This window comes from Schistocerca americana, chromosome X, assembly GCF_021461395.2.
Source record: "Schistocerca americana isolate TAMUIC-IGC-003095 chromosome X, iqSchAmer2.1, whole genome shotgun sequence".
Taxonomy (NCBI): Eukaryota; Metazoa; Arthropoda; class Insecta; order Orthoptera; family Acrididae; genus Schistocerca; species Schistocerca americana.
In genome coordinates, this window is record NC_060130.1 from 910,852,870 (window position 1) to 910,997,048 (window position 144,179).

At 39.9% G+C, this 144,179-nt stretch overlaps 1 protein-coding gene and 1 non-coding gene across 5 annotated transcripts; one reads left to right on the forward strand and one right to left on the reverse strand.

The window, feature by feature from the left end:
• Positions 1 to 775: 775 nt before the first annotated feature.
• Positions 776 to 96,770, forward strand: LOC124554924 (putative transmembrane protein 183BP). 4 transcript variants are annotated; one of them, XM_047128614.1, is made up of 7 exons: positions 776 to 969; positions 36,211 to 36,303; positions 37,989 to 38,138; positions 40,857 to 41,104; positions 78,324 to 78,513; positions 79,679 to 79,816; positions 95,387 to 96,770. In XM_047128614.1, exons 3-7 carry the CDS (start codon positions 38,112 to 38,114, stop codon positions 95,657 to 95,659), a joined length of 876 nt encoding a protein of 291 aa, XP_046984570.1. In that variant the 5' UTR covers positions 776 to 969; positions 36,211 to 36,303; positions 37,989 to 38,111; the 3' UTR covers positions 95,660 to 96,770. The 4 variants fall into 4 exon arrangements, with proteins under 4 accessions (XP_046984570.1, XP_046984571.1, XP_046984573.1 ...); XM_047128615.1 differs by having other exon boundaries at positions 37,992 to 38,138; XM_047128617.1 differs by lacking the exon at positions 95,387 to 96,770 and adding an exon at positions 90,245 to 90,304.
• Positions 96,771 to 106,001: 9,231 nt separating this feature from the next.
• On the reverse strand, positions 106,002 to 106,075 carry Trnat-ugu. Its single transcript has one exon. It is a non-coding gene; the product is annotated as a tRNA-Thr (tRNA).
• Between the last annotated feature and the right edge of the window lie 38,104 nt (positions 106,076 to 144,179).

A 144,179-nucleotide genomic window follows, 5' to 3' on the forward strand; every position in this document is an offset into this window, starting at 1 on the left:
AGGGGTTACATGCTTTAAGAGATAATTATAAGTTTCGACATCCATCCGCAAATAATCTCGCCAGTTCGTAACGAAATTATTTTTTATTACCGTTTCTCTGTTTGCCGAGGCGCCAACTGCCCGCAATTTTTCAATTAGAGCATTGTATGCTGCTGTCTTTTTGTCTCGGTCACTATATTCTTTACTTTTAATCTTCCACAAACATGGGTGGTTTCTGTATATTTCAATGAATTCACTTACAAACTCTCGAGAACACTGACGAGTATCAGACATTTTAATGCCCTGTGCACACAAATACAAACACTAGACTGAGCAAACAGCTGTTTCGCGCCAGATTTGCTACGATCTCCTGTCCACACGCTCCAACTTGTCTGCGCAGATGTGGTTTGAACCGACAGATTTGAGAGGTTTCGCTCAAACCTCCAACTCCAACTTCCAGGTTTGCACACACCTCAGGTTGGTGCAAATCTTCTGTTCACACGCAACGATCTGTCTGCGCAGATGTGATGTGCGCAGACATTTGCGCAGACAGATCGTTGCGTGTGGACGGGCTTTTACCGTAAGCACTATCTAGGTTTCTGCTGGCGCTGTGTTCATTATTTTCTACATAAATTGGCAATAAATTCAAATACCTTAATGTGCATTCTAATCATGCTCCCTTTTGCGATAATTTTCGAGATAGCTCTTTGCTGATTGTATATGCAACGTCATGTACTTTTATATTTACAATTCAGGGAAATTTACGTCGGTTATGTTTGTGTACCTGATACGTAATTGATTGATTTGTGTGTGGGCGTGTGTGTGTTAAAATCAATGATGTTTGAGTGGTGAAGGTGGGGAGGAGTAGTAGGCAGCAACAGTCAGAGCGCTGGTGTCAACTATGACAGTACCGGTAGGAGCGATTTTACAAATGTGAGACGAAGTTAATCTGGAAATGTTCTGAAGGCGGTACCCTTCGATTTTTGGGAGGTTAGTATCCTAACAAAATTAGAAAGTTTACCGCATCAGTAAATATCTTGTAGTATATATTTCTGGCAGATTTAAATAAGTTGCCATACTTGGATGAGGAACGCGTAGTAGTGAAAAGAAATGCTATCATTTTCTACATAAATACTCTGCAATAACACTTTAAGCTCTGTGGTTTACGAATAATCGTCAAGTAACAGTACTGTGTGGCTTATTTTGTTTAATTAGGAGGAATATCAGAAATTTTTCACTTAATTGGTGTAATATGATTTGTGAGATTTTTATGTAAACCTATATCAGATGTACATCAGAAATCAACTGCTGTGAATAGGCCTTACAGTTCAATAAATTTTATTACATTAAAACACTATTTTACATTTCTTGAATTATTTCAGATATGAATTACTGTATTTATGTCAAGGAAAGATTATCCCTCCACACCTTACTGTGCCCTAACACCAGTATGTATGTGCTTATACAATAGTGAAATAAAATTTACTTATTTATTTATTGATTTATTTATTTATTTGTCCATATAAATCTCTTTTTCAGTACATGTATTGTACACAGGATATTGGACAGAAAACCTTTTTTAGCTATTGGTTTTTCAAACGTCAAACGTACATGATTTAAATTTTTATGACAAATTGGATCTATACAGTGAATAATTACAAATTTATGAAATACTGCATATTTATAACTTATTTCTACAATTAAAGATACAAATTACATTTTTTCTTGCATAAGATACTGAGAGATTGAATAGTAGCAGTTTTTCATAAGGTAGGCTGTCACAGACTTTGTAGTTCAGGAAGAGATTTTATGTGTCTAGGTAATCTGTTGTAAAGTTTTGTTCCAACATGATATACACCTTTTTGGCATAATGTTATGTTACAATGATTCCTGGTACTGTAATCATGGACACTTTTGTTTTGAGGAAAAAGGTTTTCTTTTCTCAGTATGCTTTTTTTGACGTGCATGACTACTTCCAGTATATAAATGCAGGGAAGGGGTAGGATCTTTAGATTTTTAAAGAAAGGTTTGCCTGGTTTTCTGCTGCTCACTCATTTCATTATTCTTACAATAGCCTTTTGTTTCCTGAAAACTGTTATGGCCTGGTGTACATTTCCCCAGGAAATGATACCGTACTTCAGTATTGAATGTACCCGAGCAAAGTATACAGCCCTAACTATTTCTACACTAGTATTGTTGCAGAGAATTCTTACTACATAGCTCATTTTTGCTAGTTTTGAATATAGGGATGTGATATGAGTGCTCCATTTAAGATTCTCCTGGATATGAATCCCAAGAAATTTAGTTTCATTGACAGCACTAATGTTTTGGTTATCTATACATATTACAGGTTGTGCCAGATTTTTATTTTGATCAATGTGGAAATCCATTTTTTTTTTTTTTTTTTTGTGGGGGGTGGGGGGGGGGGGGGGGGTCAACTAATAGCTTGTTTATGGTAAACCATTCAGACACTCTTTTTTGTAATATCTTTTGCAGATGCAGTAAGATTTTCTTCTTTATTCCCTTCAATCAATAGACTGGTGTCATCTGCAAACAGTACTGGTACAGAATCCATAATGTGTGATGGGAAATCATTAATGTAGACCCAAAAAAGAAAGGGACCTAAAATAGAGCCCTGTGGAACACCATGACTTAGTCCACATGGTTCTGAAAGGTGTACCTGGAGTTCATTTCCTTCCATGTACTTAATTTCAGTTAGCTGAGAGCAGTATTCCAAATATGATTCAATCCACTGATTTGGCACACCTCTTACACCATACCATTCAAGCTTCCTCAGGAGTATAGAATGATCAATCACATCAAAAGCTTTTGTTAGGTTCAAGAATAAACCTGAGATATGGTTGTCCACTGCATTTAAGACATGGTTTATCAGATTGAAAGTGACTGTTTCAATTGATTGCAGTGGTCTTGAAACCATGTTGACATCCAGAAATAATATTATTCTTGTCAAAGAATGTAATTAGTTTTGAAAGGAACACTTATTCAATAATTTTCGAAAGTCCCGACAATAGAGACACAGGCCTATAGTTACCCATACATTGATGATCACCTTTTTTTATATAGAGGTATTACTTTTGCCATTTTCAGTTGCTGAGGGAAGACACCACATAAGGATGAATTGCATATGTCCAATAAAGGTGAAATTATTTGTCTTGCTGTTATTTTTTATAATATAATCTGGAATATCATCAATACCAGTTGAATACTTACTCTTCAGTGAATTAATGGTATTTAGGAACTGTTTGGCTTACTGGACTGAGGAATATGGATATATTATTTATTTCTATACATGAAAGTTCTTTACTTGTTGTATTAGGTGGATTTCCAAATTTTTCCTTCACTAATTTTCCAGTAACAGTTGCATAATAAGAATTGAAACTATTTGCAACTGCCCTAGGCTCAGTTACATTCTTACCATCATGTGATATCACAATATTTTTGTGAGTTGTCTTCGTATTTCTTTAAATAATTAATAAATTCTGGATTGCTGTGAGTTTTTGACTGCAGAAAAAGTTCCCGCTTCCTTTTACAAGATACTTTAATGCCTGATGTAATCCAGTTTTTGAATCCATCTGTGCTTTTGGAATTCACTTTCCTTTGTGGAAAGGCTATGTCAGTTATGCTTGAAAATGTTCAAAAAAATTTCCATCTTTTCATTGGTGCTAGAGATATCATACACTTCTCTCCAAGAACATTGCCTTTTTTTTAAAAAAAAGTATTTTCTGAGTTATTTTTAACAATTGCAATTTAGTGAGTTTCATTGCTCATTCCGAAAACCAAGTGTCACTAGACTAGTATCTAATCACACTCTTTCTTTCTTTTTTTTCCATAACTCTATTGATACTTGTGCGGTTTTGAAGGTGCTCACAGGATGTTAATTCTACTTTGTCTTCCTCCCCCTTCGTGGAGATGTGCTAGGGCTAGGCATAAAATATAAATAAAATTGGAAGTTTGTATTTTTCACGTGTGAGCTATTTAGATATGAAAGCAACATACACAATTTGAATTAAATGCTGTTGGGCGTTATGCTGTGTCATATTGTAAATTTTTATAGACTACAGTTTTTGTCTATTTTCACAGAATGGCATGGCAGGATGCCCAAAAGCATTTTATCCAAAGTGTCATTGGCCCAAGAAGCAAATACACTTTTAGTATTCATAATTTGGATGAAATCTCAACATTCAGAATCCCTTTACCATCAGGTACCTAGGTATTTAGCAAAGAACTTTTGCAGAAATTGTTTCTTTATATACCTATCCGCAGAATATCAATGAATAACGCTCGTTGTCTTCGAACCATCTACAGGTGGCATTAGAAGATATTGTATGAGCAATTAAAAAAGTTTGTTGAGCTGTGTGATTTGCACTGTAAAAACTGCATTCTGTAGTGCGCTACTCTGTGGAAAATGTGACCTCCAAAATGAAACTGCTGTGGAATAAAGATAAACGTGCATTGATTTGTTAACTAGAAATGCTGGAGTGATGGATTAAACGTGAAAATCGCTCAGAAATCATGACGTATGTAGATAAGCATGAAAGAAGAGTGTGAAACCACAACTGACCTGCCACGGATAGGAGGGAAATATGTAGGAAAAAAAAAGTGAAGAGGGCTCAGTAGGACGACACACTTTGAGGTATTATGGGTTAGTCAGTTTTACAATGGAAGGAGCTTGTTAGCATATGTTTTGTAAAGGAAGGCACAAACTGGAGTATAGACCTTCAAGACAGGTTATCATGAAGCAACTAATGCATTTAAACAAAGATTAAGATATTAGTAAAGGGTTGAAACAGATAACTGCAAACTGTTTTCACAGGAAATGAATTTATGGTAAAAATGAAATGGAAATTAACTATCAGACCACATAAGAAAATACACGTTTTCACCTATATTGACCATTTGTTGTGAAATATGGGCAAATTCCTTAAATTAAATCAGTTAACATGTTTGACATTAACATATCCACCAACTGTATAACAATATATTGACAGTACTTTCCTTTCTGTTCTTAGACGTACCTGTACCTTTACTAATGGATGGATGTGAAACAGAGAATGTTATGTTACCAGTATTGATAATACATTAACAGTCAGTTATTACAGTTATTAGGGCCTATTCACAATAATCAAGCATTAAATATTTATCATCCAGCTAAACTTGCAGTAGAAAGTCATATTGAGAACATATACTACACTAAGATTTACTGGAATATGCTGTAATGTGAGAATAGTCTCTGCTGTTAAATAAGTTGCATGGTAACTCTGACCCGTTTCCATGTGTACATTATAATTATCAATATGAAATGGAACCTAATATAAAATTATTTATTACACTTCTTATCTCAAATGTGTACCACTACCAGAGGCTCAGATGTTTTGACATGGCTGAGTTGCTTCAGTTAGCCAGATTGTAAAGTTATTTGTTCCCTGATGCACAAGTATTCCTAAACTATGTTATCTAATTACCTATTGAGGCCATATGGAATGTAGTGAAATGAGAGATAGGACAAGCAGCCAAAGAACAGGATAACATAACTATTGAACTGAATGGAAGACCTATAACTGATGAGTTGAAGATAGTGGACAGATTTTGTAAATATAGTAGAAAGTGTAGAGACAAATATTCCAAGAGTAAAATCACGGCAGTATGTTAAAAGAGCAACTGTCATAAAAATCAGTCATATGAACATGAATTTCTTCTATTATCGTATGGCATGACAGCAGCATGTTTAGAAAAATTGTCATTACATTGCAAATGAATATATATACAAATATACTTAAAACAATGAACTAGTGACTGAAATGTTTCTTATACATGCAAGTGGTCAATGTGATATGATATACAGAAATATGACATGTATCGTGCGAGACTAGAAGTTATTGGTTACTCATCGATGTCCAGGTCTTGGATCCCTTTCATAGCTCGAGGTGTGGCTTCTATGAAGTCCTCTTCTGATCCACTGAATTTCCTAGTGACATGCTCCAGAGTTTGTCCAGCTGCTCCAATCACAGCTTGGGTTATCTACGAATTCCCATTTATAGTGTGTGGCCTCTCATTTAGTGTGGCCACTTCGGGGGAAATTACGCATTGGGTTCTCAAAGGCTTAATCGTAGGTCCACTATTGTTTGACATGTGTGTAAACAACTTCCATCTAATATAGAACAACAACAATTAGTTCTTTTTGTGGATGATACTAATACTGCTATCAATCCAGTTCAGAAACAGAAGAAATGGTAAACAATGTTCTTGAGATATCATTGACTGGTTTTCTGCGAATGGTCTCTCCCTCAATTTTAAATAGAAAAATATGTTCAGTTCTCCACATCTAGGGGCGCTACTCCAATGATAAGTGTAAACATGGTGAGGAAATAATAAATATGTTGGAAATTTCAAAATTCTTGTGTCCATATTTGAGAATTTAAATTGGAAAAAGGACATTCAGAACTCCTGAAACAACTTAGTTCAGCCACATTTGCACTTAGAATAATCGCAAATCTTGGTGAGACAAATCAGTAAGCTGACACATTTTGCATGTTTTCGTTCAATAAGGTTCTGGGGTAACTAATGTTTAAGAAAGTAAGTCTTCATTGTGCAAAAATGTGCTGTAAGAATAATATGTGGTGCTCACCAATGATCTTGTAGACATCTGTTTAAGGAGTTGGGCAGTCTGACTACTACTTCACAGTATATTTATTCCGCCATGAAGTTTGCTTTAAATAATGCATTGCAGTTCAAAAAGAACCATGATGTTCATAATGCCTACACCAGAAGGAAAAATGATATTAATTACTCAACATTAAGGTGTCTTTAGCACAAAAAGGAGTGCACAATGCATAAAGTAAAATTTTTGATCACTTAGTTATATACAGTGTCTTACACACAGCAAAATAAAATCTGAAAACAAACTGAAAAAGTTTTTCCTTGACAACCCTATTTATTTATTGTGATATATATTCCATAGATCCATTTTTGTGTGGTAAAGCATTTATGTGGAAAAAGTCAAAACACATAATTCATTATTGTGTTTAGATCATTAAGAACCACAAGCAAACATAAAGAATACAAGTTAGAAAATAATGATCAAAAACACAATCAATAAGTTCTAATTATACTCACAAACAGAGATCAAGATACATTTTTCAAATATTCTCTAAACTGTTGTTTGTAAAGTAAAAAAGACCATCTTCTTGACTTGCAGAACACAAATTCCTGTAATTAAAGTGGCAAGATATGTTAAAGTGGGAATACACAGAAATACATGGGAAATAATCCATTCTATGGCTGATAAAGAATTCTTCTAGACAATAAAAACTTTTTTTCAAGGAAGAACGCCTTTAGATTACTTTTAAATAGTGTATTATTACCTCATAAACACTTATTACTTGGAAGTGTGCAGATGATGTTCGTGCTTGTATATTTTGTACCTTTTTGCACCAGAGACAAATTTTTTGGGTCACAGTATGTGTCACATCACTGGCTTGCATTATGATGGAGTAACTCATCAATTTATACTGAGAAGGATTGTGAAGCATGAATTTCGTGACTGAAGAGATATATTGTGAGGTACTGGTTAGTATCCCTATTTACTTAAAAAGATTAAGGCATAAGGTTCTAGAGGGCACTCCGCACAGAATTCAAACAACCTTTCTCTGGCCTGCAGAGACTTTTTTCGAAAGCGATGAATTGTCCCAGAAGATTATTCCATAATGCATAAGTGATTGGAGGTAGCCAAAGCAGGCAGATTTTGAAAACATCGACTTCTTCGATTTTGGTTATTATCTGGATGGCAAATTTTGCCGAGCTAAGACTTTACAGGGTTTGGTGGATGTGGTGTTCCCAGTTAAGTTTGCCATCCATATGAATGCACAAGAATTTTGAACACGTGCGGTCTGTATCTACTGGCTCTCAGTGTGCGATGTTTATCTCTGTGGGCTTTTGTGACCAGAATGGAAATGAATGTAATCAGTTTGCCTGAGATTTATTGAATGAGGATTTATTGTGAACCACTTCAGAACATCTGTAAGTAATTGGTTATCATTTTACTCTGTGTTGGCAGATGTTTCGTTACATTTCCTTTACTTCACATCAATGGTCACAAATTTTTTGTCATCAGACTACCGGTTTTGCTCAATAATGACCATCTTCAGATATGTTTTATAAAAACATGTACTTTTATACTGGAGCCATAGTGGCATCGTCAAATGCTAAACACAAAATGGTGCCTGCAATATATAGTAAGCAACTTTACAATGTTTGTAGATGACTATCATAGCATATATTAATTTTTAAGGACTATAGAAAATGCAGTCAAGAGAGGTAGGACGATAGTTTGTAACATCTGAGAAATTGTCTTTTTTGTAGAGGGGCTTTGCAATAGCATACTTCATCCTGTCAGGGAAGATACCTTGTTTGAGGGAGACATTGAATATACGAGCTAGGGCCTCACTGAACTGATTGCAGCAGGAAATATTGTCAACCCCAGTCAAATTTTTGCTTTTTAAAGGAAATTATGGTTTTTCTTTCTTCCTGTGCTGTTATTGGGGCTATACCTATCTGTTTTAAAGAATCTGAGCTATGGTCTTTCAGTATTTTTATTTCCTTTTCTTAGGAGCCTTTGTGTCCTGTTTTCTCAGCAACACTTAAAAAGTGGTCATTAAAAAATTTTTGCCACCCTCTCTTGGTTTTGTCTACCTTCATTGTTGAGAACAATGCCTTAAGTCCTACTGGGCAGTTTGCATTACTCTCACTCCTTATCACTTCCCATACAGTTTTGATTTTGTGTCTAGATTTATTAATTTTGAAACAGATAAAATCTTTTTGATTTCTGAATAATTTTACTTTGTACATTACAATATTTTTTTATAGTGATTTAACTGGTTGGGGTTGTCTGAATTTTTTTGAGTTGATGTACAGCTCACATTTTCTTTTGCATGAAATCTTAATACCAATGGCTATCAAGGGCTTTTTGCTGAGTTTCTTCAGTTGGGTCTTATATATCCTTTTGGGGTGGTACTTTAAAATGTAAGTGCCACCTCACTACTGAAAAAATTGTTCTTGGCATTGGCTTATCTAAATTATACACAGATCTCTAGTCTGTGTCTTGGAGATGTGATTTCAAAGTCTTCATGATTTCTTCATTAATTAACTAGCTATTTTCCAGTGGGGCCACTTTCATTTTCATTGATATTTGCACTGTTAATAGTGATTCTTGGTCCATCATAGTCAGAGAGACCATTCAGGACTTGTCTGATAGTTGTCACCCATTTTGGCCTGGTCTATAAATATTTTATCAATTAGTGTTCTTGTACGTGAATTTGTTCTAGTAGGGAAAATAACTACAGAAGCAAGATTGTTTGTGGATATCAAATTTTCTTAGGTCTGATCTGTCTGTGGAGGTTGTTAGTAAGTTTACATTGAAGTCCTTAAAAACTATCACATCTCTTCTGTGATTGAACATGTATATTAAGAAAGCATCTAACTACATCAAAAAAGAGTAATGTTCACCAAAGGTCCACTGTGTATTGTTACTATTGATAAACAAGAATTATTTTAAAGACAAACCTATGGCACAAACTTCCGAATATTGTTCTAAATAATAATTCAGCACATCAGTTGCCCTACCGGTGATATTGTTTTTAACATAGATGGCAACGCCACCTTTTTCTTTGTTTTCTAGAGAATGATTTTGTTAAGTAATAATTATTTATCACAAGTATTTCTATACTAGAATTAATAATTAAGCACAGAACATGGGCTTAACCTATACCTCGTGGCTCATTGACATTGATTATAAATTCATTGATCTTACTGCAGAGGACTCTAATTTCTATTCTGTAGAAGAATTTCTCTTATTGTAATGTGTGCAAGGTGGTGGGTAGGAATTAGTGACATCCACATTTTTTTAATTACAAATGTTCAGCATGTAGCCATATGTACAAATTAATTTGCAATGTGAATGTAAAATACTCATTCCACATCATTAAGATTTATCGTACAATTCATCCGTGGAATGTGAAACTTAATTACCTTAGCATCATGTCATGGTATTAGTACAAGCAACCCTACATGGGCACTCTGTTCTCCACATATCCTTCATATGTGGTGTTTCTTAAACATGATGCAACATAAATGTATCTTTTCAACTTTCTATTAACAGTTTGTAGCACGTGAGATTGGTACATCAGTTAGTTTCTTGGGACATCTGAGCAGAGAATCACACTTCAACAAATTTCTATTAATCTTGAATATGTTTGGTTCCTGTTACCTTACAAAAGGTATCCAGCGGGGATATTTTGTGACCTTGCCAAGGCATTTGATTGTGTAGATCACAACACTCTTAAAGCTTCCTCATTATGGCATTAAAGAAGACAAATCTTCGAGTTGGATAGAATCATACTTACAGGACAGGAAGAAAAGGGTTGCCCTAAGGGGGACAGGTACAGAATTAAAATCAGACTGGGGAAATATAAAGTATCGAGTCCCGCAGGCCTTGATTCTTGGGCCACTAATTTTCCTGATCTACATTAATGATCTACTAATAACAATTAATAACAGAGCAAAAGTAGTAGTGTTGGCCAACGATACAAGAATCCTCGTAAAAGGACCAAACTCCACAATGCAGGATACAGCCATGACAGTCTCTACTCAAGTACACAAATGGTTCACTGCAAATAGCCTGACCTTAAATCTTTCAAAGACCAATATGATACAGTTTCTGACAAAAATAAAATAAAATAAAGTTCCTGAAATACACGTTAACAATCACAAAATTAATGAAACCGTGCTTACAAAATTCCTAGGTATCCGGATAGACAGTCACCTAAGATGGAAAGAACAAATTGATCAGCTGGTCAAGAAACGTAGCTCATCGTGCTTTGCACTAAGAGCTCTCAATCATTTAGTGGACAGAGACATAATGTTGTTGTCATACTTTGCATATTTCCATTCTGTTATCTCCTATGGCATAATCTTGTGAGGAAATGCTGCAGGTGTTGAAAAAGTCTTCAGAATACAAAAATGAGCAGTGAGACTAATATGTGGGGTCCCTAATAGGCCATCTTGCAGAGGTCTCTTCAAATCTCTCAGGATACTTACCATCACAGGTCAGTATATATACTCACTGATGTTATTTGTAGCCAACAACAGGGAATGGTTTAAGAAAAATTGTGCCATTCACAACCATGACACAAGACAAGTGAAAAATTTTCACCAAGGCTCTGCAACTCTCACTAAAGTACACAGGGGAGTCACTGAGTCATGTATAAAGGTCTTCAATAAGCTCCCTATCAATATAAAAAAGGAAATAAATAATGTACAGGTTTTGAAAAGGAAACTAAAATTATTCCTCATTGGACAAACTTTCTATAAAATGAAAGAATACTTAGTTATAAGGTATAAGAGTGGGGGAAACTGCCTAAGAAAGCACCCCCTTAAAGAAAAAGTGTGATGCTGTTATTTGTAGTTTAACTGAAATTGTGGTGATAAAATGTAAATTTTTCTATGTCATTATGAGAAAATGTGAACTCCCATGTATCCCACACTCTTGAGCATTCACTTAAACCTCATCCTAAAGAATGCAGTTAAAATTTGTATTTAACCCAAACCATGACCATGAAGCAAATTTACCTGCTTGTATATGTCAGTAGCATAAAAATATGCACTATCACTTATTCTACTATTTTAAACTGTTTTTGGCATTATGCAGGCTTTAATACTGCATGCAAGTAATTGTTCTTGGTAAATAAACAAATGTCTGTGCAATGTGATGTATTAATGTTCATGTACTACTGTATTGTATCAATTTACTTGTTCTATATTACTTGTACACTGGTTGTACAATATGTAATCAACATGACAAAATAAATAAATAAATAAATAAATAAACACCTGTTACCCACAGAATTAGTCAGTTGATATTTTTGTTTTTATCATGATGTTCTGTTATCTTGTGTGAGCTTTTCTTGTTTCCTGGGGCATCAGCTGCACTTCTGCGCCTTCTTATCAGTTGTTGTCTTCTTTCCTCTCACTGTTCTTTCTGTGTTGTCCTCTGCATTCCATGTCATAAATTTTCATGTCTCCCTGATAGATACAGATAGATACAGTTCTGACTTGTGTGATGACACCTCTTATCCTGACTATCAAATTAAACTCACTAAGAACTGGCATAACAAGGCGATATCCAAAACAGTGAAGCTGCAATTGGTGGAATCATTGGTATTCTCTGGGTTCTTGTGTGCTAAGAGACCTGGACCATGAAAGCTAGTAATGAGGCAAATTGAAACCTTCAAAATTCGGCATTGGAAGATGATGATACGTGTTCCAAAGACAGAAAAAACAATAAATGTTTCTATTATAGAAGAACTGAGCATTGCAAAACGTTTGTGTTTCCTTGTCAGCAAAAGCTACTTCCAGTTCCTTGAGCACATTTTGAAAAGAGTAGGGGATAATGTAGAGAACATCATCTTGCTAGGCAAAGCTGAAGGCACAAGACCACGAGAAAGATCAGCTAGTAGGTGGATGGATCAAGAAAAGATGATTACCAGCCTATCCTGTCACATGAAATTAAAAACAGTTGAAGGTCACTGTGTACAGAGATGTGTAGTCAAAGATGCACTGATGTAAGAAATGAGGTTACAACACTTGGCAATGATTAAACCAACTAATAATTAGTATCATGTGTATTTTTGTCCAACAAGTGCCTTTCTACCTTTGTTATGTATGTATGTATGTACAGGGTGTTTCAAAAATGACCGGTATATTTGAAACGGCAATAAAAACTAAACGAGCAGCGATAGAAATACACCGTTTGTTGCAATATGCTTGGGACAACAGTATATTTTCAGGCAGACAAACTTTCGAAATTACAGTAGTTACAATTTTCAACAACAGATGGCGCTGCGGTCTGGGAAACTCTATAGTACGATATTTTCCACATATCCACCATGCGTAGCAATAATACGGCGTAGTCTCTGAATGAAATTACCCGAAACCTTTGACAACGTGTCTGGCGGAATGGCTTCACATGCAGATGAGATGTACTGCTTCAGCTGTTCAATTGTTTCTGGATTCTGGCGGTACACCTGGTCTTCCAAGTGTCCCCACAGAAAGAAGTCACAGGGGTTCATGTCTGGCAAATAGGGAGGCCAATCCACGCCGCCTCCTGTATGTTTCGGATAGCCCAAAGCAATCACACGATCATCGAAATATTCATTCAGGAAATTAAAGACGTCGGCCATGCGATGTGGCCGGGCTCCATCTTGCATAAACCACGAGGTGTTCGCAGTGTCGTCTAAGGCAGTTTGTACCGCCACAAATTCACGAAGAATGTCCAGATAGCGTGATGCAGTAATAGTTTCGGATCTGAAAAATGGGCCAATGATTCCTTTGGAAGAAATGGCGGCCCAGACCAGTACTTTTTGAGGATGCAGGGACGATGGGACCGCAACATGGGGCTTTTCGGTTCCCCATATGCGCCAGTTCTGTTTATTGACGAAGCCGTCCAGGTAAAAATAAGCTTCGTCAGTAAACCAAATGCTGCCCACATGCATATCGCCGTCATCAATCCTGTGCACTATATCGTTAGCGAATGTCTCTCGTGCAGCAATGGTAGCGGCGCTGAGGGGTTGCCGCGTTTGAAGTTTGTATGGATAGAGGTGTAAACTCTGGCGCATGAGACGATACGTGGACGTTGGCGTCATTTGGACCGCAGCTGCAACAGGGCGAACGGAAACCGGAGGCTGCTGTTGGATCACCTGCTGCACTAGCTGCGCGTTGCCCTCTGTGGTTGCCGTACGCGGTCGCCCTACCTTTCCAGCACGTTCATCCGTCACGTTCCCAGTCCGTTGAAATTTTTCAAACAGATCCTTTATTGTATCGCTTTTCGGTCCTTTGGTTACGTTAAACCTCCGTTGAAAACTTCGTCTTGTTGCAACAACACTGTGTTCTAGGCGGTGGAATTCCAACACCAGAAAGATCCTCTGTTCTAAGGAATAAACCATGTTGTCTACAGCACACTTGCACGTTGTGAACAGCACACACTTACAGCAGAAAGACGACGTACAGAATGGCGCACCCACAGACTGCGTTGTCTTCTATATCTTTCACATCACTTGCAGTGCCATCTGTTGTTGAAAATTGTAACTACTGTAATTTCGAAAGTTTGTCCGCCTGAAAATGTACTGTTGTCCCAAGCATATTGCAACAAACGGTGTAATTCTATCGCTGTTCGTTTAGTTTTTATTGCCGTTTCAAATATACCGGTCATTTTTGAAACACCCTGTATGTATGCATGCATGCATTGCACACGGCATGGTAATATGCTCCTGTGATTCAAGCTGTCCACTGTCACACGTTTTGAGATTTTGTTTCTCATCTTTGTTGACTATGAGTATGCTTGTTGACTAGATATAAAATGAACCTACTCCCAAGATGGATATATGTCCTCCATCAGTAGTCTTTCCGTGATGTTATTTTCATCGTGGCAGCAACATCAGCAATTGTTACGAAGTTGTCTCGAATGAAAAACAGCCTACAGTTGCACTAATTTATTCTAAACCTTGACCATGGTTTCTGCTATAGTAATATAGCCTTCTTCAGAAGTCATAAGCTTTTATAAATGAAAAATGTCTTAGCCCAGCGGCTGAGTCAAAATCAATAAAATAACTTCAACAGTCATAAGCCTGTATCAGCCATAAGTAAAACTACATATGGCACTGTATTTTCTCCGCCACTACATCTGTTATACTAGGCACCTAGTATCTTCTCTATCTGTGAATGACTGTTCATCCAGGAAAATATCATATCATATGTTGTGTTCTGTCTATTAACAGGTTCAAAACTAAACCACAAATACGACTTGTATCCTGCATGGAAAATATTTTATTTATCAGGGTTTGGAGTAATAAATGAAAAGCTCTCAGAATCAACATGGTTACCTCTGTCTATGAATGTTTTTTAAAAAGGTTCTGGAACCCATAGAGAACTTTGTTTTGTGCCAGACTGGCCATTAGGTTTGCACTCAGAATATGTTCTAAAATTCTACTCCCTACAGAAGGGCTGATTATGGTGGAAGTTGTGTGGATCATTTCTGCTGTTTCTTTTATAGGCAGGTGTGGCCTGTACTCTTTTTTTTTCCAGTTATTGGGAACAATTGTTTGTTAATTTGGAATGGAGCTGATTAACTTGAAAATTCTGGCCAGAACCCGTACAGATAATGTAGATAAGGCATCATTAAGTTTTAGTAACTTTGGTTTAGTTTCAGCAACAGTACGGATAACCACATCATTCATTCATCTTTAAAATGGTGTGACAGCACTTGCCTGCGAAAGGCAAAGGTCCCGAGTTCGAGTCTCGGTCCGGCACACAGTTTTAATCTACCAGGAAGTTTCAATTTTTATTATGTTACACAGGCTAGTAGTGTCTGGAGAAAGAAAATCAGAAGTGATAAGGAAGCAAACATGAAACAGAATAATTCTAAAAACTGTAAAAAAAGTAGTTGTCTTAAGTTTCTAAAGCATTCAGCTCTATAAATTTCTTTTTATATAAAAAAAAAGAAAAAAGAAAAACTGGACAATTGCAAGTAGGATTTGTGCTCTGAGGCTTCCGTATGAACTTAATTGTGTAAGTAGTTCATCCTGTAGGTTTTGAGGTGAGAAAGTTTGCGAGTATCAAAATTGGAAGCTTAAATGTGTATATTCTACCAAGGGATTGTAAACCTTAGTGTTTGACATAAATTTCAACTTGATACATCTGCCCATTTGTGATAAAAAGTGGTTTTAACGGACGGACAACAAAGTGATCCTGTAAGGGTTCTGTTTTTACTGAATGAAAGGGCATAAAGTATCCTGTAAAAAGGATAGTATTATTTTTTTGTGTCTCTAATACTTTGAGGTAAATACTTGTGCTTCTTAGCATGGCAGTTTGTAGTCTGTAATTTAGAGAATGCATGCTACATCACTATGAAAATTATCCTAGCTATAGCACTTGCAATTGCTACCCATTTCCTACAGCACGATTCACAGGAAATTATACTGTGTAAGCAATGGATTCATACCAGTCTTGACACTCTGGACACAAACCAGGTGGCAATGAATGAATGTATTGAAGAAGTAGGAACAAAAATTTGCCATTAAGATGAGCTTGTTATCCTAATAGATTTTCCCAAAACTATCATTTCTCATTCAGGATACAGTGCAAGATTTCCACTGGGGAAACAGTCAAGCAACAATCAATCCATTTGTCAACTATTTCCCCCAAAATGACGAGGTGAAATCAAAGTTTTGTGTTGTCAGTAACTATCTGTGACATGACACAATTACTGTTCATGTTTTTATCAAGGAGCTGATAAAGTATGCAAAAACAGTTTGCTCAAATTTCCCACATCTGTTATTTCAGTGATGGCTCTAGTACTCAGTGCACAACTTCCAAAAATTGTGTGTTTGTGGTACCATCAAAGAGATGGGAATGATGGCGGAACAGAATATTTTGCTACAAGAATGGAAAGTCACCATATTATGGCATTGGAGATTGGAGATACAACGAACTAGCAGCAGGAGCCAGCTTGCAGTCACCAGTTTATAGGCAGATTCTTACATCTATTGTTTTGTTTCTGCACAGAGAGCATTAATGGCGTTAAATTTGGTTTCAACAGCAAAGAAAGAGATTGAACAAAATAAATCATTAAGAGAGGAGAAGTCTAAACCTGAGTATACTTTAGCAGGAACTAGAGATTTTTTGCTAACAGATGAAACAATAATTCAGGTCAGCAAAATTTGAAATAACGCATTACATTTTCTGACCAAAATTAGTGACAATAGTGAAGGAGGTATAGTAATATGATACCTCCAGCCAGGACAATGTGTTGCATTCATTTATGAAGAAAGAGTGGTGAGTCAGAAACAGCAGGAAGGCATCCATTGAGCAGGATGACACCTTAATAACCTTTATGCACCCACACGGGTCACCATATTCATTTTATTGCCTATCAAAGAGTGATAACTGTTGGATTCCAGAACAGCACATTATTGTGGTTATTCCAACTCCATCACTGATGTAGTCTGACTGGCTGTGTAGTTACAATTATATTTTCTGTAAAGGCCTCATTATTACTGCTGAGGTGGCCAAGTTGCCACTGTTGTTACGGTAGCCCAAGTTTGTGAGTTCATGAAACGGTTTCTGGTGCAGTATACTGTTAAGACAATTTCTTGGTGCCACTATTACACAGCTATGCACTAGGATCAGGGAACAGGATATGAGAACAAAGGTTCTACAACACTCCAACAAATTAGTAACAAAGTCACACAAATGAGTTAAAAAGGTTTACTTATCTTTGTGACTTGTCAAATAGTGACGTCTGCAATACTGCATGTAATATAACACAAAAAAGGCTCTCAGTGGCTAAGTACAAATAACCGTAGGTAACCGTCATGGTACGTAGCAAATGCAATTTTGCAACAACATTCTGTTTAACTTCTAAGAGTTCACCAAACAATGTTCCCATCTAAGTCAGCCCTGGATAATGATCTATAACCAAGTGGGCAAGAGCCGATCTTCTCTCTTCCAAGTGGGCTTCTGTGCATTGTCGTCAGGTCATTGGTGGATTGTACTCGGCCGGCAATTGGCTGAGGCAAAGTAGATATCTTCAGCCTCAGTGCTACCCGTAGCACTGGTGGAACTCACGCAAGTGCCGAGTCTCTATGGCACTGGCAACAGCTTCCATCTTTGCACCTGTGGTGCTTTTTCCCTGGCTGTGTCTTGTTCAGACAACATGACAATGTTCAACAGAAAATTAATGAAGCTTCTGAAAAATTCAAGTAGCATGGAGTAAACATAAGTTTAAGATCACAAAGGAAACCACCCATGGCTACTGTTCCACAGCTTTGGGCACGGCTCCTGTGACAATGAGGATGCTGGTTCTCTCACATAAAAAAGTAGGGGTGGTTAAGTCACTGTGGACTGTAGTAACACATTTATACAATTTTTCATCAGTACATTTAAATTTCACATGAACCACAAAATTCTATGAACACAAAATATGCTAAACTTTATACTGGAACGAAACTAACACATCGATAGAATCGCAAGATAAAGACACGCATTCAAAATTCTCATTAACACACATCCTCTCCAAAAGATATCAGCAGACTGCTATGGACTTCATTAAAATTTGCACTCTTCAACAATGGTCTAAAATTTGAGAAGGCATTTTATAGAATGTGTGTTGCACTTGGTCTGCAAAGATTTTACTACCGTGATCCGTTTCCTTGGTAATGTACAGTTAAATTTTTAAGTTTGTAGATAGTTTTAATCTATAGTTATTACAGCAGAAAAAACTGTCTGTGTATGTGATGGTGGGTTGTGACAAAAGATGCCCTACCTTTGTTTACTTTTTCAATTCTTCTGATTCGACCTCACTTTCTGTTCATCAGGATTTGATATTATCTTTCTCAGAGAGTATTAAACAGCTGTAAAATATAATAAAAGACGTCAGATTTGAGTACCTGCAGAATATGGACGTACCTTTATAATATCTCCACTTGGTTATTGCCTTTGAGGGCCTTGTTTGAATTAAAAAGCCAAGCCAACATTTTAGGTGGTTTGGAACATGGTCTTTCCAGTTAAAATAGTTTAAAGGAGTTTGCAGAATACACTTTCTTGTAAAAGTGGGCCAAAAGTACCTATTCTTGGCATTTCACAAAAATCGACTTTGACCTTAATTTTTCTAAACTCTTGGAAAACTGTAGGAGAACTAAATTTTATATTCTAAGACCTTGTGTTGGTATGTCACAACATGCAAAGTTCCAGGGTTATCACACTCTTAGTGTTGGGGGATATAAAAAGCTAAGCTTCATACTTTTTGACAGTGGCTATTTTTTGGCTTACTTTCATACATATGAAAATTACTCGTGAAATATTTTATTATTTGTTAACTTAAGAGTGTGAAAAGTTGTACAAGAAATGCCTAGTTCAGAAAGAAGTGTGCAGGGAAGTGTTGAGGGATGAGGTAAAGTCACACATGAAGCTCTCAGAAGCAGTGGCAAAACTTGGCTTAATAGTGGAACTAATTACAAAATCTAGTGTGAGAAAGACAAGGGGAGTATTATGTCAAGATGAGAAAGAACTGGAGACAGGGATACAAAACAAGAGGACTGAGGGTTACTTCATCTTGCATTCATGTTCCAGATCTCCATAGTGACTAAATAATGCCAAATTTTTGATAAAATACAAACACTGAGAATCACATTTTCTGGTATTTTATCTAATGTATTGCACAGTTTAGCCTTTCACTTGTCAGCGATATTAAATTGTTTAAAAATTTTAGAACTCACTTTTCTCTGATTCTCAATGTGCTTTTGTTATATACTGATCCACAGTTCTTTCGCGGTGCTCTTCTTGTGGAAACATTTTGTTGTTTTCATCCTTGATTATTGTGCAAGTTTCTGAACAATTCTAGATTGCCAGGCAAATGTATCCTGTATTTTGTTGTGATACCATTAGATAGAATTTTAGGCGTAGGTGTGCTGTTAGAGTAGAAAAGCATCTTGATGCTGAAACACTTGGAGTGAAAATATGCACAAATGCTGGGAATCAAAACTGGGTCTCCTGCTTACTAGGAAGGTGCATTAACTACTAAGCCACCTTGGCACAGCAGTTCACACAACTGTAAGGATTACCCTGGCACCCCTTCCTCCTTGATCCAATTTCTCACTGCTGCCCCAGTCTATTGTATTACACATGAACAGACTTGCCGAAGGTCTCCACGTTCTGGAATAGTGCCTCAGTGTCGAACGTAAACGGGAGATCCAGTTCGAAACCCAGGTGCAGGTATTTACACAAATGAAATGACCCAACTTCAGAGACTTTACTGGTCTCACACAGATTTGATTTTATGTATATTGACTGAAGCGGTAAGTGAACATTTGTTTCAAAGCTGGGAATTGAACCTGTCTCTCCTGCTTAGAAGGCAGGTGCATTAGCCAGGGTAATCTGTGAAGTTATGTGAACTCCTGTGCCAAGGTGGCTTGGTGGCTAAAGCACCTGCATAGTAAGCGGGAGACTTGAGTTCAGTTCCCGGCCTTGGTACAAATTTTCACTTGCTGCTTCAGTCTATATACATAAAATCATATCTGTAAGAGACTAGTAAAGTCTCTAAAGTTATTTCATTTGTAGGATTTTAACTGATTATGAATCTTGAATCTGAAGCAGTTACCTATTTCTAAGGATTTGACTGGTTTTCCTTTCATATGAAGTTTTAAGCACTCATTTTTTCATTGCGATACCTGTGAGCCAGTCTATTTTTGTTCCAGTTCTTTGGTATGTTTGATCAACACTATATTTACACAATCTAGAATTTTGTGCGTAGGTTGATACACTTGTATTTAATGATTTTATTCTCTTGTACTAACTTCCATAACACTAAATTCAAGAATAGAGGTGGGAAATCACCTTCTGCCGACCCAGTTTTAGTGAAGAACTTTTGGAATTTAACTGTTCAAAATTTGAATCCTTTTTGGGAACCATGAATGCATGATTGAATCACTCTAATATTGTTTGATGATTCAGTGCATAACCTTTCAATGCTTCCTATATTTGTTTTCTGATGTAATAACCCTGGAAATCAGCAAATGGGAATTGTCATTTGGCCAGGCCCACATTATTTGTGGAGTGTTGCAGGCTGAACATGTTGTAACTGGCTTAATGGTCTGGTCTGAAACAAATTTCTGAGTGTTAGTTAGCATCATCTGAGAATAGTTTCAGGATAAAAATTGAGAGCATGTAATTCACATTCTGTAATGTCTTGGCATTATGTTCAGGTTATTGATTTTTTATCTTGTGACTTTCCCTTATTTTCCATCTATACAACAATGGCGAGCAAATATATTGTCTTTCTTTGCTATGTTACTGGCTCAGATACTGTCGGACTATAAAGCCAAAATAAATGGAAGTCCACATGTACCTTACACACAACTACAGGTACTGATACAGTTGCCATGTACAGAGAAACTACAGTCAGATTTTATTCTATTTATTTAAGCTGAGATATTTCACATAATAGCATCTAAATGAGTCATATCGATTCATGCTTCATTCTGATATAACTTTTCATCCTAGCCCTCTGGGGCTTAGCATTCATTTGCCGAGTGTGGGCTTGGCGACCCCGGGGTTCCTGAGATGTGGACTGATAATCATCGCCAGTCCCCTGTCACGTAATCTCTGGGTGCACTTCAGTGACCACTGTATGGCATGGCTGTGGAATGGTGTGTGTCGCAGGGATCTTGGCTTGACCGCCCAGATTGCAAGAATGGAGCAAACCTGTATAAAAGAAACCCCAATCTCAATGTGTGCTGTGCACTAATCAGATGCATGGCTGTTGAGGTGGAACAGTTGTTAGCGGGCAACCTCTGGGGAACCTGCCACACCTTAGTTGTATAAGGCTCTGTCTGAGTGTACCGTTATTTCCCTAGCTGCTTGTGCGACTGAGATGGAACCTTTTGAAATCTTTGTCTTCTCCCAGTGTGATGGGTGTACTACCTGGGAGTATTCACACCCATTCATACGAAACAAAGAGAGAGGCTGGATTAAAGTAACAGGGCTCACGGAATCATAAATAATAATGTGTTTCTGGTGATAGAGGATGGAGGGAACATTTGAAAAAAGTGTCTCCTTTCTATATCAATAAAGACTTGGAAGGACTTGCTGACAGCTTAGTCTACTAAATGCTTATATAATGGTTCCTTGCTAATCAGAACTAACTGGTCAAAGCAGATTCAACTTATTAAGAAACTGCACAAACTGGGTGAATATGATGTTGTTGTTGTGATGCACACTTCTCTCAACTCCAGCAAGGGCCTGGCGCCGTGCAGTGAAGATATGGACATGGACATAGCAGAACTGGAGCAAGAATAGTCATCTTAGGGGATAGTCAATGTGGAGCAACAAAAACAAATGAATAATGGAGGAAGTGGAAAGATTGCCACTTTCATTTTCACATTCAAATCTGATGTTGCCGGAACATATTCTGGCAGGATTCCTTTGACTTAATTTTAGATCTTATGTACTAAACCCTATGTGGTGCTATAAATGTCCATGTTTTGGCTATACTGCCATGAGTTGTGGAGATGAAGCAACCTGCAGGAAGGGTGGAAAAGCAGCCCATGACACTGGGAGTGACTACCCATCTCAGACGATCTGCATCAACTGGTGTGGGAGCCACCCAGTCTGGAGCCAAGAAAAAAGAATGTAAGGCAATGAAACCCTCTGTCTTTGCCATTTTGTGTTCTTACATGGTACACATATATTCCCAAGGTTGACGCTTTGCTACAGATGACATCTAGTTTGCCACTATCCACCACCAACACCTGTAGTTGCATGTGAACATGCCAGGGCAAAGCGAGTAAGGATAAAGCAATCCAGGCAGCTGCCACAGAAAAGACCAGCACCAGTTCTACAGTGGGCATTAAGAAGCATGCTAGTGTCTTGCTGTTGAGGTAGTGTGTCATACGTCAATGGTAAGAAGAGTGGCTGTAAGTGACAAACCATAAGCTGCATCTAGTAAAATATACAATGTGGCATTCCTCTTTTCAGCCACACCGGTGCTGTGTGAGGTCCTCCTTACTCGCCTTTGCATGATCTACAGCCCTATGGTGCAAGGCTTCTTGCTCCGGCAAGAGGAACCTGCGATATGTGGTACTTGTGGCGTACAGATCACAGTACGCCACATATTATTCGGCTGTTTTATTTTCAGATCAATGGTGGCAGCTCTTTTGCCAACAGATTTAACCTTTATTGTAATTGACAATCAGATGAATGTGGGTGGACTTTAAGGTTTTTGAAATTGCCCAATTTGTTCCCCAATTTTTTTAAGTGATCAGCCAGCCACAAATTTGTGGAAATCTGTTTTAGTTTTCATCTTGACTGACTGAGATTTACTTAAGTTTTAGACCATCTGAACAATTTTAATACTGTCTTCCATGATATGACTTTGTGTGATTGTATAGGTGATCGTGGGTGAGAATGGGGGACAATGAGTGCAATTTTATCCCAGATTAACCCTTTTCTCAATTTTTTTTTCCATTTTTAACCGCATTCATTTCTACTAATTCCGTATGGGTGCTGATTATCTTGTCGTTGAGTGCCCCTAACCCCTCCCCCCTACACACACATACACACCAGGAAATATGTGCACACTGTGGGAACAGAGAAGAGAATGAAGTCATTAAGTGCAGCCTATCTGGTAGGGAGGGGGGGGGGGGGGGCTGACTGCACCACATTTCAGTAGCAAAACACACTATATTTGGGTCATTAATTCCTGAAGAAATTGGGGGTGATGGAGACCTGGTAAAGGGACTCCTATAGCTCTTTAATGATACTGATTGGCTTTTCTTCAATGTCATTGTTACTGTTTCATCTCCCTGGTGAAATGTGAAATGAACCCCCCCCCCCCCCCCCCCCCCTTCCCTGCCCAGCTTCTCTGTACTAGTGACAGTGGTCCTCAGTGATAACCTGTCCTGGACACCCTTAAAATGATGATCCACTGGAATGGCAGTAGTTGTTACTGTCACACGCTGGAATGAAACATCTCATTTCCTCTTTTTCTCTCCAAGAAACAAACTTCACTAATGACCATTCTTCAACCCTTTGAGGTAACTGTTCATTTTGTTGGAACTATACTGGCCCCAAGGGAGCATCTGGAAGTGTCTGGTCACTGATTCACACAGATGTTGTCATGAATGGATTTCCCTCCACACCACACTGGAAGCAATAGCAGTAAGTGTGCAGATGACTCCAGTGACTTGTAATGTTTATTTATCTCTGGGCAGGGTACCTACTTACCTTGAGATGAGCACATTAATCCGACAACTCTCCTCCTTTTATTCAATTTTGGGGTTTCAGTATGCACCACCCCCTATGTGAAATTACCACTTCTGATTGACCAGCTTCTTTCCAACCTTGATCTGTCTCCTCAGTGGTGATGTAGTGGTCTTACCCACTTCAGAACTGCCCATGGCACCTTATCAGCTATTGACCTTAAGATCTCATCCCTGAATCTCAAGACTTCACTACAGTGGTTGCTACACATTGATCTTTGTGACAGTGACCACTTCCCAATGGCCCTGTTACTTCCTTGTCACTTCTCGACAGACCAGTTACCCTGTTGGGCTCTTTGAAGAGCCAGCTGGCAGTTGTATAGCTCTGCTCTCCCCTTTTCCCCGTCTGTCAGACTGAATCAACAAGGTTGTGGGACATATCTCTGACATGACAATTCGATCTGCTGGTACTACTATTTTCCTTTCTACAGAGGCCCCTCCATTGCCAGTCAGTGCCATGGTGGGCCAAAAACAGTACAACTACTTTTCAGGATCATTCAATGGCCGTGGAACATATCAAGTCACATACTTCAGAGACCACCTTCCTCACTTTTAATCGGCTTTGCATTATGGCTCGCTGTCCAATTAAATGCAATAAGAAGGAATATTGGAAGCACTCCCTGAGAATGTAAATCTCTCTGCCCCAGTTGTGGGTCAAGCTCAGTAATCTTCCAGAGGTCAACAACTGTTCTGGGTCTCTTTCTTCATGGTAGTATTCGTACTGATGTGTCGGTTCTTGCTGAACTCTTTGCAACCTACTTTGAGACACCTTTGACATCCTGTTCTTACCCAGCAACCTTTTAAATGCTTAAACAATAAGCTGAAGACATTCCCCCATTCTTCAACCCCTTGGCATAATTTTTCCAATCCTTAAACCTGGCAAAAACTGGATATCCATCAGCAGCTACCAAGTGGCTAGCCTTGCCAAAATGCTTTGCAAACTTCTGAAAAAGATGGTAGCCTGGTGGTGGTGGTGGTGGTGGTGGTGGTGGTGATGCTGTGTTCTCAAATCACGGGGCCTTTTGTCCCTCTAACAGTGTAACCGCCCATCTGGTTAGGTCAGAAAGAGCAATTTGATAAGCTTTTTCTAAGTGCCAACACCTCATTGCAGCCTTTTTTGACCTATATAAGGCATACACCACCACTTGGCACCATCACAGTTTACTTACCCTCTGTGACTGGGACTTTCGAGACTCCCTAATGATTTTTATTAGTCAGTTTTTTCCCAGCCTGTTGTTTCAGGTTAGAGATTGTACAGCTCTCAGCTCTGTGTCAGAGAGAAGGGCATCACATAGCGCTCCATGCTGATTGCTACACTCATCCCCATCGCCATCAATGAGCTAGTGACATCCATCTGACCACTGGTCAACTCCGCACTGTATGGTGATAGCTTTTGTATTTATATTAGCTTGAAACATATCATTGGCTGAATGCCAGCTCCAAGGTGTCGTCCGAAGGGTCTTCCACTCAGACCATTTCACATGGCTTCTGCATAACTCTGAAAATATGAGTTGTGTATATCTGTTGTTTTACCACAGTCCATCCTGATGCAGAACTCTGTCTTGGTACATAGCACTTGGACATCGTTGTATAATCCAGATTTTTATGGTTACTCATTGATAAATAGCTGTTGTGATTGTGTAGTATTTGCAACTTAATACTAGTGGCATGTAAAACCTTGGGGTGCAGACATCACACTACTCTCCTCCACATTTACTGGACCATAGTCTCATCCAAATTTGACTATGGTTGCCATGTTTATGGCTCAGAGGAACTTTCAGCTTTGAAATTGTTGGACACAGTTTATCATCATGGAGTAAGTGTGACTATTGGTGTCTTCCAGAATTATTCCACAGTCAGCCTCCTTGCTGAAGTGAGGATCTTCCCTCTTCAGTTCTGAGGGTACCTATGCAATCACCACTCAACGATTAGATAATTGTCCAACTTCAAATTCCTTTTCCACACAAGGGATTACCCCCTAACCTCCTTAGAATGTGCTCTCTGTGTTATCCCACACCTCCATCCCTCCTCAGCATGATTAGAATCCAGATGCTTACGTCGTTCGTCTAAGCCTCACGCCTCAGTAGTGTGTTAACATTTTGTGGCGTGCACTGCAGCTGTAGTGGTTATATAGCTAAGTACTGTCAAACTTATTTGTGCACTGTTATACAGTCATTAAAAATAATAGTTTTCAGCGGTGTCTGGTGCTGTTTGTGGCGAAATAACGATTTAATAAACTTTTGGAAATGTTCGCTCGCTGTTTTTTTTTTAGTTTTCTGTGCACTGAAGTCGTTTAGTGAATTTCATGCTTTAGTTCTTCAACTGACATTTCTTATTGTTTCTAGTAAAATATTTAAGTAAAATTTTCGTTCAGTGTTTAAACTTCGTTTAGTGTTCCAGTGGCCGTTTGAATTTTGTTGGTTTTAGCTAATAATTTTGTGAAGTTTTGTTCGTATTGTTATTAGCTGTTGTGTAGTAGAGTTAATAAAAGTAGTTGCTGTGGTGTCACCGCCAGACACCACACTTGCTAGGTGGTAGCCTTTAAATCGGCCGCGGTCCGTTAGTATACGTCGGACCCGCGTGTCGCCACTGTAAGTGATTGCAGACCGAGCGCCGCCACACGGCAGGTTTAGAGATACTTACTAGCACTCTCCCCAGTTGTACAGCAGAGTTTGCCAGAGATGGATCACTGACAATTACGCTGTCATTTGCCGAGACGATAGTTAGCATAGCCTTCAGCTACGTCATTAGCTACGACATAGCAAGGCGCCATTATCAATAGATATTTAACGTGTGGTGCATGTACCATCAAGAGCGATGTTCTCCAATTATGGATTAAAGTTAAGTATTACATCAACTATGTACTTTATTTGCTACTATTAATTCCTTTACCTTGTTCCAGACCTCACGCCAATCTGCGTGAGCTTAAAAGCGTGCATTTCGGCCTCCTTTAGCAACACGGTGTTAGCACTTCTGCCAACACTTCAGTTGCTTTCTTAGTAGGCAGAGAATTTAGAGATCATTATTGTTAGCCTTATAAATAGTTCTACTGGTGTAACTGAACTTTGGTAACGTAGATGTAGAGTTTTTCTCAGTAACTGTAAAATTTTACCATGAGTGAGAAGTGTGGGCTCTTTTGTAGGTTTGTGAGTCGTGGGTTATGGTGTGGAATTTGTTCAAAGTATTTTCATTGGGGGGAATGCAGTGGAGAAGCCAGTGGTCATTTTAGTGAGATTCTCTCCTGGGAATGCAGAATCTGTCGTAGAAAGAAGTTGATAGAGGAGCAGGAGATCTGTGCCCTTCAGGTGCAATTATAACATGCAAAGGAGGGCAAGAAGGCAGCTAGGAAGAGAAGGTATTCAGACAGTTTTACTTTGTATATATGCAATAGATTTGACCAACTGTCAGTGTTGGGTGGAGAGGAGCCTTGTGTAGCTGTAGATGTAGGGAACATGCAGCAGTCCTCAGCAATTAGGAGGCCTAGGTTAGTTGCAAAGTCTAGCAGAGAGGAGGAGGTTGTGCTGCTAGGTAGTTCTCATGGTAGAGGTGTGGGCCAGCAGTTGCAGGAAGTGTTGGGGAGTGAGTACCAGGTCACCAGCATTGTGAAGCCTAGTGCAGGGTTGGCTCAAGTGACTGACAGCATAGGGGAGTTACATAGGAATTATACAGAGGAGGATCAGGTAGTGATAGTGGGTGGAGCAGGAAACAATCTTGATAGGGACAGGGAATATGATGTAAGTGGTGACCCTGTAAAGATAACTACTCAAACCGGTGGCACTAATGTGCATTTTGTGCAACTGTTTGAGTGCCATGATCAGCCTCACCTTAATGTGGCTGTAGGGCACGTTAACGTGGGGCTGGGGAGGGCAATGATGGCAAAGTGCATGGGTCACATCTCAGTGGTGCCAGTTGTGTCTATCAGTAGATCGGGTTTCACTAGGCATGGCCTGCACCTTAATAGGTATGGGAATGGGAGGCTGGCTAAGCTTATAGGTGACAGTGTAGTGGGTGGTGGTGGTGGTGGTGGTGGTGGTGGTGGTGGCACTCATGGAAAAATTCCTGTAGTAGTTGGTGTTAGAGACGCACCTTTTTTAGACTGAAGTCAGCTGATAAGTACATCTGCTTAAAGGAATTCCCTCTAACTAAGGACTCACCTTCCGAGGATGTAATGTTTCCTGGTAGAGAAGGAATTAGCATATTTCATCAAAATATAAGAGGTATTAGATATAAAGTTAGTGAACTGCTTAGATATTGACTCCGAAATTATTGGTATATCAGAGCACCACTTAAAGAATTTGACAATTCAGAGGCTTACTTTACCAGGATACAGATTAGCTGGCTGTTTCTGAAGGAGTTCCATGCAGGGTGGGTGAGTGGCTATCTACATAAAAAAAAAAACTGTATTCCATTTGAGTCCATAGACGTATCACAACACTGCACAGAACAGATATTTGAATGTTATGCAGGGGCAATTGAATTTAGTGAAGTCAAACTTCTAATTGTTGTTGTTTATAGGTCCCGTAACTCCAACTTCAGAGCATTTCTGCTCAAGCTAGAGGGGGTTCTTGATTCACTTTGTAGGAAGTACCATAATTTAGTTATATGTGGTGACTTCATTATAAATTTTGTATATGATGGTGCAAGAAAAAGGATGTTGGTAGATCTCCTAAATTCATATGATCTGATGCAGATTTTTTTTCCCCAACTAGGGTGCAGGGGAACAGTAGCACAGCCAACAGTAGCACAGCCATAGACAATATTTTTATTCATTCTTCATTTTCAGTTGGGCATTCTGTTAGTAAAAGTGTAACTGGCCTTTCAGACCATGATGCACAAATTTCAACACTAAAAGGCTTTTTTTCTCAAACCAATGTCATATTTAATTACAAACTATGTAGGAAAGTTAATCCAACAGCAATAGAGAGTTTTTTAAATCTTGTCAAGGAATAAGAGTGGCAGGATGTTTATAGTGCTGATAACATAGATGATAAATACAATGCTTTCCTTAAGACATTTCTCGTGCTCTTTGCGAGTTGCTTTCCATTAGAACGTTCTAAATGAGGTACTAGCAGTAATAGGCATCCCAGGTGGCTGACTAATGGGATAAGGATATCTTATAGAACAAAGTGGGAATTATATCAAAATGTTAGAACTAGTCACAATCAAGCTAGAGTAGCCCATTACAAACAGTATTGTAAGTTGCTTAAAAATGTTATTAGGAAGGCAAAGAGTATGTAGTATAGTAATTCATAGGATAAAATTGAAAACCATATGATCAGTTGTGAAGGAAGTGTCAAGTCAGCAACACAAGGTCGACGATTTAAAGTCAGTTTGCAGTAAAAATATTTCTGTTACCAATAAATCAGATATATGTACAGTATTTAACAATCATTTTCTGAATATTGCTGGTGAATTAAATAAAAATTTAGTTTCTACAGGAAATCATATAACTTTCTTGGCAAATGCCTTTCCAAGATTGATGTCTGAAATACTCCTCTGTGATATGGACAAGAGGAAGATTGAGTCAATAGTTAAATCACTGAAGACTAAGGACTCTCGTGGTTATGATGGAGTGTCTAGCAGAATATTAAAGAACTGTGCTGCACATGTTAGCCATATTTGTAATTTTTCCTTTAGGAATGGTCAGTTTCCTGAACGATTAAAGTAATCAGTAGTAAAGCTGCTTTATAAAAAGGGAGAAAGGGATAATTTAGATAGTTTTAGACCTATTTCTATGCCATCAGTGTTTGCAAAAGTTATTGAAAAGGCTGTGTATATAAGGATAATTGATCATTTTATATCACATGATTTGCTATCAAATGTACAGTTCGGCTTTAAAAGTCGTTTAACAACTGAAAATGCTATATTCTCTTTTCTCTGTGAGGTACTGGATGGGCTAAACAAAAGGTTTTGAACACTTGGCATATGTTTTGATTTAACCAAGGCATTTGATTGTCTTGATCACAAAACATTGCTCCAGAAGTTGGACCATTTCGGAATATGGGGAGTAGCTCTCTATTGGTTCTCCTCTTACTTTAGCAACAGGCAGCAAAAGGTTATTATTAACAATGTTGATAATGGCTGTGATGTGGTGTCTGAGTGGGGTACTGTCAAGTGGGGTGGTGCCCCAGGGATCAGTGTTGGGGCCACTCCTGTTCCTTATTTATATAAATGATACGCCCTCTAGTATTACGGGTAACTCTAAAATATTTCTGTTTGCTGATGACACTAGCTTGGTAGTAAAGGATGTTGTGTGCAACATTGGCTCGGTTTCAAATAGTGCAGTATATGGCCTAAGTTCATGGCTTGTAGAAAATAAACTAACGTTAAATCACAGTAAGACTCAATTTTTACAGGGTCTAACACACAATTCAACAAAACCTGATGTTTTAATTTCACAGAATGGGCATATGATTAGTGAAACTGAACAGTTAAAGTTTCTAGGTGTTCAGATAGATAGTAAGCTACCGTGGAAAGACCACATTCAGGATCTTGTTCAAAGACTTAATACTGCCATTTTTATTATTCGAACGGTATCAGAAGTGAGTGATTGTTCGACATGAAAATTAGTTTACTTTGCTTATTTTCATTCGCTTTTGTTGTATGGTATAATATTTTGGGGTAGCTCTTCCCATTCTAAAAGGATATCTTTGGCTCAGAAATAGGCGGTTCGGGCAATAAGTGTTGCAAGTTAATGAACCTCTTGTTGACCCCTGTTCACGAGTCTGGGTATTTTGACATTGGCCTCTCAATACATATATTCATTACTGTCATTTCTTGATATCAATATTAGCTTATTCCCAAGAATAAGCAGCTTTCACTCGGTTAATACTCTCCAGAAATGAAACCTGCATTTGGATTGGACTTCCTTAACTCTTGTGCAGAAAGGGGTGCAGTATACTGCTGCATCCATTTTCAATAAGCTACTACTCAAATTCAAAACTCTTAGCAGTAATCCACGCGCTTTCAAGTTGAAACTTAAGTGTTTCCTCATGGGTCACTCCTTCTATTGTCGAGGAGTTCCTTGAAAAATTAAGCTGATTCTTATTGTATTGTTGATTGTGTTTACTTAAACTTATGGATTGACTTTTTTTGGGTTCATTAACATTTATTTTAATCTGTTATTACTTTTATGTTGTAATTTCATGTATTGACACATTCCATGACCTTGGAGATTTGCACCTCAATTTGGTCCTACAGAACTTGATGTGTAAATAAATAAATAAATAAATAAATGATATTCTCTCTATCTTAGATGATGCAACTGCTCTGTTTGCTATCCCTGGGTTTCAAGTCATGTGGTTATCCCAAAGAATGACCAACCATCTGGCTAGAGAAGTGATTTGTCACCCAACATTTGCTTTTACACTGAAGAGACAAAGAAACTGCTACACCTGTCTAATATCATGTAAGCGCCCCCCCCCCCCCCCCCCCCCCCCCCCCCGCGCGTGCGTTCGTGCGTGTGCGTGCGTGTGCGTGTGCGCGCGCGTTCAAGCACGCAGAAGTGCCACAACCTGACATGGCATGGACTCGACTAATGTCTGAAGTCTGCGGACCAAGGCGAGGCATAAAGCTTTGTGTTGTGCAGTCATTAAGAGTGCACGAGTGGGTCTTCAGCTATGAAAGCTGATATCGATGATGTTTTGTTGAATGGTTCGCACTGGTGGGAATTGACTCTATGAATCCTGCAGGGCTGTCCATAAACCCATAAGAGTACGAGGGGTGGAGATCTTTTCCTGAACAGCACGTTGCAAGGCATCCAAGATATGCTCCATAATGTTCATGCCTGGGGAGTGTGGTGGTCAGCAGCAGTGTTTAAACTCAAGAAAGTGTTCCTGGAGCCACTCCATAGCAATTCTGGACGTGTGGAGTATCACATTGTCCTGCTGGAATTGCCAAGTCCGTCGGAATGCACAATGGACATGAATGGGTGCAAGTGATAAAACAGGATGCTTACATATGTGTCACCTGCCACTAGATGTATCAGGGGTCCCATATCGTTCCAACTGCACACACCCCACGCCATTACAGAGGTTGAACAGTCCCCTACTGACATGCTGGGTCTATGGATTCATGAGGTTCTCTCCGTACCCTTACACGTCCATCCCCGTGATACAATTTGAAACGAGACTCATCCTACCAGGCAGCATGTTTCCAGTCATCAACAGTCCAATGTCAGTGTCGACGGATCTAGGCGAGGCATAAAGCTTTGTGTCGTGCAGTCATTAACCCTCTAACGGTAAGGTGAAGTTTCCTGACATAAACGGAAAGGTGGGGTTGGATCAGACCCCACCCTCCAAATATCGATTTTTCGAGGTAAAATAAAAAATGAATAATGGGAAAAAGTTTTATTATCAATTAACTGCATATAATATTTGTTATAACAACGAGATTTTTTATTTTTATAAACAATAAGTAAGAATATAAAGTACTTTGGAAAGAAATAGGAACTTGATTACAAAAAATACCTTAATAGAAATATTCTCTATAAAATTATTGAAAACATAGTAAAAATCAATAGATTCAGTCATCAACCAGGAAGTTGAGTGCTTTAGAAATCCTAAAGATAGGAACTAAATGAGAAACATCTCTTACTAATTGTAGAAAATAATTGTAGTGTCAGCAGTTTCGAAATATAAAGTTCTCAATAATAAATGTCTTTGTACAGATAATGTAGTAGGAACAAATAATAAATGTATAATGTTATCCTGGAAATGATCACATACAGCCCTGAAAATACATATTTGGCACAATTTATCACATCTCAGTTTCTTTACAGCCAGGGCATATAATAATTTTATGCTCCCCACATATAGAACGATTACACTTACTACAAAAAGCATCTTTTGATCTGTCACAAAAATCACATCTTCTTTTCTTTAGTGGCTGTGCTTGGGTAGGCTTGTGTAATTCGATTGGTTCTTCTTCTAAAAGTTTTCCAATAGACGAACGAAGCTCACGGGGAAGATGTGTGTTATTCATCCTCTTTTCCATAAGAGGTTTTGTCAAAGAGAGCCCAAGATTTTTGAGAAATGATATTCTCGCGTCATTTGAAAAGCTGTCCATTTTGCTATTGCTTTTGTAAATGATAAAACTATTTATAGCAGTGATGTCTAAAATAGCATAAAAGTACCGCATGGGCCATCTTCTTGATTTTCTTTTTGTGGTCCTGCTGTGGCAAAGCATATCTAATACATTGACCCCTCCTTTAGTTAGATTGTAGAACTCCACAATTTCAGGCTTATTTGATTTTTCATTTCTCTCTCCAGAGAAGTGCATAGACGATATCAGTAAAACTTTTTTTATTTTTCTTTGGGGTAAATGACACCAAAGTTTTTCGTCCTGATACGTAAGTGTTGAAGAGCCTACTGGAGCGGAAAGCTGCATTGATGGTGGTATTTGCGGTTTGTTCCTCCTCAGTCTACCTACAAATGTGAGTTTCTTTTGGAGGAGGGCATCAGTCACCTCCAGTGAGGAGAACCAATTGTCCACTGTAATGTTTCTTTTAGAACCCCTGATAGATTCCGTCAGGTGCAAAACATACTGGGCAGGTAAAGACAAATCTCCAGGTCTCCTCTTTATTCTGTTGTCCTTGCCAGTGTATGGAATGCCACGCAAAAAATAGAATGTCCTTGCATCGCATACTTGAGTATTGCTCATCAGTGTGGGATCGGTACTAGATCGGGTTGACGGAAGAGATAGAGAAGATCCAAAGAAGAGCGGCGCATTTTGTCAAAGGGTTATTTAGTAACTGTGATAGCGTTACGGAGATGTTTAGCAAACTCAAGTGGCAGACTCTGCAAGAGAGGCGCTCTGCACCGCGGTGTAGCTTGCTCGCCAGGTTTCGAGAGGGTGCGTTTCTGGATGAGGTATCGAATATATTGCTTCCCCCTACTTATACCTCCGGAGGAGATCACAAATGTAAAATTAGAGAGATTCGAGCGCGCACGGAGGCTTTCAGACAGTCGTTCTTCCCGCGAACCATACGCGACTGGAACAGAAAACGGAGGTAATGACAGTGGCACGTAAACTGTGCCCTCCGCCACACACCGTTGGGTGGCTTGTGGAGTATAAATGTAGATGTAGTTTGCATAGTGACATTATTTTCAACCCATATTTGTCGGGTTTCGATGGGATATACGTTTTGAATGGACTGGCACCCCGAAAACTTAGTAGACTCTCATCTACTGTGACATATTCAGATGGACTATAATTTTTTTTCACTGTTAGATTTAAACATGTCCCACACTTCTCTGAAAGCCACAAATTTGCCGTTGATTTTTCTGGCCTCTCTGGTGCCTTTATCATCGACGCGGAGGTTTTCTAGAAGAAATGCAAACCTTTTCTTGCACATAGTGCAATGGAATACCGGAGGTCCATAGGTTGCTGAGAACATCTCATCTACACTGAGCATAGAATTTTTTAGGACACCACTCGTGAACAGAAGGCCCATCAACCCTTTTATTTCAATGCTCTCTGTTGGTGAATGAAACCACTGGACCATATTGTACTTTTGCCTAGATTTCTCGATTTAAAGATTTGTGTGCAAAACAATTTTTTCTATAATTTTAGAATCTATAAATAATAAAAATGTTTCCTATTCACTAGTGACCCCCCTTGCTTCCCCACGTGGACCAGGGAGATGAGTTTTTTGATGCTGGTGTCCTAGAAAATTTTGAATGGATGGGTTTGTAAGTCCATATTGTCTCTAAGTCTTTACCTAGCTCAAAATTTCTCTCATCATCTACATCTGCTGGAGAATTATCAAACTTGACTGCTCCTGCTGCACAATGAAATACATCATCCTCGTCATCAGTGTTAGGTAATACATTATCCTCGGTTTCTGAACAGTTTTCTGCGTCAATATTGTTGCCATCCTCTGACTCGGCCTCCTGTTGGAGAAACTCGTTGTATATCTCCTCAGGAGTTCTAAGGAGCTGATCGGCAAGTGACAGGATAGAAGCCTTACACTTAATGATTTTACATAGGACCAGAATTTTTTCAAGTTTCCACAGGATTTTTCACGAACATATGGTGGTGGAAGTTGTGTATGTTTCATGCATCGATCTTTCTATTAACACACAAATTTCTACCAACTTTTGCCTGTCGACATTTCCATGTTCTTTTTTCAATCAATACTGCAACAATCTGTTTCCTTAAAATTTTCTGAATTTTGTTATTAAACCACCATGATATTTTCCCTCGTTAATTCACTTACTTGGCACCTACTTCAGCAGAGCACAATTTGAAGTCAGTATAAACTTTGCCCACAGTTCTTCTAAGTCCATCGTATTGGAGCGAAGTTATGTTAATTTATTGTCTAAATAGAATGTTAAAACTTTGATGTTGGAAGTGTCTTCACTTTATACCTGATCTGATTTCACTCTCTGTGTATTGACTAGTTTGTGTTCTTTGGGGGGACCTCAAACTATCGCCTAGCCTTGCATGTGCACTGCATAAGTACTCTGCTTCCTGAATAGCTGCTTCATTTTTGTAGTGCACCCCTGATATGTGAAGGAGAATTCTACAATTCTCTGCCCTATAATGCAGGTCCAGAAATCATCTGCAGCCAAGACTGTCAAAAAATTGACAGTGCCTCTGGTTGAGATCCTGCACTCAGCTCCAAATCAAAGGATCCTGATCAGAGTGCCTAACATGTGAGCTCCTGACAACTAGTACACTTTTCCCTGCATGTGCCTGTCCGGACCCTGCTGAAGGAGCAGCCACTTGTTCATTCCTGGGACAAATGGGTGAGGCCAGACTTCCAGTCACCACATTTATCCTCCACTGCAAGCAATGCAATTATGTTACAACCAGCCACGCAGTCTATGGTTAGCACAGTTCTCCTGCAGATTTAGGGTGGAGGGTTATTTATTTTTACTTTCCATGTCAGCCATTTGAGTACTGCAAGCATTTAATTAACAAAAGTATATTTAACTGTTCTTTAGTATTTTAAAAAAGCTAAGGGGAAGTCCCTTGCCTTAAAGCCACATTAAAAACAAGTTGTTTTATTATTAGTCATCTGCCATGTTTAATTTGGTCAATCATTCCTCCCCCTTCCACTATTCCTCTTGTATACATACACACCCAAAATGGAATGCTCAGCAATTTCTTTCTAATAGACTTGAATTTAATTATTGTCTCAGTGACATAGTTGGATTTTTTAGTATTCCTTTCACTCCTCCTCCCCTCCTCCACCCCCCCCCCCCCCCAAAAAAAAATTCTCTCTCTCTCTCTCTCTCTTTCTTGTTATAGCATTGCCATTTCTTTTAACGTCTAAAACATATATGTAACTGATTTAGTTCCAATTGTGTTTCAATGAGAACTTACATTATACATTTGTCTACAGGTCTAATCCCAATACTGAGGTATTTGCCAAAAATACTGTAGAGAACAACAGTCTGGGTGTGATTCAGCATCTGAAGACTGCAGGACCGTGATGGTAATGCAACTAATCTAAACAAATTTCATGAAATCTAACATCTGTCATTCAGGTATCATAGAATTCTCAGAGTTTTCTTTGCCCAGACCATACAGGTACAGTACGGTAATACATTTCATTAATACTACATGTGTATTGGTACATGGGATGGGAGAGGGAGGTGGCACAGATTGGGGCCAAGGGAAATGGGAGGTGGTGGTTGTTGTCTCTAGTCAATTCAAATACATTAGTCATTTGCGCTGAATCAAAGAATGCATCAACCCCACCACAACAGTTATTTAAAATACTCATTATAACAGTCTCAGTTCCGAATGATCACACTTTATAGCTAGTTTGTCACAAGCAGTGATCATCTTTAGATCTGATTAATCATGAGTCACGAAAAATCAAAATTCTTTAAAAAAAGAACATAGTCAAATCTGTAAAATAAAGGTAACAGCATAACAGTACATTTGTGGCAACATTCGACAGCATCTAGCATTTTCCCGCTCTAAGTAAAATGCTAGATACCACAGAATGCTGCCACAAGTGCATTATTGCGCTATCTTCTACAGCTCTGACAATGTTCTTTTTAAAAAACTTCCGACTTTTTACAACTTGGGATTAATTAGATCTGAAGATGGTCATTCCATATTATTGAAAGTAGATATCAAATGTGACTGTTTGCAGCTGACACTGTTATAATGGATATTTAAAAAAAATTGAACAGTTGCGGAATTTTTCATGACAATATGTTGTCCGTTATTACAACAGTTGTTGTCTACAGGGTGAATTCAACCTTTGAGGACAAAATTTCTGTGTTTACTCAAGGATATTTTCTGGTTATTTTGGTATTAAGGACCTGGCGTCTCTAGTAGCTCATTGCAGAGTCATAATGTAATTGTAATTTATTCAGTATGTTACCAAAATTACCTTTGTTTCTGTGAAAATTCCCTTATAACAGTGAAAAAGCCTGTAATATGGCATCATGACAATGTACAACCCAAAACAGAGTAATGCACCTATGTGGAGATGCAAAAGTTCTGTTATGTGGTTGGCATTGCTGCACCAATAGCTGAGCACAGCATTGTCATGCTGCTCTTCTACCACATTCAATGAATCATTACACAAGGTCGTATCAGCCAACTCTTCATTACTAAACCTCTATGTACTGCTGTGTTTCAGAGTTAATACAAAACTAACACTGTCAACAAATCTGAGACAGAACTCGGCAGTACTGAATGCAAGCTTGGAGGAAAGAATAAAGTGGGCCTTGCTTTTTACAGCTAGAAGTACCATGTGTGAGTCTAACAAGTTCAATCCCAGTAAGACATACAGCACATACTATTGACATCTGCATTGTAGTAGAGATATTTTCAGTGTAATAAAAATGCAAAGGTGAAAGAGGGTAAGAAATTGAACAAAATGCAATTACTCTCTAATGAACCACCAGAGCCTAAGGGTGTCTTGTGTCAAAATACTCAGAAAGTGCCCTTGAATAACCTCTGAAATTTTGTCGCTGAAGTTCAGGCTCACCCTGTACGGCATCATTATTAGTTGTTGAGAAAGTATTTCACTTCAAAATATATTATGTTATCATCTATCGTGAACTAGTTAGATTTTAACATATAAACTGGAAGTCTTACTTTTGAAATATTATTTTCTTTTTAAAAAATAATTTAATCTTTTTTGTTTTTGTTTACTAGAAGAGAGGGGGTGAAAGAAAGTGTCATAACTTGAAACGGAGTTGGAAATATGCCCGAGACATCAGGAGCAAAAATGTGATGATATGACCATGTGAAAAGATGGAGGGGAGAGTTCCTCTATAAATGCTGCAATTTACACACAAATTACAGGTAGAAAGAAACTGAAAACAATTCAGGAAGAATGGAGGCAATCCACTTACTGGACTAACAAGGAATATAAAATGAGATTATTAATATATACTGCTTGTTTTTTTTTCTGTGATTAGTTTCAATTTAACTAATATACATTTCAGAATGTTTGTAACTGTAATCTCTTCTGCAACACTAACTATCACAGTACATATTATTGGTGTGACAAGCATTACATTCCTTTCACTTCACTGCCCACACTTTATGCTAGTCTTTGAACATCAGTGGCTGCACATATTAAATAGTTAGATAGTAGGGTAGTCTCATATTTTCACTCACTAATAAACTTAGAAAACAATGCAAGTCTTGTATAATTTTCTTGGTAAAATTAGATTGGAGATTCTTTACAATTACTATCCACTAACCTGTGGACGTAACTTTGTTCTGTGGATGGTTGTAAGAGTGCTTTTGCAATTTAATATGAATGGTTATAGAGAAAGTAAAGATAAAACTCACAAAAAATATTTCTGGGGTTCTTTATTTTTGTGTTAATTTAATGTATGGTGAGCACGTATCTTTAGCTAGTTTCCATGTAGTGCCTATTGTGTTAATAATGCGTGAGCTTTAATAAGAGCTTTCCAATGTTGTAGTAGTGTTATTCCTGCTTTCTCACTCTTCTTATATCATCTCAAAACCACTTTTTCACCACCTCTTCAATTGTGTGCAAAAAAGCTCCCATTCATGTATTCTTTCAACTTTAAGGAAGGTTGGACTGGGTGTATGATGTATAAGGCAATACTTCCCCTCCAGAATACAGCAATGGTCACTGTGTTACACAAGTTGTAGGTCGGCACTGCCACAGAATTGACAAATTTCCCATTACAACAGTTATCTTTGTCTATTTTTTACAGCCATAAAGAATTTCATTGTATATCATACTCAACAAAATAGTGAGTTTTTAATACAAAAAGTAATTTCTGTTCCACAAAAATTTTCAATGGTTCTTTGACATGTTGCTGGAATTTTGATTAATTTCTTTGCTGGTGAATATGTGGCACTATTCTGTTTGTTGTAGCTAATTATCAGCTGCATCGTGAGCTACTAAGATTACGTCACCTGTCACAATGAAAATGACAAAATTGCCTTCTTGCATGTAATGACGTGCAAAGTAGTGCCTCTGCTACATCCATTCAATTTCATATGTAACTTTTTGTTAGCTATTTTGGCATTTTGTGTGTGCATAATTGAAGATAGTTCAGTCTATGTTTAACCATTTCTTGAACATGAGTTTTTGACAGTACTGAGGGATTTTTTTCCTCTCCAAAGAAATTAATTTCTCTCACAGCTCACATCAATCATTTGAAGTTTTTTGAGTTGCAGTACCAACAGTAGTGGTACAGTGGTTATAACACAAGATTTGTATTCAGGAGGAGTGGGTTTCAAATCTCCCCCTCCCATCCAGATTTATATTTTCCATTGTTACCATAAATCAATTAAGGTGAATGCTTTGCTGCATCCTTTGAAGAGGATGCAGTCAGTTCCCTTCCTCATCCTTGTCCCATATGACCATGTGCTGAACATCTATGACCTCATCTTCAATGGGCAATTAAACAGTAATCTATTCTCCTTCCTTTGTCAGTGACCATATCTATTGTTTACTGCTTGTTTGTATTATCATCATCATCATCATCATCATCATCATCATCATATCTTCCCACTTGAGGTACGTGACATCACTTTTCCTGTAATTTTGTTTATGTATAAATATTTAACCATAAATAAAAATATGCTGCCAATGAATTTTGGCAGCAGTTTCTCTTCATGTACCAAAAATAGTGTCAAGTTTGCACTTAACAGAATTTGCAACTGTTATATCCATTTTGAGATCCCTTTTAAAGTATAACAGTTGAGGTCTGGTGAAATGTGGCACATTATGCAAGCCATAGAAGAAACCACAGTGCTGCTCATTGTGGAAAAATAATTCTACGTTAATTTTGAAGTGTTGTCCTTACTTTCTGGACAGCTGTCATGTGTATCTGTTTGTTATGGTAAGGTATGGAGCTAAAGAAGTGTTAGGGTTCATCCTAGAGTCAGCACATGGCCTACTTATCTCCAAAGATTGTGGGTTTGACAAAGCTTATTATTACAGTGTGATAGAAGGTTCATCACCAGCAATGTCTCATGTCCATACTCTGTAAAATGCAACAGGAAAGTTGAGAATTTAATGTGAGAGGGCTGAACAGTTTGCTGATGTGGAAATGTAAGTTGTCATATTCTCTTTTCTGCTGATGGAAGTTTCAAATTAGCAAAATCTTAGCCTAAATTTGTATATACTTAATTGGGCACTGCTTTACAGGACAGCCCTGTTATTATTATTATTGTACAGAGTGTTGTTTGATTTCCATTTACAGAGTTGTTTTCTGTGGAAGGTTCCCATCAGCTATCATAACACTATCTTTGAAAAATGTTCACAAATTCAGCAGTGCAGCTAGTTATAGACTATTTGCTGGAGTACCTTTCTCCTTCCTCGGTCACTCCTTCAACCACATAGGCACAGTCTTCAATTTCATGTTATCATTTATTGTTGAGAGTGTGTGTGTGTGTGTGTGTGTGTGTGTGTGTGTGTGTGTGTGTGTGTGTGTGTGTGTGTATCCCTCAGGTTGTTGTCAGAGGGAGTGAGTGTTGTGTTTCTTCCTTTGTCCAAATCTTTGTGATGTGTGTGTTTTTTTCTTTTTCCAGAGTTGTCAACAGCCTGCTGAACCTGAACCTGAACCTGAACCTGAACGAGAACAAGATCAAGAACAAGAACAAGATCAAGATCAAGATCATGTAATTGACATGAATTGTAGTTGCCCATATCCTCTAGATTTTTGGTTTCAAATCTCAAGTTACATTGATCCAGAAGATGTGGAAAGATTTGCAAGAATCTGCAAACATTGTGCCAGTATTGTGAGATCCGCATCATTTTGGTTGTCATTATACAAGAGGTAAGGATAATACCATAAAATGTGTTACAGATTTGCCGGCCTCTTGATATCCTTCTCTCGTGTACATAATGGCTACTTGTTTCTGGAGACAAATTGTGATTCTCAAGCCCAACAACTGCTCTCGGAGCTTTGCTGCTCCATGGCTATCCCGTTTTTGTCGAGGCTATTTGCACTACACCACTTGGTAGTCTGACTGAGGGAGAAATCCAAACTTACCTCTCTGGTCAGGGCGTCACTGCAGACCATTGGGTAATGAAAAAAGGTTGATGCAACATTATTGTTTACATGCTTCCATCAAAGATCGAAGCAGGCTATGAAGTCGTCGTGGTCTGACAGTACATTCCAAACCTGATGGGCTGCTACCAGTGTCATCTTTACAACCAATCTCAAATGTGCTGTTGAAACGCAGCCAAATGTGTTACTTGTGGTATGGATGCTCATCAGGGTGACTGCCTTCATCCTCCTCCCTGCCATATCATTCCTAATAAAAAAGGAACTGACAGAAAATATTATGGGGCCCAAAATAGCCAGTCCACACCACACTGTTTGTGGCTGATGGAACTGATAATGACTTTTTGTCACAACATAATGGCAGGTGAGCTTTTCCTCATGGAACCATAAACCCCTTACCTCCAATCTAACAATATGAGTAAAGGTAAACACAAAAGAAGCTGACTCCCTTTTTACAATGGAACATCGATTTTAGGACACACATGGAGGAACTGAAGATCCTGGCATAGAAATCCCCCACCCTTTTTTGGTTTTGCAGGAAACCTGCTTTAAACTTACTGACAATCCTGTCTATGGGGTTAAACCCTCTGCTACAAGGGTGTCCTGACTGATAACAAGGCAAATATGTGATGGCTGTATTTACCAAAGACTCTTACCAATGCACTGCTGTCCCCCAGGTTACAGACTTCAGAGAAGTCACTGGTACAACTTACGCATTGTATAGGATAACACCACCACAAGAGGCTGTGCAGTACAGGGCTCATATGAAACCCATAATAAAATTTCACCAAACATTTCATGTCTTTGGACAGTCAAGAACACACTGTGCTATAAGTGCACTGGTGGATTTTTAGGCTGCTATCAGTTTGAATGACGCACAACCTAATTTGCTGGTGGTGTCAGTTGTGTACCATCACTGTAAAGCCTATACACTATCCTCACCCCATTTTTAGTAAGTATGCAAATTAGCAAATTCACTGAAGTGCCAAAGAAACTGGTATAGGCAAGCAGATTCAAATACAGAGAAACAGCAGAATACGGCTCTGCAGTTGGCAACACCTATATAATACAACAAGTGTCTGGCGCAGTTGTTAGATCAGTTACTGCTGCTACTATGGTAGGTTATCAAGATTGAAGTTAGTTTGAATGTTGTGGTATAGTCAGCGCACAAGCCGCACAACCCAACATCTCCGATGTAGTGATGGAGTAGGGATTTTCCCTTATGACCATTTCACAAGTGTACCATGAATATCAGGAATCTAGTAAAACATCGAATCTCTGACATTGCTGCGGCCAGAAAAAGATCCTGCAAGAATGGGACCAGTGACGACTGAAGAGAACATTCAGTGTGACAGCAATGAAACCCTTCTGAAGATTGCTGCAGATTCCAGTGCTGAGCCATCAACAAACCAGTGTGCAAACCATTCAACAAAACATCATTGATATGGGCTTTTGGAGCCGAAGGCCCACTTGTGTACCCTTGATGACTGCATGAGACAAACCTTTAGGCCTTGTCTGGACCCGTCAACATCGACGTTGGTCTCTTGATGACTGGAAACATGTTGCCATGTTGGACGAGTCTCATTTCAAATTTTATTGAGCCGATGGATGTGTATGGGTATGGAGACAACCTCATGAATCCATGGACCATGCATATCAGCAGGGGACTGTCCAAGCTGGTGGAGACCCTGTAGTGGTGTGGGGCGTGTGCTGTTGGAGTGATATGGGACTCCTAATATGTCTAGACAAGACTCTGACAGGTGACACATACATAAGCATTCTGTCTGTTTGCCTGCATCCATTCATGTCCATTGTGCATTATGACTGACTTGGGAAATTCCAGCTGGACAATGCTACACCCCACATCCAGAATTGCTACAGAGTGGCTCCAGGAAATCTCCTCTGAGTTTAAACACTGCCACTCCCCAAACATGTCGTCCTGCTTTGCTGCCTCCCATGCAGCGGGCCCGGCTTTGACTACTGGCCAGGTTGGAGATTTTCTCCACTTTTAGACTGGGTGTTGTGTTGTCCCTGTCATCATTTCATCCTCATCACTAGCATGCAAGTGACCCAGTGTGGTGTCGACTGAAATAAGACTTGCACTCTGCGGCCAAACTTCCTTGGTTGGGGCTCCCGGCCAACAGTGCCACACGCTTGTCCCATTTTTTCCCAAGACTTGAAAATTATTGAGCATATCTGGGCTGCCTTGCAACGTGGACAGCCCTGCAGGATTCATGGTGTCAATACCCTCCATCTCTACCTCAGACATTAGTAAAGTCCATACCATGTCATGTTGTGGCACTCCTGCATGCTGGCAGGGGCCCTACATGATATTACACAGGTGTAGCAGTTTCTTTGGCTCTTCATTGTAATATAAAAGTATGTGAAATGATTGGATAAATCCCATAGTATTAATATTGTTGATGAAGCCAGAGTTCTATATTTTAAACCAAGTTAATATTTATTGAATAATGTGCACGTGTTTGAATGGTGACCCCACATGTATTGTGGGTTCAAATGAAAAAATAATTAACCAATAATTAATGTACGTAGTGTGAGCAGAACACCAAACACAGAAACAAGTGTGAACAAAGTTAATATAACTGCACAGTAATTCAAGCTTCTGCCATGAACCGTGGACCTTGATGTTGGTGGGGAGGCTTGCATGCCTCAGCAATACAGAAAGCCAAACTGTAGGTGCAGCCACAATGGAGTGGTATCTGTTGAGAGGCCAGACAAACGTGTTGTTCCTGAAGAGGGGCAGCAGCCTTTTCAGTAGTTGCAGGGGCAACAGTCTGGATGATTGACTGATCTGGCCTTGTAACACTAACCAAAACGGTCTTTCCGTGCTGGTACTGCGAATGGCTGAAAGCAAGGGGAAACTACAGCCGTGATTTTTCCCGAGGGCATGCAGCTTTACTGTATGGTTAAATGATGATGGCGTCCTCTTGGGTAAAATATTCCGGAGGTAAAATAGTCCCCCAATTCGGATCTCCGGGCGGGGACTACTCAGGACGACGTTGTTATTAGGAGAAAGAAAACTGGTGTTTTACAGGTCGGAGCGTGGAATTTCAGAGGCCTTAATTGGGCAGGTAGGTTAGAAAATTTAAAAAGGGAAATGGATAGGTTAACGTTAGATATAGTGGGAATTAGTGAAGTTTGGTGGCAGGAGGAACAAGACTTCTGGTCAGATGAATTCAGGGTTACATATACAAAATCAAATAGGGGTAGTGCAGGAGTAGGTATAATAATGAATAAAAAATAGGAGTGCGGGTAAGCTACTACGAACAGCATAATGAACACACTATTGTGGCCAAGATAGATACAAAGCCCACGCCTACCACAGTAGTACAAGTTTTTATGCCAACTAGCTCCGTAGATGACGAAGAGATTGATGAAATGTATGATGAGATAAAAGAAATTATTCAGATAGTGAAGGGAGACGAAAACTTAAGTCATGGGTGACTGGAATTCGGTAGTAGGAAAAGGAAGAGAAGGAAACATAGTAGGTGAATATGGATTGGGGGTAACAAATGAGAGGAAGCTGCCTGGTAGAATTTTGCACAGAGCATAACTTAATCATAGCTAACACTTGGTTCAAGAATCATAAAAGAAGGTTGTATACATGGACGAAGCCTGGAGATACTGAAAGGTTTCAGATAGATTTATATTATGGTAAGACAGAGGTTTAGGAACCAGGTTTTAAATTGTTAGACATTTCCAGGGGCAGATGTGGACTCTGACCACAATCTATTGGTTATGAACTGTAGATTAAAACTGAAGAAACTGCAAAAAGGTGGGAATTTAAGGAGATGGGATCTGGATAAACTGACAGAACCAGAGGTTGTAGAGTGTTTCAGGGAGAGCATTAGGGAACGATTGGCAAGAATGGGGGAAAGAAATACAGTAGAAGAAGAATGGGTAGCTTTGAGGGATGAAATAGTGAAGGCAGCAGAGGATCAAGTAGTTAAAAATATGAGGGCTAGTAGAAATCCTTGGGTAACAGAAGATATATTGAATTTAATTGATGAAAGGAGAAAATACAAAAATGCAGTAAATGAAGCAGGCAAAAAGGAATACAAACATCTCAAAAATGAGATCGACAGGAAGTGCAAAATGGCTAAGCAGGGATGGCTAGAGGACAAATGTAAGGATGTAAAGGCATATATCACTAGGTGTAAGATAGATACTGCCTACAGGAAAATTAAAGACACCTTTGGAGAAAAGAGAACCACTTTTATGAATATCAAGAGCTCAGATGGAAACCCAGTTCTAAGCAAAGAAGAAAAAGCAGAAAGGTGGAAGGAGTATATAGAGGGTCTGTACAAGAGTGATGTACTTGAGGACAATATTATGGAAATGGAAGAGGATGTAGATGAAGATGAAATGGGAGATATGATACTGCGTGAAGAGTTTGACAGAGCACTGAAAGACCTAAGCCGAAACAAGGTCCCGGGAGTAGACAACATTCCATTAGAGCTACTGGTAGCCTTGGGAGAGCCAGTCCTGACAAAACTCTACCATCTGGTGAGCAAGATGTATGAGACAGGCGAAATGCCCTCAGACTTCAAGAAGAATATAATAATTCCAATCCCAAAGAAAGCAGGTGTCGACAGGTGTGAAAATCACCAAACTATCAGTTTAATAAGTCACGGCTGCAAAATACTAACATGAATTCATTACAGATGAATGGAAAAACTGGTAGAAGCCGACCTTGGGGAAGATCAGTTTGGATTCCGTAGAAATATTGGAACACGTGAGGCAGTACTGACCCTACGACTTATCTTAGACGATAGATTAAGGAAAGGCGATCCTATGTTTCTAGCATTTGTAGACTTAGAGAAAGCTTTTGACAATGTTGACTGGAATACTCTCTTTCAAATTCTGAAGGTGGGAGGGGTAAAATACAGGGAGCGAAAGGCTATTTACAATTTGTACAGAAACCAGATGGCAGTTATTAGAGTTGAGGGGCATGAAAGGGAAGCAGTGGTTGTGAAGGGAGTGAGACAGGGATGTAGCCTCTCCCCAATGTTATTCAATCTGTATATTGAGCAAGCAGTAAAGGAAACAAAAGAAAAATTTGGAGTAGGAATTAAAATCCATGGAGGAGAAATAAAAACTTTGAGGTTCGGTGATGTCACGGTAATTCTGTCAGAGACAGCAAAGGACCTGGAAGAGCAGCTGAACGGAATGGACAGTGTCTTGAAAGGAGGATGTAAGATGAACATCAACAAAAGCAAAACGAGGATAATGGAATGTAGTCGAATTAAATTGGGTGATGCTGAGGGTATTAGATTAGAAATGAGACACTTAAAGTAGTAAATGAGTTTTGATATTTGGGAAGCAAAATAACTGATGATGATGGTCGAAGTAAAGAGGATATAAAATGTAGACTAGCAATGGCAAGCAGAGTGTTTCTGAAGAAGAGAAATTTGTTAACAATGAGTATAGACTTAAGTGTAAGGAAGTCATTTCTGAAAGTATATGTATGGAGTGTAGCCATGTATGGAAGTGAAACATGGACGATAAATAGTTTGGACAAGAAGAGAATAGAAGCTTTCGAAATGTGGTGCTACAGAAGAATGCTGAAGATTATATGGGTAGATCACATAACTAATGAGGAGGTATTGAATAGAATTGGGGAGAAGAGGAGTTTGTGGCACAACTTGACTCGAAGAAGGGATCGGTTGGTAGCACATGTTCTGAGGCATCAAGGGATCACCAATTTAGTATTGGAGGGCAGCGTGGAGGGTAAAAATCATAGAGGGAGATCAAGAGATGAATACACTAAGCAGATTCAGAAGGATGTAGGTTGCAGTAGGTACTGGGAGATGAAGCAGCTTGCACATAATAGAGTAGCATGGAGAGCTGCATCAAACCAGTCTCTGGACTGAAGACCACAACAAAAGTAATTCAAGGAAATCAACAGCAAACATTCAAAGTCTAAATGTGCAGCTTCCTGCTATCAACTGCAAAATAAAGTTTGTTATAATGAATAACCACTGTGAAAAACGTGCAACAAGTCCATCGTATACAAATATAAGTTTCAGCTGCAGCAAATAATTACAGTTCACAGCTATCTGGTGATTTGTATAAGAACTTAAAATTAATACAGTTGTGCTAACTCTATTGCCGAAGACACATTCATATAATCTAAGTTCAGTGAAAAGTTACGTCTGCAACTCATGCTCACAAAATTATCCCAAGTCCCACGATAAGTCAGAGTTCTTAACTCGTGCAGCGTTTTGGTTGCACAGCAACACGCAGTCACCTCTAACAACCAACCAATGTACAAAGACACTGACAGAAGAACCCAGACCAACAAAAAGAGTCCTCATGTGCCCATGCCGTATCACCTGCTCTTAAATACCGTTTGTGATGTCACATGCTATTGAATAAAAACTAGACAAATAATGACCACCACTCAAATTTATAATTAATTGTACATGTAAAATACTAGATTGTTCCTGTTAGGTGGTTGTTGTTGTTGTTGTGGTCTTCAGTCCTGAGACTGGTTTGATGCAGCTCTCCATGCTACTCTATCATGTGCAAGCTTCTTCATCTCCCAGTACCTACTGCAACCTACATCCTTCTGAATCTGCTTAGTGTATTCATCTCTTGGTCTCCCTCTACGATTTTTACCCTCCACGCTGCCCTCCAATGCTAAATTTGTGATCCCTTGATGCCTCAAAACATGTCCTACCAACCAATCCCTTCTTCTAGTCAAGTTGTGCCACAAACTTCTCTTCTCCCCAATCCTATTCAATACCTCCTCATTAGTTACATGATCTACCCACCTTATCTTCAGCATTCTTCTGTAGCACCACATTTCGAAAGCTTCTATTCTCTTCTTGTCCAAACTAGTTATCGTCCATGTTTCACTTCCATACATGGCTACACTCCATACAAATACTTTCAGAAACGACTTCCTGACACTTAAATCTATACTCGATGTTAACAAATCTCTCTTCTTCAGAAGCGATTTCCTTGCCATTGCCAGTCTACATTTTATATCCTCTCTACTTCGACCATCATCAGTTATTTTACTCCCTAAATAGCAAAACTCCTTTACTACCTTTACGTGGTAGAATACAGAAAATTATTGTGGTCATTTTTCTGTCTCTTATTAAAATAAAAATACATTATTAAATGAGTTGTTGACAATGTTCACAAAGCATTGCTACATCCAATAGTAAATTGTGGGTACTCATCCTCTAGTAATATTAATTAGGAATCTGGGGAACTCGCACTGCATTAATATTATTTGTAACTATGGAGGATTTATAGTATTGGTGCATTTGCTTGTAAACATTTCATAAACATCTCTCTTATTCTTTATACATGTGCATGATTTGGAAAGTAGTTTGATATGTAGCAATGAGCTCATTTCATTGCTGTGTACTTCCTGGTGCATTTGGTTTTCCTGTATCGTGTTTGTAGGGTCTATAATATAACTTTGTTGAAAATGGAATATTTGTCTTTCATTTTGACCACCTTAATGACTATTGTTTAATCTCCACCCTTTAGTGAAGCATGCATGCTTCAGCCTTGGAGAAAATGTAGATCCAGCAATCATCCACCTGCATTCCTTACATTTCTTGCCCAGTCAGCTAACTGCTGCGAGCTGTTAAAAACCCTCACCACTGCCTCTTGTGCTGTGCACAAACTTCGCATAATTTTGCAATGTGCTCTGGGGCTCATATCAAAATTTCTGCATGGGGCAACTTATTGACAGCCTCATTGTGTCTCTAGACCTATGTATCTGCAACACTTTGTCATTTCAGCACTGCCACAGGGTCATTTTCAGCCGTGGACTGTTAGTTCCATTCTGCAGCCCTCTCAGATTGTATTCAGTTGGGACTTAATGATGACTCTCATTGCAGTGGCAACTTTCCACTCTGGACATCTCTACCAGACAGAACAGTCCCCAAAATGAAGTGGCCAGGATGTGTAATCAGTGGACTGAGCTTAAACACTAAACAGCCAATTGTCTGTTAGCTGCCAAGATAGAGTACAAACCTGGATGTGATCACATTTCCATCATCAAGTACCACTATTCAATCTGGGCTAGGTGTGCAGCTCTAGACAAAGGCAATAGCCCTAGTAACAGTCGTGTAGAGTAAGAAAATGTCATAGCAAGTGTTCCTGAAATAAAGCAACCAGACTACTAGCTCTATGGTAATCCTTCAGAAGGCTTTATAGTAAATGCAGTACCTGTGCTGAGGCAGGGATGTTTCTAGACAACAGCTGAAGACATTGCTCAGATAATAGTACAGCATTTTTCAGTGGAGATAACCTCTACTGGCCAACTCCCAGCCTTATGCTGGCACCATGAAAGGGATGGGTAAAACCTTAGGTCCATAAATAGTGAGGTCCAAAAATGCCCCTTTTCAATGATGGAGCTGAATTTTGCCTGTCTGCTCATTGGAAGATGGGAGTGTCCACAGCATACTCATTGTGAGTGTGTAGAATAAAGGGCAACAGTTGTCCACCAAGAATATTGAAGTAAACATCCAAGTCATGATACAAAAATATCACAGACACATCTGTGGCCAGAACTATGCCGTCCACTCAGTGTCGGTCAAACGACTCATTGCACTGTCGGTGCACTAGACATCTTGCATCATTTTAAGAGGCAAAATTTAGATTTGTTGAATAATATGTGCCTCTAGTCAGCAACTATCCAGTTTCTGTGTTGTTTGGTCCACTGAAGACTGGCAATTTTAAATGACACTGTGAGCAATGGCCATTTGTGAGCTACCTGACTCCACCTGACCATTGAATGCAGTTATTATATAATGTTAGCTTGGAATCTGAGGTGAATATAAGTTTACTGACAGCAGTGTTTCATATCTGGTTTGAAATTGTCATTCACATGCATGAGACTAGTCTCTGGTCCTCGTCTGTTAGGATCTTTTTATGACCACAGTTCTCATGCCATGTTACGTGGTTGTGAGTGATAAACCATTCCTTGTAGACATGTTGGACAGTTTGTGTTCATACACTAAGAAATTGAGTGTAATCACTTGTGCAGTGTGGTGGTGTCACTTCTCCATGGGTGACCCATCTTGATGTACTGATTCCATACAACTGATTAGCGCGCGGTGTGCCCCCTTCCGCCCTGGCCCCCCACCCCTCACAGTTGACGTGCATGTGCGTCCACACTCTCTCTCTCTCTCTTTCTCTCTCTCTCTCTCTCTCTCTCTCTCTCTCTCTCTCTCTCTCCCGACTGATGTAAGTGGTGGAGCATCACATGACCACATGGCACCAGTTCCATACCATCTCGAGAGACCAGTGTGCTGTTGTAAACTACATTTTGTGTGGTGAGCTTTCGTACTAATAAACTCAATATGGCACATAAGAGAGCTTCCCGTCTTGTAGATGGAGGCAATTTTGGCACCCCCTCAAACCAAGGAAGCATAAAACTTACTCTATTAACTAAATAATTGATAGACCTTGGAGTGGGGATAATAAGCCTTCACTTGGTCTGGTTACTTGAGATCACATAGCTCCATAGCTGCAATGTAAGTGTCTAGGAAATAATGATCAGCTCTTGATAATTACAAACTACTGGGATCAGATAGTCCACAGACCTTTTGTAGAAATATAAATTGCTCGGGGCAGCTATTCAACAGACTTTTCCTACATATACAGCAATTAATGGGAAAATGTTTTTGATTTAGAAAGTACTTGATGCACCATTTGTAAATTCAGCATTGTAGGAGACCTTCATAGATGAGGCTTTTGTGGTCACCTTTCTGTATTTATTTGACCCTCATTGTGACTACATTTTTTCTAAATACCTAGTTGAAGTTCTGTAATGATTTGATCAGGAAAGTGAAGAAAGTGTTGTAAATATTACCATCTTTACCATTTACACAAATAGTGTGATGTCAGCAGCAGTGAGTCTAGTGCAATGCCTTTTATTTATGAATAATTTTGCAGTTACTTCTTCTTCCTCCAATCCTGCCACAGCAGCTCCTCACTTGTGAGTAACAGGGAAGATGATGGAGGAAGGGCTGAAGAAACTAATTATAATTTTCTGCAGGTTTGTGTGTGTGTGTGAGAGAGAGTGAGTGAGTGAGTGTCTAAATACTTAAACAGCCCTATATCCATATTATTTGTTGATGTTGGGGAGCTACCACTTTCCATCCATCCTCATGATGTGTCAGGCATATCTGTGCCAGAATCAGTGGCATGCTAAACTGGTACCCACCTGTCTACAGAATAGATTTTCATAAATCAGCTATGAGCAATGAGGACATTTGTGGATCACAGAAAGCATGATTTAGTGGCACTTGGTGTGAGACAAATACCAATTGCAACCTAATTGTAAAGGTGCTCTACTGCAAATAATTTAGTCCACCTGGAGTCTACTATCCGAATGGCTTTTGCCCGGTGTCAACACCTTCTTGCATTCTTCTTCATTGTGCATAAATCTTGTGATACCACATGACACCACTACATCCTTGCCACCTTACATGAGTGGGGCCTCTGTGGTCCACTCCAGATTTTTATCCAGAACTTTATTTCATGTCAAACTTTTCAGATACAGGGTGGCACTTCCCGTAGCACCTCCCATCTATAGGAGAACTGGATTCTGCAGGGTTCTGTTTTGAAGGTGTCTTCAGTGGCTATTAGTGGTCTGGTGATGGTTGTGGGGCCTATGGTGCCCCCTCTTTGTATGCTGATGATTTTGCATTTATTTTTGTTAATCTGTGATGGACGTTGCTGAACGTGGACTGTGGGGGCAGTGGAGCATCATCGTTTTTTTTTTTTTTTTTTTGGGGGGGGGGGGGGGGGACTGGTCTTTGATGCCAGGTTGACATCGCTTCCCCTCAGCAGTACTGAGGTGTGTACTGATTCCACTGTTGTAGTTTCTGCACCAACAGCAGTTGATCACATATGTGTTAAGCATCTGCTACTCCCAGAGCACCTGAACTGCTGTCTCATCTTTCAGAGATCCACCTCCCAAACTGGCAGCCTGGGTCTGGGATTACAATCACCATCCACATCCAGTCCTTTTTTTTTCCTGAACTCCAGCTTTCCCCTCAAGCACCTTTTCTCTGGGTCCACTCACATACATCTCTGTGGTGCATCCCCAGTCCACAGCTCTGTCATGATGTATCACAACGTTCGAATGACTCGTCTCATCCTGAGGCCCTCCACCACCAATTTTTCTCCATTCTCAGTGTGTTTAGGAGCTCAGAAGTAGTCCAGACTGATGGCTCAGTGGTTGCCAGTTGTGCTAGTTTTGCTTACATTCATGAACTTCGCTCCATCCTGTATGACTGCAGTGAAAACACTGCAGAGTTGGTAGCCATCTCTCAAGGTCTTTAGCATATCCGTTCCTGCACAGGTGAGTCCATCCTTAGCAGTAGTCACCATTTGAGTGGTTTACAAGCTCTTAACCAGTGTTAACTGTACTATCCCTTGCTCCTGACTACCCAGAATTCCCTTTCTCAATCGATCTTTGTCTGAAGCCTGGGTCAAGTTGGGACCTCAGGAAATGAACTTGCTGACAGGCTGGCCAAATTGGCTACTTGCAAGCTCCTTCTTGAGATTGGTATTCCGGAATCGGACCTCTGATTGGTAATACGCCATCAAGTTCTACCGGTTTCAAATACGGAATGTCATATTCAGACTTTGCCGATCAGACTATGGGCAATAAAGGAGACCATGAATTTGTGGAGGTTCTCCATGTGGGCCTATTGCAAGGACTCCATTGTCCTTTGCCAGCTCTGCATCAGCCATACTTGGCTGACACATGGTCATCATCTCTGTTGTTGCGAGTATCTACCCCCATTGTCATTGTGGTCCTCATTTAACCCTGCGATGGACTCTTAATCTTTCTGACTCGCTACCCCTGGTGTTTGTGGACGATGCCTCACCAGCTGACGTGGTTTTATGGTTTATTCATGAAGGGGTTTTGTACCATTCTTTCTTAAGTGAGGCCCCCCCGGCATTGTTTGCCCATGGAGGGGTTGGCAGGGCACCCTGTTGACACCTCTGCTGCAAACGGGCAGGGGCTGTCTGGGCTTGGTGGTCTGCCTCAGTCCCCACCCTACCAGCTGTTTTGTTCCTCTGTTTTCCTGTGCTTCTCTTGTCCTGTCCATGTCACTAGTCTTATCTGGGTGTTGTTGGGTGGGGTGCCTGTGGTGAGTGGTGGAGGCACAGCCCCCATCACATTTTCTATCTTTGATGGCCTCTGGCTGCTCCCAGGACTTGATACCTTTACCTTATCCGCCTTTCTTTCCCCCCCCCCCCCCCCCCCCCCTTTTCTTTTTCCTTCTTCCTTTCTCTAGGTATTGTTGACCTTAGGTAGATATTGGGGTTTTCTTTCCTTGGGTTTTGCACACTAGGCCTTTCTTTGGTGTGCAGTTTTGTCTGTTTCAGGTAGAAGGGGCCGATGACCACATAGTTTGGTCCCTTTGTTCATTAAACCATCCAGCCAACCAACAAACCCACCCTTAACATAATTCAGTGGAACTGCAATGGACTGTACTGTCACTTGCAAGAACTGCAACAACTGATGTTCTCTTTTGCTATCTTTGTTGCTATCCAAGGGATGCATATCATTGATGACCATTTTCCAACCCCACTGAAGTTCATATGCCTTCTGTCTGAAATGTACTGGCACTGTGAGAACATCTGGAGCAGACTATATCTTGGTTCACTCAGATGTCATCAGTGAGTGGAGATTCTCCCATACCTACTGGAAGCAATAGCAGTTCAAATGTGAACTGTGTGACATGCTTCATTGCTCTGCTACTAGATGTCATCATGCCGAGACAAACGAACTGCATGTAGGATGTACATGGTCCCCCAAGGATAGTTGCTTACTTGTGTTGATCCGCTGGGCCTTCCAGAACAGTGAGATCATGCAAGGAATGCACAAAAATATTTCCTAGACCGTAATGCCCCTTTTCTGGCCTGAACCCTTCCAACGATTGTTACAGGTAGTTTGCTTTCAGGCGAGTCATACCACACGCACATAAAATGTGATTCATCTAAAAAGGCCACTGCCGCCACTGAGTGGATGTTCAGTTGCAGTATTATCACACAAATTCAAACCTTCACTGCCAATGAACAGCAGTCGGCATGGGTGCGTGAACCAGGTGCCTGCTGTGGAAGCCCATATGCAACTACACTTGCTGAACAGTCAATGAGGAGGCAGAGTTTGTAGCCCCCTTGGTTCATCTGGTCGGTCAGTTGCTCAGTATTTGTACATCCATTCGCCTGTACATGTCTCCATAGTTGTGTTCACCCTTGTCATTTATGGCCCAAGGTGCCCCACAGTTGCCTCAGTGCTGGTTTGGGATAGTGCCATTTTGCCCTGCATGGTATGCGTTAACCGTAGCAGCCTGTTAACAGTTTATGATTTTAAGCCATTTTGGAAATGCTTCCACTCTTGGCACAAAAACAAATGGTTATGCCCTTTTGGTCTTCAGATAAATTGCTTTGTTTTCACATTACAATGATGACTTCAGTGTTTTCCATCTCCCCCCCCCCCCTCCCTCCCCCAAGCCCGCAACACACTTTATGTACCCTCAACTGCTAGCGCTCCACCTGATGTCTGTGAGTAGCTTTTGCATGTTGACATCGAAGATAGGCAGTGGTCAGATTAATGTGGCTGATCCATGTATAATGAACCTTTAACTGACTGGGAATGACGTCAGGGTCTCGACTCATCACAATGTGGCCACAGGCACTAATAAAATAACCCCCTGTGGGTCCGGGGGTTACAATAGACCCATGGTATTCCTGCCTGTTGTAAGAGGCTACTAAAAGGAGTCTCACATGTTTTGGCCTTTATGTGATGGTCCCCTGCAGGGTTTGACCTCCATTTTTCAAAATTTTCCTGAAGAGTGGGCCAATTGGGGAAGGGCACCTTAGATGGTGCATCGTGTCCATCATGCACTGAGATCTATTGCATTCTTCGTTGACGTGGATCTACACTTCCTCTCATTCTCCAACTGTGTTGGGTGAGGTCACCCTCCTGGGTGTGTATTTTTCCAGCCGATGTGCAATATCGTTTTCTATGCTGACGATGATAATTGACTTGTTTGCTTGGTTGCACCTGATATCCAGCACGGTAGCCATTGCTTGGTTGCACCTGATATCCAGCACGGTAGCCAGTACATTGGGGTAGGGCTGCCATGTACCCTGTTGGTTTATGGTTCGGTGGTGTTTACATGACCCAGTGCACCACTGTGGTGTTCGCCTGGTGACAGGAGCTTTTAGTATGAGTCCAGTGACCAGCATCCTGGTGGAGGCCGAAGTCCCTCCATTGCAAGTTAGGCGTGCACAACTGCTGGCCAGTTACGTTGCACACGTTCATAGTTTTTCTGCTCATCTGAATTACCAGCTCCTTTTCCCACCTATTACAGTTCACCTCCCGCACCCGGCTGACACACAGTTATTTACTGCGCCGGGAGGACCCTCCTCTATGTCGCTATGGGGCAGCTTTGACAGTGGCCCACATTTTGCTGGCCTGCCCCCTTTTAGCTGTGGTCAGGCAGACATTTGCGCTGCCTGCTACGCTCCCTGCCCTTTTAACAGACGACTCCACTATGGCTGACTTAGTTTTACGTTTTATTCGGGCAGGGGGATTTTATCATTTACTCTGAGTGTTTCTGTTTTATTTTATCGTTTTGTGTTGATTCTGGCCTTTGGCCTATGATTTTACACTGATTTTTTAATGTGTTTCTAAGTGGTTGGCTTTTCCTTATTTATTTCTATGGTCGGCCAACCACCGTCACACTATGTGTGGTTTTAGTTTGTTTTGTCTTGTCCTTGTCTCTGTTTCTCTTGTTCTTTATCGTCTGTGATCTCTTCTGTTCCTCTTTTTTATTCTCTGTGGGTGTTCTTTGTATTTGGAACAAGGGACCGATGACCGTAGCAGTCTGGTCCCTTTAATCCCTCCAAACCAACCAACCAACCACCTCCCGCATTGGCGGCTCAGGTCATGGCTTCCAATTGCAGTTCATGTCTGATCCCTTCTGTCTGAACTGACGTCCTTGCCTTTACCACCTATAATTGAGTTACATTCATGTACACCTCCATGGTGTACACCTAGGCTGCAGCTTCGCCTGGACCTTTCACATGGCTCTAAGAACTCAGTTAACACTGCGGCTCTCCCCTGCCACTTCCTCTCAATTCTTGACATGTACTGAGGCCATGAAGTGGTTTACACAGATGGTCTGATGGCTGATGATCATGTCGGCTTCACGTATGTCTATGAAGGACGTATTGAACAACATGCCTTGCCCGATTACTGCAGTGTTTTCACTGCCGAGCGGGTGGCTATATCTCGTGCTCTTGAGCACATCCGCTCGTGCCCTGGGGAGTCGTTTCTTCTGTGTACTGACTCCTTGAGCAGCTTACAAGCTATTGACAAATGCTACCCTTGTCATCCTGTGGTAGCGACCATCCAGGAGTCCATCTATGCCCTGAAATGGTCCAGTCATTCAGTCGTGTTTGTCTGGACCCCAGGTCCCAGGCAACGAACTTTCTGACAGGCTGGCCAAACAGGCTATGTGGAATCCGCTTATGGAGATCGGCTTCTCTGCAACTGACCTGCGTTCAGTACTACGCTGCAAGATTTTACAGCTTTGGGAAATGGAATGTCATAACCTCAGTATGCACCACAAACTGAGTGCCATTAAGGAGACTATGAATGTATGGAAGACCTCTATGTGGGCCTCTCGCAGGGACTCTGTGGTTCTCTGTTGGCTCCATGTTGGCCACGCTTGGGTGACACATGGCTACCTCCTGCGCCGTGATGACCCACCTCAGTGTCAGTGTGGCACCCAGCTGACAGTGGCCCATATCTTGGTGAGCTGTCCTCCTTTGACTGCCCTGCGACAGACTCTTCAGTTACTGGACTTGTTGTCATTAATTTTAGCTGACAGTGCCTCATAAGGTAATTAATGTTTATGTTCTATACATGACGCTGGGTTTTATCATTCTACGTAAGTTTTCGCTTATGTCCTTTGTCCCTTTGTGTTCTTCACTCTAATGTGTCACAGAGTGGCTGGCTTTTCATTTTTATTCTCGTGGTCGGCCAGCCACGGTCATCTGCTCTCTTGTTATCCCTGTTGTTCTTCTGGTTCTTCCATTGTCCTGTTCTTGTGCTGTATGTCTCCTTTCTTTTCTTCTTTCCCTTGTGTAATTATTTTACGGGGAACAAGGGACCGATGACCTCACTGTTTGGTCCCTTCTCCCCTCCTTTAAACCAACCAACTAATAAAATTCATAATCAGATGTTCCAGCATATGAATATGACTCCAGACTTGGTTGCTCTCAGACTCCAGACCAGTCCGACACACATACTTGTAATTCTCATTCAATTATTTGTCGTCTCTGGCATCAGTATTGCTTTCTGTACCTCAATATTACCACTCCTACTCACTACCACAGTTTCAATTTCTGAGATTTCTAATGACCTTGCTGTTTAGTCCCTTAACACACCTTCCTCCCCCCCCCCCCCCCCCCCCCCCCCATCTGCCCCCAACAACCAACAATTTTGCATTTATTGATGTATGGGAGATTTGTTATTTCTGGTTTTGTTTATAATTGTTTGATTTTATAAACTTTTAAATCGGATCTGTAACTATATGGCAGCAGAACACACAATCAAAGAACAAAACAAAATCTCACATTTGATAAAAGGAGTCATAGAACAGATGTACCAAGCTGTTCTGGTAAAGAATGTCACAACCACAGAAGAATTAATCAAGTGGTGTCAATGTATTGAGGAAATGCAACAAAAAAGTTTCTCAGGAAAGAGGTACGGCCTGCTCCTGAACGTGATCCCTATAGTAGTTGTGGAAGGCCACCATGACCAGCCCCTCTCGTATGAGAGATCGTAAGAAGAGAGGCAGCAGTTGATGGCAGTCAGAAATGTTGGATAGAGTACACAGCGGATACAACCCATGAATGTTGACCCCATACTTCAGTAGGCAACGGAGACTGTTGAAGTGTTGTATCAGTCTCTAGCACCAATATCCATCACCAGTTGAACATACCATGAAGAATGAACTGGTGAACTTGGACTTAGACCACAGCCATTAAATGACAACCCAACATCTGATCAATGCAGGTGCAACCCACTCCTCCACCAGGTATAATGCTGTGTAGTAGAACATATATTTGGAGGAAGTAGAACAACACAGTGGTATGTTTTCACTATTATAGTCATTCAACACTCATCATCTTTCTCTGCACTAATGAACGATGTTGGACACATTGTACATTACTGCAGTAATGTACAATGTGTCCAACATCGTTCATTAGTGCAGAGAAAGATGATGAGTGTTGAATGACTATAATACAGCACAACATCAATGAACACATCACTGCTACTCATGCCAATCAAAAGCAGACAGTTGTAATTGACTTGTGGGATGAAGATCATGACCTTACTCTGGACAAGGCCTCTCTCCAACAAGCCATAGCCATAGCCATAGCCATAGCCATAGCCATTCCCTGTAGCTTTACAGAGATACCAGACACTTGCTAATGTGTCTGGGCACTAGTTGACTTGGGGGTGGGGGAGCGCTTATTTTCCTGTAATGTTGAATGCTTATCATCACCAGCTAAAGAAGACTATCTTCATGAAAGCTGTTGTGCTGAAGGTCACAATGGGAAATACACAGAGCCGATAGGAACATGTATTGCAATAATAACTATCAGTGACAGAACACAGACCTTCACATTTGTCATTTTAATAGAATGTAGTCATAACGTTATTCTCCAATGGAACTTTTTGCAAGCATCACAAGCAGTAATAGACTGTGGAAGATTGTAGCTGGAGATTGATGAAGCTTTTCCAACAAGCAAATATGATACACATTGCTCTGGCTGTTGTTTGCCATTGATGTCATTATCCAACCATCGTAGAGACAAGTGCCAGTCATCAATCACAGTCCTCATTTAAAGGTGAAGATTTTTTCAATTGTGTAAAGCTCATAAAAGAAATCTACGAGGCCTGTTCAGAAAGTAAGCTCCGATTGATTGCCAAATTGAAACCACAGTGAACATCAGAAATGTTTTACTTGTAACAATTAGCTACACCTTTCAGCTACTTCTCTATGTAGTCGCCGTTCTGACTTAGACTTTTGTCATAGCGTTGTACCAACTTTTCAATAGCCTCATCATAGAAGGCAGCCGCCAGTGCTTTCCGCCAATTCTCCACGCTGGCCTACACCTCGTTGTCTGTGTCAAAATGTTGTCTTCAAAGACAGCGGTTCATGTGACCAGAGATGAAACTCAGGGGGAGACAATTGCAGACTGTATTGTGGGTAATCTAACATTTCCATTTGAAAACGATGCAGGAGCATCTTCATTGCCCCTGCAGAATGCGGCTGAGAATTGTCGTGAAGACGAAACAGCACAACAGTTATGTAATGTTAGCTGCATAGCTTCAGGCGAAATTTCTCACCAGGCCCTCGTACTTGGCGGCAGACACTATTTTCTAGACATCTTTACGCACTCGCTGCGAGCTCAGAAATGAGAAGAGCGACGTGATGCTAACTGGGGTTATACTAGAGACACTACCCAACACATCTGTGCAAAGCTTTATCGGATTTTCATAGTCGTTTCCATTTCGCGACCGATCGGAGCTTACTTTCTGAACGCCCCTCGTACATTCTAGTGATGAACATAAACATTGCATGGGGAAAAGGAGAAATTTGGATCACTAATTGTCACAAGCAGCCATAACTCATCTATCCCTAATGGTACATGAGTAGGGTCAGCCAGACCAGTCCAGGATGGACATCATCAATGAAGAATAGTACTCCACTACCACTACAGACAGTGCAGTGGAGGAAGCAACCATTAGACTGTCAATAGGATCCATCGTGGCCAAGTAATAATGTAGGCACGTGTTAGCCATTCTATGCCAATTTCCAGATGTGCTCAGATCTGAAATCGAGAGAGGACAGACAAAGCTGTCCATGGTAGAGCACCATATTAACAGTTGGGATTATCCAACAGTCAGTCAGCACTTGTGTGTGATATCACCAGCTGAATAACACCCAGTTCAGGAGAAAGTGGAGATGATACTGTAAGATGATGACAGTGAACCTTCAGAAAATCCTTCATGGCATTTCTGCATTGACTACAGATGATTAAACAAAATCGTGAAAAAATATGTCTTAACTGTTTCTGTGCACTGAGGGCACCCTATACTGCTTGGAAGGAGGAAAGTATTTGTCAGATTTTGACATAGAGAGAGCCTACTGACACACTGAGTTTCATGAGGCTGACCGGTAAAAGACTGCTTTCGTAAGAGCTGACAGCCTCTAGGAGTTCACATATGCTTTTTGGACTTTGTAACGATCTAATCACTGTCTTGTGTTTGATGGACAACATGCTTAGACACCTTAAATGGATAACTTGTCTCTGCTATCTGAATGACATTGTCATTGTTGTCATTGTTTTGAAAAACATTTTAAGAAGAAGCTATGTCAAAGTGTGTTCAGACCAAGGCATCAGTGTATGATAAGAATGCTGAGATAGCTTCACATTGATGCCAGTGGCTATGGGATATTAGCAGTTCTACTGCACATCCAGGAAGGTGCTGAAAAGTCAGTAAATTATGCTTCCAGAGTACTCTCAGTCTGAGATTAACAATTCTATGACTGAAAGAGTACCTTGCAGTTGTCCGGACCATAAACAAGTTCCAGCCACATTCATTCTGCAGACCATAACCCACCATTCTCTATGCAGGCTGACTAGTCTGAAGTCTCAGCCGATTCAAATGGCCACATGGGCACGAAAGCTTCAGGAGCACATCACAGTGGTATACAGAAGCAGACACAACATGCAAGGGCACTAGGTGTGGGTGAAATCTGAGTCATCACTGCATTAAATGACATTGCTGCTGAACAAAGAGCAGCCCCAGGACTGCTGAAAACCATAGAAGCCTTGAAGGAGGAGGAATCAGCCAAAAGAGAATTCTAATTAATGAACAGAATATTGTATAAGAGGAATTCTGATCAGGTGGGGCAGAAATGGTTGATGGGGCAGAAATGGTTGACCATCATCCTAGCTCATCTATGGCTGGATATTGTGAAGTTTTCTCACAATGCTCCAACATTTTGTCGCCTGGGATTCGTAAAGACTCCAGACATAATTAAAAGCATGTATCACTGACTAGGTCTTCATAAATCCGTGAGGTACTATCTGAGGCACTGTAAAGAATGCCAGTGGTGGAAGCACATATCACAGTTACCTCAGGGTCGTTCAATACCAATTCCGCCTGCAGCAGCGCCATTCCAGGACATGGTATAGACCTTTCGGGAGGTTCCTGGAGTAGACATATGGAACTGGTAGATAATGGTCTGCACTTCTTCCTCACCCTCTACACTTAACTAAAATTGTGCTGACTGCTGAAGCTCCAGAAATTGAAAAGTTCCTTGAAGAAGACATAATTGTGAAAGATGGAGAACCTTGTGTGATGATCTTTGATCATGAAAACTTTCTCCAATCAAGGCTGTTATCAGAGGTAATATCGTATTGTGATATAGCCTATAGGATGACAACTGCTTACCAGCCACAGATGAATGCCCTCACAGAATACTTTAACCCTTTAAGTATGGTTGACTTCTCTGGAAGTCCACTGTAATTGGGCCTTGCATATGGTGGACTGCTGTAGAAGTCTGTTGGGAGACAGATGTTCCCTCCGGTGGACTGCTGTAGCAGTCTGGCCTACTGTTCATGTTTACCATTTTGCTAAGTTAGTGTTATTGAAAGAACATCCCTGGTGATATCTAATGGGCTTACTGGAACATTTATAGCCACTAAATTTCATGGGAATTCACTTTGCATTGTATTACCAGCAAAGCAGACACTATGTGAATTTCCCTGTTTTGCTATGTATCATGAGGCGAAAAACATATTCCCTGGTGATGATACGTAAGACAATGTCATGTGTCTAAATATTAAGCCTGTATTTTTGTATGAATTCGAAACATAAGCAGCAGACATTGTATTTTTGTATTCTCAAATAATACATAATCATGCAAACAATGTGTGTAAAATTATTGCAGAAACTGAGTTTGTTTATAAAGTGCAAATTCATGACTAGCATAAATAATATACCTATTGTTTGTTTGAAATGGAAACAAAAAGGTAAAAAAAGTTCATTTCTGCAAGTGGCAAGATTTCTTATGCAGCGCTTTGTACAACTTGAAAAATGTGTTATCTGATGCTGATGATAAAGCGCGAGTGTTAATAATGTAATTGTTGATAGTTTTCAAATCGGAGCATGAACGTAAGCACAACAATAACATTTATTTACACAGTATGCTTGGTTTCCCAGCAGAAATGAGTGTCATTTTAGTACTGTTTTTTAATCTTTCTACAGCACCAATGTGAATACAAAAAAAAAAAGCTTTGTGTTCTGCCTTACGGCAGGTCTTGTTGTGGGGGAACCCTCGTCAGAGAGGTCCACCACGAGCGTCTAGGGAAGTGATTTCAGTGGTGGTTTCCCGTTGCCTTCCACTGATGATGATGAAATGATAATGAGGACAACACAACGCCCAGTTCCTGAGCGGAGAAAATCTCTGACCCAGCCAAGAATCGAACCGGGGCCCCTTGGCATGACAGACCACTGCACTGGCCACTCAGCTATCGGGTCGGACAACGTGAATACAAAAGGGAAAAAATAAAAACTTTGAATGCTGCTATAAATGAGTGCTTACAATGGTGAACATAAAATGTAATGTAAGTACAAGATGTCACCAACACAAAATACCAAACATCTAGCAAACAGTTAAGATATCAGTGATTAATGCAGTCATAACTGGCAAAATCAAATTGGGCTGCACATGTCTCTGTGAACCATTCAGGGGAACCAAGTGGTCAGCCATGTCTGCCATCCACAGTGTTGCCCACTACTGTCTTGGCACCCATAGTTAAAAGGCTTATGAAACATAAGCAGATATGCTCTTAATGTGTGTTGATGTTGAACACAGAGATTGGCATACAATACTCTCTATATTGTTAAATTCACATACAACACAATGAAGGAAGACTTTCAGGCTTCACACAGTTCTTTCTGCCCTACGGTCATGAGGCCAAAGCAAGTGAATAGAGTGTTCCTATTTCAAGTGGATTATACTCAGGAAGACAGCAGGAAACACATCACCAGGACCAAAGAAGCAAGTCAGTTGGGTCGCAAACTGTCCCAGGAGGAGGAACGAGAGCCTATAGCTCCAGGTGACATGGTATGGATTTTTATGCCTTTGTGGAAAGTGAGACTATTGGAAAAGGCACTAAAATATTACTTCGGATCGTATCGTATACTCTGTCACTTGTCGGACTTCATGTACGAAGTTGAGGATTGTGACTAATCGTCAACATGATCTTTGAAGCCCTACTACAGTTATTAGGTGCAAATATATGGTGTAGGTTTCTCATTCAAGGAAACTGAAGGACTGCTTGATGATCGCGAAGTTTCACCTTTGATGTCCATCAAAGTGAAGAGGAGTCTCCTGTGCTGCCGTACAGAGGACCACTGAAAAGGCTTAGCTCTAAAATGTAGTTTGCTCCAGTGCGAACTTATGAAAAAGCAGGTTGCTGTTTCTCCAAGAGAGGGAGCAATGCTGTGAGTTGTGCAGCATGCAGTGTGAAGTAGTGTTTAGCATCAATGGCTGGCATGCAGCAGGTCACCAGTTCAAATCCAGTCACCAGCATCTATTTGTTATTTTCATTTCTAGAAGATTCTCAAAATTACCTCTTCTTCATACCTCTCTCTCTCTCTCTCTCTCTCTCTCTCTCTCTCTCTCTCTCTCTCTCTCTCTCTCTCTCTGTTAGCGTTATGTGCAATTTGGGGCCTATCTTTGATTTTGTTCACATCTTCAGTTTTCTGCAGTGATAACAGGTCCTTTGCATCTCAGTTTTGTGTGATCCATTGCTTCCTTCTTAATGTTGCTGTATCTGCTGCCATCCATCACATCAACCAGGATCTGAAATCTCTTCCTCCCTCACATACGCTTTCCTTCCACATACCCTTCTAAGACTGTTTCTAGAAGCCCTACCATCTTTCTTAATATATGTCCAGTCCAGTTTCATTTTCTTCTTTTTATTATATCGTGTAATTGTCCTTGCTCTCCCATTATTCTCAGTACCTCTTTTCATTTTCATTTTTTCACTCCATCCATCTGACTTTTACTTTCCATCCTTCACACATGTCCGCATTTCAAAAACATCAACCTTTGCTCTACCTTTCTTTCTCAGTGTGCACATTTCCGCACCGTACGGTAGGACACTCCACACACAACATTTTATTATCCTTTTCCTCATGTCTTTGCCAATATTTCTGCAGAAAATTCTCTTTTTCTTATAAAATGCCTCTTTTTCTTCATTGCTATTCTGATTTTAATTTCTATGTTGCTCTTCCAGTTGGTTTTCATCCTGCTTCTGAGGTATTTAAAACTTTGCACATGTTCTAATACCACTCCATTCAGCATTATCTTTACCTTTTTATTTCCTCCTAATGCCATTACTTTTGTTTTCTTTATATTGATTTTCATTCCATAAATCTTTACTTTAGCTTCAATAGTATGCACTATATCATGTAATTCTTTTTCACCTGTTGCAAGAAGAACCATTTCATGTGCAAATCTCGAACACCGTATTCTTCTTCCTCCAACTTTTACCCCCTTGTCATTTAGTGGACAGTGATCAGTCATATTTTCTAAGTAAAGATTGAAAAGGGTAGGAGACAGACAGTAGCCTTGTCTTACTCGTTTTCCTAGTTCTATCTTCTCCGTACTTTCTCCTCTCACTTTCAGTGACACTTTTTGATTTAATTGTAATGAATCCTTGTCATCTGGTTTTCCAGTCCATTCTCCCTTCTCTCATTATACTCGCAAGCTTATTCCAAGCCATATTATCAAAGTCCTTTCCCAGGACTATAAAATATGTATATAGATCTCTTCCCTTTTTAATAAACCGCTCTCCCAAAATTCGCAAGACTCCTATTGCATCTCTTGTGTTTGTATTTTGTCTAAAACCAAATTTCTCTTCATCCATGTTCTCCTCCTTAACTTTGTCAACCTTTTATTAATTATTCTTAATGAAACTTTGGTTACCTGTAGAATTAGGCTAATTGTCCTATGCCTACTGATTTTCTTGGCCCATTATTTCTTTGGTATTGGAACTGTGATGATGCCAGCATTTGTACATTTGCATTACTCTTGACACAAACTATGGAAGTGTACACAGTCATATAACCCTAAGAGATGCTTCCATGTCTGCAACAACCAGCCCCCAAATAAGACAACTTAAGTGTCTTCAGTGATAGGGGCAAAGATGCCTCTGTTAAAGGAGCTCCTTATCTTGCTGTACAGTGTTAGTGATTTAATTTCAAAAGTTATGTTGGTGGATGAACAGAATATGGACATCTTCGCAGACAATGAATCCCTATGCTCCTGTGTTTGGGATAGTAGCAGCAGTTGCTACGGCTCGAGAGCACCTACATCGACTAAAGGATCGCGTCACTCCTAGGCCTCACCACAGTTAAAAGTACAACATAACACTGCACAACATACTGCCAGTATGCCAGGGCCACTGGTTGCTTTCATAGGCTGTTGGCTGGCTCCTAATGTGTGTGCTTCCGCAAAGAGAGTTTGAAGGATTGCTGGCTATGGGGGTTATCAAATGTTCTGACAGTCCTTGGGCGTCTCCCCCACATCTAGTTTGAAAGAAAGACAGTGTGTGGCATCTGTGTGGGGACTATTGCGCCCTAAATGCACACACCAAGCCAAATCACTATCCTGTCCCCCACTGTCATAATTTACAGCTGCTCTGACACACTCTGTAATATTTATTGTAAGTAACTTCCAAAAGACATATCCTTAAATTCCAGTGGAACCAGTCGACGTGCAAAAGATGGCAGTAATCGTGCCTTTTGACCTCTCTGAATATGTACAGATGTCATTTATACTTGAGAATGCCACAAAACATGGCAATGTTTCATTGATGAGGTCCTTTGTGGCTCTTATTTCTGCTTTGCGTATCTAGACAAAGTGTTGATTTTTTTCTGTATCTGATATCAAGCATGAAATTCGCCTGTGGGATAGTTTTGAAAGACTGTCTGACTATGGAGTTAAGATAAACATTGACAAGTGTGTGCTTCACAAGCAGGGAGTGGACTTTCTGGGACACTAAGTGACTTTTGAAGGTATTAAGCCCTTACAATCTTAGGTGGACTTGCTTCAATCAACTCCCCTTCCTGAAACGTATCAGCAGTTTTGCTGTTTCTTAGGCATGGTTAATTTCTTCAGGCACTACCTGCCACATGCAGGGACAGTCCGGGTTCTGCTCACAGCACTTACCGGTATCACTTTGTGGGGAAAATGCTCTGTGTGCGCAACTGAAATGTCGTCTGCTTTTCACAAAGTCAAGTTCTCCTTGTGAGAGGCAGTACTTCTTGCTCACCCTCTGCTTTCAGCACCACTGGCTGTGGTCATCCATAAGTCATCAGATGCTCAGACTAAATGAAATGACTATGGCCACAAACTGTTAGTGGTGTACAAATCAATTAGATGTTTGTGACCACAAGTTGAGACATGCCAGTTCACTGTCTTTACAGACCATAGATCTGTTTCTTTGGTGTTTTAACAACTGTTGCAATTCCTTCTCTCCTTGGATATTCTGCCATTTGGAATTTATCGCACAACTCCACATTGATTTCCATCACCTGCGAGGAAATGACAATGTTGTTGCTGACTATTTCTCAAGAATCAACGTGCTCTCTGCAAGAATGGGTCTAACCCAGCTAGCCGTGATATTGGAAGCACATGAGGACCGACAAGAGTTCATTATGAAACAAACTACAGGAATGCAAGTGAAATAATTACCTATGGGCAGTTTCCTTGTCTGGCTTCATGATTCTCAGAGCTGATCCTGACATTTATGTTGTAGCAAACAGGTTTTTGATGCAATTACTATTTGGGTTGTAATGGACAGATATCTTTGGCGTGTAATATGGCATGCAAGCCATGAGAATGCCTAGAATATCAATAATCTAAAAACAAATCTTTTGTGTACTGTACTTTGTACACTCATGATACTTTACCCAACCCTTAAATTCTAACATGAAAAATAATTCTAACATGCTTCAGTCAACATTTCCTGCATGACTTTGCAAAGGTAAAATGTCTTCTCTGACAACTGCAAGGTACCTTTGGTATGCCTCTGTATGCTGCTACAGATATCTCATCAAATATTGATCCGTGTCTACTTTTCCCCTTTCACGCTACAGTTATTACACTGAACGCTTCGCATGGTAATATGGTAAAACATGGATCCATTACAATGCATTACAGTTAAATACCGGGTGATCAAAAAGTCAGTATAAATTTGAAAACTGAATAAATCACGGAATAATGTAGATAGAGAGGTACAAATTGACACACATGCTTGGAATGATATGGGGTTTTATTAGAACCAAAAAATACAAAAGTTCAAAAAATGTCCGACAGATGGAGCTTCATCTGATCAGAATAGCAATAATTAGCATAACAAAGTAAGACAAAGCAAAGATGATGATCTTTACAGGAAATGCTCAATATGTCCACCACCATTCCTCAACAATAGCTGTAGACTATAAATAATGTTGTGAACAGCACTGTAAAGAATGTCCGGAGTTATGGTGAGGCACTGGCGTCGGATGTTGTCTTTCAGCATCCCTAGAGATGTCGGTCGATCACGATACACTTGCGACTTCAGGTAACCCCAAAGCCAATAATTGCACGGACTGAGGTCTGGGGACCTGGGAGGCCAAGCATGACGAAAGTGGCGGCTGTGCACACGATAATCACCAAACGACGCGCGCAAGAGATCTTTCACGCGCCATCTGTTGGACATTTTGTGAACTTTTTTTCTAGTAAAACCCCATGTCATTCCAAGCATGTGCGTCAATTTTTACCCCTCTATCTACATTATTCTGTGGTTTATTAAGTTTTCAAATTTATACTGACTTTTTGATCACCCTGTATATACAACAAACAAACAAAAATTGAAAGACGCAGAAATGGCAATACACTTGCATGAACTGCCTGATACTCCCGCGCTACGGGAAGTAGCATACTGTTGAATGCAGGCGGCTCCTCTCCGCCTTGTGCTGTGCGTCGTGACAGTGCATGGAACACAGGCGCGCGCGCACACACACGCATGCAACCTTCATATCATCTCTCCACATTCACACACAGTGTCCCAAGCCTCAGGTACACAAAAATGTCTGTCTATGGTAAACACAGTAAATAAGTACTAATTACTACAACTGAAAATATATCCAATTAGTGATTATCTCAGCTAATTTACTACCACTTTCCTCCAGCATTGAGTAAAAAGACATTGAAAGTACTGTCACTTCTGACCCAGAATGTAGACGTGCTGTTGTCTTAATTCCTACCATGGTTATTTCAATGAGGGGACACAGACTGTCCACTTTCTGGCAACTCTGGGTCATCACAGTACTCATCAGTGTCTTCTTGTGTTTGTGATTGCCAGTACCGCACGTTGAGTATGTGATGGCCCTTCTCTACTGTGGCGTCCTCTGCGATATCTCATTTTCTCTGATAATGCATTTGTGTAATATCACACTCCTCTGTGTGAGGTGGGTCAGAGGTGGTGAACCTCCATTATTCACACGGTCTCTCCCATTGTGTGATGCTTGCATGCAGTTCACATAGCATCTGTGGTTTGGCATTTCGTTCCTGCCTTGTTCTCCATGGTGTGGACCACGATGTCCATATCGCTCTCACCTGTTCTCCTCTTCTCTCCTTTGTCTGTTGTTGCACCAATTCCGCCTGTCATTGCAATGTACAAACCTTTGCAGCGCCCCATTTTCTGTTCTAATTGCATTTTCATTTGCTGTCCTTTGCTTCTCCTGCTCTTCGAAGTCATCCAAGGACCCTAAAGTATCGAGGAACTGCTCTCTTGATAGTGCCTCGATGAGTGCATGTTGTGCATGAGCAGGAAAATGTGAGTGCATCACACTGCACCAGTACTCATCTGACATTTTGTCATCCAAGTATCTTGCCAGAATGACAGTGAGCAGCACATGTTGCCATGGATTGGCGTGACTTTGGCGCGTAGTGTCCATGATATATACTCATCTTTGCACTCGCCTGTGTGGCCAGGATCTAGTACATTGCCAGAAACTTAGTGCAGAAATCCTTGTAACTACTCTTCTCGCAAATTGTAATGTCAAACCAGGCAGCCTCCTCCTGATCGAGCATCTGGTGTGCATCGAGTAAAGCATTACATTCTGCCACTCCTTTTGCATGCAGATACTCTTCTAAATTCTTTAGGTATGCCTTTGGGTGAGTACTGCACATTCGGCCAAACTTGGGCAGTCGTATGTCCACCACCTGCGTCGGGAATGCGACCTGCAAATTTGTCAGTGTGACCTGCGTTACAAGGACATTACCTTGTCGCATTGCAGACACTTCTTGCCCGAGGACCGACACTCATGTTTGTGTTTCCTTGGATGATTTACTTTCCTCTTCTACACACACAGACATATGTCATCTTCACATTTACCCACATTTCTAAGCTGCCAACCTTCGTTTCACTCTCTTTACCTGCCTCGTCCAGGCTGTTGGTGACCTCCATATGTATCGTTCTGGTTTCGGTCTCCAATTTGTGCCTAACATCAGCAATCTGCCGATAGTTTTTGATTGCAAAAATTTAGTTCAGTTTCCAGTCTTTCAAACCATGTTTGTTCTACCTTATGGCTGTTAACTGTGATGTGTGGTTTTCTAATATCGCGAGAATTTGATCTAATGGATTCTCACTTCGCGTATCCCCCATAAACATGCCTTGTGTTTTCTTGCTTGCCCCCAAACTTTCCTCAACTTGCTTAACTGTTTCCATATTTATCAGTCTCCCGCACCCCAGTTGCACAGAAAAACTAAACTAAAAACTAAAATCTCTCCACAGAACGAACAGATACAGTACAGTGCTAATGGCAATGCTGGTAACAGCAAACAGAATGATTGAAATTGTGGAACAGAATATTTACAACAACAAACTACACATTCTAAAACTACATAACAATATGAGGAGGCTGTGGAAACCAAAGTTGACTACACTAGCTACTGCTGTATCTACTTTAGATGTTCATTTGCAATGCACTTAGCATGCACGCCTGGCATCTCACACGAGTTTAACATATGCTAATAATGGAATGGGAATTCTTCCCGAGTCATGCCTTGAAACTTAGGCATTCTCACACTAACAACAATGTGAGAATGAAGTCCAATCGAAGCCCCACATTGTGCACCAAAATGTTGTGATCTCGAGAAATTATTTTCTGACATCCGATACCATGAAAATTACCGATCAGGTCGCCCCACGTTGGGCACCAACAATGTAGTGAACTGAGATTTTTTTCTTTTTGCTGTCAGATGTGAAATGATGAGCAGATAACTGATGAGAAACCCCCCATTAGGAACCAATAATTAATTGATATCAACAGTTAAATGAAATCAAATACACAGGGTAAAAAATTAAGGAGTCCGATCATAACATGAAAGAGATGTATTTATTTTCGTGCTGTTTACTCAAACCAAAACAAAATTATAAATCTCGGCAAGTCGCCTCAGGACTGTGTGGCATGAGCCGGCTGCCCTCATCAGCAATCGCGGCTTTTCAGCGGGTCCCAGGTACAATCTCCATGTTGTCTGACTGTTGTCAGTCCTGTGGCTGAAGCTGTGCCACCAAGGTGTCGGAAGGCGGATGTTGGTGATAGTGGAAGAGTGCCCACATCCTCTCATTTCCACGGTGTCTCCACGACTTCCCTTGCTTCTCCATCTCTCAGTAAGCTCCTCTTCGAAATATTCTTCCTTTTGGCATTGTCATTGGCGGTCAAAATTTTCAGTGCATCCCAATGACAGATCGCCATTTCATAGCCATGCCTCTCCGTGCTGCATGAAAATTTCCTATCTGGCATGTGTCTCGTGAATCGGCATCTTCCTCAAGATTTCACATTTTACAGTGTTTTCCTACATTCTGAGGCTCTTGGGAGAGCAGCTACACAACACTGCTCTCTCTGCATGAGGCCGGGACACACTCATGTTTGGGCTTCGTCTCAAAATCTGCCAGCGTCTGTGATTTATAAGGAATGTCCTTACTGTTGAGAAAAACATCATCGTAAGAACGCTGACACTTTCATGTCCCTCCGTGCACCATATCCCCGCACTTTGTGTATGTTCCTCCCTGTGGCCACGGGGTGCTGGAATTGTCGGCACATTCATGCTTTCTAAGGCAGGTAAAATGACTGTTGCTAGGGCCAGAACAACTCAAATGGTTTCATGCATACATTCTTGGCATTCAGTCCTAATGGCTGCAGATGTCAATCAGTTCTCGGCACGCTTCTCACTGTCAGACAGGCCCTTCGCAACATGTCCCTCCTTGACCAAGGAGAGGGAGTCTGCCCAGTTTCCCGCTGTGTGCTTGCAGAATGGCTGCCGTATCCTCTCCTCGGGGCTCACCCGAGGGTGTCCCCCCCCCCTCTCCTTGGCTGCTTGCAGTGAGTTGGCGACAGTGGCCATGGTCAGATGTATTACAGTTAATTATTGTAACCAACAGGTTACCATCAATCATTGATTGACCACAAGAAAGAAGTACAGCAACAGCAACAGGAGCAAGTGCAGCAGCTGACTTATGTCTGGCGGCATCCATGTTGTTATGTGGAATAAGCTTTGCTAAGTGAACTATGTTCATGTATGCCTCTGTCATCATCAAAGTCCAAATCAAACTTTTAATTCACTATTATAAAATTCCAAAACCAATGTGCAAGTGGCTGCACACACTCTGGCTCTGAGTAAAATGCAAAGCTTATTTATGAGATTTGGACTAGTTTTTGCTGATGCCCATCCTTCCTGTTCGCCACCAGAACTCAAAGTTATGACAATGGTCTTTCTGTCTCCTTCCTTCTCTCTCTGCACCTCTGTGACATCAACCACCATCTTTTTCATGAAACTGACCATGCTCGAGTGTAACTTGCCATTATTGACACTCTATCACTCAAATTATGTAATTATGCTTTCATCTGCCTCACCTTAATTGATTAGTGATAAAGCTATTTTGTTTTGGCTGGAGGGCACTGGTATGACCAGTCCATCTTTCCCAAATGGAGAGGTGTCTGCCTGTGTAGATGCTGTGTTCTAGTTTTTGTTTGCCTCTGCTGTGGCTGTGTTCCTTCACCTCCTCACTTGGGTAAGTCACTGCGACCCCATGCCGACACCAAACTCTGCTCACTCCAGAAGCATTTGACACTGCTACTGCATGATCCACGCCGGCTTGCCTCATTCTCGACATTAACTGAATTCTGATTCGCCCCTCTTAATTAAACTCACCATAACATCGGTTTCATTGCTCATACAGCAGCCATGGTTGTTTCTACAGTAATCAGTTACTCTCATTTAGAGCCATTACGGATTAAAAGTAGTACTAAACTAGAGTGTGAGCATTTGTTTCAGGCTGGGGTCCATCATGACTGTCATTTGTGGGTTAAAACTTGCTTATCTTGGCAGTTGGCTAAAGTCAGGCACCACATCCTCAAGCCTCTCAGTTCCTTTGTAGAGCTGACATGCTATGTTTTTTCATGTCCACATAGACCTTGTAGGGCCTGTATTCCCAGTGCAAGGATTCAAATATATTGTCATTGCTATTGACAGGTCTACCCGGTGGGTTGAAATCATGCCTATTATGGGCATTAAGACAGAGATTGTTAGACATGCCTTTTTGACTACATTTATTTCGAGGTTTGGGTTCCTGACAGGTGTGGCAATGGATCAAGGTTGACAATTTGAGTCACCTTTGTTCAATAAACTATCTAATTTATGTTGGTTCACTCATCATCATCTTTCCACCATCTAGCATCCATAAAGCAATGGCATGGTGGAACGCTGGCACAGGACAGTCAAGTCAGTGTTGATGTGTCCCAAGTCTTCTTGGTTGACTACCTGCCACTGGTGTTTCTTGGGCTGTGTACTGCATTCAGAATCGACCTTGGTACTTCTGCAGCTGAAATTATGCACAGTGAAACCCTGAGACTTCTGTTGGGCTCACTCTCCATGCACCAAGAAAGCTGCCCTGAAGATCTTTGTTCATTGGTGCTAAAAGTGAGGAACTGCATATCAAATTCCTGACCTTCAACAGTGTGTCGGCATGTGAATGCACCCAATTTTTTTTCCTTGACAGTCTCGCTCATTGTACCTATGTCATGCTCTGCACTGGTGCTGTTATAGCACCCTTGCAAATGCCTTCCACAGGCCCCTTTCCAGTCTTGGAAAGAGATGGTCAAAGAATGATACTCTTGATTAACGCCAAACCGAACAGGGTTTCCAATGAATGGGTGAAACCAGCATACCCTCTCCTGTCAGATGGCACTGCGCAATGGCAGCCTCTGTTGGCTGCCGCTTGCTTCTAGGTCATCCCTGGCTGAGCAAGCCTCCACTCTGTGGATCAACCCGCCTCCCCGCCATCATCGTCAATGGAGTCAACCAACACAGATGCTCACATGGCACCGCGCCCTTCTCCTCTCGCCGAGTGCTTCCACTTACCGATATTGGTGCCGGTTCACACAAGAATGGGTAGGACAATTTGGCACAAGTTCCCTTTTATCCCAGAAATTACACTACAGGAGAGGGGCTGTGTGGTGAAGCAAGCATTTGAACATGTAATTGAGTGTGCACTATTGTTGTGGCTATGTGATGGACAATCTAGCAGCATCTTTGGTTATATTTAATGACTTTGGTTTAGTTATCGTTCTGGTTTTCTTCTGAGGTTTTGTCCCTTGATTTTTGCATCTGTTGTAGTTGTTTAGTACTTATACTGCCTTTATTCAGTTGTGGGTCATAGTACCCACAGAATCACTGTTGTCAAAAAGTCCTCTGGCCATTCACCACTGTCATATATTTTGTTACATAACCTCAATATTTTTCTTAATCTGTCTTGGTTCAAACATTTTAGCATTTTTCCTAATATTGTATTGGTATCCACTGCTTTCCTATTTTTCACTGCAGCTATTGCACTCTCTATATCTTCCATTATGATTGTTGATCCTTCCTTGTCATCGTTTATGCTCTTCATGGATTCAAGTTCCAGAGCTGTTAGTTTGTGATCTCTGTCAAATAGCCTTTTTAAATAGTCTTTACATCTCTGCAGGATGTCCTCACAGTCTATGCACACTATATTTTCATCTTCAGTGTTCTGTAGTAGCACTTCTTGTTCTGTTTTGATTACAAGTTTGTCTTTACCCTGTTGTATAGTAAATTATATCTTCCTTCCCTCTCTCTCCTTTTTTTTTCCTCCACACTGTTCATTGTTCAACATTGTACATTTTTCTTATCTTCAATGTTCTTGTTTTGAATGTTCTTCTCTCCTCCATCTTTTATATCAATTCCTGTGTAGCCCGTGGCTTTTTTGGCCTTTTCTTGTTTATGTATGCTATACTTTTCTGCCCTGCTTTGTTGTCCCCTCTTTGAACATATTCCAGTACTCATTGACATTGCTAGGTGGTTCTTTGTCTCGTAATGTATTAGTAAGATTAAGTCACCGAATTTCTGTAATTCGGTCTCCCCTGTCTTACCTTCTCTAGCTCTCACACCTTCAACATGGCGGCATTTTTCAGCTTTTTCATTCTTATTTCTATATCTGCATAAGTAAATTTTGGTTTCTGTTAATATCTGCACCTGGTAATGTGTGCACTTTCTCGATTCCATTTCTGTACCTTTCTTCCGCCAGTATAAAATTGATTTGGTTTCCATATCTAGCCCATGGTAATTTCCAAGTGTAGATCATCCTCTTATGATTTTTGAACTGTATGTTTTCCACCACCAGTTGTCTTTCCCTGCAGAAGTCAATGAGCCTTTAACCTCTGTTGTTCCTCCTTCCAAGACTGTGGCTGCCTTCTATGATTCCCACTTTCCCTTCTTTCAAAATGACATTCCAGCCACCTGTTACTATTTTGCATCATCCTTGATTATAATCCACTATCTTCTCTGTGGTGTTATGTTTCCTCTAAGATTTGGTCATCATGTTCTGAAGTTGGCATATACACCTAGATAATCAATATATCTTTTTACACGCCATTCATCCTTACACCAATAACATTGTTACTTGCATAGTCTATATTTTGCACACACTTAGCCAATTTCTTTGTCATAATCACACCTACTCCATTCCTTTCTTTTATTTGTCCTCCTGAGTAGTATGTAATGTATTTGTCTGAAAGTCCATAACATCTTACCTCAGCAATTCCCACCATGTTCATATTATTCTTTTCCGTCTCTATTTTATTTTTCTTCCTGCTTGTAACAGTGTTATGAAATTCTGGGTACCAATCCTTGTTTTGATATTGTACCTCACTTCAAGTTGTCGTGTTGTCATTGTCTAACCCCCCTCCCCCTCTTCCAGAGATATGAGTGGGGGCTATTTTACTTCATGATATTGATGTAAGATGAGAGGAAGCCATATTTTGAATATTGAATTTGAAACTGCATTATGTGGGGGAAATAATCTGTGGTGGTATCTGCTGCCTTTTGCATTTCTGGAGGCCGCCTCTAAGGTTGCAGTCACAGTGGCAACCATATCAGTGGATTCTGCTGACAACCGACATTGGCCCAAGATGGCTGATTTTTTTTTTTTTTTTTTTTTTTTTTTTTTTTTCCAGATCTGTAAACCAATACATGCAGTCACAATATAGCCAAGATCATCACCTGAACATTCAGACTTTGGACAACAATCAATGAAATTCGAATCAGGCTGTTTTCTTCGGTCACTTCAGCCGAAATGATAAGAAATATGGGCTGTGAAGAACTGATAAGTCCGATCAAAAGAGGAGATTGTGGCATTGTGAGGATGAAAGATATCAGGATATAGTTCAGAATGTATATGCTGAAATCGTTGGTTTATTGAAAACCAACAGTAGGCAAAATCTTGATTGGATATTTTAGCTGTAAATTATAACCTCAAGAAATAATTTGTTAAAGTGAGAATGGATGCTTAAAGTTACTATTGTGGATCTTTGTTTTTGAGATGTGGTAGGTTGACATTAGCTGTCTACAAATTGTCATTTTTATGCTAGAAATGTGTTGCAGTTAGATGAAGTGGTTTTCAAGTGTGGTGTTTGTCTTTCATAGATAAATTCTGGAAAATAATGTGTTTGTAATCTTGCTTTTCAAGGTCACCATGAATCATGCCAAGTATGTTACAGAAAGTTTCTCCCCTCATCTCACATACTCATAAAACTTTTATGTTAATTCCAATAACTGAGGACAGAGGTTGCAGTACTGGCCACATTCTTTTGGGGACAGATGTAGCTGTCACATCCATTCAGCATCTTCTTAATAGCAAAATTTGCAGTGCAGCACTCCTTTCCAAGAACAGGGGCAACATGGTATCCATCCCACTGTAGGAAGTTGAAAGCTAACCTACTTCTACATAGAATAGATTCTAACCTAACCTAACCTTCTTGACCCTGACCCACCTCCCCGTGACCATGCTCTGTCAGGTGATGCTATCGGACGACATCTAGTGACAGTGAATGCAGCTTAACATGGGATACAGATGGCTTATGTAGCCCCTCGCCCTGAGTCAGATGCTGCATTGCCTGTTGGTCCGTGGGAGGTATTTCATTTCCCTCCTATCACACACTTTCATCTATCCACAATCTGGAGATGCACCCTCTAGGGGTTGCAGGCTCCCTCAAGGGGAGGATTTTATTGTATGCTGTTAAAGAAATTTTCTCTTGCCTTGCTTGTTTTCCCTGTTGCTTTTTTTTTTATGATGACCAGTTGTGATGGTGCAGTGGTAAGGCACAGGACTTGCATTTGTGAGTGATTGAAGTCCCATTCTAGCCATCCAGATTTATGTTTTTCCTGGTTTTTCTAAAGTGCTTGAGGCAGATGCTGGGATAGTTGCGTTGAAAAGAACACAGTTGATATCCATTCCCTCTTTTTTCCAGATCTGAGCTTGAGCTCCATCTCTAATGACAATGTTGCTTATGTGACATTAAATGCTTATCTTCCTTCCTTTTAGGCTAACAGTATTCAAAGTAGCATATGACTTTTCTGCAGAAAACATTATATTTTTCATTTGCGCCAGGTGTGTATATCTTTTCAGTAGGTATTTATTACTCTTGCAGTACTCCAAATCCTTTTAATATCTAGCAGGTAGCATGATGTTAAATGCCAGCCATTGAGTATTGTTATCTGAAAAACCGTTCCCTGTTGATTTTTTTTTTTATTATGATTTTGCTGTTGCAGATGAGTGTAAAAATGTTGTCATTAGCTGTGCTGCTGGCTCCCATAACTCTGATTTCAAATGGTACAAATGGTGTTAGATGTATTTTGGTGTATTAACTGGCAAGAATCTGGTATGGACTATCCATGCTTGTGAAATTTTAATTTAAATTTCAATGTAGTATTATGACATACTGTTCAGTATTTAAAAAGCAGAGCAGATTGTCTCAAAATTACCAACAAGAATACTTCATGTTCTGGTGATTTAACTTTCTGTGAATTTCTTCTTTTATAACACAACCTTCAACATGCTGATCACTACAGAACCTAAGAATATCAATATTATTATGATTATAACTACCTACCATATGGAGTTGCTGACATTACCTAAATGGTCACTTCCTTATATTAAGTAATTCAGCATTCTTGTTATACTCATAACTCTGTCACAAACAGCATTGTATTTGTGTCCAATGATAATTGCCTGTCACGTCCTCAGAAAAGTTGTTTCCTTACTACCTGTATAAGAATTATATTTTTATGTTTTCATTTTTATAACTAAATGACTTATTGTGTTGCCAAGACACTGATGCTGCTGTCATAGAAAATTACAGATTTTTTTCTCTGCAGTCATAATCTAGATGCATATTCTGAAACATTATGTTAAGATTCACATTGAACTCATGTTATCGGTGGCGTTCATATGTTGACAGGTTTTATAGGTCAGATATTCCCTTGCCGCCATATCTGCAGCCTGCAGCAATGACTCGGCGACATGGATTGAGAACCAGAGTGATCCGCGCATTGTATTTTTTGTATATGCCCATGACTCGCAGGCTTCAGGATCCTACTCTCTCTGAGTCAAGGCTTCTAGACAAGATGTGTGTACAGCAGTGCCACAAGGTGATATTTTTAAAATATTGTAAAATTACTTTTTCATTGGAGTTTTGGTGAAGGGCTGTCACCACCACCGTGCAATTTGTAATTTAATATGTTTGTCTACTATCTGGAAATGATATGTTGGAACATAACTCAAATTGTTTCTGTTGGTAATTATGTACTGTCTTTATTTCATATATAATGCAGCATAATTAATTACACTATTCAGTTCAGTCTGATGCTGTAACCTTCAGCGTCACATGCTTGCACTACATTTTAAAAACCTCTTTCCACATGACATATTAAAGTGGTCCAATTCGACCTAAAATTATCTAGCTCAGTAAAAACATTCATTCCAGTCACCACTGTTGTTAGGTTTTTTGCACGTGTAAAACGATTTTAGCTCTGACATACTTTGCAAATGCTGCCCCACTCTGAACATTGTAAAAATTCGTGACTTATTGAGTGAATGCTCACTTTAAGGAACAGTTAAATTTGGCATCTCTAGTAACAAACTTAGTGCACATTAAATACTTGTGGCTTTAGCAGCTCTTTCACACTAGTCATCTGGTACCTTCCTCAGCTATGTGTGTCTGAATTTTATGGGTACAATTTCATTCAGCTTATGTTGAATTTCTGTATTCCAGCTCCCTTGTAATGTGCACAAGCATTACCAATGATACCTCTCACAGCTGCCTCCCTCCATTATGTGTAACCGTTATTGTGTTCCTTACCTGTGCAGTCATATTTGTTTATACTTTCTTCCAATTCATCATGTATTTTTGCAATAAATTCCCCTTTATTAAAAACAAGTTGATGTTTTCTGAAAGTTCATGTGTACAGTTTATTACATTACCAATTATACTTAAGCCAACCCTAGGTTTTTTGTTACTCTGTTATTATTGTAGGTCTGAATTTCCTCTTTCGTTGGCATTTTGTAATTAAATTAAGAAAAACGTGGCTGAATGTCAAATACAAAGTTAATGTTGGGTGCGTTTTCTTGTATCACTATAATTTTCATAAAGTTAATGTGACTCGTTTTTCCTCTCTTCCCATTCCTCGATGTTTCAGAGCACTCGGTACCAACATACAACACAATTTTTGGAAGTTCTTTCTGTATATGGAAGTGTGTCAACAATATGGTTATCTTTGCAGCAATAAAATAACATTTGCATGTTTTATTTTGCAGTATCATTTTGCAATTGGGTGTTCTACATTCATTTTCAAGTTTCAAGATGTGAAGCATATACCTGTACGAGGACAAGAACCTGTCGAAAAGGAAGATGATATTTATGCAAATAGTGATGAGGGAGCCATAACATTAAAGGTAAAAATTCTAGCACTAAGTAGTAGCTTTTTATTTGGTTATCTTGATAAATGTTATTTGTATCATTACTTTCTATGGTAAGCTCAAAATCATCATCTTTTCCTTTTTAATTTTTTTGTTGTAGTCTTAGTATTAATAAATGAAGCTGTGTGTGTTCAAGGTTTTCCATGAATATAGAAGTTCAAAAACACTTGCAGTGCCACTATGAAGCACACAACAGCACTTTTTGTGTGTGGGACTTGGAATTTTTGTAGTCTTATTAGCAGCTTCTTTGTAGTCCCACTTTTAAGATACCCACAACACATGCTAACAGCTGAATGTCGCAAAGCATGAACCTCTGGGAGAGTTGGACCTTGAGCATTGACGGCTATTCCAACACAGTTATGATTAGGCCACAAGTCTCAATTTGATGTAATTTTAATACACCTCAAAGGTTTGTTCTAGTAAACACCACAACCTATCAGTGTTTCACGTAGGACCTCTCAGTGTGTTGCTATATTTTTACGATTAGCTGTAGAAGTTCCTTGTTAGACTTTCTAATTTGATTGACTGGTTGACGCTACAATTTCTTCGATGAATGGTGGTAGGTATTTTCTTTCTCATACTATGGCGTTTACCATCAGTACACACTTTTGCTATTCAGGAAAGAACAAAAAGATTCCAGCTCCTCTAATGAACCATGGATGCCATTGGTGGTGAGGCTTGTGTGCCTCAGTGATACAGATAGCCTTACTGTAGATGTAACTGCAATGAAACAGTATCTGTTGAGAGGCCAGACAAACATGTGGTTCCTGAAGAGGGGCAGCAGTCTTGTCAGTTAGTGCTGGGGAAATAGTCTGGATGATTGACTGATCTTGTAACATCAACCAAAGTGGCCTTATTGTGCTGGTACTGCAAATGGCTGAAAGCAAGGAGAAACTAGCCATAATTTTTCCCTGAGGGCATGCAGCTCTGCTGTATGGTTAAATGATGGTGACATCCTCTTGAGTAGGAGGCTGTCATTATCAAGATAGAGAAAACTGGCATTCTATGGATTGGAGCATTTAATGTCAGATCCATTAATTCGGTAGGTAGGTTAGGAAATTTAAAAAGGGAAACGGATAGGTTAAAGTTAGATATAGCGGGAATTAGTGAAGTTAGGTGGCAGGAGGATCAGGACTTCTGGTCAGGTGAATACAGGGTTATAAATATAAAATCAAATAAGGGTGTTGCAGGAGTAGGTTTAATAATGAATTAACAGGAGCGTGGATAAGCTACTATGAACAGCATAGTGAAAGCATTATTGTAGGAAAGATACACGAAGCCCACACCCAACACAGTAGTAATATTTCGTTCCATCTAGATCCACAGATGAAGAAGAGATTGAAATATGTATGGTGAAATAAAAGAAATTATTCAGATAGTTAAGAGAGATGAAAATTTAAGTCATGAGGGACTGGAATTCGATGGTAGGAAAAGGACAAGAAGGGAAAATAATAAGTGAATATGGTCTGGGGGGAAGGAATGAAAGAGGTGCCTTGTAGAATTTTGCACAGAGCATAATTTAATCATAGCCAGCACTTCTTTTAAGAGTCATGAAAGAGGTTTGTATAAATGGAAGAGACCTGGAGACACCGGAAGGTTTCAGATTGCTTATATAATGGTAAGATAGACATTTCAGAACCAGATTTTAAATTGCAAGACATATCCAGGGGCAGGTGTAGACTCTGACCACAATTTATTGGTTATGAACTGTAGATTATAACTGAACAAAATGCAAAAAGGTAGGAATATAAGGAAATGGGACCTGGGAGAAGAAATAAAAACCTTGAGGTTTGCCAATGACATTGTAATTCTGTCGGACACAGCAAAGGACTCAAAAGAGCAGTTGAATGGAATGGACAATGTCTTGAAAGGACATGTATGTAGATTGTAGAGGGAAACAGAGACATGAATACAGTAAGCATATTCAGAACGATGTAGGCTGCAGTAGTTACTCAGAGGTGGAGAGACTTGCACAGGATAGAATAGCATGGGGAGCTGCATCAAACCATTCTTCTGACTGAAGACCACAACAGCAACAAGGAAAAGATATTGCTACTCACTGTAAAGATGACACATTGATGTGCAGACAGGCACAGTGAAAAGATACTTACACATTAGCTTTCGGCCAAAGCGTCCTTCAGGAAAGGAAAAACAAAACCAACCCCCCCCACACCACACACACACACACACACACACACACACACACAGATATATTCATTCACGCAAACAAGCGGTCATATGTGTGTGAGGTATGCTTGCTTGTGTGAATGAGTGTATATATATGTGTTTGTTTGTTTGTTTTTACTTTTCTGGAGAAGGTTTTGGCCGAAAGCTAATGCGTGTCTTTTCATTGTACCTGTCTGCAACTCAATGTGTCCTCTTTCCAGTGAGTAGCAATCTATCTTTCTAAATTTTAAAGATGTTGTGAGGTTATTCAACTTCTGATTTTGCCTCACATAAGGATGTGAAAATAAAACCATCTCCGTTATTTGGACTTCCAAAGATTTTCAACCAGAGGACGTAAATTCTGTCCCTTACATTCATTAAATATTTTATTTGCATCTATCTGTCAATGCTGTGCTTTGTACATTGCTCAGCTAAATTTTGTTGATGTTGTGATAGTCTTCAGTCCAAAGAGTAGTTTGAAGCAGCTCTCCACACTAGTTTATCCTCCCTCAAAACTTCACTCCATTGCCGAACTGATATTTTCTTAATGCCACAGGATGTGATCCATCAACCAGTCCCTTCTTTTAGTAAAGTTGTGCCATATTTCCCCATGCCCCCACTTCAAATTTGCTTCAGTGCCTTCTCATTAGTTAGTTGATCATCCCATCTAATAATGAGCATGTATGACCCTAGTTGTTCTTGTGCCCTAAAACAAAATAACGAAACCAATCCCATCTAATATTCAAAATCCTTCTGTAGCGACATATTTCAGAAGGTCCTATTCTCTTCTTGGCCACACTGTTCATCATCCACATTTCATTTCCCTGCAAAGCGTCACTCTAAACAAATGCTTTAAGAGAAGACTTCCTCACATACGAATTTTTATTCAATTTTAATAACTTTATCTTTTTTGGAAGCTTTTTTTCTTGTTACTGTCAGTCTGCCTTCAACATCCTTCTGTTTACTTTGGTAAGTCACTTATTTTGCCACCCACATAACAAAACTCACTGCCTTTAAAGTGTAATTCCTCAATCTAATACCCACAGTGTCATCTGATTTAATCTGACTGCATTCAAATAACCTTGTATTAAATTTGTTGGTGTTCATCTTATAAACTCTCTTTCAAGATACTGCCCATTCTGTTCATCTGCTCTTAAAAGTCCTTTGCCATTTCTGACAGAATTATGTCGTCATAGGCAAACCACAAAGTTTTAATTTCTTTTTGGTGAACTGCAATTCACTTTCCAAACTTCTCCTTGGTTTCCTTTGCAACTTAATCAGTATAAATATTGAATTACATCAAGAATAGTGTACCGTGCTGACTCACTCTGGTCTCAACTACTGCTTTTGTTACATGCCGTGTGACTCTTATGAATGCAGTCTGGTTTCTGTACAAGTTGTATATAATTTTTCACTCAATGTATTTCCATTATACCTTGAGCGTTTCAAAGAGTGCATTCCAGTCATCATTGTAAAAAGCTTTATGTAAGTCTACAAATTCCATGAACATAAGTGTGCTTCCTTTTGACCTATCTTCTAAGATGATTTGTAGGATCAGTATTGCTTCATGTATTCCTATATTTCTGTGGAACCAAAACTAACTTTCCCCAATGTTGGCTTATACAAATTTTTCCCATTCTTCTGTAAACAGTTCATGGCAGTATTTTGTATCCATGATTTATGAAGCTGATATTTTGGCAACACTCACAGCTGTCAGAACCTGTCTTTGGAATTTGAATTATCACAGTCTTCATGAAGTCCGTGGTTATCTCATATATTTTGTGTCCCAAGGGAATAGTTTTGTCATATCTGGCTTTCCCAAGGACCTTAATAATTCTGAAGGAATATCATCTACTCTAGGAACCCTGTTTTAACTTTTTTTCTGTGCTCTGTTGTATTCTTTTCACAGTATCATATCTCCCATCTCATTTTATCTGCTTCTTTGTTTTCTGTAACAATGTTTTGAAGTTCGGTTCCCTTGGATAGTCCTTCAGGGTCTACCTTTCAGCCTTACTTTCTTTGTTTAATACTAGCTTGTGATTTGAGCTATTTTGTGTAAGTGCTCCTCTTCTTTTTGAAGGTCTCTTTAATTTTCTTATAGGTTGCATTGATCTTTCTGGTAGGTATTCATGCTTCTGCACCCTTGCATTTGTCCTCCAGCCATTCTTGCTTTACAGTTTGGCACTTTCAGACAATCTCGTTTTTTAGTTCTGTATTGCCTTTTGCCTGCTTTATTTGCTGCATTTTTATATTTCTTCTTTTCAGCAGTTAAACCCAATATCATGTGTATTATCAATGATTTCTACTTGACCTTGTCGTTTCCTCATGTTAGACTTGTGCTGCATTCACTATTTCATCTCTCAAAGTTACCCATTTTTCTTCTGTTGTATTCATTCCTTATTTGTCAGTCAATCATTGCTTAATGTTCTCTTTGAAAATCTCAAGAACATCTGGTTCTTTTTGTTTATCGAGGTCCCATCTCCTTAATTTCCTACCTCTCTGTATTTCATTTTGTTTCAATCTTCAGTTCATAAGAAATAAATTATAGTCAGATTTTACATCTGTTCCTGGAGATGTTTTACAGTTTAAAATCTGGCTTCAAAATCCGTGTCTGACCATTTCATAATCTATGTGAAACCTTCGTGTGTGCAGGGCTCTCTTCCACATATACAGCCACATTGCACGGTTTTAAAAACAAGTGTTTGTGCCAAAGTGTGCCCTGTGCAGAATTCCACCTGGGGGCTTCCGGTTTCATTCCTTTCTCCAGTCCATATTCTCATACTGTTTTTCCTTAACTTCCTTTTCTCATACTATCAAATTCAAGGTACCCATCACAATTAAATTTTGATTTGCAGTAACTATCAGAATAATTTCTTTTACTTTATCATACATTCTTTCAATTTCTTTTTTGTATGTGGAACTGGTGGACATGTAAACTTGTACTGTTGTGGTGGGTGTTGGCTTTGTATCAGTTGGCTACAGAAATGGAGTCACCATTTTGTTCACAGTAGCTTACCTATATTCCTAAATTCACATTCCGTATTAGGCCAGATTCTGCATTACCGTTATTTGATTTTGTGTTCACAACCAGAAGTTCTGCTCTTCCTGTCACCATACTTCACTGATTCCCACTGTATCTAACCTCAACCTATCCATTCCTGTTTTTAAATTCTCTATTCTACCTATCCTGCTAAGGGACCTAACATTCCAAGCTCCAATCCCTAGAATATCGGGTTTGGCTCTGAGCACTATGGGACTCAACTGCTGAGGTCATAAGTCCCCTAGAACTTAGAACTACTTAAACCTAACTAACCTAAGGACAACACACACATCCATGCCCGAGGCAGGATTCGAACCTGCGACCGTAGCGGTCGCGCGGTTCCAGACTGTAGCGCCAGAACCGCTCGGCCACCAGCGGCTGGCGTATCGGGTTTCTTTTTTTCTGATGACAAGTACCTCCTTAATAGTCCCCATCTCATGATCCAAATGTGGGAGTGTTTTACCTCTGGAATATTTTAGCCAAGATGGTGCCATCATCATTAAGCCTTATAGTATAACTCCATGTCCTCAGGAAATATAACTGCTGTAGTTTCCTCATGCTTTGTCATTTGCAGTACCAACATAGCAAGGCCACTTTGGTACTAGGCCAAGTTAGTCAATCATCCTGACTGTTGCTCATACAGATACTGAAATGTCTGCTGCCCTTCTTTAGGAACCATATGTCAGTGTGGCCTCTCTACAGATACCTCTCCAATATGGTATGCCATAAACTAATCTACCTGGGGTTCTCAAGTATGGCACAGCTGTCTGCGTTGTTGAGGCATGCAAGCCACCCTAACTTTGCAAGATACATAGTTCTTACCTTATGAAAACAATAAGGACAACTTACATTAAGGGCTGGGGGCTGGCATAGATTATACAACAGGGCATGCACCTAACCACAGCCACAAATTATTGGATGGGGCTTTTAATGTACATATGACATCCTGTAGAACATACTCAGATTCCCTAGCTTTTTCTTGCCAAGTGTGAAAAAAATCCTTCCATAATTTTTAAAACAATTTCATAGTTCGAAATTTGAGCATTTTCATCATTGCAGGACTAGCCATTGAACGTGATTATTCATTAGTAGGGTTGTAAGTCATTACCTTGTCTTCTTGAGAACCCCAGGTTGATTAGTTTCTTACTTGAGCACCGTAGTCTGTATATTTCAGCATGATGAAAAATCTTCAGGAATGTGAAACCAGGTATAGAGTAAATTAACATTCTGTGTTTGGTGTTACTCTCTTTATTTTTGCATTATTATCAATCGGCTACTATTATAAACCTCCTCCAGGTGCTCTGAATTTCTAACTGACATAATTGATGATTCAAACAATGGAAAGTCCAGGTTGGAAAAAATCAAAGGATAGATTGCTACTCACCATACAACAAAAAGACTTTTACATGTTGAGCTTTTGGCCAAAGCCTCCTTCAGAAAGGATAAAACACGTGCGCGCGCGCGCACACACACACACACACACACACACACACACACACACACACACACACACACACACAAAAAAAAACAAGCACACCTCGTGCACTTTTACTGACTTACTGGAACAGCTTTAGGCTAGGCAATGTGTCAACATTAATGTACAGATAAAAAAAAATATATAAAATTTTTATTTTGCTGTATTTTTATAAATTTTTTGCAACTGGGCCTTTATTATTATTATTATTATTATTATTATTATTATTTATTTTATGGCTTTCATTGGACCACTCTAGTCAAAAATACAAAGTTGTAAACAAGTTGTTACACAGGGATACAATTTGGCTCAACAATAACTTAATATGATATTAAGGTAATATAATTATTAGTCTATTCTTATATGAAAGGTGTTTTGCTCTTCTGTCTGCCCAATATTTCCTCATTCTTTCAGATATTTTCTTTCTTTCTTCATCTGAGACCACTCTTCCTGTACTCCTTTTATTGATTTTCATTTGTAGTCTTGTTTGCGGGTCTTGCAGTATTCTGGTTTTCTCTGTCTTGTTTTTTAGGTCATCTACTGTAATTTGGAGTTTTTATATCTTCCTTAATTTCTGTGATCCATTTAATGTCACTCTTGCTATTCCACAATTTTTGTATTATTTTTTTTACTAATTCTGTTTTCTGGAGTTCTCATCAGGTGTCCAAAGAATGAGGTGCGTTTCTTCCTCATCGTGCTCATGACTGGTTCTATTTTCTTATATACTGTTTCATTTGATGCTATTCTCCAATGTCCGTTTATTTTATACTGTTTATTTATACATGTCCTAATTATTCTTCTTTCTATTTTTAGTATTCTGTCAATTTCTGCTGTATTAGTTATTTTGAGGATAGTTTCAGCTGCATATGTTATTTCTGATTGTGTAACTGTTTTATAGTGTTTTAATTTTACATCTATAGATAGGCTCTTTTTGTTGTATGTAGTTTTGGTAATGTAATATGTGTAGTTCAGTTTTTTTTTATTCTATTCTGCCATGATGGTTTCTCATTTAGATTGTATGTTATTATTTTGCCTAAATATTTAGATTTATCAACAGTTTTGATTTCCTGTCCTCCTATTGTAATTTTGTTTGCAAGTGGTGGATCAGTTAGCATACTCTCCATTTTTTTCAAATGATATTCTAAAGCCTACTTTCTCTGCTATTTCTTGTAGTGATTTCACTTGTTGCCTGGCTTCTTAAACGGTGTTGACTAGGGGAGCAAGATCGTCAGCGAATCCCAAGCAGTTTAGGCTAATATCATCTTTTGAACTTCCAATTCTTATCATCTTTAGGTTGTCCTTGTACCATTCTCTCATTGTGTATTCCAGTGCACAGTTGAACAGTAATGTTGATAGGCAGTCACCTTGTCTTAAGCCTGTTTTTATGAGGAACTGTTCCGAAATTTCTCCTCTAAACTTCACTTTTGATTTGGTGTTGGTTAGAGTGAGTTGTATTATTTTAATTAGTTTTGGATGGAGTCCGAGATTTCTTAAAATTTTTAATACTGAAGGTCTGTGGAGACAGTCATGTGCCTTCTTAAAATCTACAAATGTTATTGCCAGAGGTTTGTTCAGTTTCTTGTAGTATGCCATAATCAATTTTAAACTAATTATCTGCTCTGCACAGCTTCTCCATGGTCTGAAACCTCCCTGATATTCCCCTAACTCGTGCTCTAATTGTTCCTTGATTCTTTCATATAGGATCTTGGATAGAATTTTGTATGTGCAATCTAGGAGAGAGATTCCTCTGTAGTTGTCTGGGTTGCTCTTACCTCCCTTTTTGTGTAGTGGGTGGATGATAGCTTTGGTCCAATGTTTGGGGAATCGTTCTGTTACCCCAATTTTTGTTAGAGCCATGTGTAAGGAGGTCTTGACTGTGTCACTTGCATATTTCCACATTTCAACAAAAACCTGATCTTCTCCACATGCCTTATAATTTTTCTGTTCTTTAAGAATTTTTTCTACTTCTTGGAAAGTTGGAGGGTCTAGTTTGTTAGGTTTGGTTTTTATTGGGGTATTTATGTTGGTTTGTAAGGGTTCTTTGGGTTCCTCACAATTCAGAAGTTTGTTAAATACTTTTGTCATGATTTCTGCATTTTCCTTGTTACTGTGTGTCATTCTTCCATCTTCATCTTTCAGTATTAGTGTAGGGGCTTCATATTGTTGTAGTTGTTTTCCAAAGATTTTATAATAGTTCCTGGAGTTGGTTTTATGATAATTACCTTCTACAGAGTTTATAATATCTTTATGGAATCCTCTCTTCATTCGTCTAATATTTTGTGTGATTTTTTTTTCTTTTATTTTTTAGGTTGATGGCATTTTCTTCAGTTTTATGTGTTTGAAACTTTAACCATGCTTGGTGTCTATCTTCATGGAATTTGTCACATTCTGATGTCCACCATGCACGTTTCCTTCATGGGTTCAAGGAAGCTAGATTCTCTGCTTCTTTTTTAAGATTAGGCACTAGTTGTTCTAGATCATCCGTTAATTTGATGGTTTGTGTTATTTGTTGGTATTTATTATTTTTAATTAGCTGATGTGGGTCAAACCTACTTTTTATTTTATTAGTTTTTTCGGTCCTCTTCTTTAGCGAAGTGAATTTGATTTTAATTTTAACTATAGAATGGTCTGAGCCTGTGTATACTCCTCTCAGTACTTTAATATTGTGGATCTCCTTATGAAAAATTTTGTCCATACAGACATGGTCTAGCTGCCACTCCCCCTTTCTCCAGTCTGGATGTTTCCATGTTTTAAGTTTACTTGGCTTCCTCTTAAAGTATGTTGATTTAGATATAAGGTTGAATATAATGGAAGGAAACATTCCACGTGGGAAAAATTATATATAAAAACAAAGATGAGGTGACTTACCGAACAAAAGCGCTGGCAGGTCGATAGACACACAAACATACACACAAAATTCAAGCTTTCGCAACAAACTGTTGCCTCATCAGGAAAGAGGGAAGGAGAGGGGAAGACGAAAGGAAGTGGGTTTTAAGGGAGAGGGTAAGGAGTCATTCCAATCCCGGGAGCAGAAAGACTTACCTTAGGGGGAAAAAAGGACAGGTATACACTCGCACACACGCACATATCCATCCACACATACAGACACAAGCAGACATATTTGTGTTCTCTGCAGAGTTCTACAAGTCTTTGACCATTTTTGTTCATAAATTTATGTGGACTCCATTTTCCAATTATATCTCTATATTTCCTTTCATCTCCCAACTGAGCATTGAAATCTCCCAATAAGATTTTTACATTCTTTTTATTTACTCTGTTCACAGTTTTTTTCTATAAGGTCCCAAAATTTATCTACTTCTTCCTTTGTTTTTGTTAGACAATTTTTTTCATTTGTTGGGGCATGAGCATTTGTTATTGTATTGGTTTTATTCATTGTTTTAAAGCTTAGTCGCAATTCTTGGTGATACTGCTTGGAAATCCGTTACTGAATCTGTTATTTTTATGTTTACTAAAAACCCTGTTCCAACTGGGGACATTGTTTCAGTGCCCTCGGTCCTGGTTTCCCATTATAAATTCTGTATCCTTGTGATTCGAATGGGTCCTCTGTGGTGTTTCTCATTTCTTGGATCCCTGTTATTAAATTTTTTTGTATATTTAGTTCATCTGTGAGCTCCTTGAGTTTTCCGGTCTGAAGTAGTGAGTTTATGTTGTGTGTTGCTATATAATTTATCTGCTCATGTTTAATCTTCTTTTTGTGTTTTAGTGTGCATTTTGATGGCTGCAAACACTCCGATTCGTTGCTGTCTTCTAGTTGACTACCCACCGAATCCGATGTAACCTTTTCCTGCCTTTTCGAGCAGGACGGTGGAATTTTTTTACTGAAAGACCTTTCCATTTTTGACTTTCGAAGGTTGTCAGCCTTAGTTGGAGCAAGCTCTGATTTACAACTGGGCCTACTAAGCCATGGAAAATTCAAAATTCAAAATTTAAAATTTAAAATAACTTGCACTTTTTTCAGTTATTCTATTTGGTTACTTTTCAACTGTCTCAAAATACAAATAATTTGTGAAGGGAATAGCATGCTTTTAAATTATTTTCAATTTTTTCAGTATTTTTAGCAGTTTATGTTCTTCCTTTGCTGAGTAATTTATGAACAGAATTATTACTGTCCACCACTTCATGTTATGATAACTTAACATCTTCAGATGGCACACACATGTTGTGGAACGATTTCAACCAGACTTGGTACACATATCATTTACTATCTGGAGAGAGTCACTATGGAGATAAGAACCACCCACCTCTCAGAGGGGTGGGGGTGAAAAAGCAGTGTAGCCCACAATGTGAGAATACTCATGGTTCAGTTATCCAGTATTTGATAATGAGAACACTTAGAGACTTGCAGCAAACTGTACACATAATTTCAATGCTTTAAAAAATTTTTTCTTGCTGACGACCCCCACAAAATGATGAAAGGAAGAAAAAGTTTATTGCATACTACAGTTTTGCTGTTCATGCAGTAAAACTGCCACATGAAGCATGACATTTTAATTTATTGCTTCCTTACTACTGACAGTGTTCATGACACATTTTGCAGACAATATTCACATATACCACTAAATGTACAAGAAAAATTACATCATTGTATGACACTTAGTTCAGGAGATACAATGTCATAAACACTGAATGCATGAAAAAGTACTGCATCATGCTAGACATTTAATTCTATTACTGTGTTGCTACTAACTCTATTTGCAGCACTTTCCACAGGCAGTATCAACATATGTTGCTAAATGTACCAACAAAAATATATCATTGTATGACATATAGTTCAGGAGATATGATGTCATAAATGTTAAGCTGTGTGAAAGTAAAACTGCAGGGCGAAATTCACTAGACATAGAGGTGAAATATGTGTACAAATACATGTTAAATATCTTTGACCTGTGTGTATGAGAGCAATGCCATGGGTAAAAAACTCATTCTAAACCCCTATAATGATTTCAATGCAATTTGGAACACACACTAGTTACAATCTGGAAAGAAATATTGTAGGGGTAAGAACCACCAGCCTCCTATTGGGGTGAGTGTGATAATATGGAGAGAGAAGGGAAGACGAGAAAATGGACAGACAATGAAGTTGGCGGGGGAGGGGGGGGGGGGGGGAGGGGGAGGGAGGGAGACAGATGGAGGAGGAGGTGGATCTATAGAAGACTGGACTTGATAAATACCCAGGCAATGCTGGGTGGCTCAGCTAGTTTCACATAAATTTCAAATAAGCACCTCTATGTGTTACTGAGAAAAATGGGGTCTTGACAGACAGACAGACAACAAAGTGGACCTATAAGAAACCTGTTTTGACTTATTGAGGCATGGAACCCCAAAAGTGAAGAATCCAGAAGACATGGATGTCTTTGTAGCTTCGTTTATGTACACATGCGTTGCAATGCAGTGGGTATATAAACGATAAGAGTTGCAATTCTCTGAGACTGGTAGAAAGGTCAACAAAGTGTGTTAGAGTTTTGTGTGTTTAATTTAGGGTCTAAAAGGGGCATGAACAGCATCAGATATTGAGTGATCATTGTAAAAGACATGGAGATTCCACATATGCGTGTGAGACAGCATTATGAATATCTGACAGAGTTTGAAATGGGCCTCGTTGTGGGTTTTCATTTGGCTGGCTGGTTGAATCATCAGTATACAGATTTGTGGGGCATTGAGATGTGACAGTGATCTGATATTGGACTGCATGGGAATATGAGGGTAAGCATACTTGTCATAAAGTCTCTGGCTGACCATGGCCGATTGCCAAAAGGGAGGAGTGCCTTACTGTGCACGAAACACATCGTAATCCCTTCACATCTGTGCCTGTCACCCAAGAATGAGTAATGAACTTCCTGCAACCTTCTGCGTTGTCCCACACTGTCAGCCAGAGACTAGCAGCAACTGGGCAAGGGAGTTACCATCAAATGTTTAGGCTGCCGTTTGAGTGGTTCCATGGCCGGGAAGTATACAACAGGTAATGATGAATGGCATCACTGTGTGTTCACTGATGAATCACAATTCTGCACTACCACAGATGACTATCATCAGCAAATATGGTGGCAACCTGGCAAGAGGTCCCCACTCTTCAAATGTTTAGGAGAGGCACAGAGGAGAATAGATGGGGGGGGGGGGGGGGGGGGAGGGACAGGCGAAAGAGGAAATTGACCAATAGAAGATTGAACTAAATGAATACCCAGGCAACGCTAGGCATAGTGGTGTGGGGTGCCATATGGCATGAATTCAGGTCATATCCCTTTTCTTACCAGTAGATCCGTAATCTACAGATTAATGTTATTGTTCATGAGATCTAGTCTACAAGTAATAATCCACAACTTGTAAGTGCAGGCAAAGGTTATTGATTACACCCACTTGCAAGTTCTCAGGTAATAGTTTGGTAACATGATATCAAGTTCAGTTTAACTAAATGTATTCCACATTCCCTAGTGAGCAAATGTTTTATATCACTGCATCAAGTAGTCGTGGATCAGTGCGTAATATATTGTATCAAGGAAGTTCACCCACAACAGTGTTTGTGTAGTCAAGTATACCAGCAATTAATCCTTTGTACCATAAATCTCAGGTTTCAGGCCTTGAGAACACAGAATCCTGCAAATTTTTAGTCTATTACCAACATAAAGTCTGTTTCTTCTGAAAATTTGTGTGTCGAGCAAACACAGGCTTTGTACAAACTGTGGCAATTGGAAAAATTTGTGTGTTTACAGTCTGCTCAAAAACAGAGCTCTCGTGCTGCATGAATGCCTCTACTGCCTCTTACGCAGTGTGTACACAAAAACACTCAGCCTGGGAGGCATGGGTGCACCACCTTATACGTGCTCTCCCCAAATCCACTACCATCTTGAACTGCCCTGTGTAAAATTTAGAAAAAGACATTTATGTAAATTTGACAATCATGACATCGAGGTTACTACAACAGTTGTTTCCTTCTTTCCATGTCGGTCATTTTGAGACCTTAGTCAGTTCTACATATACTGTATCTATTTTAATCTCTAAAATGGTAAATTGATCAAACCTATATGAAACAACACAAACCTGCCTAAATATTATTTGACTGATTAAGGGTCCACATCATTTTGAAGTAGCTACTTATGCACTTTTTATTGATGCTGCAAGCTTTACACATTTCTTGCCAGTTTTCAATTAGTCAGTTTTCAGAATTGCCAATTCAATTAAATCTTTATTTTACCAAGAAATTTATCTTCTGTTTCCAAAGGAAGAAGTTTACATAGGAAGACAGGTAATGCAGTACCTACATCACGTTGTCATCTTACATGTACACGCATTGTGGCTTAGTTTGTTTATTGCTTACTTTTAAATTGTTTTGTTGTGTCTGAAGTGCTTCATGAATGACTAAGATATTTTGGCTGAATGTAGCTGTTACCAGTAGCTATTATTTGATACAGTGTGCACATTTTTAGATATTCAGATGTAACAGTAATTTAAGTTTTGTTAATTAGTGTAATAATTTATTTACTTTATATGCCATAACGTTGTCAGTTTCCATCGTGGAGTGTTGATGAGCTCATCTAATCAATACAAATAAAAATGTGCACTCAAATTTTTCATAGCATTGATGTACCGTACAAAACTTGAGTTTCATGGGATGCTACCACCAACAATCAAAGCTACATAATGGTTTTTCTGTAGACAGTGTGTACAGAACTCAGATTTCTCCTCCTCCTCCTCCTCCTCCTCCTCCTCCTCCTCTTCCTCCTCTCCCTCGAGAGAACCCAGCCTGGCACACTTGCAAATGATGTTACAAAAATAACCACCTCTGGTTGCACTAAAGCTCCACCTTTTACCCTTTGGTGTAGCCCTATTGGCTGCCTATTCACTGTTTTTCTCATCTTGGCATCCTGTGCTTCTTGGCTCATGTTATGTCTTGCAGCTCAGGGTCTTTCTCTACGTACTGCCACTTTGTCATGTCATATGATCAACAATTAACAAAAAATGGTGTGTATCTTAAAATTTGTGGAGTAATTGTTATGTTACAGTGGCTTGTGCTGCTTTAGCCAGAATATAAAATAGTATCAGACAATATTAGATACCATTCATTATACACAGGGTGGCCAGAAACAGTCTGAAAAGATTTTAAGGGTGTTTCAGCATAGGTTGTGCTGCAAAATAATTGTTAAGAAAAACAAGTTTGATATATTGCACCATTCTTGATTTAGTTAACATTGAAGTTAGCCAATCAGGTCATTGTGTGTGCAAATCAAAGCGATCTGCCAGAGGCCGTGGTGCCAAAAGTGTTCTATTTTGCTACCATCCATTGTCCAATTTTCGCATCACTCTTGTTGATTTTGAGGGAACCAAACCAAGAACACATTTGGCAACACTGTCTCTGGCAGGTTGCTTGAATTTGCACACGAAATGACCTGACTGACTAACTTCAATGCTTATGAAATCGGAAATGGTGCAACATATCATTTTTTTTTCCCCTTGCCAATTATTTCTCAATGCAGCCTACCCTGCAGTGCCCTTAAAAGCTTTTCATACCCTTTCTGATCGCCCTGTAAATGCTTTTAATTTTTTAAATAAAGAAAATAATGGCACCATTTATACATTAGAAATTAATGACAAAATCTGTAGCCGTAAAGTCTTTGAATTTTTCTTCTCAAGTGCATAACAAGATTCACAGTTTATGCTAGGTTTGCATTCCAGCTAACTTTAATGAGGAGAAATATTTGATTCCCTCAGTTTCTGTGTCTGAAGGATTTGGTTGCCTTTTATCAGTGTAATTCATTACTTCAGTTTACTGATAAGTATTTTCTCTGTTTTGCTTATATTAATGTGAGAAATCTTGTCATGTAAATAAAATCTGTGTTCTTTTTCCCCCCAGTTGACCTGTTCACAGATTACAACTCCACCCCTAGTGCTCATTGGACTGGTACTGCGAAGTATCACATTTCCTACTCCTGCAGATCCAGGTGCCCATGTGCAAATTAGTGTGGGTGATAATTATGTTGCATCACCACCCAAGATCAGCATTGTCCTTAATAAAGTGATTGCTGTACAAATGACAGACTGGTGGCACCCATGTTTCTCTCACACACACCCATTCCAGTCAATCTTGCACCCATGCTATGCAGACCCAGATGAATTACTGGGTTAAACACAAGTTTGTTTGAATACAATGTGTATGCATGGGTGTGACAACCCCTTCAGTGTGTGAAAAACATGGAAGAAATTAGTCTGAATTCATTTGTACATGCCACAATTTGGGCAAAAAAAGGTTCACTCTGAAGGTACATAAATTCTGTGCATTTGTGTTACTCAGACAAATTAGCATGGGTGATAATTATATTGCATCATCACATCCATTTCAGTTAATGTTGCATCCACGCTGTGCACGTGAATTATTGGGTTAATTGCAAGTTTATTTGAATGCAATATGTATGCAAAGATGTGACACGTGGCTCCCACTCAGTGTGTAGATAAAGTAATGAATAATGAGTGTGTGAAAGGCTTGGAACAAAACTATCTGAATTCATTTGCACGTGCTACAATTTGGGCACAAAAAATGTTCATTCTGCAGGTACATAAATTATGCACATATTTGTTACTCAGTCAAATTAGTGTGGGTGATAATTATATTGCATCACCATTGAAGATCAGTATATCCTTTACAGAGTGATTACTGTACAAATGACAACTTGTCATCCATATTTTTCACATACACGTCCATTTCAGTCAATGTTGCACCCATGTTGTGCAGATCCAGATGAATTATTGAGTTAATCACAAGCCTCACACTCAGTGTGTAAATAAAGTAATGAATAATGATTATGTGAAAGGCTTGGAACAAAATGATCTGAATTCATTTGCACTTGCTACAATTTGGGCACAAAAATGTTCATCCTGCAGGTACATAAATTATGCTCATATGTGTTACTCAAAGTACTGTGGGTGATAATTATATTGCATCACCACTCAAGATCAGCATAGTCCTTAACAGAGTGATTACTGTACAAATGACAGACTGGTGATCCATATTTTTCACATACACCTCAATTTCAATCAATGTTGCACCCATGTTGTACAGACCCAGATGAATTATTGGGTTAATCGCAAGCCTCACACTCAGTGTGTAGAGAAAGTAATGAATAATGATTATGTGAAAGACTTGGAACAAAATGATCTGAATTAATTTGTACATGCCACAGTTTAGGCACAAAAATGTTCATTCTGAAAGTACATAAATTATGCACATATGTGTTACTTAGTCAAGCCACCCCCCTCCCCCCACCCACTCAGTGTGTAGATAAAGTAGTAAATAATGTGCATGTGAAAGGCTTGGAATAAAATGATCTGGATTCATTTGTACATACCACAATTTGGGCACCAAAACTGTTCATTCTGCAGGTACATAAATTCTGCACATATGTGTTACTCAGTCAGATTAGCATTGGTGATAATTGTTGTATCACCACACAAGATCAGTATAGTCCTTAACAAAGTGATTACTGTACAAATGACAGACTGGTCATCCATGTTTTCCACATACACATCCATTTCAGTAAAGGGTACAGACCCAGATAAATTATTTGGTTAATCAAAAGTTTATTTGAATACAATATGTATGCATAGGTGTGACACCTGGCCTCCCACTCAGTGTGTAGATAAAATAGTGAATAATAAGTGTATGTAAGGCATGGAACAAACTGATTTGAATTCATTTGTACATGCCACAGTTTAGGCACAAAAACATTTTCATTCTGCAGTTACATAAGTTCTCTGCATATGTGTTATTCATTCGAGCCACCTCCTCCCATCCCCCCACCTACTCAATGTGTAGATTAAGTAGTGAATAATGTGCATGTGAAAGGCTTGGAACAAAATGATCTGGATTCATTTGTACATGCCACAATTTAGGCACAAAAAATGTTCATTCTGCAGTTACACGTATTCTGTGCATAAGTGTTACTCAGTCAAGCCGCAACCCTCCTCCCCTCTCCCCACCCACTCAGTGTGTAGATAAAGTAGTGAATAATGTGCATGTGAAAGGCTTGGAATAAAATGATCTGGATTCATTTGTACATACTGCAATTTGGGCACCAAAAATGTTCATCTGCAGGTACACAAGTTCTGCATGTATGTGTTACTCAGTCAAATTAGTGTGGGTGAAAATTATATTGCATCACCATTCAGGATCAGTATAGTCCTTAACAAAGTGATTACAGTACAAATGACAGACTTGTCATCCATGTTTTTCACATACACATCCATTTGAGTCAATGTTGAACCCATCCTTTGCAGACCCAGATGAATTATTGGGTTAATCACAAGTTTATGTGAATAAAATGTGTGTGCAAAGGTGTAACACCTGGCTTCCCACTCAGTGTGTAGATAAAATAGTGAATAATAAGTGTATGTAAGGCATGGAACAAACTGATCTGAATTTATTTGTACATGCCACAGTTTAGGCACAAAAAAATGTTTATTCTGCAGTTACACAAGTTCTGTGCATAAGTGTTATTCATTCGAGGCACCTCCTCCCCTTCCCCCCACCCACTCAATGTGTAGATTAAATAGTGAATAATGTCCATGTGAAAGGCTTGGAACAAAATGATCTGGATTCATTTGTACATGCCACAATTCAGGCACAAAAAATGTTCATTCTGCAAGTACGCAAGTTCTGCACATATATGTTACTCAGTCAAATTAGCGTGGGTGATAATTATATTGCATCACCACCGAGGATAATTATAGTCCTTAACAAAGTGATTACTGTACAAATGACAGACTTGTCATCCATGTTTTTCACATACATATCGATTTCAGTCAATGTTTCACCCATGTTGTGCAAACCCAGATGATTTTTGTGTTAATCACAAGTTTATTTGAATGCAATGTATATGCAAAGGTGCGATAACTCTCCCCCTCCCCCCCCCCCCCCCCCCACCCCCCTCCTTTCACTCAGTGTGTAGATAAAGTAGTGAATAAAGAATGTGTGAAAGGCTTGGAACAAAATGATCTGAAAGTTTATCCTGCAGCTACATAAATTATGTATATATTTGTTGAATCTGCAATCATCAGATGTAAATTATGTTGGTATTTGCATCCATTGAGTATTAAGTCTGTAAATTTTGATTGTTAAGGTATTGGAGAAAATTAAAGTAGTAGCTAGAGGTAGCAGCAGCGATTGTGTTAAATTCCATGTATGATTGTTTCAGGTAGTAAATGAATGTATATCTGTAACAATTTGATTCTGTAAGACTTAATTATCCAAATGTTAAGTGTTGTATAACCATATGTATTACATATTTATTTGCAACAGAATATTAAGAAATCATGTAACAATTAATAAATTTGATGTGTAAATGTTGATGGTTGTCAGAAAATAAAGTTGTAATCCTTATGATTACATGTTGAGTTGTTGTGTTGTTCTAGGTGTGTAAGGTAAATGAAGTCGCCACACTGAAGTAACCAAGCAGCCAAGTGCAAGAGTGTGCTGACAACAATGTTTAAAAAATGATGTGTTTGAAGAGCAAAATCTACAGGGATTAATAATTTGTTGTGTTCATTTTTTCTATCCATTACCAGTGTACTGTTGTGGTACAACTTTATTTAAGCAAAAACAGTGGATAGAAATGCGTACAAAGGGAAATGCACGATGTGCACATTGTCAGGAATACAGTGACACGGAGTAGCCGGTGGTGGTAAAACAACTAATAGAAATTTGCTGTTAGGTTGATATGGTGCAGCAACAATCACTAGCATAGCAATGAATGTAGCAAAAGTTCTATACATGGGGTGGACAAAAATATGGAAACACCAAAAATACATCACATTTCCATGCATAATATTGCGTAAGAAACCCGCTGGCATTCAAAACAGCTTCCAGCTTCCAGTTTTCTTGGAATGGATGAATATGGATCCTGAATGGTTTTCAAGTGTGTGTTATACCAGTGGAACAAGAGTGACTGACCAAATGACAGTTTTCCATTGCTCCATAGTCCAGATTTCATAGCTTCAGCATCACACCTTTGTTATGGACATTTAAATCGCTGATGAGTGGTTTTAGAATTAGAGTTCACATAGCAATTCCCAATGTAAGGAGGTCCCTTAATGTTGTTTTGGTGCTGACAGGATCTGAGAGTGCAACATTCAGTTGTGCAGTGAATTTGCAGCTATTGTCCTGTTATTTTTCAGCACAATCCTCTTCAGTGACCATCCATCACAAACACCCCATGCACACTATTATTCACATTGTGACACAGAGGAAGACATTTCCTGCTTTCCCTGTATGCAGTATAAATCTTTGATATTGTGCCTCTCATAACATCAAACACTTCAACTACGTTGGTTATGGAAGCACCCACAAATGAGCACCAACAATTGTCAATGTTTGAATGCACTGAGCTCCAATGTAATGCATACCCAACTACACGGGAAACTGTTCTGACTACAACCGACACTTGTAACATATTGAGGACATTGCACAGGTGTTGCTCATGGTCAAATAAAACGGTGCAACCTGTAGCATTAGCTAGTGTCAGCATTTAAGTTCAACCATGCATTTCCCACTGTTTCCATATTTTTGTCCAGCTTCTGCACACGGACTAGTGAATATGGTGAGTTAATGGTGCACAAGATATTAACGTAAACCCCTTAATACCTGAACAGATTTCTACATGAAAAATAAAAATAAAAAATATGGTGCTTTTGAGGTACTTGTCCAGATGGAAATTACAAAATGTTTCAAGCAAATGTTCTTCAACCATCAGAGGGACATCAATCAGCATGATTGCCTTCATTGTAGCTTTGTTTTTTACAAAGATATAAACAGCGGTATGACTTTTTTAAATGACACCTGGAATTTATATGTGATAATTTATTTCCTCTCCTAAAGACCTATTCAAAAATGTGTCATAGTGTACCATTCACTGAAACACAACATTATTAATTACATAACACAAAATTGACGTTGACACTCACAGCACTTAGTGCAGGTACTCGGGGTTGTTGACAGAGGACAAATGTAAACATAAGTAGAATGCACACCCGACATTCCGTCAACCATCGTCAGTTGAAGAGTTGTGTGAGTAGAATATACACCAACGAAGAGAAGGTAGAAATGCTACTTATCTATGGGGAATGTGAAGTAGTGGAACAGTAATTGCAATAATGTTTTCTTATGTATGGGTACATTTAGTACAGTAGTTTAGCCCTTTTAAATATTATTGTGTAGAGTAGGCATACAGTAAAGGCTGTCCTTCCTACAAATTGCATTGACATAATGTTTCTTTTATTGTTGTTGTTGAAGGTAGGTGAAATGCTATGCAGGCAGCGGATCTGTACAGAGAGTGATATCCTGACAAGAACCCACTTTCCCAACGGATGTTTTCTCATCTTGTTGCGATGCTTCAGGAAACGGGAAGTTTCAACCCTCAACAATGCAATCGTCGTAGCACACTCACAGATGAAGCTGCTGAAGTTACTGTTCTTGCTTCCACATGTGAGCACACGACAGCTTCAACACGAGATTGGCATTTCTAAAACCAGTGTACATCGTATTCTTACATTTCACTGGTTCAATCCGTACCATGTACACCTGCTTCAAGAATTGTATGGGAATGATTTCCAGAATCGTGTTCAGCTCTGTCAGTGGGCACAACACCAAATCCTCGCCAACCCGAACTACTTCTCCAAGGTTCTACTTACCAATGAATGTTCCTTCTCAGACAAAGCACAGGTAAATACAAGGAACATGCATTATTGGTCCAGCGACAACCCATGATGGCTTAGACAGGTGGAACATCAGCGTCAATGGAGAGTTAACGTCTGGTGTGGGATGCTTGGTGCTACAATTATTGGCCCTTATTTCATCAATGGTAGTCTAAATGGCACAGCATATGTCTACTTCCTCAGACGAATTCTTCCTCCTCTTCTGGATGAAGTGCCGTTAAGAACCAGAATGCTTATGCGGTATCAACACAATGGATGTCCAGCACATAATGCCGTGTGGGCACGTCGTGTTCTGAACTGAAGGTATTGTGCCAGATGGATTGGTCAAGGAGGAACAGTTACTTGGCTTGCTAGGTCCCCTGATTTAAATCCTCTGGACTTTTTTCTTTGGGGATGCATTAAAGACATTGTCTATCGCGATATTCCAACAACTCCAGAGGACATGCAGGAACGTATCGTGCTTGCTTGTAATTCTCTTCAGCAGGCAACACTGGAAGCAGTAAATAATTCTTTCATTCAACGAGTGCACCAGTGTATCGGTGTCCAGGGCTACCACTTTGAGCACCTTTGAATGTTCTACTCCTGGGCAATGGTACAGGAAAGTCAATTTTGTTACATTTTTATATGGTTTTCATTTGTTTTCTGACAACTCCAGCAAGTGGAAGAGTTTGTGATCCCGGGCTCAATGTCAATGTTGTGTTATGTAATTAATAACGTTGTGTTTCAGTGAATGGTACACTGTGATACATTTTTGAATAGGTCTTTAGGAGAGGAAATGAATAACCGAATAAAAAATACAGGGTGCCATTTAAAAAAGTCATACCACTGTTCATATCTTTGCCTTCATTGTAGCTTTGGTTTTTTACAATCATGCTGATTGATGTCCCCCTGCCGGCTAAAGAACATTTACTTGAAATATTTTGTAATCTGCATCTGAACAGACAGTTATTTAGGGTGGTCAAGATAAATGGGACACCCTGTGTAGTTAAAAATTGTTATGCTTGAATTTGCAATTTAAGTGATGGAGATGGAAGCAGACACTATGAAATGACAAGAGTGGTTCTTAAATTGGATCTAGCCCAAAAGTGGCTATTTATTTCTCAAATTTCGACATGTGCATAGTAGTTGATTGAGCTTTGCAAATTCAAAACAAATTCCTAAATCACCTGCCTTGGTGAGGAAGGGGGAAATAAAGAAATGTTCCCAATTCAGTATCATTTCAGTTATTCCTGAGAGAAAAAATGTCTTCTTTGAAGTTCCAAATGTTATTGGCTACTCTGTTGTATATCTTGTATCAGCAGTGCTTCCAGCTACTTAAAATGGTGAACAGGGCTTTAGTTAACAACTTGTTGCAATGAATGGGTGTTTAAGTTCGTATGAACATTAGAACTACTGTGCTGCTACTTGATATGACTAGTTTCACAACAGCAGTCGTATTTATTCCTTTCTTTCTTTTCTTGTGGCAAGGCTTCAGAGACTGCATGACATTTGTTACATGTATTAACATATAGATAACCCATTAGTAACCCAGGAGCCTTAGATGCTCTTGCACACAACTGACACAGGAATAACTTGTCAATGTACGATTATATGAAACATTTGAATGACTATAAAGAACATACGAGAAAAATACAAATGAAATGGTATAAACAAATCACCTTAGTATCTACATCTACAGCTACATTTACGTGGTTACTCTGCAATTCACACGTAAGTGCCTGGCAGAGGGTTTGTCGAACCATTTTCATACTACTACTCTACAATTCCATGCTCGAGCAGCGTGTGGGAAAAAGGAACACCTAAATCTTTCCATTCGAGCTCTGATTTCTCTTATTTTATTATGATGATCATTTCTCCCTACATGGGTGGGTGTCAACAAAATATTTTCGCATTCGGAAGAGAGAGTTGGTGATCGAAATTTTGTAAATAGATCTCGCCGCAAATAAAACAGCCTATGTTTCAGTGACTGCCACCCCAACTCACGTATCATATCAGTGACACTCTCACCCCCTATTGCGCAATGCAGTAAGCGCCTTGCATGAAGGTCATAAACAAATTATAGAAACTTTGGTATCCATTGCAGAAGATACAGAACAGGCAAGAGAAGCTAGAGACAGTCCTTGGCCTGTCCATCAAAATGGAAAAGCTAGAATTTATAATGCTAACAGAAATTTGGAGCTCCATATTGGAAAAAATAGAAAAAACAAGTAATTATCTTCAGAAAGAAACAATAACACTGCACATTGTAACTAATTTGTTCACTTCACTTAACGATTTTATCATTAACCTTGGGGATAAATTTGATGACTTTGAACTGTCCGCCTAAGAAAGAAACCCGGAATCTGATAATAAGGACCTATCTCAAAGAATAAAACTTAGCTCATGCGAGTTTTTTTTTATGGCTCTGGACAGTCAGTCCAACTGAATGGAAAAGAGAAATTCAAAGTAAAAACCTTTCTTCCCATAACTGATACCCTGGACGTTCATCTAAAACAGTGATTAAGTTCGTATGAGAACATTAGTCAAAGTTTTGGTTTATTTTTTTGCTTGAAATCTCTGAATTCCTAAGAGCTGAGATAAAGTTGCAAAGAATTTGCTGAAATTTATTATGAATGTGTTAATGAGCAAGAGGAAATGGAATGTCTGCATTTAACAGAATACTTGAAAATTGTTCATAGTAAATGTGGGGGAACTAATAGTATATTGGAAATATATCACCTTTTGAAAGAAAGCAAAATTGAAGACACGTTTCCAAATGTATAAATTGCATTGAGAATCTTTTTAAGCATGATGGTAACCAACTGCAGTGTGGAATGCTGCTCCTCCAAATTGAAAAGAATAATTTCATGGTTCAGGAGAGAGTAACCAGTTTATCAACGATGTCCATAGAATATGATATGCTCAAAAATATAGATTTCGGGGAAGTGATTAACGTTTGTGCCCATATCAAACCTAGAATGGTACCTCTTCAGTCAACATAGATTTTTAAGCACTAACCTGTGAATGCTAAAAGAGTTACTTTTGTGGATTATGTTATATTATCTGTTCATTTAATAAGACTGTAAAGAAATAAAAATATATCTAGAACCTTGCGTATCTACTTTCTTTGGCTTTTCTAACAAAATAGTGCTCTGTCAAGGTAATAGGGACCCCCACTATCCTAATGTGCCCAGGGCCTCCAATAGGTTAAAGACTGCCTGCTGGAACTTCAAACTGTGGTAAACATCCCTAGTAGTAAGAATTCTGACTGTCGGAATTAATCTTGTTGCCATTGGTATAGTGTCACTGTATTTTGTATTTTCCTTTGCTGTAGTGGTCTGACATTGTAGAGAGAGAGACAAGCAAGGAATGTTGACTAGCAATAGTTAGTTTTACTCTTGGAAAATATATGATGAAAGACACCTCTACAAATTCTCAGGGCCGTCTAAAATGCAAGCTGTGAGTAACTGACGACGTAGACCCATCAATTGATGAGGCTGATGTGCCCAGTTAATCAAAGTTTCACAAAGTGTGACCTCCTTCCTTCCTTTGGGAGCTATATTTCTGAAAAACTCAGGAACTTTATTTGCAAATGCCTTCAGTCTCTATCAGAAATGCCCATGTAGAAAGTAGTTTTTAATATGCAAATGGAATCGCGAACTGAACATCTAATATAAGGGGTTTCTTCATTAACTGCCAGCGAGTTCTTGTGCTTTGCAGGTCGATATACGAGGTCTGCTCAGAAAATTCCTTAACTTTGTCCACAAAATTTTACTACACTTACATTTTACTATTGGGTATGGTCTCCTTTGAAATACTCTTCTATACAATTGACACACCGCTCCCAACACCATTTTCACATCCGGAAGCAGTCTTGGTACACCTCTTTCTCGATCGCGTGAAGTGCCGTCTGTGAATTTTCTATTTTGTCTGTTGTTGCAAATCTTCATCCTTTCAATCGGGTTTTCAACTTTGAAAATAAAGAAAAGTCCTCCGGGCCAGGTCTGGAGAGTACGGAGGATGAGGCAGCACAATGATTTTGTTTTTTGTGCACTAGTCGGGCATGACTCATGAGTCATGGGACAAACTTGGCACCAACATGATGCATTCCAAGATGCTGTGTCAAGATTTCATGGCATGATTCAACTGAAATGTTACATTCTTCTGCAAACTATTGAACAATTCAACAATTACAGATATGGCATAAGGAATATGGTCAAGAGGGACAACTACAATGAGAAACGGTCACGACAAAAGTCATAATGAAGAGCAGTGCCACATTCTTGACAAATTCCCAGGAATTTCTTGTATGTCTGAGGCTAAGGCAGCAGTTCAGCATAACACACAGCATTTCATACACACTATGCCAGAACAACCGGTGGTTGTTAAACCACACCACATCACACCCGAGAAGTTTATAGCAGCAGGAAACGATATAGGCAGATAAATGATGGGTTGATAAGGTCTTTGTAAAGTCTGTGGGCTTTGTCATTGCATGTGGTACAGAAATGTGCATGCTTATGGAAGCTGTACAGTGACTACCAGGTATTAAATTCAAGGACAATTGTGGATCAGTACCCTATACCACATGTTATGGACGTATACAAATCAATGGTGGGCACCACAATATTCTCCATTATTTATATGAAGACAGTAACTTCTTCTCGAAAGAACAGTTACTGTTGATGACCGTGCAGCTTTTCCCTGGAATAAATGATGACTGACTGACAACCTTAGCTGCCGACAGGTGTTGTTGATATACCTCGATGTGGACAGCTAAAAATGTGTGCCCCGACCAGGGCTCGAACCCGGGATCTCCTGCTTACATGGCAGACGCTCTATCCATCTGAGCCATCGAGGACACAAATGAATAGCGCTACTGCAGGGACTTATCCCTTGCACGCTTCCCGTGGGACTCACATTCCCAACTGTCCACAATTCTATATATGTATTGTACCTTATAGACATTTGCCCACCCACTCATTACTCGCGCATGAAGGTCAATGGCTGGGTAGCCTTTAACTATATATACAAAGACAGTAACTTGTTCTTGGAAGAACAGTTACTGTTGATGACCGTGCAGCTTTTCCCTGGTATAAATGATGACTAGCTGACAACCTTAGCTGCCGACAGGTATTGTAGATATACCTCAATGTGGACAGCTGAAAATGTGTGCCCCGACCAGGACTCGAACCCTATCAACACCTGTCGGCAGCTGAGGTTGTCAGTTAGTCATAATTTATTCCAGGGAAAAGCTGCACGGTCATCAACAATAACTGTTCTTTCGAGACCAAGCTACTGTCTTCATATATATACATAGTTAAAGGCTACCCAGCCATTGACCTTCGTCTGTGCGAATGCGCGCAGGTTGCCCAAACTCTTACGGGAATCGCCAAAGCATGCGTGAGTAATGAGTGGGTGGGCAAATGTCTATAAGGTACAATACATATATAGAATTGTGGACAGTTGGGAATGTGAGTCTCACGGGAAGCATGCAAGGGATAAGTCCCTGGAGTCGCACTATTCATTTGTGTCCTTGGTGGCTCAGATGGATAGAGCATCTGCCATGTAAGCAGGAGATCCCAGGTTCGAGTCCCGGTCGGGGCACACATTTTCAGCTGTCCACATCGAGGTATATCAACAACATCTGTCGGCAGCTGAGGTTGTCAGTCAGTCATCATTTCTCCATTATTGATTGCAGTCACACGTACTCACATGTCACCGCCTGACGTGGTCAAGACAGCTTTCACCACACCCCTCAGGTTATTTGAATATTGTTATATGCCATACCACTTGAAAACCACTGCCCCAATGTGACAGCATTTCATTCCCCAGGTGCTCCTTGGACTTGAATGTTTATTCTCTTATATGGATGACATTCTAGTCTTTTCATAAATCATGAGAGGAGCATTAAAAACTTCTGTGGCAAGTTTTTATGCACGTACAGGATGTCAGTGTTGTATTCAGCAAAGACAATGTGTTTTTGGCCAGGTCAGACTTAAATTACTCGGTTTCAAAGTTTCGGTTGCAGGGCTCCCACCAGTTGGGGAATGCACTATGACCATTCAGAATGTTCCCAGGTCAAAACCATTTAAATACTTAAGAAGATTCCTCAGAATGCTACATTATTGTCGGTGGCACTTTCCCTTAGCTGCGATATTACTGACACCATTAACAAAACCACTAAAAGGAAAACTACAGCAGTCTCTAGAACAAGTGGTAGCGTTCAAGAAAGTGAAGAAATATGCTGCATGGGTGGTTCTGCTGGTGCATCCGTGGCTTAAGGTGCTGACAACTCTCTTGGTTGACGCAAGTCCAGGTGCCATGGTGGTAGTACTCCAGCAATTTGTTGAGGGTGCTTGGCAACATTTAGCTTTCTTTTCCTAACTAGTCACAGTTGTGCAAAGGTCTTGGAACACTATTGACAGGGAGCTGTATGCAGCATACACAATAGTCCGACACTTCAGAGATTTGTTCAAAGGAAGAAACTTCACAATTTATATGGATCACACACAATTAGGGGCCACATTATTCTATGAATTACTTCACCTCTGTGGTTGCACCCACATTTATAAAACGGGCTACCACCCATCCAGCAACAGAATAGTGGAAATATTCCATCTCACTGGTAGTTGGTTTATGGCAATGCATTACATCTACCAGCCAAATTGATCTTGGACAAGCCGTCAGATACTCCTCCAACACCCTAAATTTCTGAGTTTGAAATACATTTCTGTTTGACTATTGGCCTCTTTCAACTGCTGCTCCCAAGCCTCATTGCGTCAAACCCACTTCTGTCCACAGCGATCAGTTCAGCTGATCCAGTGGGTCCACACACCTCCAAGATTTACTGGAAAGAATGCGAGGAGGTGATGTCAGTTGAATGGCGTAAACCAGCTCATCTGGAAATGTAGATGGAGACAAAGTTTGCCCCACCCCCACACCTCCAGCAGTCTGCATGCCACCAACAGTTGACGTGGGTGACATCAGTTCAAACATCAGGATGGGACTCAGCAGCCAGGCATGCAGGAATTCCTGCCAACAATGACACAAGCTGCACATGTAATCAAACACCAGTTCCTTAACATTCCTAGATCTCTGGCTTTTTGTTTTACAAAAGAAAAAAAGGTGTGGGGTGGGGGGGGGGGGGTGGCTGGTGTAGTGACCTAGTGTGATTGACAAATATCAAGTGACTGCAAGAGTTAGGTGTAGTGTATCTCTTATACTCTTATATAATTTCTTTGTTTTCATGTCCGGTGCTTTTGAATGTTGTACAGTTTAATATTCATTTATATGTTGGTGTTTATTAAAGGAGTGCTCTCTACATTTGTGCCTGCCTGCTGGATCTACTTCTCCACCTAGCATTTGTGGCGATTCTGCTCCTCCCCCCCCCCGCCCCCCCCCCCTTATATCGTCTCTTTACATGGGACTGTTAAAGTGTTGCAAAGTGGGCCACACATCTCCAAGATTTGCTGGAACGAACGTGTCATTATCCCATTCTTGGAAGAACACACAATTGATCAGCGACACCAGTGGAGATGGCCTGTTGAGCCATGGAGGGGGTAGCAGCAATGGCTGGGAAAGGGGCTAAGAGGTGTCGTCATTGATGGAGCTCAAGGACTGGAGGGCTGGCCACGATGAAGCTGATGCCAAGATGATCATCATGTGTGAGGTCTGAGCCTGTACCAGATGGACTTCCATCAGAAAAGTCTGTGAACAAGAACAAAGTGCTGCACAGCATGACAACATGGCAAACAAGAGTGATGGAAGGCAGTCCAGCATGCAACACAAAAATACCCATATGTGTGTCCAAATGCTGGTGCTGATCATGCCCGAACACTGTAAGAAAGACGGTAGAACCTGAGTGAGCTGATAAATGCCCTGTAACAGGTCCAGAGTCACCTGACCGCAGAATGGAAAGGCCTACGGCAATGATGGTTCTGGTGACTGATCGGAAATTGGAATGATCAATGACAAATGACAAATAAATATGGCCCAGACAACTGCAAGACACTCTTTCTCAATTGTAGAGTAGTTAATCTTGGACTTGGAGAGTACTTTTGGAACATAAAGTATCACATTTTCAGCACATTCCTTAATATGCTGTAGAACTGCCTCTGTGCCAAAAGTGCAAGCATCAGTGTGAAGTTCTGTATCGGCATTCTCGTCATACAATGCTAGAACTGTAGATGTTAGAGCCTTGTTACGGATGTGGAAAATCTTTCTTGTGCCACATTCTAGGAAAATTTGGTGTCTCCCTGCTGTAGTTCATGAGATGGACTTGCCTTGGTACTTTAGTCCTTTATGGATTGCCATTAATATGAACACATTCTGAAAAAGACTTCTCCTGTCACGAATGTTCCGAGAACTCAGAAAATCTATGTTGCACTTATTTTCCGTGGTTCGGGATGGACTCCATCGCCATTAACTAGGTGCCCCAAAATTTTTATTTCCTGGGTGGCAAAAAGGCACTTTTTCAGATTCAGGCAAGACCTGCAACCTGAACACATTTCAAAACAGTTGTCAGGCAGCTTAATGTATCTCAATGTTTTGGAAAAAGCTACAATGTCATCCAGGTAGCAAAAATGTGTCATCCATTTAAGGTGTCAAAGCATGTTGTTCACCATATGCTAGAAAGTCATTACAATGTTACATAGTCCAAATGGCATAACTTTGAACTCATAGAGACCATGAGCTCTGATGAAGGCAGTATGTACCAGCCAGCCTTGTCAACCTTGATTTGCCAGCAGCCTATCTGCATGTCCATATTTGAAAAATAGTTTGCTCTTTTCAGGCAGTCTAGGATATCATCAACATGCAGCAATGGGTTTTCACGATTTCATACAGTTGTCAGTAGTCAATGCAGAAATCCATGTGCCACCCTCCTCCTTCACAAGAACAACAGGAAAGGACTAAAGATTTTCTGAAGGTCCAGTGATGCCCTCTTGCAGCATCTTCTCCACTTCCTCCCTGATTATCTGTTGTTCAGCTGGTGATATCCTATACTGGCTAATTGATAGATGCTCCCCACTGTTGATATGGTGTTTTATTATGGGCCACTTGCTCTGTCTTTTCTCCATTCCAGATTTGAAAGCACCTGAAAATTAATGCAGGATAGTGCTGCCTTTCCTGGACTGGTTCGACTGTCCCTATGAATCATCCCATTGACGAAAGTGGGATAAGAACATCTTCAGCAGCAAACAACCACCCAGAGCAATTTTTGTCATACGTGCCTGTTGGAATATGTTCACCAATCTCGAGGTCTGATCTTACACAGTCTATGAGTGCTTGTTATACATGCAAGAAATCCTATCCAAGGATAACATCATGACTATATTCTGTTAAAATGGCAGATTTCTGTGTTACATGGTTCTGTCAGATGGACTTATTTCCCATTTGCAGACTTCAGCTCAATCACTTTTGTGTTGCGGATCACAGTCTTCTTTAGCTGGTGACAATAAGCATTTGACATCACAAAAAAAGAAGCCTGTGAGTCAACTAGTTTCAATTTTCATCAGTGGGGGCCTCACCTCCAAAGATGGTCACCTCACTTAGTTCGCCTGAAATCAGCAGCTAGGCGAGCAGCTGTTACCTCTGTATAACAAGGGGGAATGGCTAAGGCATGCTGGAGAGCAACCTCATTCAGGGCACAGCTATGTACTTTGGCCAGTAGGTTGACTATAATCCTCTCCAGCTGAGTGGCTTGAATGGGAGAGTTGTGATGATGGTTGATGTCCTGTAGTATAATAGGGGTCGAACACTGTCTTCTTTCTCTGCAATAGCACATAAAGTTTCCAGAGTGTCCATGGTGAAATCAGACTGGTGTCTTAACCTCTGTCTTTCAAATATCTGTTCTTCTGCGGGGCATTTTACTTGATGGAAGAGTTGGTTGTACCTGTGTAGGTCGGATGCTGCATTGTCATTTGGCAGTGGTGGCATAATTCAGAGTCAACTGAGACCGTTCTTCAGTTCACATTTGACTAGTGGTAGAGATTGGTGCCAAAGATTGATAGACATCTTCTTTGCCATCCTGTATTATCTCCTGTTGAATAGGATCAATATTCTACACCTACATCTACATCTACTCCACAAGCCACCACGCAATGCGTGGCGGAGGGCACCTTGTACCGGTACTAGTCATTTTCTTTCCTATTGCACTCACAAATAGATCAAGGGAGAAACGACTGTCTATATGCTTCCATGCGAGCCCTAATTTTTCACATCTTATCTTCATGGTCCTTATGGGAAATGTACATTGGCAGCCTTAGAGTTGTTCTGTAGGGGGCTTCAAATGCTGGTTCTTTAAATTTTCTCAATGGTTTTCCTCTAAAAGAATGTCGTCCTCCCTCCAGAAATTCTCATTTGAGTTCCCAATGCATGTTTTTCAAACCTACAAGTAACAAATTTAGCAGCCTGCATCTGAATTGTTTCGATGTCTTCCTTTAATCTGACCTTGTGTGGACTCCAAACACTCAAGCAGTATTCAAGAATAGGTCACACTAGTGTCCTATATGTAGTGTCCTTTACAGATGAACCACACTTTATTAATATTTTCCCTGTAAATAGAAGTTGATCATTTGCATTCCACACCACAATCCTTACATTCCTCTTATATTTCATATTGCTTTACAGTGTTATGCTCAGATATTTAAATGACGTGACTCTCACGCAGGTCACTACTAATGGTGTAGCTGAATGTTACTGGGTTTTTTTCTACTCATCCATATTAACTTACATTTTTCTACATTTAGAACTAGCTGCCATTCATAAAACCAAATAGAAATTTTGCCTAAGTCATCTTGCATCCTCCTAGAGTCACTCAGTTTCCACCATGTCATTTATGTATGCAGAAAATAACAGTGGTCCTGTACACTTCCCAGGGGCACTCCAGATGATACCCCTATCTCTGATGAACACTTGCACTCGAGGAGAGTGTACCGGATTCTGTTGCTTAAGAAGTCGTTGAGGCATTCATATATTTGAGAACCTATTCTATATGTGCATGCCTTTGTTAGCTATGAGGCGCCATGTTAAATGCCTTTTTGAAAATCTAGAAATACCAAATCTATCTGTTGCGTCTCATCCATAGTTCGCACTATATCACATGAGAAAAGGGCAAGACGAGTTTTGCACAAGTGATGCCTTCTAAAACCATGCTGATTCATGGACAGAAGCTTTTCCGTCTCAATAAAATTTATTGTATTCGAACTGAGAATATGTTTAAGAATTCTGCAGCAAACCGATGTTAAGGTATTGCTCTGTACTTCTGCGGGGCCGTTCTTTTGCCCTCTTATATACAGGAGTCACCTGTGCTTTTTTCCAGTCGCTAAGGACTTTGTGACTGGTGAGAGATTGGTGATAAATGCAAGCTATATAAATGGTCAATGTCATGGTGTACTCTTTGTAAAACCAAAATGGGATTCCCTCTAGACCTGGCGACTTATTTGTTTCCAAATAATAATAGTAGTAGTAGTAGTAGTTTATTTATCCTGAGACAATTAACAATGCATGGATTTCATCAGAAAGTACATATTAGTATTATACACAATCTCACATTAAAATTACACATACAACTTTGATTAAGTATATAAAAGATATTTGTAATCGAATACTTAGTCGAGATTTAAATAAAAACACAAACTAGTTGCAACACTTTTGATCAAACACTAAGTCGGGCCATAGCAAACATTTGACTGAAAATACTATTGACATTGACTATGGCATATAGTGTCAACATAGAACATGAACATAATTATTTGCTACTAAGTTGATGAAGGGATTCGTTTACACTGTAATAGCAGCTGGTTGTTAAAAAGATGAATATTGCTTCATTAAATGTAGACAATTTTTTTTCTTTTATATGTGCTAGAAATATACCAATAGTTTCTAATTTATTGTAGAATATTATGTTGGACAGTATGAAATGCCTTCGAGAAGTCCAAATTTATTCCTATTGCATTGTTGTGCCTATTTAGTCCCATTATGATTTTTTCAATTAAGTGGGTAATAACTGATTCTGTACTCAATCCTTGTGAAAACTGTGTTGGTTTACGGACAAGAGATTGAATTTTTCAAAGAAATTTGTAACCCTATATTTCATGACTGTCTCTGTTACTTTTGAAAATACATATAATAAAGCTATTAGTCTATAATTTCCCACTTCATATATATTGCCCTTTTTATACAGTGGTTTTATTTTTGAAATTTTAAATCTTTGAGGAAACACTCTTTCTGATTATGATATATGTATGATGTGTGAGAGTGGTTCTGCTATGACAGTAGCACATTTTATTATGATTGAGCCAGGTATTTTCTCAGTCTCTGGAGACATCTTATTCTTCAGTGTTTTTGTTATTCTTAGAATTTCTGATTTATTTGATACTTTATTCTTTTGGAACAGAGGATCCACTGTCCCTAAGGCAATTTTTACTCAGGTTGACTGAAGTATTTATGAAGTAGTCATTTATGTAATTTGCTAGAGTAAGATTTCTGAGTGACACAGCTTGATCATTTTTTAAAACCTCGTCATCTTGATCTTTAACATCCGTGTTTCTTCCTTTTTTTTTTTACAACAATTCCATATTGCTTTTTATGTGTTTGCTGACACTAAAATTACTTTGTCATTGTCCATTGTTTTACCTTTTTTAATTACCTTCCTGTAAATGTTCTTATAAATCTTAACGTATTCTGTGAACTGTTTATCCTTGTCTTCTTTGTGATTTGACTGAAATGTTTTAGAATTTTGCTAGATACTCTGATAGCAGGTGATATCCACTGGCTGCTGTTCCTTGGCATGACACTGATTTTTGTAAGCTTTTTTTTTTTGGAAAACACATTTCAAATATGGACATGAAATTAATAGAAAAAGTGTTGTATGAGTCATCAGTTGTTGTTTTTGGAAATACATTTTCCCAGATTTCCTTTGTTAACATCTGAATAAAAGTATTCACTTTCTCTGTGCAGAAGTGAGTTTTATGTACCTGCGTATATTTTATTACCTTTGGTATAGAATAGTTTATACGTGTGATGAGTGTGTTGTGATCTGGAAGACGTAAGTTTATATTTAGCGCTTCAGTGAAACCATTTTCCATACTTGTGAAGATACTACATAATAAGGAAGATGAGAACTCACTTATTCTACTGGCTCCATAAAGAGTTGTTTCATGTGAAAGCCGTTTAGGATACTCAGAAGCTATCTCTCTTCTTCACTTTTAATTAACATGTTAATGTTAAAATTACCACATAAAAATAATTTCACTTTATTATTATATAAAGTGCTTAATGCTGTGTCCAACATAAAGAAAAAAGTTTCTATCACCCATTGGTGATCTACATATTGATATGACATTTAGTTTTGTACTCTACTCCTCGGTTTCTGTCTCTGTGGCACATGATTCAAAATGTTTCTCATTGTTTAGATGGACCACTACTGTTTTTGCCTTAAACTGTAATCCTGTTCTTGTATGAATGCATACTCCACCATTTTTATGTACGCTGCGGCAGTAATGAGGTGCTAATTTAAATTTGCTTACATTTATAAGACTTAATTCATCTTCCTTGCACAAGTGTTCATATAAACAAATGCATGAGTCATCAGCAAAATTATTTAAAGCTACTTCTAAATCTAATTTTGTTCTTGATTCACTGTATGTTTTTGACACATTATCCTGAACATTTTGCAAGTATTTTTGTTTTTGTCATTATCTGATAATGTACTGCTTTTTTTCCTGGTTTTAGTCACTTATCTGCAAGTTTTCAGGTTGATTTTTCACAATCCATTCCTTTTCTCAGTTTGAAGCCATAAAAAAATCCTCACAAAGTGGGGTAGATGTATAACATCTTTGGCTCCTCCTTAAGCAGTATTGTGCTCCTACAATGACTGTTGCTGCTCTTGGTGCTGATGCAGGTATGGTCCTTTGAATGGTAGCTGTCTTTCCGTCTTTTACTGATGCTGCTGGTACTGCTGATGTTCCAACATCTGTTGCTGCTGCTTCTGTTGGTGGTGTTACTGGTAGTAACTTCACTTGGCTCTGACCACTATGGGACTTAATATATGAGGTCATCAGTCCCCTAGAACTTGGAACTACTTTAACCTGACTAACCTAAGGACATCACACACATCCATGCCGTAGCGGTCGCGCGGTTCCAGGCTGAAGCATCTAGAACCGCTCCGCCACACCAGCTGGCTAACTTCAGTAGTATCAGCTGCAGCTGGCATTTGTGATGTTACTGGTATTGATACTGTTGTTGTTGCTGCAGATGCTTGTTTGTGCCTCTTGATTTCTTCCAATAATTTCTGCGTCACAATTTGCTTTCCTAGGCCATTCAGGTAAAGTCCATGTGAAGTGTGAGATCTGTGCCCAACACTATTAATATCAACAACACAGACATTTTGAAGTGTTTGCATATACTCTAGAAAAGCTTGTTAGCAGAACTAATCTCCTTGTTTACACAAGACCAATACGACAAATCATAGCGGTGTGGAATGCTCACAAAGAGAAAGTTTGTGTGCGCAAGTGAGTCAGATGCTTCTGTAATTCAGTGCAAGCTGCGGATGTTTCGTTCTTGTGTACATCATTTGAGTCGCCAAACAGGGACACAAAATCGTTTAAAGACAACTTGATAATTTCTTCCAGTGGTATCCGTCACTATTAAACATCCGCACCGAGCAGCGGCGTGCTCCATTACGCGCGGCCGAGAGATGCATCGTTCGCCATAGCTAACATCGCAGGCCACTTCGTGCATACTTCAAAACACAGCGATTGTCAACCCATAGCACTCAGCAATTGGCCATCCGGAATATACGACGACCCCAGCCGCAGGCTCCATTAACTATGGAGCCCTATTTAACACCACTCCTGACGTCCACAAAACAGTTCTCATCGTGCTATGCTTCTTCTCCACAACTCCGAAGTGCTACGCTGCGGTGGACATACTGTTCGATGTTGATTCGGCTGTGCTCTGGACTTAGAATCCGAATGCTATACTGCAACTTGGACTTCAGCATTCACTACGCTTAGTATGTCAACTGACTTGTGATTTCCGCCGGAATTCTGCATTTCACTTGCACTTCTTGGACGTTGGTATAACCACCATCAGTTTATATAATTTTCCATAAAGCGTTCATCTAGAACTTGATGCTTGGTAACAGAATTATTTGTATCAGTGTTGTGTCCATAAATCATAGAACGGTGATGTATTTATTGTATTATTCCTAGTTATAACACAATAAAATGGCGACGAGCCAGCAACCATGTACATTGGAAGCTCTACTCACGCAACTTATTCATCAGCAGGAGCAGAACCAGTAGCTGCTACTCTTCACCCTCCAACCAGTTGTTCAAAGCTTATTGCAGACACAAGCAACACAGAAAGTGCGGGCTTTTCCATTCTTTGATGAGGCTTTAGAGGATTGGGAAGCCTACGAATCAAGATTACTGGAGTATTCCTATGCATTCAAGGTAACTGACTCCAGCCTCCTGAAATCTTTGTTTTTGTCATGGTCAAAACCTGATATTTACGTGCTACTGTGCAACTTCGCCCTCTTATCTAAGCTCACCATTTCAAATATTCGTTTGTTGCTGGCCAAATGTTACCAGTGACATGCCCATGTTATTCCCTCCTGGGTAGCATTTTACCTATGCAAGAAACAGCCAAACCAAATTCATAGGGGATGGCCCACAGAGTTGGAAGGTGTAGAGTGAAAATGACATTTTCTTACCCCTAAAAATAAGGAGTCATATGCAGAAGAAGTGATCAGGGACATGATCATCCAGGGTACTCCCTCAGGGATTGCCAGCATGAGGCACTTCAACTCGAAGACCCATCATTAGGTAAAATTTTGGACTTAGCGCAAAGCTTCGAAGTGACCTGACCAGCAGGAAAGAAACTAGAGTCGTGGATCGACATAGCAGCCGTTAATGTAAACACATCCGAGCCAACAGCCAATGGCCACAATAATGGCGATTTTGACATAGCGACAGTACAGGTGGGACGCCGTACCATTAACCAACAGTGTCCTCCACACTGTTCGAGCTGATCAAACTAGTCTTGGGTACCGAAATGTTTGCCATCATGTCAAGATTGTTTTAAGAAACATCAGCATGAAGACTGTCCTGACAGATGGGCCTATTGCCAAAACTGTTCTGCCAATGGCCAGTTAGGTTCTGTACGTCGTAAGTCCCATTAGGCAAGACAGCCTCGTACCCAACAGAAGGATGTTAATCTGGTAGCCACTATTGACCATCAAGAGATCCCCAGTATGCTTTTCGTAGAAGTGCAAAGTCCAGAGAAACCAGTTCAATTACAACTAGACACCAGCACAGCTGTCAGCATTATGAATTACGGTTTCTATTTGAAACTTGGAGCTCCTCTCTTGCAAGAAACAAAGAGACATATAACTGTGTATAATAAACATACCACCCCAGTATGTGGTCAAGTCGGACTGCCAGCGACATACCATAATGTCACCTGCAACATTACCTTCTGAGTCGTTAACAGTGAGTCCAGTGGGAACTTGTTTGGACTTTATTCTTTTCAGAAATTTGGATTTTAAATAGACGATTACATGAATTTGATATCCGAAGATGTTCCATACTCGGACCTAGAGAGACATTGCCAGGATTATGAGGACTTGTTCAGCCTGTAACTCGGCACCATAACGGATTTTGAGGCACAAATCGCACTGAAATGCATGGCCTCGCTACTTTCGAACCTGCGCCATTCCGTTAGCTCCTTGAGACCAAATGGAAGAACTGGATCGCCTAACTGCAACTGGAATTCTAGAACCTATTCCTTCTAGCCAACAGGGTAACCCATTATTCAAAGTGTGAAAGCCATCGGGGAAGATCCGCTTGTGTGGCGATTTTAAAGTAACTGTCAATGCTCAATCAGAGATTGAGACATATCCTATTCCAAAGCTGGAAGAATTACTGTCAAAATTAAAAGATGGAAACTTCTCCAAAACAGACCTAGCGGAAGCATACCTCCAACATCCCCTTGATGCAGAATCTCAACAGCTGTACGGGCTTTATCATTCAAAATGTTTAATGTTTGGTACAGCAAGTGCACCTGCCATTTTTCAACGGTTTTTGGAACAATTAGTACTCAAAGTGGATAGATGCATTAACTGTTTAGACAACATCATTTTAACAGGGAGAACTACAGAGGAACACCTTCACAATCTGAAATCTTTATTCATAGTCTTAAGGTAGGCTGGCATAAAATGCAGAAAAGAAAAGTTTTTTTTTTTCCAGCCTGAGATTGAGTACCTCAGCGACATCAATTGGAATGAAAGTAAATCTAATCTAATCTAATCATTTCCAGCTTGAGCATTCGTCCTCTGGATAAACATGTCAAAGCCATAATCAAACTACCTAGACCAACAATGCTCAAGCAACTTCATTCCTTTCTGGCGAATATATCGAATTACCACAGCGGCAACAGAAAGCGCCCTCTTGTCCCAGTTATGCAAAAAAAGAAGTGCCTTTCCAGTGGACACCAGCTTGTGACCATGCTTTCCACAGTTTGAAATGCCATTTGCTGTTCACCCCATGCTTTGCACATTTTGGTCCAACAAAGCAGATAGTTATTGCAATGGATGCATCTGATGCAGTCATTGGAGTGGTCGTGACACACAGGGAGGTGGATGTCTTTGAGCACCCTGCAGTCTCCCAAATAGAAAAAGAAGCGCTGGTCATCATCTTCGCATTAAAAAAATTCCACGTTTTTGTTTATGGCACAAAGTTTCACCTTGTCACAGACCATAGATCGCTGATCTCCTTATTGAATCCAGCAGCAAAGATTTCAAACAGGAAGGCTCACCACCTCCAGTGCTGTGTTTTAGTTTTGGCGTGCTATCAGTATGGGATTCAGTTCCGCAACACAACTGAGCATGCCAAAGCTGATGCCCTCTCTTCCCTTCCATGGGGACCCAATTCAGAGTTCGCCAAAGAAAAAATTCTGTGTTTTCACATCAATGAAGAAGCAGAAGCCGTTGTAGATTCTTTTCCTATTATCAGCTCCCGGGTCACAGATGCAACCAGTAGTAACAAGGTACTCCAAGTCTGGAGTGACATACTTCATGGATGGCCCGAACAACAACCTTCCAAAGCTTCCGCAGCATTCTGTCACTTCATCAATGCCTGCCATCAGCTTATGTTGATTGATGGAGTAATTCTACTTGTTTCCGATGAGGGACACCCACGAGTAGTCATTCCTTATTCTTTTCATTGGCACATCCTGCAACTATCGCACCAAGGTCACAGGGGGTATCCTGAACTAAACTCCTGGCTTGCAGGTTCACTTACTGGCCAGGTATCAACCAGAAGATTGAACGACTCACCCAAACTTGTCCATCCTACTAAAGCCAGCAGGCAGCCCCACGACATTCATTTGCTTCTTGACGACCATGTGGTCGCCCTTGGGAGTGGGTACACATTAATTTTGCTGGGCCACTGTTTAAAGCCTTGTTCTTGACGGTGGTTGATGCCTAATCCCAATTTCCTGACATTTTCAGGTGCAATACCATGTCAACCACCAACACCATTACAGCCTTAGAAAAAATTTTTGCGATTGTAGGTCTGCCAGAAGTGCTCATAACTGACAATGGTCACAGTTCTGTAGCGAGAGGCAAAAGTCCTTCTCCACAGATAGTAGGCCAGACCCTCTTGAGTCTGCTCATGTTGATACCACAACCAGCACCACTGCTGCCTGCTTCCAAGGTCCACCCTGTGGCCTTGGTGTGGACAAAAGAATTTGGCTGGTAACCTGCCTGGATTCAGGGAACAAGCGTCTAGCACTGCTGCCAGAAGGTCTTTGGGATGCAGCTTCCAGACAGGGAGGTTCTGTGACATGCCAACCAACTTCGTCCCCAACTTGTGTCCCAACAGTTTTTTCTGTCCCCCTCTCTGCACCACAATTACCAGTCACCTAGTTCCCATCCTACCCCAAGCCACCCCGGCAGAGCAACCTTGAGTAATTCCGGGTGAAGATGAAGACATGCCGCCTTCTCCTCCTGCTTTGCTGGCTCTGCTGCCAAGGTCCACACCATACAACCTTCTCCCCCGGCTGGGACGTTTTCGTCCATGTGCTCCTGTGCCCTGAGTCACCAACACTAGTGAGGACTTGGAGGAGAACTCCATGGATATGGCGTTCATTTGCGGCATATGCTTGCCCGCTTCTCTAAAGGGAAGGGGTGTGGTACCCACCACTATCAAATCTCTGCACTGAACAGCAACACACTCCATTATGCACGGCCGAGAAATTCATCATTGGCCACACTTCTCTGTGCACAGCCCTGTGCTAGCATCACAGGCCACCTTCGTGCATGTGTGCTTCAAAACAGTGATTGGCCAACCACAACACTCAGCAACTGGCCACGCAGAAGATACAGCAACCCCAGCCACTGGCTTGATTAACTGTGAAGCCTTATTTAATGCTGCTCCTGATGTCTACAAGCCAATTCTCATCGCACTACGTTTCTACTCCACATCATGGAAGTCCTATGCGCTGGTGGATCTGCTGTGCAGTGTTGATTCTGCTGCTCTCTGGACTCAGAATCCGAATGCTGTACTGGAACTTGGACTTCAACGTTCACTAGGCTTAGTATGTCAGCAGACTTGTGATTTATGCCGCAGTTCTACATTTCACTTTCACTTCCTGGACATTAGTATAACCACCATCAGTTTATATAATTTTCCATAAAGTGTTCATCTAGAAGTTGGCGCTTGGTGACAGAATTATTTGTATCAGTACTGTGTCTATAAACTGTAGAATGATGATATATTTATTGTGTTATTCCTAGGTATAACACTTCAGTGTGCACATTCTTGATAATCTCAGAGATGGATGCCCCACGCTTGACAAATTTAGTGGATTTCACAATTGATTCTTCATTAACACTTGAGATGATTCCCTATCCATGGGTATCAGCTAGGATGTGAAGAGCTTCCCTAGATGATTATGAATTTTTTGCTGTGACATGGGCATATATCGATGTGGCTTTCGGATGTTCTGGACAACCAACAGCTGAGTTACATGTCTGTGAACTTTCAATAACGTTTTCTGAAGCGCTTTCAGTACTGTAACTTCCTACAAGTGTATACCACTTTTGATGCATAACCTTGGATAACTACCGAAATTCACAAAACTTTTTTATAGTAGGTTATGTAAGAAATTTAGTTACTGTGAGAGTTGGACTTGGTGTAACTTTATACCAAAAGGTTGTTGCACAGCAACTGTAGACAACTATGATTTTTATACACTGGACCGATGATGCCATTAGAGATTTGACCAACTATAAGAGCTGAGTGGAGAGGAGCCTCTTATAGCTGTAGGTGTAGGAAACATGCAGCACTTAGAAAGCCTAAGTCAGTTTCAAAGTCTATCAGCAAGAAGAACGTTCTGCTGCTAGGTAGTTCGCACAGTAGTGGTGTGGGCCAGCAATTGCTGGAAGTGTTAGGGAGTGAGTACAAGGTCACCAGCATTGTGATGCTTAGTGCAGGGTTGGCTCAAGTAACTGACAGCATAGGGGAGTTATTTAGGAATTTTACGAAAGAGGGTCAGTTAGTGATTATGGGCGGAGCAGGGAATAGTCTTGATAGGGACGGGGAATATGATGTTTCTGGTGACCTGGTAAAGATAGCTACTCAAGCTGGTGGCACTAATGTGCATTTCCTGCAACTACACTACTGGCCATTAAAATTGCTACACCGAGAAGAAATGCAGATGATAAACGGGTATTCATTGGACAAATATATTATACTAAAACTGACATGTGATTACATTTTCACGCAATTTGGGTGCATAGATCCTGAGAAATTAGTACCCAGAACAACCACCTCTGGCCGTAATAACGGCCTTGATACGCCTGGGTATTGAGTCAAACAGAGCTTGGATGGCGTGTGCAGGTACAGCCGCCCATGCAGCTTCAACACGATACCACAGTTCATCAAGAGTAGTGATTGGCGTATTGTGACGAGCCAGTTGCTCGGCCAGCATTGACCAGACGTTTTCAATTGGTGAGAGATCTGGAGAATGTGCTGACCAGGGCAGCAGTCGAACATTTTCTGTATCCAGAAAGGCCCGTACAGGACCTGCAACATGCGGTCGTGCATTATCCTGCTGAAATGTAGGGTTTCGCAGGTATCGAATGAAGGGTAGAGCCACGGGTCATAACAAATCTGAAATGTAACATCCACTGTTCAAAGTGCCAGCAGTGCGAACAAGAAGTGACCGAGATGTGTAACCAATGGCACCCCATACCATCACGCCGGGTGATACGCCAATATGGCGATGACAAATACATGCTTCCAATGTGCGTTCACCGTGATGTCGCCAAACACGGATGCGACCATCATGATACTGTAAACAGAACCTGGATTCATCCGAAAAAATGACGTTTTGCCATTTGTGCACCCAGGTTTGTCGTTGAGTACACCATCGCAGGCGCTCCTGTCTGTGATGCGGCGTCAAGGGCAACCGCAGCCATAGTCTCCGAGCTGATAGTCCATGCTGCTGTAGACGTCGTCGAACTGTTCGTGTAGATGGTTGTTGTCTTGTAAACGTCCCCATGTGTTGACTCAGGGATCGAGACGTGGCTGCACGATCCGTTACAGCCATGCAGATAAGATGCCTGTCATCTCGACTGCTAGTGATACGAGGCCATTGGGATCCAGCACGGCGTTCCGTATTACCCTCGTGAACCCACCGATTCCATATTCTGCTAACAGTCATTGGATCTCGACCAACGCGAGCAGCAATGTCGCGATACGATAAACCGCAATCGCGATAGGTTACAATCCGATCTTTATCAAAGTCGGAAACGTGATGGTACGCATTTCTCCTCCTTACACGAGGCATCACAACAACGTTTCACCAGGCAACGCCGGTCAACTGCTGTTTGTGCATGAGAAATCGGTTGGAAACTTTCCTCATGTCAGCACGTTGTAGGTGTCGCCACCGGCGCCAACCTTGTGTGAATGCTCTGAAAAGCTAATCATTTGCATATCACAGTATCTTCTTCCTGTCGGTTAAATTTCGCGTCTGTAGCACGTCATATATATATATGTATATCACGAACCTACTACGGTGTCGTAGCAGGCGGAGAGGTGATACTCCGACGTGGCGCGTCCCAGGTGGCGGATAGGGGGGTCCTCACCGGCTTGCCGGCGGACTTGAGCGAAATAAAATAGCTCTCGCGGACCAAACACACAACATCAAGAAATCCATTAGTGTCTGTTCTGGTATCCAGCGACTAGTGGTCTGCGTCTGTTTACCTAGTTGGAGCGGCAGTGAAATATGGCTTGATCTCAACAATCAAGTCTGCAATTACCGTGATCTTGTTGAAGGTCACCACAACCAACTTCAACTTGAAGTAATCATGATGGAACAAATGAAATGGAAAGAAATCCGCTACCCCAGGCCCCAGTCAACGGACTGGACTTTCCTGGTCATCGGATTCTGGGGGACCAGGAACATCATGAGGAGAAGAGTCGGAGCTTCTCAAAACCTCTTCGCAAGCACTACCTTGGCACTCTCAATGCAAACACTCTGTTCAAACTTGGAAAACTAAAACAACTGACAGACATGCTAGATAAATTTCACATCAAAATTCTTGCCATCCAAGAGACGCGCTTTGTAGGTGAAAACCATTTCGACACAGAACATTACAGGATTTACAAAGGTAAACCTGCTGTCAGAAGAGGAACACCATTATTGTTTGGTACAGAGTTTGCAGTACACAAATCAGTCATGGATAACATCATAGACTTCAATTCAATATCAGAACGTATCTCGACACTGTCCTTCAAATCAGGTAATAAAGCATACACAATTATCAACGCACATGCACCTACAAATGACCATAACAGAAAGAAGCCACAAGAAATTGAAGACTTCTGGGAAGACATGGAGGAAGTAACTAACAACGTACCAGAAAGACATGTGAAAATTGTAATGGGTGATTTCAATGCGCAGCTTGGTAAGGAGAGAAAATTCAGAGAAATAACAGGCCCATACTCAGCACATATTCGCACGAACAGAAATGGGGAACACCTCATAAAATATTGTCAAAACTTTAACTTCAAAATCATGTCAAAACAATTTCAAAAACCAAGACGAAAACTTACAACATGGAAAGCACCCAACACAGTGTGGGGAGAATTTCAGATTGATCATGTGGCCATATCCAAGAAAAATTCGCGGGAAATTCTAAATGTCAGAACACGTAAAGGAGTCTTCGAGTCTGATCATTATTTGCTACAAGTTAAGATTAGGCCAATCCCAAGACTGAAACAGACAGCGCAAAACAAAATAGTCAAACCTGATCCGGAATACTTGAAGATAAACAGGGATAAAATCGTTGAAGAAATTAATAGGCACTCAATAGACACATGGACAGATCTGGCGAAGGCAGTTCAGAAGACTATGTGCTGCGGACAACCACCTAGAAAACGCAAACATAGGTGGTGGAACGCAAAGTGTGATGAAGCCATTGAGAGAAGAAAGCAAGCATGGGACAAGTTCAGTAGCTACAGAAATTCAGAAACATGGAAAGAATTTCACGAAGTTCAGAAACTAGCATCGAAGGAAATCAGAAGGGAAAAACGAGCATATGACAATAACAGACTAAAAGAAATTGAGGAAGATTTCAAAAGAAATAACACAAGAAATTTTTACAGAACTTTCAAAGAAAATATTAAGGGCTATCAACCCCCTAGCCTCTGCTTCCGAAGAACAGTTGGATCCCTGGAAACAAACACAAAAGAAAACTGTAAAATTCTCAAACATTACTTTGATAAACTTCTTAATTGCAAAAAACCTACAGGAAAATTAACATTCCAAAAGACCACATCTAATGCCGATTCTGATCCACCCACAATAGAAGAGATAGAGGAAATCATAAAACAAATGAAAAATAACAGAGCTGCCGGAGAAGATGGTATTATCGCCGAGATCTGGAAACTCCAAGATGAAAACATCACCAAAAAAATCCATAAGATTATCTCCGAAATTTGGATCACAGAGAAAGTGCCAAGGAATGGAAATGTGCATTGATCCATCCGTTACATAAAAAGGGTGATAAGTCAGATCCAAACAATTACAGAGGCATTTCGCTAGTACCAGTTACATACAAAATTTTCTCTAAGGTGCTATTAAACAGACTAGAACCACAAGCAGATCTGCAAATTGGGGAATACCAGGCAGGCTTCAGAAAAGGGAGATCATGCATCGAACAGATCTGGAACTTGAGAACACTTTTGAAAGTCAGACAGGCAAGAAACACTGTAGTTACCTTTGTGGACTTTAAAAAAAGCATATGATTCCATAGACAGACAGACACTCTTTGACGTACTGGAAGAATATGGTATCGACAGAAAAACCAGGGCACTTATACAACAGACGCTTACAGACACTACCTCCAAGATTAAGTTCATGGGAGAAATTTCGGAACCCTTCCACATACACACAGGTGTCCGACAAGGAGACGGGCTCTCACCAATCCTGTTCAACATGGTGTTAGACAAAATTATCAAGCAGTGGGAGGAACAAGTTAAAGGAATACAGCTGGGAAGAACACGTGAAACCAAAACAATCATAAAATGTCTGGCATTTGCAGATGATATAGCCATACTCAGCAATAATACACAGGAGGCAAAGGAAGCACTGGAATGCTTGCATGAAATAGCTGCCAAAACAGGTCTGCAGGTATCTTACGAGAAGACACAATATATGGAACGACAGACCAACAATGTACACACCATGCATACGGTATATGGATCCGTAGAAAGAGTCGAAAAATTTAAGTATTTAGGGGAGTACATACAAATGGGAGGATCAAACAAGGCGGCTAACATGGAACGAACGAAGAAACTCCAGAAGGCATACAAACTCACATGGTCACATTATAATAAGAAACGCATATCGAGGCAGGCCAAACTTAGGCACTACAAAACAGTTGTATTACCAGAAGCATTGTACGCGTCAGAAACAACCACAATTGGAGCATCAGGCATCATAGACACAGAAAAAATAGAACGCAAAATTCTCAGAAAAATATTTGGACCAATTCACAGAGATGGCATATGGATGAAGCGACCTACCAAAGAGCTGTACCAGCACACTGACAGACTAACAGACGCGATCAGAAAACGCAGATTAACTTTCTATGGGCACATACAGAGAATGGACAACAACCGACTTACAAAGAAAATTTTTGATGTAGTAAACAGCTCAAGCAAGAAAACAAATTGGTATCATGAAATAGACGAAGACTTAAGGCAGATAGGGATCAACAGGCAAATGATAGGAGACAGGAAATACTTCAGAAACAAAGTTAGGAGTGCAAAATTTATTGTAAAGGAGAGAAAGAAGAATGGAACATTATGGACAGAGCAAAGGAAACAGGAGCACAGCCAAAGGATGAAGAGATTTTGGGAAGAGAAGAGGAAGAAAGGAAAGAAGTGAAACTTGTGTCATCATGTGATTTTCGAGTTCAAACACTGTCCATAAGGGCAACAATGAAATGAATGAATATATATATATATATATATATATATATATATATATATATATATATATATATATATATATATATACACTGCTGGCCACCGTAAATGCAACACCAAGAAAGACAAGAGGTAGCACAACAAAATTTGTTTTGTAGATAACATGTTGACCAAGTATCAAATGATTACGTTTACAGACGTCTGTGACATGAGGTTCCTGCCAGAATCAGTAGCCAGAGTAGCCGCCATTGTTGGAGATCACCGCTGCCACACGTCTCGGCATTGAGTCAAAGAGACGTTGGATGTGTTCCTGGGGTACAGCAGCCCAAGCAGCTTCCACACTTTGCCAAAGATCATCTGGTGTGGCAGCTGGGGATGTAATCTGGGTCACTCGTTGAGCAACCATGGACCACATGTTTTCTATCGGCGAAAGATCCGGAGAGCGAGCCGGCCAGGGAAGCACTTCAGTCTGGTTATTGACGAAGAACCTTCGGACAATGCGTGCCACGTGTGGTCGCGCATTATCCTGTTGAAATATGGCTGTGGCTGAGCCCTGAAGGTAAGGAAGGACAACTGGCTCCAGCACCTCGGATATGTAGCGCCGGCTATTTAAAGTACCAGCAATGCGTACTAGAGGCGTGTGAGAGTAATATCCAATACCGCCCCATACCATAATACCCGGCGCAAGACCAGTGTGGCGGTGCATAATGCAGCTGTCCAGAATCCTCTCTCCACGGTGTCTCCACACTCGAATCCAACCATCGTGGTGGTGCAGTCAGAAGCGTGCCTCATCAGTAAAGACAAAGTCATTCCATTCTGCCGTCCACATCCGTCTGTCATCACACCATTGGCGATGGAGACGTCTGTGGTTCTGCGTCAATGGTAGACGAAGCAATGGACGTCTTGCGGACAGACCACTCTGCTGTATAGGGCGTCGAATGGTACGCGCAGACACTGGATGATGCGTTACAGACGCAATGTGCTGTGCTATGGTTCGGGATGTCACTGAGCGATCCGTCACTGCCATGCGCACAATTTGCCTATCAGCACATGCAGTGGTGCACCGAGGTGAATGCGATCGACCACGTCGGTCCGTCGTACCCTCCTGCATCCAACGGTCACATATCCGCATTACAGTTGTTTGGTTTCGTCCAACACGACTAGCGATTTCTCTGTATGATAATCCACGATCTCGGTAAGCCACTATGCTTCCTCTGTCGAACTCTGATACTTGATCAAATGATGTTCGCTGTTGTCTACGAGGCATAACTGATCGTCTTGTGAAACAACCACAAGGTAAACACACGTGCCGAACGTACACTCGTCGAAATCGCCAAGCCATAAATGGCGCTATGAGGTGGCGCCACAGCCGCGCGTGATGTGCGTCTGCGCTGAAATTCTAATCAGTTGCATATCTCATCGCTGCAAACCCATGGTGTAAATTTCACTTGATTCGGATGCTTCCTTCAGGGTGTTGCATTTACGGTGGCCAGCAGTGTATATATATATGGCAGTGGTGTATTTCAGCACCATGATCGGCCTCATGTTAATGCTGCTGTTAGGTGCATTACTATGGGGCTGGTGAAGACATGGTTCACATTACACTGGTGCCAGTTGCACCTTTTTCAGATTGAAGTCAGCTGATAGGTATACCTGCTTAAAGGAAGTCCCTCCAGCAAAGGAATCACCTTCAAAGGTCAGGCACCCAAACAGAGAAGGAATTATCATATTTAATCAAAATATAAGAGGTAATAGAGATAAAGTTAGTGAACTGTTTGTAGATGTTGACTCTGCCATTATTGGTATATCAGAGCACCACTTAAATAATTTGGCAATTCAGAGGCTTCCTTTACCAGGATGCAGATTAGCTGGCTGTTTTTCAAGTTATTCTTTGCAGAGTGGGGGAATGGTCATGTACGTAGAAAACAGTATTCCATTTGACTCCATAGACGTATCACAGCACTGCACTGAACAGATATTTGAATGTGTGAAGGGCCTGCTGAATTGATGTTGTTTATAGGTCCCCTAACTCTGACTTCAGATCATTTCTGCCCAAACTAGAGAGGATTCTTGGTTCACTTTGTAGGAAGTGCCAAAAAATTAGTTATATGTGGTGACTTCAATATTAATTTTGTATATGATTTTGCAAGAAAAAGAATGTTTGTAGATCTCCTAAACTCCCCCCATTAGTCCCCCCCACCCCCCTCCCTTGACCGACTTCTAGAATCCAGCCTGACTAGTTATGTTGAGAGATGTTTAAAGAAGACATCTCAACTAAAGGCTTTCTTGACTCTGTGACGGTCTTGGTTGCAGATTTCTAGACCTGCGTTATTGGGGAGGGATTTGTAGGACTCCTCGTAATAGGTCAGGGATGTACTACACTAAGGAAGGGACGCAGCTACTCAAGTAGCAGAGTACTTGTGGAGTGCACACGATTTTTCTTTTTAGACTAGGCAGTAGTTTGAGGTACTCAGATGAACACTTGCCACACAATATGCAGATAGCGAAATCAGAGTGTGTTCAGAGTAAAGCCACTTCGGCTGTCAAAACTTTATCAGTGAATTGTCGAAGTATTCGTAACAAAATTCCCGAATGTACTACCATCCAAGAAAGTTCTCGTGCTGAAATTATTTTCGGGACCGAGAGCGGTCTGAAACACGAAGTAGAAAGCTCTGAGGTATTTAACAAGTCATGGAACATACATCGGAAAGACAGATTAAACGCCATAGGGGGGGGAGGGGGGGGTGTATTATTCGCGCAAACTAAGTTGACACTCGGCGCAGTAGCTGATAGGAGCGACAGTAAATGGGAAATGCATTTACGGTCACTTCCATCATCTGGTCATGTATAGCAGGTTTAGGTGAAACCACGTTAATTGTTAGATGTTTTTACTGGCCATCTGATTCCGCTGTGATGGTTTGAGAGTCATTAAGAGGATGTCTATGGTCAGTGGCGCGTAAATATGCAGATCATGCAATACTCATTTCCCGAAAACTGTCTTGGGAATCTAGTTCGACAGTCCACATGCAATAGAAATATTTTAGACTTTGTAGCTACAAAGAGGTCTGACTTATCGACAGCATCAATATAGAGAAGGGGATTAGTAGTTACGATGTCATTATAGCGACTATGGTTACTAAAGTGAATAAATTAGTCAAGAAGGCTAGGAGAGTATTTCTGCTAAAAAGAGCAGATATGCAGTTGTTAACACCTCACTTAGACAATGAATTGGCATCACTTAGTTCCAGTGTGATGGACATAGAGGAATTATGGGCAAAGTTTCAACAGATTGTAAATCGTGCTCTGAAGACGTATGGATTAAAGACGAAAAGACGCAACGTGATTTAACAACGAAATTTGGAAAACGCTTAGGGAGGAAAGGCTGTTGCACTCTCGGTTCAAAAGAGAATGCGCCGATGGTGATAGGCAAAGCTTAAGAGATTCGACTGTCTACAGAAAGATCGATAAGCGATACCTTAGCAAAAGATCTGCTCAAGAACCCAAGAAAAGTCTGGTCCTACGTAATACCGCTGGGTGGTTCTAAGGCATCTACCCAGTCACAAGTCGAACAGTCTGGTGTGGCAGAGAAGACAGCAAAAGGGAAGTCGAAGTTTTAAATTTCGCGTTTAAGAAACCGTTCATACCGGATAATCGTACAAACATACAGTCGCACGGACTCCCATATGGACAATATAGTAATAGGCATCACTGGCATAGAGAAAAAGCTGAAAGATGAGAATTACACATGTGAGGCGTCTACATCGTCCTATGACGAATCGAGTGCAAATTAAGCTCGGATCCCCGCTACTGCAAGAAACTTGAAATTAAAGGTGTAACGTGCGCGATATTTAAAACTATAATGTTAATGCAGATCCGAAACGTGAAGTATGGTTCTGCAACAAATGCAGTTGGGATGATATAGATCGAAAACTATACGAGGGCTGTTGTTCAAGCAAAATCATTGCAGTGTTACTAGAAGAGCTACACGTTTTAAAACACGAATGTGACAAATTCACACAACAGAACACGAAGATCGTAAATGAATCACACGGTCAACTGGGCCCAGATACTAGAACTTTTACTATCAAAAAGTCAATAACACATTTGAAAACTTAATAAACCACAGAGTAATGTAGATAGAGAGGTAAAAATTGACACACATGCTTGGAATGACATGGGGTTTTATTAGAACAAAAATAAAAAACACCCCATATTGCTAGACGCGTGAAAGATCTCTTGCTCGCGTCATTTGGTGATGATCGTGTGCTCAGCCGCTACTTTCGTCATGCTTGGCCTCCCAGGTCCCCAGACCTCAGTCCGTGCGATTATTGGCTTTGGGGTTACCTGAAGTCGCAAGTGTATCGTGATTGACCGACATGTCTAGGGATGCTGAAAGACAACATCGACGCCAATGCCTTACCATAACTCCGGATATGCTTTACAGTGCTGTTCACAACATTATTCCTCGACTACAGCTATTGTTGAGGAATGATGATGAACATGTTGAGCATTTCCTGTAAAGAACATCATCTTTGCTTTGTCTTACTTTGTTATTCTGATCAGATGAAGCGCCATCTGTCGGACATTTTGAACGTCTGCATTTTTTTTGTTCTAATAAAACCACATGTCATTCCAAGCACGTGTGTCAATTTGTACCTCTCTATCTACATTATTCCGTGATTTATTCAGTTTTCAAATTTATACTGACTTTTTGATCACCCAGTACATCTGTTCCACTAAGATAGATTAGATTAGAACTTGCTCCATAGATCATGAATACGACACTTCGTAATGATGTGGAACGTGTCAGGTTAATAAAAGGTGTCTATATAAGATATTACATTACACAAAATATTACATGACACTTAATATTTTTAATTTTTTTGTGGGGATTGGGGAGATTACCCACTTACTATATCCAGAAATTCATCTAATGAGTAGAAGGAGTTGCCATTAAGAAATTCTTTTAATTTCCTTTTAAATGCTATATGGCTATCTGTCAGACTTTTGATGCTATTAGGTAAGTGACCAAAGACTTTTGCGGCAGCATAATTTACCCCCTTCTGAGCCAAAGTTAGATTTAATCTTGAGTAGTGTTGTAGCCATGTACACTGCTATTACTTTTGAATTTGTTCGGATTGTTAATAACAAATTTCATAAGAGAATATATATATTGTGATGCTACAGTGAAGATTTTTAGCTCTTTAAATAAGTGTCTGCAGGATGATCTTGGATGAGCTCCAGCAATTATTCTGATTACATGCTTTTGTGCAATGAACACTCTTTTACTCAATGATGAGTTACCCCAAAATATGATGCTATACGAAAGCAGAGAATGAAAATAGGCGTGGTAAGCTGATTTACTGAGATGTATATCGCCAAAATTTGCAATGACCCTAATAGCATAAGTAGCTGAACTCAAACGTTTCAGCAGATCTTCAGTGTGTTTTTTCCAGCTCAACCCCTCATCAATGCATACACCTAGAAATTTGGAATATTATACCTTAGCTACCGATTTCTGATCGAAGGCTATATTTATTAATGGTGTCATTCCATTTACTGTGTGGAACTGTATGTACTGTGTTTTGTCAAAGCTTAATGAGACCCATTTGCAGAGAACCACTTAATGATTTTCTGAACTACTTCATTTACAATTTCACCAGTTAATTCTTGTCTGTTGGGTGTGATAGCTATACATGTATCATCGTCAAAAAGTACCAGCTTTGCATTGTCGTGAATATAGAATGACAAGTCATTAATATATATTAAAAACAGCAGAGGACTCAAGACTGAACCTTGCAGCACCCCATTCTTGATTGCTCCCCAGTTTGTGAAATCACCAGTTTTTTGCATATTATGTGAACTGCTTATTTCAGCTTTCTGCACTCTTCGAGTTAGGTACGATTTCAACCATTTGAGCGCTGTCCCATTCATACCACAGTACTTGGGCTTATCTAGAAGTATTCCATGATTTACACAATCAAAAGCCTTTGAGAGATCACAAAAAATCACAACGGGTGGCTTCTAGTTACTCAGAACATTTAATATTTCATTAGCAAAAGTATATATAGCATTTTCTGTTGAAAAACCTTCCTAGAAACCAAACTGCCATTTTATTAAAACTTTATTTTTACAAAGGTGTGAAGCTACTCTACAATACATTGCTTTTTCAAGAATTTTGGATAAGGCAGTCAGAAGAGAGATTGGACGGTAGTTGTTGACATCAGACGTATCCCCTTTTTTATGCAGTGGTTTAACAATGGCATACTTCAGTCTATCTGGGAAAATACCCTGCTTCAGAGAGCTGTTACATATGTGGCTAAGAATCCCACTTATCCCTTGGGAATTATCCCTCTGGAAATGCCATCAATTCCATGTGAGCTTTTATTCTTGAGAGAGTTTATTATCTTCCTAATTTCAGAAGGAGAGGTGGGTGGAATTTCAATTGTGTCAAATGGTGTGTGTAAGGCCTCTTCCATTAACTGCCTTGCTTCTTCTAATGAACATTTAGATCCTATTTTCTCTACAACATTTAAAAAATGATTATTCAAAATGTTTTCGACTTCCAGCTTGTTGTTTGTCAAGTTTCCATTCGTTTTGATGGTAATGCCATCATCCTGTACTCTTGGTTGCCCTGTCTCCCTTGTAATAATAACCCAAATTGTTTTGATTTTGTTATCAGAGGTATTAATCTCAGACATGATGCATATGCTTCTGGACTTTTTAATAACTTTTCTTAATGTAGCACAGTAGTTTTTATAATATTTGGCTGTTTCTGGGTCATTACTCTTTCTTGTTGTTAGACACAGTTCCCTTTTGTGGTTACAAGATATTTTTATTCCTTTAGTAAGCCAAGGTTTTTTGCATGGTTTCTTATAATTAGATTTAACTACTTTCTTGGGGAAACAATTTTAAAATTCTCTTACAAGTGTATCATGAAATAAGTTACATTTTAAATTAGCATCGGGTTCCTTGTACACCTCATCCCAGTCTAACTGCTGAAGATTTTCCCTGAAGTTTCTAATTGTTGAGTCATTAACTGAACGCACAATCTTGGAGGGTAGTTTTGAATTACGGAATGGAGCTATGTCTTATACTGTAACTAACTGAGCACCATGATCAGAAAAACCATTCTCAATAGGACACGAATTTATGTTTTTAAACTTATCTTGGTCTATAAAAGTGTTATCTATCAATATGCTGCTGTCCTTTACTACCGAAGTAGGAAAATTAATGTCATATTGTGGGGCGGCGGTTAAGTTGTAAAGATAAATTGCTGTATAAATGTTTGAATGTTGAATCAGTTTCAGGCTTTTAGAATGTTGTTAATGCTGTCTTTCGCCGTTCTCAACACTGGCTCTCTATTTACTTTTTAGCACCCAGAAAGTGATTTAACAAAACGTGAAGCCTGTAATTAGAGTTCCTAGTGCCCACTTGATCTGAGAATACCATTATAGCTGCAGCTTATAGCTCTGAGGAATTAGGAGATTGTCCGGGATTTCTAATCAAAAACGATTTTCCAAAATAGTTGAGTATATTCTGAAATTCACTGATAAAAAAACACAAGTATCCCTACAACCTAACAGAGCAGTTCAGAGTCTAATGCGCTGATGCAACTATAAATGTCCGAATTAAATGTTAAAAAGAATGCTCGCCATAATTTGATGAGAGTATTTCATCAAACGCCATGCTAAATAATTGGTAGAATGTCTGTCCCGCAACGGCACGTGAAAATACGACAATACGCAAACTGAAGCTAGTTAATGAAAATCATCCCAGAATTAACACGTCACTTGAAATGATTTCATGGGGCTCAAATGGCTCTGAGCACTATGGGACTTAACATCTTAGGTCATCAGTCCCCTAGAACTTAGAACTACTTAAACCTAACTAACCTAAGGACATCACACAACACCCAGCCATCACGAGGCAGAGAAAATCCCTGACCCCGCCGGGAATCGAACCCGGGAACCCGGGCGTGGGAAGCGAGAACGCTACCGCACGACCACGAGATGCGGGCGAAATGATTTCATGGTTCCGCGTATCTCTAATAACTTAATACGGCACCCGAGGCTGTTTGTAGCAGTGATACCGATGCGACGCGACTCCCGACACAGATGGCGTGTTATTCAGCGTCTGGAGAGAACTGGGGCCTTGCTTCCTCGCGCAACGTTCTTATATATAAAGCCGCGGTGCGGACGGCTAAGGCAACGCCTGATCAAATCGGCTCTCCCGGCTAGCCGCTGGGCTAGTAACGCACCACTTCAAGTTACATAATAATTTATAGCTTCTTTTGCTGATGGCCGATGAAGCTCTTAATTTAAACGTGCATTCAGCACGCAGGTAAGTATTGATAGTAAAATTTTGACGTGGCTAAGTTAAATATTTTGGGCGAGAGAATTAATTTAATTACACTGCACGCAGTAGATGAGCTCTGAACTGGCCCTTTTGAGATCCGCTATCGCTATAATTTTATAGGTATTCAAAAGAAACTTTTCACATCTTCATAGTCATAGCGGATCTCCAACCTATTTAAATCTAAACATCCTAGCCTTATTTATTAGCCTACTTAATCTATCTTGCTTCCTTCAGTTTTGAGACGAAAACCAGAAAATCATGAATTTCCACCAAAATCTTAATTTTTGAAATCCAAAGTACTGTTTTTATTAAATCATTATGAAAGATGAATCTAAATATAAATTTTGAAGTCTCTAGCTCTTTTCTGTTGCACCAATGATTTTTTCAGAAAAACGTCCAAATTTCGAAAATGGCTGAAGTTATCGAACTGATATTTAACACACATTAATTTAGTATTATTCCTGACATGCTAGAAAAGTTTTAGGTCATTTGCTTGATTTTTAAGGTATTGCGCAACATTTATGACGTCAGAGCTAGTTACAGCAGACTGGCTGGCACACAATGGAAACTGATGTGAATTTACTACAGCGTGAGTAGGCTGCTTCCCTACATCACCCTCTACTTAATTTTTTTTTATGAATGTTAATGAATGAGAAAAAAAATTTAATTACAAAAAGGGAAGCAAGAGTACAGTTTAACTCCCTATGAAAAATCAAAATTGAAATATAAACATGTAGAAACATTAAAGAAAACTGATTACCTACATTAATTATTTAAATTGTGGGCATGTTCACTGCCTTTTAAACAATGTCATTACTCAAAATTTTAAGCAAAGTCAATGAAATATTTTGGCATACATATTGCCTTAGACAAACAAACACATACAAATTGAAAAATTATGAAAATCTTAGATCCATTAAATACATTAAATACATTTTTACATACACAAATTCAAAGAAAATAACATGATACATAAACAGATGATTATCTCTTAGCAGTCTTTTCTAAACCTGAAAGAAAAGTTCACAAATAATTTTTACACACGTGGTTGTAGCCGCTTTGGCTGGCGTCCTACACTTCCATTCACAAGGGTAGAGGAGGGGAAGTTGCTATGGTGTGCGTCCTTCACGTTCTCTCTAAATTACCTGGGGGAAAGGGGACGGGTCACTGTGAGTTGTGTCCAAGTCACTCCACGCTTTCATGCAGCTACCAGGCTGCCATTATCTGGTTTGTCCTGTAGAACAAACAAAAAGAGTGCCTCAGACTCTGTTCACTTAATATCTATGGGTGGGTCACAATGAAATGGGGATATATACATTTTATCCTTCAATATTTTGCTGGAACAAAGTTAACTGAACTTTTTCAATTTTACTCTTACGGTTACTTAACTGTCATAAAATCGTTAAACAAATGGCTCAAAACGCCTTTAGTCATGTACTAGAGAAAATTTATGCTCCTAAGGCATACAATCATAAATCTTATTTAATCTGAATTTATCATTTCTGGGCCGGAACACTGAACCAATGCTCGGTACATTCCTGATACATTTGTATTTTAAGCACTTAACTGACTCATATTTGATTACCTTATTCTTAGAGATAGTATGAGTATGATTAGTGGTTGTTTTCTCAGCTTCTTTGTACATGTGAGTAACTTGTGGTAATAGTACAGTTGTGAGTGTTCAAAACACACTACGTTTAGTTGACTACTAAATCCACTTATTGGTCCTCTGCTGTTAAGTCAGTTCCACATCTGCAATTAGGTACTTACTTACTTTGAAGTGTATTTATGCCGAGCTAAAATAATGTTTCACGTCTGTCAGTATGTTATTTATTTATTTTGCTAGTGTATGTACTTATTTAACATTCACTCTATTAATATTTAAAGCATAGGATAGCACATTTATTTCATATTCATAGTGTATTGCAGCTGATTAGTTTGCTCACGTGGCAATCCATTTCCACTCGATCGGACGCTGAAACCTCAGGTAGTCTCTCTCAGACCTACCACTAAAGTGCATCAAGTAATTATGGACGAGCGTAATGCTAAATTCCTTAAACCTATAGGACACCATGAGCTGCTCTGTCTCATCTAACATAAGGGTACCTATGGTCGCATTCACGCCTCCAACTCATAACCTCAATACGTGTAGGTGTATCCTGTCACACACTACACTAAAATAATGGTCAGCTCCAACCTTATAAATACTTCAGGGACGTGTCCTTCACGTCTCAACCACAAACACTGCTCAATTCTATTACACTGCCTTTCCTTTCTACACCACGTGAGTTTAATCTTACAACTTATCTGCATATTTTTCCTAACACTAAGCAATCTCTTTTACTATTTCTTAGTTAGCTCTAATGCATACACTAGGTTTCACTACCGCTTCAGATCCTGCTTGTACATGAATTCATATATCTTTTAAATTACTGTTGGTGGACCATTTCCAATAAAACAACACTTTGTACTTACTATATTACCAGGGTACTATACATAATTGTTACTCAAATACATTTGTATCTTAATTACGTCATACTTCTCTATTGTTTGTCACTATTAGGTTTGTCACATTAGGTATTTTTCTTCACTAATCGGTAGATAGAATGGTTACATAACTCATGGCTTGATAGCCATGAGTGAAAATTTTCATGTCTGGAAAGAAGAGGTCGAAATTTTTGTGGATAGGAAAGATGAAGAATGAGTGAGACCTGAAATGGAAAGAAGATCTCACACAGCTGGGACTGCACAGCTGCCACACTGTGTAGAGGTTACAGAACAACCTCCTCCCTACAGCATTCATTGGTTTAATGCTGTATTGATAACCATACTGGAAAATTTAATGTGTTGGAAAGAAGAGGTCTAAATTTTTGAGGTTGGGAAAGAGGAAGAATGAGTGAGACCTGAAAGGGAAAGAAGATTTCACACAGCTGGGACTGCACAGCTGCCACACTGTGTAGAGGTTACAGAACAACCTCCTCCCTACAGCATTCATTAGCTTAATGCTAGCTTGATAGTCATAACGGAAAATTTTAGTATTTGGAAAGAAAAGGTCGAAATTTTTGAGGACGGGAAAGATGAAGAATGAGTGAGACCTGAAAGGGAAAGAAGATCTCATACAGCTGGGACTGCACAGCTGCCACACTGTGTAGAGGTTACAGAACAACCTCCTCCCTACAGCATTCATTCATAACCTTTGACCACGCCATGTCGATCAGAAAATACCTTATGATGCCTTTTTAGAACCTGTCTCAGTTCTTCCTTCTGATTGGCGGAAATTTTATCGATTTCCTGCAATTTAGCTTCTATCTTGTCTAAAATAATTGCTTCTTCTTCTTCTTCTGTGTTTAGCTTACTTGTACCAAGATTAACATCCTCGTCCCAATACCTCCTATTTTTCAGAACTCGTATAGGCAGCTCCCAAGTTCCATCATCAGTTACTACATGTTTATCACTAAAATGTACTATAATTACTCCAGTTATTGGCAAGACCATTTTTAACTGGCTTCTTTCAAAGTCAACAACACTCTGATATCTTGACAAGAAATCTATGCCAATTAAAACCTCAATACTGAGATTGTTTACAATTAAACATGGATGATCAATTAAATTACCATTAATGTTAAAGGGTAGTAAAGCTTCTTGCTTTATCGTTTTTGAAACCTTGCCAGTAGCACCAATTATTCTTAGTCCTGATACCCTCATTACTGTAAGCTTGTCTTTACCAGGTAATGCATCAAAGAAGGACTGAGATATCGCACTCACCTCACTTCCACTGTCTAGGAGACAGCGTACATTGATACCCAACATATTCACTATTATTATAGGGTGGCTTATTCTAGGTTGTACAGGTGGTTCCTCAAATTCATCTAATAGTTCCTTTTGGATTTGTCTCCAACTAAAGTGATCGACATCTGTCTTCATTACATTTAGGTCAAAGTGTGTAGGGGTTTCCTGAATGACATTTTCAGCTACCTTTTCCAGTCGGCCTATTAATTTCAAATCGAAACACCGCACGACTTCATTACATTTAGTTTGCTGAACATAACCCAAATTACTGTAGTCTGAGCGATTCTGCGCCTCCAGACCGGGCATAACATTAGTTACAGCTAAACCACTTTCACCATTATCGTCGGTTTCCTTCTCAAGTGACAACTGGTCACAGCTACTGGGTTCATCGACCCCCAACAGCCTACCCTCTACATTCTCACTTATCTCCTGTCCTAAATCTATTAGTACATTATCAACATCCTGCACAGGCACTTTAGATACGAGCACATCATTTTCATCGTAAATATAAGCATGAATTTCTTCTGCTTCTTCACCTGTCAATTCAGTATTTTGTAGCTCCTCCCTATCGTTACACTGCTGCGCCTTCTCTTTCTCTTCCCACTTAGAAAGCGTCTCTAACACGGTATCTATCAAATACTGTGAGTGATCTAATATTTCTGTTGTATCCTTAGATGCTACCGACACTTCATCCATCTGTTCAGTTTGAGTATTCTGATTTGTCTTACCAATTCCCGTAACTACTGGCATAGGAAAAGTAACCGCCTCGTGAGCGCCAGTGTCCTCATAGACGGGAACTAGTTTTCCTGCCTCGGCCTACTACTGTTTCCTTTAGTTTCATTATAGTTAGCTGGCATAGCATTGCTTTCCGTACTGTGGTTTACATGCATAATTTTGTTTGGCCCAAAATTATTATCCTTTGGATGCCATTGTTGGTTCTGATAATTAGTTCTCCAATTCCTACCTCTCTTAGGATGATGAACACCTACTGTTCTGATGTTTACATTGCCATTTTGCTCGTTCCTAAAATTACTACTATTATTATTAGAATTTCTGTTATTACGTGCTTGCTCCTCATTGGCAGCAACACGTTCTACACGTTCCAGATACTCAATGAAACGATCCAGATTGTCTCTAGGGGCAGATATAATTCTAGTCTGCCAATACCATGGCAGTTTGGCTTCAAGACCTAGTATAATCATTTCCGGTTTTAGCTTTTCCTCCAAATGTGACAAACGTGAAATCCATGACCTAGCAAACTCTTTAAGGGATTCCTTGCCTGCATTCAAGCGTTTTCCACTCCAAAATTCTCTCAACACTTCATTTTGCTTATTACTAGACCAATACTCATTAATGAAAGCTGTTTTAAACTCCGCTAATGTTTTACACTTCAACATAACATCAGCTGACCAACGCATGGCGTCACCTGCTAAATGGCTTCTAATAAATGAGATTTTCTCTCGTTCAGACCAAGTTGGTGGAATCACATCTTCAAAATCGTTCCAGAAATCTAGCGGGTGGATATTTTTATCTGGATCAAACCGCAAGAACTGCCGACACCCGATAAAAGCGGCGTTTGCAGCTACAACTTGTTGTATACTACCATTACCAGAAGTTACTGAAGCTACTTTACTCTCAATGTTAGCAATGTTAGTACTGATATTTTCTACTCTCAATTCAACATTATCTACTCTTTGTACAATATGAGTAGTATCAGTTTTGATTGCATTTACTTCTGCTTGACATATGTTTACCTTTATATTAACATCTTTAAATCTATCTGAGCACAGTTCAGACTCCGCCTCGATCTTTTCTGTTAACTTGTGCTCCAGCTTCGCATCTTCCATTTGGAAGTCTTTGCGAACCTCAGCAACTTCGGATTTAACTGTTTTATACATTTCAGAAAACTGTTGAGCAACCTTTTTCTTAATATCTTCATGATTGTAATCAATTTTATAATTCAAACTGTCTAGATCCTCTTTCAACTTATTGCAACCAGCCTTGAAGGTATCGTCCATTACCTCCAATCGTTTATTAAAATTAGTTTGGCTGGGCATCATCTCATACTGTAATTCAGCATTACTGTTTTTGACCTGTTCACTTATTTCAGACTTTAATTCAGCATTACTGCTTTTGACCTGTTCACTTATTTCAGACTTTAATTCAGCATTATTGGATTCTAATTTATTGTCCATTGCCTCAAACGGCATATTAAAATTTGTTTGACTGGCAGCTATTGCTTGTAATATAACATTTAGATCAACAGCCCCAGCATCTTTGGGTTTCTCACTAGCTGGCTTTTTATCACACTCAGGTGACGAAAAACTAGCTCCAACACCAGAATCATCAAAACTAAATGAAACTTCTGATTGATTAGTCATATCTAACTGCTCCTTCTTAAACTCTACCATCTCTGATGACTGTTTCATTTTTAATTCATCAGAGCAACTATCATCCAATAAATTTACAATTTCTACTTTCTGCTTTACTACAGGGGTCTCTATTATTGAATCATTGCCCCTTCGCACACTACTGTCCGGAGACAATACTTCATATTTCACTTTAACATTACTACTTTCATGCATGTTTATACTTGAAACGTTGTCTGAATTTACAGTTCCCTCAACAGACATAGGTTCTAATTTAAGTTTAAACTCAGTTTCTTTTGGCGGTTCCATCGCCGACAGTCTTTTAGTGCAGGTTAGTAAAATTTTTAACAGCTTTTCACTTAACTTAGTTCCTTCTGCACGACGTATGGCGTTGCCGGCGCGGCGTACCAGGATTCCTGATGCGACGTGGCACGTTGAACTGCAGACGGCTCTCCGACGGCTGTTGTGTGTTTGCGTGGCCCGCAATTGCAGGCGCTGCGCCGACTGCTCCAGCGGACGACTGCGATGCGGCGAGACTGGCTTCTCGCGATGCCGGCAGCACCGCTAGACTCAGTGCCAGCTCCGTCAATCCAGATGTGTTGTTAATCCAATTGCGTCGTCCACATGCACACGTAACACTTTCACTGTTCTATTACTCAGCTGCGTATCGCATTTCACTCGCGAATCCGAATAGTTAAAAATCACTTTCACTTAGTTGATTTCCCGGCCGATGCACCATATGTGGGGCGGCGAATAAATTGTAAAAAATAAATTGCTGTATAAATGTTTGAATGTTGAATCAGTTTCAGGCTTTTAGCATGTTGTTAATGCTGTCTTTCGCCGTTCTCAACACTGGCTCTCTATTTACTTTTTAGCACCCAGAAAGTGATTTAACAAAACGTGAAGCCTGTAATTAGAGTTCCTAGTGCCCACTTGATCTGAGAATACCATTATAGCTGCAGCTTATAGCTCTGAGGAATTAGGAGAGTGTCTGGGATTTCTAATCAAAAACGATTTTCCAAAATAGTTGAGTATATTCTGAAATTCACTGATAAAAAACACAAGTATCCCTACAACCTAACAGAGCAGTTCAAAGTCTAATGCGCTGACGCAACTATAAATGTCCGAATTAAATGTTAAAAAGAATGCTCGCCATAATTTGATGAGAGTATTTCATCAAACGCCACGCTAAATAATTGGTAGAATGTCTGTCCCGCAACGGCACGTGAAAATACGACAATACGCAAACTGAAGCTAGTTAATGAAAATCATCCCAGAATTAACACGTCACTTGAAATGATTTCATGGTTCCGCGTATCTCTAATAACTTAATACGGCACCTGAGGCTGTTTGTAGTAGTGATACCGATGCGACGCGACTCCCGACACAGATGGCGTGTTATTCAGCGTCTGGAGAGAACTGGGGCCTTGCTTCCTCGCGCAACGTTCTTATATATAAAGCCGCGGTGCGGACGCCTAAGGGAACGCCTGATCAAATCGGCTCTCCCAACTAGCCGCTGGGCTAGTAACGCACCACTTCAAGTTACATAATAATTTATAGCTTCTTTTGCTGATGGCCGATGAAGCTCTTAATTTAAACGTGCATTCAGCACGCAGGTAAGTATTGATAGTAAAATTTTGACGTGGCTAAGTTAAATATTTTGGGCGAGAGAATTAATTTAATTACACTGCACGCAGTAGATGAGCTCTGAACTGGCCCTTTTGAGATCCGCTATCGCTATAATTTTATAGGTATTCAAAAGAAACTTTTCACATCTTCATAGTCATAGCGGATCTCCAACCTATTTAAATCTGAACATCCTAGCCTTATTTATTAGCCTACTTAATCTATCTTGCTTCCTTCAGTTTTGAGACGAAAACCAGAAAATCATGAATTTCCACCAAAATCTTAATTTGTGAAATCCAAAGTACTGTTTTTATTAAATCATTATGAAAGATGAATCTAAACATAAATTTTGAAGTCTCTAGCTCTTTTCTGTTGCGCCAATGATTTTTTCAGAAAAACGTCCAAATTTCGAAAATGACTGAAGTTATCGAACTGATATTTAACATACATTAATTTAGTATTATTCCTGACATGCTAGAAAAGTTTTAGGTCATTTGCTTGATTTTTAAGGTATTGCGCAACATTTATGACGTCAGAGCTAGTTACAGCAGACTGGCTGGCACACAATGGAAACTGATGTGAATTTACTACAGCGTGAGTAGGCTGCTTCCCTACAATATCTCAAATAGCAAGAACCGAGCAAGACTTCCAGGTCATTCTTCCTATTGCCTCCTTTCAGTGAATCAACATTGAAGTCCCCACAAATAATAATTTGCTTTCCCCTATGTGACAGATAGCACAACATGGCATCCAAGTTTTCCATGAATAAATGAAAGTTTCCTGAAGGGGACCTACATACTGTTACAATTATAAAAGAGTCATCCTTCAGTTTAAGATGACAGGCACATGCTTCTATACGTTGCTCTAGACAAAACTTTTTTGTATCTAAGCCTTTTAAACAGTGATAACTTTTGACATATATGGCAACTCCTCCTCTCGCCTTATTCTCTAAAGAACAGATATGAAGTGCTAAACCAAATAAATGTCGTAAATTCCCCTAACAATGGTCCATAAACACAACTATGGTCTAAATTGCTTAAGACGACCCCACACAATACCGTTTAGCACCAACCGAGCGTTACCATCGTTTTCGAAATACTAAGGTGGTCTGCCTTCTACTGACAGGGTAAGAAACTACAAGGCCGAGCCAGCAAAGCATCTCAGTAGCCATAGGGTAACCACAAAGAGGCTTGTTTTCAACTTGGTCGTACGAACTTCCTTTGTACTGAGAGCAAGGTAAGAGTTATTTGGTTCAAATGGCTCTGAGCACTATGGGACTCAACTGCTGAGGTCATTAGTCCCCTAGAACTTAGAA

Excerpts from the sequence above, each read along its gene's own strand:
- LOC124554924 (XM_047128614.1), top strand. The coding sequence starts at position 38,112 with ATGCTGCAATTTACACACAAATTACAG. Across the intron at positions 41,105-78,323 it reads TGGTTGTCATTATACAAGAG|GTTTTATAGGTCAGATATTC; the intron begins GTAAGGATAATA and ends ATATGTTGACAG. Across the intron at positions 79,817-95,386 it reads AGGGAGCCATAACATTAAAG|TTGACCTGTTCACAGATTAC; the intron begins GTAAAAATTCTA and ends TTTTCCCCCCAG.